The sequence below is a fragment of the Pan troglodytes genome, chromosome 10, assembly GCF_028858775.2.
Source record: "Pan troglodytes isolate AG18354 chromosome 10, NHGRI_mPanTro3-v2.0_pri, whole genome shotgun sequence".
In the NCBI taxonomy this organism is placed as follows: Eukaryota; Metazoa; Chordata; class Mammalia; order Primates; family Hominidae; genus Pan; species Pan troglodytes.
Genome location: NC_072408.2, coordinates 119236103 through 119380281, shown reverse-complemented (window position 1 = coordinate 119380281; position 144179 = coordinate 119236103). Strand labels below are relative to the sequence as shown.

Here is a 144179-nt window from a genome sequence, read left to right as displayed (position 1 = left end):
CTCTTTCCCCTACCCCCACTGACCCAGGGCAAATTTCGCATTAAGATCCACTGAGTCATGAGGCCAGGCGTGGTGGGAGCTCATGGTCATAATCCCAACACTGTGGGAGGCCCTGTCTCTACAAAAGAATTTAAAAATCAGCCAGGCATGGTGGCACGCACCTGTAGTCCCAGCTACTTGGGAGGCCAAGCCAGGAGAATCTCTTAAGCCCAGGAGGTTGAGGTTGCAGTGAGCCAAGATGGCACCATTGCACTCCACCCTGAGCAACAGAGTGAGACCATGTCTCAAAAAAAAGATCCACTGTGTTGCATAAAAATGTTGCACATTCAGCTCCAGTCTCCACCCTCAAACGCATCAAACCAGACAAGACAAAAACATTTTTTTCACTAGAAATCATCAAAGCCTCCACACTTGATCCTCTGTCTTCTGTAAATATTTCTATCTCATCCCCTAAAAGTGATCTCACTGAATGAATGAATAATAATCTGAAGAGAGAACTGAGGGCTGATTTACATCATTTCAAAGACAGCTTCTATTATGCAAAATTATTATTCAAATTATGCAAACATCATCCTCTCAACTGGATGAACTTGCTCCAGCTGGGAGCCGACCATTCTCTGCAGGGCAGCAGGAGGGAGGAAGAGATATTGGGAGGGAGGAAGAGAGATTATGAGACACTAGAGTGGGTGGAGGATACTGGAGGCTGGGAATGGCCCACGGAAGAGGTCGGTCTTTGTGCAGTAAGTTTGCTCCTGCATCAATTTCTCACTTGAAATATGCAAAAATTTCAGTCAGGCTTGGTGGCTCATGCCTATAATCCAGCACTTTGGGAGGCTGAGGTGGGCAGATCACTTGAGGTCAGGAGTTCGAGGCCAGCCTGGCCAACATGGTGAAACTCCATCTCTACTAAAAATGCAAAAATTAGCCAAGCATGGTGGTGGGTGCCTGTAGTCCCAACTACTCAGGAGGCTGAGGCAGGAGAATTGCTTGAATCCGGGAAGCAGAGGTTGCAGTGAACTGAGATTGTGCCATTGCACTCCAGCCTGGGCAACAGAGAGAGACTCTGTCTCATAAAGAGAGAGAGAGAGAGAGAAAGAAGGAAGGAAGGAAGGAAGGAAGGAAGGAAGAGAGGGAGGGAGGGAGGGGGAGGGAGGGGGAGGGGAAGGGAAGGGAAGGAAGGAAAGAAAGAAGGAAAGGAAGGAAGGAAGAAAAAAGAAAGAAAAAGAAAGAAAGAAAGAAAGAAAATATGCAAAAATCTTAGTCATTCCCCTTAAATTACAGTAATTAAATCCTTCAGATGTTGTGGCTGTAGATCAAGAATACTTGTAACAGCAGCTCCAAATATTCCAAAAAGATTGGGAAGAATGGGATTCCTTCTGAGCAGAAGGTCTTATAGATGGGAGACAACCTGGAAAAAAAGTTCAGTTTTCAGGGCAAATGAGAGAAATGACAGACGTTTTGCACAACAGAGACCAGCGTCTGTTATTTTCAGTGTGGGTGTTAATACTGCTAATAATAACCTCATTCATTTGCCAGAGTTTTTTCCTTTCTTTTTTTTTTTTAAGAAAATTGTATTGTGACTTTTACCTGTTTAAAGGCTTTTAGCGGCTTCCCATTCTACCTAAAGTACAATCAAAGCCCTCATGCTGAGGCCTAAGGGCCGCCACCCCTGTACCCCTCGCATGATGGGGCTTCTTTCTACTTCTCCAGCTGTTATCAGAAAGCGGTCCCAATCCAGGCCCCAAGAGAGGGTTCTTGGATCTCACGCAAGAAAGAATTCGGGGTGAGTCCATAGAGTAAAGTGAAAGTAAGTTTATTAAGAAAGTGAAGGAATTGGCCGGGCGCGGTGGCTCACGCCTGTAATCCCAGCACTTTGGGAGGCCAAGGTGGGAGGATCACGAGGTCAGGAGATCAAGACCACAGTGAAACCCCGTCTCTACTAAAAATACAAAAAATTTGCTGGGCACGGTGGCGGGCGTTAGTCCCAGCTACTCAGGAGGCTGAGGCAGGAGAATGGCGTGAACCCAGGAGGCGGAGCTTGCAGTGAGCTGAGATGGCGCCACTGCCCCCCAGCCTGGGCGACAGAGAGAGACTCTGTCTCAAAAAAAAAAAGAAAGTGAAGGAATAAAGAATGGCTATTCCATGGGCAGAGCAGCAGCATGGACTGCTCAGCTGGGTATACTTATAGTTATTTCGTGATTACATGCTAAACAAGAGGTGGATTATTCATGAGTTTTCTGGGAACAGGGTGGGCAATTCCTGGATCGGTGGGTTCCTTCCCCTTTTAGACCATATAGGGTAACTTCCTGACGTTGCCATGGCATTTGTGAACTGTCATGACGCTCGTGGGAGTGTCTCTTTGCATGCTAATGTATTCTAATTAGCGTGTAATGAGCAGCGAGGACAATCCGAGGTCACTTTCATCGCCTTCTTGGTTTTGGTGGGTTTTAGCTGACTTCTTTATGGAAAACTGTTTTATCAACAAGGTCTTTGTGACCTGCATCTTGTGCCAACCACCTATCTCATCCTGTCACTAAGAATGCCTAACCTCCAGGGAATGCAGCCCAGCAGGTCTCAGCCTCATTTTACCCAGCCCCTATCCAAGATGGAGTCGCTCTGGTTCCAACGCCTCTGACACAGCCTTTTCCCAGGCGGCTAGCCTCCTCCCTCACCTCCTGCAGTCATACCTTTAACTCCTACAATAGGCATGACTCCTTCCTATCCAGGACTGTTGCCTGTGCTGTTTTCTCTGCCAGGAAAGCTCTTCTCCCCATTCCTTAGTTGGCTGCTTCCTTCTCATGCTTCAGGTTTCTTTTTAAGTGTCCCCTCTTCAGAGAGACCCTGCCTGACCTCCTAAAACGGATGCCTCCAACCACCTTTCCCACCATCCACCCATGCTGCCATTTTTCCTTCACAAGATGCAATTATATACTTATTTGTGTCTTTATTTATTTTTTCATCTGTTTCCCCACCAGGTTATAAACTTCAACAAGGTAGAGATCGTGTCCATCTTGTTCAGAGCCGAAGTTTCAGCACCTAGCACAGTGCCTGGCACATGGTGAGCAGGCAATTCACAAGGAATTAACGGGGTTGGGCATGGCAGTTCACGCCTGTAATCCCAGCATTTTGGGAGGCCCAGGCTGGTGGATCACTTCAGGCCAGGAGTTCGAGACTAGCCTGGCCAACATGGTGAAACCCCATCTCTACTAAAATAAATATATTTATTTATTTATTTATTTATTTATATGTATATGTATATAATTATATGTATATATACATATAATTTATATATACACATATACATATAATTATATACATATATATATATACACACACACACACACACAAAACTTAGCCAGGCATGGTGGCACGTGCCTATAATCCTAAGTACTCGGGAGGCTGTGGCATGAGAATTGCTTGAACCCAGGAGGCAGAGGTTGCGGTGAGCCGAGATCACACCACTGCACTCCAGCGTGGGCAACAGAGTGAGACTGTCTCAAAAAAAAAAAAAAAAAAAAAAAAAAAAAAAAAAACTATGTATGGAACAGACACAGTGGCGCATGCCTGTAATCACAGCACTTCAGAAGGCCAAGGCGGGAAGATCTCTTGAGCCCAGGAGTTCAAGACCAGCCTGGCAAATGTGGCAAAACTCTTTCTGTACAAAAAAATGCAAAAATTAGCTGGGTTTAGTGGTGCATGCCTATAGTCCCAGCTACTTGGGAGGCTGAGGTGGGAGCATTGCTTGAGCCCAAGAGGCGGAAGTTGCAGTAAGCCAAGACCTCACCACTGCACTCCAGCCTGGGTGACAGAGTGAGACCCAGACTCGAAAAAAAAATTTACTATGTATGGTTTAGCCCTCTAGCTATCATACAAGCTCCTGGGGCTCAGAGAGTATGCCGAATAATAATAATGAGTAATTATCATAAATGGTGATAGTGATAACTGTCATTCATTGAGCATATACTGTATGGCAGGCACCACACTAAGCACTTTATTTACAAGGATTCACTCATCAAATCCCCACAACAATTCTCAAAGTCGGGCTCTGTTTCATGCCATTTTACAGTTGTGGAACTTGGAGCTCAGAGAGAATCCTGATGTGCCAGAGACCACACGGCCAAGCAGTCCAGGGTTGGGACTGGTGCCAGCCAGGTGGGCTCCTCTGAAAAGCCCAGTCTCTTTAGGAGCTTATTGCCCCCAAGCTGAGATTCAGCTGGACCATGAATGAACCGTGTGACCTTTGGCAAGTCTTGGCTTCTCAACTGTGAACCGGAACTGATAATGCCCACTTGTGTCTCATGTGCCCTGAACAATGCCTGGCACTTAGTGAATAAATATGCTAATAATTAATGACACTATCTGAACACTTACTATGTGCCAGCTACCATGACTGCCTCATTGATCCCCAAAACAAGGCAGTGGTGTAGGTGTGGTTACCACCCACTATCCCAAGTGACATTCCCCAGCAAGCTGTCTTTGAGATCAAGTTTAGCATCCAGGTGACATATTAAGGAGGTCCCTTGGAATCAATCCCTGGGGAAGATTGAGGAAGGAAGCAGGAGTGGGCATAGGGGGAAGTTGAACTGTGATGCAGGGCCGACCACATCCTAGCCTACCCTACCGAGAGTCCTGGAGCTAAATTGGTGATGTCTCTAGTTGGGTCCAGATGGACAAGGCTTTATGCCCCATCTTGATCTATCTTGGGCTGTGAACTGTCCCAGGAAGTGGAATAACCTTGAACGAGGTGGCTCTGCAGCTGAAGGGATTGCTAAAGGGGTTAACAGCTGAAAGCCATCTGCTGTCAGCACCCCCAGCAGTTGGGGCAGCAAGTCCTCCATTGAAAGGGGTCTTGGAACTGAGGTTTTGATGACATTACCAAACTTGCCCAGAGCTCATACACAAAAACTAGCAGAGTCAGGAGCAGAACCCAGGACTGTCTGATGCCCATGTCTCCCGACTCCCTTTTTCCTTTTCTTTTTTTTTTTTTTAACCACTAGATGGCAAAAATCAGTGCATTCACCAAAGGAGTTCATAACTACTTGGATAGCGGGAATAAAAAAGAAAAAATTCAAAAATGTGTCAATCCAAGGTTGGACAGCCTGGAAGCCTGGATATATGATGTCACCCCTGATAAATAGGAAGGCTGGGCTGTGGGGCCAGAGCAAGGAGAGATGGCTGGGTCAGGTCTGGCCAAGCTGCCTTTAGCAGAGGTTGCTAGAATGAAAATTTGCATTCGGGGAAAGATAAAGAAATCATCATTTTTAAAAACATCTCTCTGAGATGGCAAAATGCCAGGGAGATAACCCAGGTGTTTTTGTTTTTGTTTTTGTTTTTTCCATTAACACTTGGGAAAGATGAAATGCAGCCGGAGAGATTAAAGAATCCCACTGCACTTTCTTCCAGAGACTGTGAGGACTCAGGTGTGTCCCCAGAGAGAGGTGGCAATTGCAGACAGTTTCACAGATGATGACAAAGTAAAACAAGCACACGATGAGGAAGCAAGCAGTCTGAGCTCCAGCCCCAGCTCTGCATTGACAAAGATGCTGTGTGTCCTTGAGCAAGCCACTTGCCCTCTCTGAGCCTCAGTGAGAATGAGTTACAGTGAATAGAGTGAGTGAGGTCTGCTTTACAGAAGCCAGGTATAATAGGGAGTGAAATCAAAAAGGTTTGTCTCCAGTAATGTCTGAGATTGTATTTTTTTTTTTTTTTTTTTTTGGTCACAGACACACTTTGCACATTAAGCCTGTAACAAGAGCATTATTTCTACAAAGAAAAATGCTCATGTCTTGTCCCAGCACTTTGGGAGGCCAAGGTGGGCGGATCACGAGGTCAGGAGTTCGAGACCAGCCTGGCCAACATGGTGAAACCCCATCTATACTAAAAAAAAATACAAAAATTAGCTGGGCCTGGTGACGGGTGCCTGTAATCCCAGCTACTCGGGAGGCTGAGGCAGGAGAATCACTTGAAACCAGAAGGCAGAGGTTGCAGTGAGCCGAGATTGTGCCACTGCACTTCAGCCTGGGTGACAGAGCAAGACTCCATCTCAAAAAAAAAAAAAAGAAAAAAGAAAAATGCTCATTTCTCATCGACTTTGAACACACAGCCCTCTCAATCCACCTTTTGTTCTTCCCCTTTCAAAGTGGCACTGGTTAAAAGAAATACTTCACTTTTCTCCTAACTCTACTGTAACAACAGGAATGTGCTGATACATGACAACAAGTGGCACTCAACCACCATGTCACAGACACAGGAAGTGGTAAGGACTCTGGCGAAAGGAATCCTTGGGCCCCCTGGAAAGGGGGTGGCTGCCATTTGTTGCCAGGGAAGAATGCAGACCTGGTATTGCCAGGCAGTCCTGTTTTTCAAGAGAAAGCTGAAATCTGGGCTGGGTGTGGTGACATCTGCCTGCAGTCCCAGGTACTTGGGAGGCTGAGACAGGAGAATTGCTTGAGCCCTAGAGGTCGAGGCTGAAGTGAGCTATGATCACGCCATTGCACTTCAGCCTATACAACAAAGTGAGACCCTGTCTCGGAAGGAGGGAAGGAGAGAAGGAAGGAAGGAAGGAAGGAAGGAAGGAAGGAAGGAAGGAAGGAGAGAGGAAGGGAAGGAAGGAAGGAAGGAGGGAAGGAGAAGAAGAAAGCTGAAATCTAATTGAAATGAAAAATCTCCTTTTCCTCTTCATGTTAACTAATTTGCATATTTTTAAAATCCCGTCTGGGAGGAGAAAATGGGAAGTCACTGTATGATAAACACAGGATTTTCTTTTGGGGTGATGAAAACGTTTTGGAACTAAATAGGGGTTATGGTTGCGCCACAATGTGAATGTACGAAATGCCTTGAATGGTACTCGCTAAAACTCTTCATTTTATGTTATGTGAATTTCACCTCAATTTAAAAGAAACAAAAACAAAAAAAATCCTGTCTGGGATCAAATAAGATGCATCTAGGCAGATGTGGTGGCTCACACCTGTAATTCCAGCACCTTGGGAGGCCGAGGTAGGAGGATTGCTGGAGCCCAGAAGTTTGAGACCAGCCTGGGCAACATAAGGAGACCGCATCTCTACAAAAAAATTTAAAAAATTAGCCAGGCATGATGGTGCGTATGTGTGGTCCCAGCAACTCCAGGGGCTGAGGTGGGAGAATTGCTTGAGCCTGGGGAATGGAGGCTGCAGTGAGCTATTATCATGCCACTACAGTCCAGCCTGGGTGACAGTGTAAGACTCTGTCTCAAAAAAAAAAAAAAAAAAAAGATGCAGCTATGGATCTATGGGCCAGAGGCCACCTGAGGGTTGTTGAACGGGATCCCTGGACCAAGCCTCCCAGCTCTGGTTCCATGAATGGAAGACAGCCTGGGCACTCCAGTACAGCATCCCATGGGAGACAGGTACACAAACTGCCATTTATGGTCCCTAAAAGTGGGGATATGAAGTGTGTTTCATTCCCCTGAAAGCCATGCCAGAGATAGCCAGGGCCACCCTCCCCGAGTTGTCCTGCCAATTCCAACCAGCGCTGGTGGCTTGGCCTCACCCAGCCTCTGCCTCCAGCACTTGGCATTTCTTGCGCCTGGATGCACCCGCACTGCAGAGCAGGGTGAAAAAGATCATCTCTGAACATAAGCTTTTTCCTGCAAACCGCTCTCCACAAGTCCTGTATCCTTGCCCATTCCTCCCTCCCACCCCATGTCTTCTGGTCTCTTAGGTTCTATTAAATCCTTTAAGATCCTCAAATCCTGGAAGATGCTCAACTCTTGCCGCACCATGCCCCAACCCACCACTGCACCCTCATGGCCTTTGTCTGGACTGTCACTTCTACCAGGACAGGCGTTTTGTCTGCTTTGTTTGCTGCTGAGCACCCCCGGGCCTACAATAATACCTAGCACAGAGAGATATTTACCCAGCTTGGTGAATATCTGCTGCTGAATGAATGCTGTTCCCTCTCTAAGACTCAGATCCAGGTCTTTGCCGGCCTGGTTCATGACAAGCCCTCTTGTCTTTCAGGCCTCAGGTCAATGTCACCTCCTCAGAGAGGCCTTCCTTGACCACCCTATCTAACCACTGCCTACCGCAGCCCCTCCACCTCTACCACCAAGTCATTCTGTAGCCTGGAGATCAGCAAGCCAAATCCAGCCCACTGCCTGCTTTTTTGTTTTGTTTTTGTTTTTGTTTTTGTTTTTTGAGATAGGGTCTTGCTCTGTTGCCCAGGCTGCAGTTCAGTGGCACCATCATAGCTCACTGCAGCCTCGGACTCTTGGGCTCAAGCAATCCTCCCACCTCAGCCTCCCAAGTAGCCAGGATTATAGGCACACACCACCATGTCAGCTAATTTTTTTTTTTCTTGGAGAGATGGGGTCTTGCTATGTGGCCCAAGTTGGTCTCAAACTCAAGATCACTGGGCTCAAGTGATTCCTCCTGCCTTAGCTTCCCAAAGTGCTGAGATTACACTGTACCAGTCTGTAAATAAAGTTTTATTTGAACACAGCCATGCCCATCCATTTGCAGATCATTTGTGGCTGCTTTTGTGCTACAGTGACAGAGTTGAACAGTTGTGACAAAGATCCTAGGGCTCATAAAACCAAAATATCTAACATCCAACCCTTTACAGAAAAAAAATGTGCTGACTCTGCTCGGTCTGTTATCCTTCTTTATTTTCACAGCATTTCTCACTGTTTGAAATTGTCATTTGTTAACTTGCTACTTGGGCTCTCTTCTCCCACTACAAGGCAAATTTCATGAGGGTGGGTTTTTTGTTTTGTTTTCTTTTGTTTTTTGAGACCGAGTCTCGCTCTGTCACCCAGGCTGGAACGCAATGGCATAATCTCAGCTCACTGCAACCTCTGCCTGCCGGGTTCAAGTGATTTTCCAGCCTCAGCCTCCCGAGTAGCTGGGTTACAGGCACCTGCCTCCACACCTGGCTGATATTTGTATTTTTAGTAGACACGGGGTTTCACCATGTTGGCCAGGCTGGTCACGAACTCCTGACCTCAGGTGATTCACCCGCCTCGGCCACCCAAAGTGCTGGGATTATAGGTGTGAGACTCCATGCCCAGCTAGAGGGTGGGAATTTTTGTGTGCCTTGTTCACTTGCTGTTACTCTGGGCCCAGAACAGTGCCTGACACACAGTATACATGCTGGTTACCCTCATTCCTGTCCGCTCCCCACTCGGAGCCATCCTCCACCCTGCCTATGTCCTGGGCCAGGAGCTGACCCCCACGGACTTCTGCACTCTGGTTCCAGGCAGGTCCAGCCTATAGGGGGCAGGTCCAGCAACTAGTACTCACAGAGGTCAGGAAGGCAAGAGGAGGAGGTCCAGGTACTCCCTTCTCGCCCCCTTCCCGATCTGGGCTGTTTTATGGCAAAAACTGCGACAATACACCTTCCTGACAACAGTGCCTGCCAGCGGCCCCTCCTCTAGAGCACTGCCTGTCACTGGGTTCCCCCAACACTCCCTTCACCCCACAGGTGGTAACTGCTCCTCACCACACTAGCCTCCAGCTCAGTGCCTCAGTATACTCTTCAGTTCCCTTGACCTCACCCACCTCGTGATAAACCGTCCTTTTATCAAATTCGCCTCAATTACGTAGTTAAATTGTGCCTTCTCTTTCCTGGTGGAACCCTCACTGACAGAGCAGATGCTCAATAAATATGGGTGAAAAATAAATGAATAAGTAAACAAATAAATGTGTGGCTACAGAGGAGAAATGGAGGATTAGGGAAGGATTAGGGTTAAGTGTTAGGGACAGATAAGGGTTACAGTTAAGAAAAAGGTTAGGGATAAGGGTTAAGTTTATGGCAAAGCTTAGGACGAGGGGACAGGTAAGATTAGGATTAGGATATAGATAAGGGTTAGGATAAAGGTTAAAGTTAGGGTAGGTGTTGAGATGGGGTTAGGGTTAGGGTAGGATTAAGGTAAAAACTAGAATTTGGATCTGTTTACAAAGCAGAGGGAGACAGGATGACACAGACTTCCAGGTGAAGGAGGGACACAGTGGCTCACACCTGTAATCTCAACACTTTGGGAAGCGAAGGTAGGAGGATTGCTTGAGGCCAGGAGTTCGAGACCAGCTGGGCAACATAGTGAGATACCCCCGCCCCCCATCTCTACAAACAAGTTTTTAAAAATGAGCCGATGGCCGGGCGCAGTGGCTCACGCCTGTAATCCCAGCACTTTGGGAGGCCGAGGCAGGCGGATCACGAGGTCAGGAGATCGAGACCATCCTGGTGAACATGGTGAGACCCCATCTCTACTAAAAATACAAAAAATTAGCCAGGCGTGGTGGCGGGCACCTGTAGTCCCAGCTACTCGGGAGGCTGAGGCAGGAGAATGGCGTGAACCCGGGAAGCGGAGCTTGCAGTGAGCCGAGATCGCACCACTGCACTCCAGCCTGGGCGACAGAGTGAGACTCCATCTCAAAAAATAAATAAATAAATAAATAAATAAATAATGAGCCAGATGTGGTGGTGCACGCCTGTAGTCCCAGCTACACAGGAGGCTGAGGCAGGAGGATGACTTGAACCCAGGAGTCCCAGGGCACAGTGAGCCAAGATTACACCCCTGCACTCCAGCCTGGGTGACAGAGCAAGAGCCTGTCTCTTGAAAAACAGGAGAAAAAAAAAATCCAGGTGAGCTGCCCACAGCTGTCCCTGATGCAGCATTAAGACTCCTCCATCCGTCTCTGCTGCCTGTAGAATGGGAGGTGCCTGTCCGATGCAAAAAGCCCATTAATTACCCTGGCTGGAGGTCAGCTCCCACACCCACACTCACTCCACAGACAGTACATTTTAACCACCCACCCAATGATGAGGTGCGGGCATCACGACTAAAGGACATCAGACCCCAGCACTGAGCAAGGTCAGATGCAAGAAGTCCAGCTCTCCCCATCCCCTTAAAGGAAGGCACCGGGCTCTGTGGCTATGAAAGGAAGACATTTCTCCCTTTAGATAAGCGATTTTATCTCATTTTATTCTATCTTAGAGACAAGGTCTTGCTTTGTCACCCAGGCTGGAGTGCAGTGGCACGATCATAGCTCACTGCAGCCTCAAACTTCTGGTCTCAAGTGATCCTCCCACCACAGGTGTGAACCACCACACCCAGCCAAATAAGCAGTTTTTTTTAAACTACCCAGTACTGTTGTTTAGCATATACTCAGGTGCTTCCATCTGGCTTCCTCCTGTGTCCAGTGCAGGCATGTTTGTAATGTATAGAATTCTAGATACCTTGGGCAGGCACAGTGGCTCACGTCTGTAATCCCAGCACTTTGGGAGGCTGAGGCAGGTGGACCACTTGAAGTCAGGAGTTCAAGACCAGCCTGGCCAACATGGCAAAACCCCGTCTCTACTAAAAATACAAAAATTAGCCGGGTGTGGTGGCGCATGCCTGTAATCCCAGCTACACAGGAGGCTGAGGCAGGAGAATCACTTGAACCCCAGAGGCTGAGGTTGCAGTGAGCCAAGATCATGCCACTGCACTCCAGTCTGGGTGACAGAGAGAGACTCCATCTCAAAAAAATAAAAAATAGGCCAGGCACGGTGGCTCACGCCTGTAATCCTAGCACTTTACGAGGCTGAGGCGGGCAGATCACCTGAGGTCAGGAGTTCAAGACTAGCCTGGCCAACATGGTGAAATCCTGTCTCTACTTAAAATACAAAAAAATTAGCCAGGTGTGGTGGCTAATTTTTTAGCCACCACATACAAAAAAAAAAAATACATAAAATACAAAAAAATTAGCCAGGTGTGGTGGCCTGTAATCCCAGCTACTCAGGAGACTGAGGCAGGAGAATCGCTTGAATCTGGGAGGCAGAAGTTGCAGTGAGCCGAGATTGCACCCTTGCACTCCAGCCTGGAAAACAGAGTGAGACTCTGTGTCAAATTAATCAATTAATTAATTTAAAAAATAGAATTCTAGATACCAAGAGTGTCCAGTGTTTCCCATGTTTCAGTTATTCAGAACTACAGTCACCATTTTCCCATTTCCCTATTACAGATACTTTATTTTCTATTAATTTTTTAATGGCCTCTCCCCCATCCTTTGTGTGTGTGTGTGCAAATACATTTTAAAAGGAAACATTATGTCATGCATTAGCAAAGTAGAATGGTTTACAGCACAGGCTCTGGAAGCAGATTTCCTGAGTCCAGACCCCAGCTCTGGTACTTACTAGCTGTGTGACCTTAGGCAAGTGCTTTCACCTCTCTGATTTGGTTTTCTCATCTATAAAACGGTAATAATGACAGTATCTTACCCCTTAAGAGGATTAAATGAGCTATACATGTAAAAACCTTTAGAAAAGTACCTGGAATTAGTAGCATAAGTGATGGTAGTGGTTGTTGTTGTTTTAATTGAAAAACCACTTAGCACTGGCTACATAGAAGTTAAGGGGAGGCTGGGTGCAGTGGCTCACGCCTGTAATCCCAACACTTTGGGAGGCCGAGAACGGTGGATGACCTGAGGTCAGGAGTTCAAGACCAGCCTGGCCAATATGATGAAACCCCATCTCTACTAAAAAATACAAAAATTAGCCGGGCGTGGTGCCGTGCACCTGTAGTCCCAGCTACTCAAGAGCCTGAGGTAGGAGAGTCGCTTGAACTCAGGAGGCAGAGGTTGCAGTGAGCCGAGATCGTGCCACTGCACTGCAGCCTGGGCAACAGAGTGAGATTCCATCTCCAAAAACAAAACAAAAAAAAATTAGAAGTTAAGGGAAAAACATAAATACAAAATTAAAAGTGGTGTTATTACATTTTCTTTGTTATAAAGAGAGATCAGCAAACATCTGGTGTGAAAGCCATTGTCGTAGTCAACTTCAACTGCTCTAGCAAACTACCATAGACTGAGTGGCTTAAACAACAGGTGTTTTCTTCTCACAGTTTTGGAGGCTGGGAAGTCCAAGATCATGATTGAGTTCTGGTGAGGACTCCCTTCCTGGCTTGTAGACAGCAGCCTTCTTGCTGTCTCCTCAGTGGCAAGAAATGAAGCTCTGGTGGTCTTATAAGGGCACTAATTCCATCATAAGGCCCCCTACCCTCATAACCCCATTAAACCTAATCACCTCCCAAAGGCCTCACCTCCTAATACTATGCCACTGGAGGGTTAAAGCTGAAACCTATGAATTTTGGGGGGTGTGGGGTGCACAAACATTCAGTCTGTGGTAACGAACCCTATTAGCACAAAGCTGAAGTTTTCAGAAAGACCAAAAGAGAACTGAGAAAAGGGAGAACTTTCTAACCAGCTGATTCAAGGGTATTTAAAGTTCTATCCTTGCATGATCTACAGTCATCCTTAGTACCATACACTGCATTTCTCTGTGGTTTCCCCCTCCAATTACAGAGGCAAACCAAGGTCCAGAAGATAGAGAAAGCTTGACCAAAGGCACTATTTACACAGATGTCATTCTCAGTCTGCCTGGAGATTCTCTGCACATCAGGACTCCCAGAGCCTATCCTAGGAGGAAAGACTGGACACTTCAGTCTAGAACTCTGTTAAATGGGTTCATCTCCTTAGGCATCCAACATGAAAAGCCTCCCAAAAATGAAGGCTTTTATAAAATTTTATAAAAACTTGAGAAGCAGTGAGTGGCCATTAAACAAAATGATGTGCCAAAGACTAAAATATCTTCATCTTCTCCAAACTGCCTTTATGAAGAAAACAACAACAAAAAAAACGGCCATAAAAGTGAAAGCTTTAGCAACCCTCCCAGGGGTGGTGAATGCTGGTAGATTGCAATCCATGTTGTAGTTAGCCTCAAGGAACTTGATTTTTTTTTTCTTTTTGCCATTAAAAATTCCTGCAATGGACTGTTGTGGGGTGGGGGGAGGGCGGAGGGATAGCATCGGGAGATATACCTAATGCAAGATGACGAGTTAGTGGGTGCAGCGCACCAGCATGGCACATGTATACATATGTAACTAACCTGCACATGGTGCACATGTACCCTAAAACTTAAAGTATAATAATAATAATAATAATAATAAAACAATACATGGCTTATAGAAAATATTCAAATATTCAAAAATATTCAAAGTGTAAACATATGGGTGGAAAAATTAAACATTTATGTAACTACATAATGACATTTCTTAATTGCATTTGTGAATCTCTGAAATTCTCAGATATAGATGCTTGGGGAAAGGTCCTCATTAGCGACTGCTAGTTACTCCAGCTGACGTGATCAACTGGTTGATGACGCCCTTCCCAGGCATGAGAGTGCTGTGAGAAACTAATCAGTGGCAAGAGCTGTGTCTCTTAAATTTAAGCCTACTCCAGCCATGGCAAGAGTCCCAAAAATAACAGCTTCTAATTGCATTTCATAATCAACTGGCTTCTTTATATGGACAATACACACACAGAGAGACAGAGACAGAGAGAGAGAGAACAGCAACATAACCAAAAGGATAGGTTTACCATCAGTCCTATATTGGGATTCCTCATTCTTCTATTCATTAATTAAGTGTCCTTGGGAAAGTTAAACTCATTAAGCCTCAACTTTTCCTTGTAAAATGGGAATAACATCTACTTTGAGGACTGGTAATTAGAAAAATAAATGAAATAATGTATGTAAATAAAAAAATTAAAAATAAATAAATAAATAAAAATTCCTGCAATGTTCTCCTTTGGTTTTTGAAATTAATTCAAGTTTGCATTCCTGAAGAAAAAGGAAATAAAAACACAGGATAATTTTTTTTAATTGTTTGTAGAGATAAGGTCTTGCTGTGTTTCCCAGGCTGGACTTGAACTCCTGGCTTTAAGCAATCCTCCCACCTTGGCCTCCCAAAGTGCTAGGATTACAGGCATGGACACTTCACCTGACCTAAAATAAATACTTTTTTCAAGAGAGAGAGTCTCACTGTGTTGCCCAGGCTGGAGTGCAGCCTCTGCCTCTTGGGTTCAAGCAATTCTCCTGCCTCAGCCTCCGGAGTAGCTGGGATTACAGGCACGTGCCACCATGCCCAGCTAATTTTTGTATTTTTAGTAGAGATTGGGTTTCACCATGTTGGCCAGGCTGGTCTTGAACTCCTGACCTCAGGTGATCCGCCCACCTTGACCTCGCGAAGTGCTGGGATCACAGGCACAAACCATCACACCCGGCCTAATATAAAAAATTTTTAAATAAAAACACATGGCTGGGCATGGTGGCTGACGCCTGTAATTCCAGCACTTTGAGAGGCCAAGGCAGATGGATTGCATGAGTCTAGGAGTTCAAGACCAGCCCGGGCAACATGATAAAACCCTGTCTCTACAAAAAATAAAACAATAAAAAATTAGCTGGCCAGGTGCAGTGGCTCACGCCTGTAATCCTAACACTTTGGGAGGCCGAGGTGGGTGGATCACCTGAGGTCAGGAGTTCGAGACCAGCCTGGCCAACATGGAGAAACCCCCATCTCTACTAAAAATACAAAACTTAGCCAGGCATGGTGGCAGGCGCCTGTCATCCCAGCTACTCGGGTGGCTCAGGCACGAGAATCATTTGAACCTGGGAGGCAGAGGTTGCAGTGAGCCGAGATTGAGTCACTGCACTCCAGCCTCAGTGACAGAATGAGACTCTGTCTCAAAAACAAAAACAAAAACAAAAAAATAAGCTGAGCATGGTGGTGCACACCTGTAGTTACAATGTTAGTATCTTTGGTTGGCAGCGCATGGTGGTGCATGCCTACAGTCCCCACTACTCAAGAGGCAGAGGCAGGAAGATCAATTGAGCCCAGGAGTTTGAGGCTGCAGTGAGCCATGATCATTCCACTGCCCTCAGCCAGGATGACAGAGTGAGACCCTGTCTCTTAGAAAATTAAAATAAAATACCAATTACTTAAAGTGGCCAAGGTGTGGAGATTTGTTGTAAGGGGGTGTCAGTTTTGTCCTTGACCTGTTGAGAAAACAGTAAGGGTAAATAAAAGCCAGGCACAATTTAAAAGACAGCCTGGACTGGGCTCAGTGGCTCACACCTATAATCCCAACACTTTGGGAGGATGAGATGGGCAGATCACCTGAGGCCAGTAGTTTCAGACAAGCCTGGCCAACATGGTGAAACCCAGTCTCTAATAAAAATACAAAAATTACCCGGGCATGGTGGCCTGTAATCCCAGCTGCTCGGGAGGCTGAGGCAGAAGAATCGCTTGAACCCAGGAGGCGGAGGCTACAGTGAGCTGAGATTGCACCACTGCACTCCAGCCTGGGTGACAGAGCGAGACTCTGTCTCAATAAATAAATAAATAAATAGGGCCGGGCACGGTGGCTCACGCCTGTAATCCCAGCACTTTGGGAGGCCAAGGCGGGTGGATCACGAGGTCAGGAGATCGAGACCATGCTGGCTAACAAGGTGAAACCCCGTCTTTACTAAAAATACCAAAAAATTAGCTGGGCATGGTGGTGGGCGCCTGTAGTCCCAGCTACTCGGGAGGCTGAGGCAGGAGAATGGCGCGAACCCGGGAGGCGGAGCTTGCAGTGAGCCGCGATAGTGCCACTGCACTCCAGCCTGGGCGACAGAGCGAGACTCCGTTAAAAAAAAAAAAAAAGTTAGTATCTTCCAGATAAAGGTGCTTCAAGCTTTGCCTCCTTGAATCCATACTACATCCCATAATGGGCATGTTTTATTTTGCTGCCCCCCAGTATGCACTCCCCCTCATCTGGTAACAGCACCCCTGTTTTCTTTAGGGGAATTCGCCTCCCCCCATTTTTAGTCCATGAGGTGTAGGAAAGGCCAATCCACGCCCTCTTCCTAGGGGTGGTCACAGGACCCAGGCCTGACCAATGAGTGCATTCCATCCTCCTGCCCATAGGAATTGGCTCAGGAGTAGACATGGGACCTGTGGTGATCCAATTCAAGCCAATCCCATAATCTGTTTAAGAACTATCTGGAAAAAGGGGCTCTCTTTTCATAGGAGCTACAGAGAAGGTAGGATGTAAGCCTGGAGATATTGGCAGCCGTCTTGCCACCATGAGAAGAGAAATGGCCTCCACAAAGCCAACACTGAGTCAAGAGATAAATTCCCTCCAACTTTATTGGAGCCTTGGGATCCAGTCATACCTGAAACTGGACCCCTCCCTAGTGAGCACACAACACAAACTGTTATCTTAGTGGGAGAATGAAAGAGGAGTGTCTCTGGCAGAAGAACTGTAAGCATATGCAAAGGCCCTGAGGTAGAAGCATTTTTGTAAAACAGAAAGAAAGGCATTGTGGCTGAGTTCAGAAAGCAGCAACAGGCAAGAGAGGAAGAAAATGAGATCTGAGAGAAAGGCAAGGGCCAGGCCATCCAGGGTAGGTCACAGTAAGGATTTAGATCTTTATTCTAAGGGCAATGGGAGAAGTTTCAAGGAGAGGGTTAATCATCTGATTTGAGGGTGGGGGGTGTTTGTTTTTTGGGTTTTTTTTTTTTAAGACACAGTCTTGCTCTGTCACCCAAACTGGAGTGCAGTGGCATAATCTTGGCTCACTGCAACCTCCACCTCCCGGGTTCAAGCCATTCTCCTTCCTCAGCCTCCCAAATAGGCGGGACTACAGGCGCTCACCACCACACCCAGCTAATTTTTGTATTTTTAGTAGAGACGGGGTTTCACCTCGTTGGCCAGGCTGGTCTCGAACTCCTGACCTCAGGTGATCCACCCGCCTCAGCCTCCCAAAGTGTTGGGATTACAGGTGTGAGCCACCATGCCCAGCCTGATTTAAGTTTTTGCAAAGTTCACTGAGGCTGCTTCAAGGAGAATGCACCAGGGTGAGGAGGCGAGCAGAGTGGATGTTGTGGGGGACTATTATCATCATCAGGTGAGAGATATAGTGGTCTGGAACAGCATGTGTCTGAGCTGCTGCCCTTGGAAAGACGGTAGAGAGGAGGGGAAGCTGGCCACGTCCTCTACTTTGGCAGCTACATGATATGAAAACTAATGCAACTTCTCAAGAAAGATTTGCTGCACCCCGGCAGTCAGCCCGAATTACTGAATCATGGAGAGTTAACACAATCAATAAATCTACAGTTGCTGGGCAAGAGCACTGTTTTGCATACATACAGCCACGGAGCAAAAAGCCATCAGCTATTTCACTGGTTGCATGCAGTCACCCTTAAGCTTGTAAGAACCTGGAAGCTGGGCCAACCGTGTCTGCCAGACAGAGCCTCTTACACCTGTTTTGTCTTTTCCTGCTTACACTCTTCAATGATTGCTTCACCTGAATGATATTTCTCCTGAGTTACAAAATGGCAGTTGTTAATTATGAATGGAAAAGTTTCCTTTACAGGGGAGAAATCTGACAATATCACCTTAACCAGGTAATCAAGGTTAACGCCATTGATAATGGGACAAATGACATTATGTGCCTGGTGATGGAATGCACTAAGAACACAACATCACCAATATCATATTTTTACCAGAAATATTTAACTCCAATGCAATCATCAGGAAGCAATCAAACAAATCCACATTGAGAGACTCTGTACGAAACACCTGATCTATGCTCTTCAAGTACCCATGCCATGAAAGACAAAAAGAAGGAAGGGACTGTTCTGGATTCCAAGAGACTGAATAAAAATGACTAATAAATGCCATGCATGATCCTTAATTGGGTCCTGTAAAATACATTACTGGGAAAATTCAAATACTGACTGTATCTCATATGATAGTATTGTATCAATGTTAAATTTTCTAAATATGAACAATATATTGTGGTTATGAAAAAGGATGTCTGTGTTCTTAAGAGATGCACATTGCAGTATGGAAGGGGTGAAATGCCGTGATGTCTGCACTTCGTACCCAGGAAAAAATAATAAGATAGAGATAGATAGGATAGATAGATAGATAGATAGATACAGAGATATAGATACAAAATAGATGATAGATACAGATAGATGAATACAGGTAGATCAGATAGATAGATAGATAGATAGGTAGATAGATAGATAGATAGAACAGATAGTTGGATTGATAGCTAACGATGAGAGATAGGTGGTTGATAGCGCACATGTGGCACAATGTTAAAGATGGCCACATTAGGGTGACGGGCATGGGTGTTCATCGAATCAGTATATTATTTTTGCAGCTCTTCTGCAGGCTTGTGGGAGGCTGGGAGTGATGGCACACACCTATAGTTCCAGCTATTCAGGAAGCTGAAGCAAGAGCATTGCTTGAGACTACGAATTAGAGACTGCAGTATGCTATGATCACACTCATAAATAGCCACTGCGCTCCAACCTAGGCAACATTGCAAGACCTTGACTTAAAAAAACAAAACAAAACAAAAAAAGAAAAGTTCATAATTTTGTTCAGCACTCTCAGGCATGTGTGCAAACACACACACACACACACACACACACAGGGGTTGGTGTCCTACTGTCATTATGGCAAAGAATCATCTTCCTGGTGAAGAACATTGGCATAGCCATGCATCCTGGTTTGCCTGAGACAGCCCCAGTGTACACCTGTAATCTGACATGATTATTAATATTGCACCCTAAAAAATGCTAGGTATGTCAGAGTTGTTGCCCAAAGTAGAAACATCACCTTCACCTTCTGAGATATCAACGTACATTTACTCATTCATTCAACAAACTTGTTCTGACCACCTGGTGGTGAGTCGGAAACTGGGCATACCACACTGAGCAGGGTCAGCAAGGTTCCAGCCCTCAGGGAACTGATGGCCTAAAGCCAGGCTTGGCAAACCACAGCCCGGCCCACAGGCCAGTTCCAGCCCTACTGCTTGTTTTCATATGACTTGTGAATTAGGAACAATTTTACATTTTTAAATAGTTGGAAAAAATTAAAAGAAAAATTAGCTGGGCATGGTGGTGCATGCCTGTAGTCCCAGCTACTTAGGAAGTTAGGGTGGGAGGATCCCTTTGAGTGGGCTGTGATCCTCCCACTGCACTCTAGCCTGGGTGACAGAGTGAAACTCTGTCTCAAAAAAAAAAAAGGAAGGAAAAATGATATTTTGTGATCGTTTTCATGTGAAAATTAAATAAAATTTAAACATCAATGTTCCTCAATAAAGTTTTATTGGAACACAGTCATGCTCATCCATTTATGAATCATCTCTGGCTGCTTTTGCACCACAGCAGCAGAGTTGAACAGTCTCGACAGAGATCATCGTACGGCTCACAAAAGCATCAAATATTTACTATCTGGACCTTTATAGGAAAAGTTTGCCAACCCTGGTCTAAAGTTGTGCTTTCAGTATAGTTCCTAAGGTTTCTGGAAGTGAAGTAAGATCATGCATCTTACTTCAGTAAGATGGTACATAGCACTTAATAAATGCTCAATGAACAGATGGCAGCTAACAGCCTTGTGTTAGTCCATTCTCACACTGCTATAAAGACATAGCTTAGAGTGGGTGATAGAAGTTTAATTGACTCACATGGGTGGGGAGGCCTCAGGAAACTTACAGTCATGGCACAAGGTGAAGGAGAAGCAAGGCACGTCTTAAATCGCGGCAGGCGAGACAGTGAAGGGGGACTGCCACACTTAAACTGTAAGATCTCATAAGAACTCACTATCACAAGAACAGCAAGGGGGAAATCCACCCCCATGATCCAATCACCTCCTGCCAGGCCCCTCCTCTGACACATGGGGATTACAGTTTTAGATTATGAGATTTGGGTGGGACACAGAGCCAAATGATATCAGGCCTCAGTTTACACATCTGTAAAATGAAGATAACCATAGCACCTACCCAGTATGGTTGTTTTGTGGATTTAATAAGAGAATCCATGTCAGGCACCTTAGCACAGTGCCTGTATATACAAGGGGACTTCAAAAAGTTCATAGATATTGAAGCAAAAGATAAAAATATAAAATATAAATTTTATTTCTCAACATAAGCTCCATCAAGATCATGACTTTTTTTTTTTTTTTTTTTTTTGACACAGGGTGTTGCTCTGTCACCCAGGCTGGAGTGCAGTGCCATGATCATGGCTCACTGCAGCCTCAATCTCCTAGGTTCAAGCAATCCTCTCACTTACAGGCATGAACCACTGTGCCCAGCAAAGATCATGACACTTTTGTAAGTCATGATACCAGCCATTTAGTCCATCCCTGAAGAACTGAGGGTCCTGGGAATTGAACCCTGTCAATGCAGTCTTTTTTACATTATTAACAGTAGAAAAATGGGCCCTTTGAAGATTTTTTTAAGATTAAGAAACAAAAAGAAGTCAGAAGGTGCAGAATCAGAACTGTAAAGTGGATGCCTAATAATTTCCCATAAAAACTCTCACAAAATCGTCCTTGTTTGATGAGAGGAATGAGCAGTAGTGTTGTCATAGTGGAGGAGGACTTTCTGGTGAAGGTTTCCCAGGTGTTTTTCTGGTTAAAGCTTCAGCTAGCTCTCTCAAAACACTCTCATAATCAGCAGATGTTATCATTCTTTGGCCCTCCAGAAAGCCAACAAGCAAAATGCCTGGAGCATCCCCGAAAACTGTTGCCATGACCTTGCTCTTGACCGGTCTGCTTTTGCTTTGACTGGACCACTTCTACCTCTTGGTATCCATGGCTTCGCTTGGGCTTAGTTTTCAGGATCATAATGGTAAATGTTTCATCTCCTGTTACAATTCTTCAAATAAATGTTCAGGATCTTGATCTCATTTGTTTAAATTTCCATTGAAAACTCTGCTTTTGTCTGCAGCTGATCTGGGGTGTAATAATTTTACACTCATGAGTGGCATTGCTCAACTTTAATTTTTCACTCAGAATGGTGTAAGCAGAACCAATGGAGATGTCTATGGTGCTGGCTATTGTTTCTGCTGTTAATCATCAGTCCTCTTCAGTTAGGGCACAAATAAGATAATTTTCTCCTCGAAAATTGATGCGGATGATCTGCCACTGTGCACCTCATTTTCGACATTGTCTTTTTTTTTTTTTTTTCTTTTTTGAGATGGAGTCTCACTCTGTCGCCCAGGCTGGAGTGCAGTGGTGCAATCTTGACTCAGTGCAGCCTCCACCTCCTGGGCTCAAGCAATTCTCCCACCTCAGCCTCCGCAGTAGCTGGAATGTCGGGCGTGTGCCACCATGCCTGGCAAGTCAATATTGTCTTGTCCCTTCTTAAAATGAGATATCAGTTTGTAAACTGCTGATTTATCTACCGCATTTTCCCCACAAACTTTTCATAAGGCATTAGTGATTTCACCATCCTTCCACCCGAGCTTCACCATAAACTTGATGTTTGTTCTTACTTCAGTTTTAGTAGAATTCATGTTGCTCTGACAGGGGTTCTTTTCAAACAGATGTCTTATCCTTCTTAGTGCCTCAAACTAGATCCTGTTCAGACGTGTTGTAACAAGTTAGTATGAGTTTATTTTGGTGCAAAAAAACTTTGAGATCCATACACAGTTGTTTGTTTGATTGTTTGAGATGGAGTCTTGCTCTGTTGCTGAGGCTGGAGTACAATGGCACCATCTGGGCTCACTGCAACCTCCACCTCCTGGGTTCAAGTGATTCTCGTGCCTCAGCCTCCCGAGTAGCTGGGACTACAGGCGCCCGCCACCACGCCTGGCTAATTTTTGTATTTTTAGTAGAGATGTGGTTTCACCATGTTGGCCAGGCTGATCTCGATCTCCTGATTTCAAGTGATCCACCTGCCTCAGCCACCCAAAGTGCTGGGATTACAGGCGTGAGCCACCATGCCCAGTTGTAATTTTTCTTCTGCAAACATTGTATTATTTGCTTTTGCATGTTGCTGAACATGCAAAATAAATGGTCTCGTTCTGTTCATATGACTCTATGACTGGCTTGTCTCCCTCAACCCTTTGTACGATTTATCTGTGTTGATGTGATCCACTCCTTTCCACTGATGCATCAGACTTCAGTGTATGGAAAATAGCACAACTGACACCATAACCATTTTTCTTTAAAGGAACATTTGCAGGGGGTGGTACTTCTGTTGTGGGCTACTACAAATAAACAATCATTCTCGCCAGTGCGGTGGCTGATGCCTGTAATCCCAGCACTCTGGGAGGCCGAGGCAGGTGGATCACTTGAGCTCAGGAGTTCAAAACAAGCCTGGGCAACATAGCAGGACCCTCATCTCTACAAAAAATTCAAAAATTAGCTGGGCGTGGTGGTGCGTGCCTGTAGTTCCAGCTACTCAGGAGGCTGAGACAGGAGGATGGCTTGAGCCCAAGAGGCGGAGATTGCAGTAAGCCAAGATCCCACCACTGTACTCCAGCCTAAGCAACAGAGCAAGACCCTGCCTCAAAAACAGGCCATGCGTGGTGGCTCATGCCTATAATCTCAATACTTTGGGAGGCCAAGACAGGCAGATCACCTGAGGTCAGGAGTTTGAGACCAGCCTGGACAACATGGTGAAACCCTGTCTCTACTAAAAATACAAAAATTAGCCGAACATGGTGGCAGGTGCCTGTAATCCCAGCTACTTGGGAGGCTGAGGCACGAGAATCACTTGAACCTGGGAGGCAGAGGTTGCAGTGAGCTGAGATCATGCCACTGCAGTCCAGCCTAGGCGACAGAGCTAATCTCAGTCTCAAAAAAAAAAAAAACCAACAATTGTTCCCATGATGTCTATTAGCTCATTTAATCCTCACAGTGGCACGGGCAGTATGGTACAATTGTCAGCCACATTCTTCAGTGAGGAAACTGAGGCTCTAGAAGCTTAAGTTACCAAAATCACACAGGCACGACTCCAAACCAGCTCTTGACTCTCAGCCTTCCCCCACTCTCAACTCTTTAAAATCACCCTCTCCAAAATGGAAGCACTTCCCCCAATTATCCAAGGCAGAGGTGATAATCAACCTATCTCTCTTCCCAAGATTAAAAGCCATTAGCAAATAATAACATGTTTGCCTCTCCTCTGTGTGTTTGAATTAAGTTTTCATTCCATACCAGGGAGAAAATCTAACTGAGGACTTCCAATACTAATAATAGACTGCAATAAAAGTAAAAGGTTTTTGCTTAACAATTACCTCTTGGAAGAGCTATCTAAACCCTAATGCAATCTGTGAATATTGTGCACTGATTCTCCCTGCTATGCGTTACCAACTGGTAAATTCATACTGAGAGGTGACAGCGTGCTGGCAGCCCTTACAGCCCTCACTCGCTCTAGGCGCCTCCTCTGCCTGGGCTCCCACTTTGGTGGCACTTGAGGAGCCCTTCAGCCCGCCGCTGCACTGTGGGAGCCCCTTTCTGGGCTGACCAAGGCCGGAGCCGGCTCCCTCAGCTTTCGGGGAGGTGTGGAGGGAGAGGCACGGGCGGGAACCGGGGCTGCGCGCGGTGCTTGCGGGCCAGCGCGAGCTCCGGGTGGGCGTGGGCTCGGCAGACCCCGCACTTGGAGCGGCAGGCCGGCCCCACTGGCCCCGGGCAGTGAGGGGCTTAGCACCTGCGCTAGCAGCTGCTGTGCTCAATTTCTCGCAGGGCCTTAGCTGCCTTCCCGTGGAGCAGGGCTCGGGACCTGCAGCCCGCCATGCCTGAGCCTCCCCCCACCTCCATAGGCTCCTGTGCGGCCAGAGCCTCGCCTACGAGCACCGCCCTCTGCTCCAGGGTGCCCAGTCCCATCGACCACCCAAGGGCTGAGGAGTGCAGTCGCACTGCATGGGACTGGCAGGCAGCTCCACCTGCAGCCCTGGTGCAGGATCTACTGGGTGAAGCCAGCTGGGCTCCTGAGTCTGGTGGGGACGTGTAGAACCTTTGTGTCTAACTCAGGGATTATAAATACACCAATCGGCACTCTGTATCTAGCTCAAGGTTTGTAAACACACCAATCAGCACCCTGTGTCTAGCTCTGGGTTTGTGAATGCACCAATCGACACTCTGTATCTAGCTACTCTGGTGGGGACTTGGAGAACCTTTGTGTCCACTCTCTGTATCTAGCTAATCTGGGGGGGACTTGGAGAACCTTTGTGTCTAGCTCAGGGATTGTAAACGCACCAATCAGTGCCCTGTCAAAACAGACCGCTCCGCTCTACCAATCAGCAGGATGTGGGTGGGGCCAGATAAGAGAATAAAAGCAGGCTGCCCGAGCCCGCAGTGGCAACCCGCTCGGGTCGTCTTGCACACTGTGGAAGCTTTGTTCTTTTGCTCTTTGCAATAAATCTTGCTACTGCTCACTCTTTGGGTCCACACTGCCTTTATGAGCTGTAACACTCACCGCAAAGGTCTGCAGCTTCACTTCTGAAGCCAGCGAGACCACGAGCCCACCAGCCCACCAGGAGGAAGGAACAACTCCAGACGCGCCGCCTTAAGAGCTGTAACACTCACCGCGAAGGTCTGCAGCTTCACTCCTGAGCCAGCGAGACCACGAACCCACCAGAAGGAAGAAACTGAACACATCCGAACGTCAGAAGGAACAAACGCCGGACACGCCGCCTTTAAGAACTGTAACACTCACCGCGAGGGTCCGCGGCATCATTCTTGAAGTCAGTGAGAACAAGAACCCACCAATTCCGGACACAATACGACCCCAGAAACAGGCTATGTCAAAGGCCTGAAAGACATTCCCTAGCCCCATAGGAAGAACACAGCTGTTTACTGAGCACCCACTATGCACCAGGCCATCCATTAATATTAAACTTCTCAACAACCCTTCCCAACAAAGTAGGAAAAGTAGCTCCATTTTTCTAAAAAGGATGGGCAGACCGAAGCCCTTTACTGACAAGCCCAAGGTCGCACAGCTAGTAAATGGCAAAACCAGGAAAGTAACCCAAGCCTGTAAAGTTCCAAAACTCCGATTTTCCTCCTAAATCAACATGCCTAGAACAGAATGCTCCATCTGCACCTGCAGCCTAAAACGCAGACGTATTTATCGTCCTCAACCAAAACGCCTGTTTTAACTTACCCTAAGCAGAAACCTGATGGTTGATTGTTAACTCTAAAGACAGGAATTAGATGGTCCTAAATAAGGGCTTTAATGCATTTTCGAATGTGGAAAAGTTATTCAACACAGTAAATCAATGCACAATAGGACCTCACTAGAGAGTTTTTGTGTAGCTGAGGCACTGGAGTTTTTTCCATCTATCACTCAAACCATTGTTAGACATTTTCTAAAGCCTTCATACAAAGCAACACGGGAGAATCAACACTTTAGAAAGAAAGAAATTAATTTTCCTATGAGAAAAAAAAATAATGGTCCTGAGAAAGCAACAATCAAACATGGATGAATGAAGATGAAAAAAACAACTACTTTTTACAAGTCTAGAAATCCGTCAAGACCCAGACATCCGTCACCTCCTGAACAGATTTTAATTTTAGAGTTTGCTTCCTTTACATTTTTTTTTCTCTTCCTATGGTTAGATGGATGTAACATATGCTTAGGATTTCACAAATTCAGTTTTGGTAGGTGTAATGTCTAAGAATATCTGAAGCTATTTTCAAGACATTTTGTGATAATGCTTGTCTTGTTCTTTGAAATCTAGTCTTTGGATTTCTTCTTACTCCATAGCCTAGACTTTGTGGCTTCTCTTGTGATATCAAATGATTCTCAAGAGATGAACTGACCCAAGCATGGGCATAATTTCCAACAGCCTTTATCTCCACATGGAAATCCTCCAGTGCAGCGGCGCATGGTGGCTCATATCTGTAATCCCAGCACTTTGGGAGACCAAAGTGGGAGGATCGCTTGAGTCCATGAGTTCAAGACCAACGTGGGCAACATAGTGAAATCATGTCTCTATTAAAAAAAAATTTTTTTTTTAATTAGCTGGATGTGGTGATGTGCACCTGTGGTCCCGGCTACTCGGGAGGCTGAGGCAGGGGGATAGCCTGAGCCAGGAGTTCGAGGCTGTAGTGAGCTATGATTACACTGCTGCACTCCAGCCTGGGAGACAGAGCAAGGTCCCGTCTCTAAGAATAAATCAATAGTCCTCCAGTGCAGCTTGTCTCAAACTGCAAATGCACCTATGAATCCCCTAGAGATCTCGTGGATAAAATGCAGATTCTGATCCAGTGGGGCTTGGGTGGGATCCGAGAGTCTGCATTTCCAACAGTTACAGGCCAGGCTGAGGCTGCTGATGCACAGGCCACACCTTAAGTGTTACTCTCCATTTGCCCCCCATCTCCACCCCAGATCCATTATTTGCCCTGCTCTGGGCCGGGGAGGCTAAGCCCTGCAGGCTGCAGCACCTGCACAGCTTGGCCACCTGGCCTGCAGATAGGCTGGAACAATGAGAGGCAGCCCTGGAGATCAAAGGGAGGCAGGAGAGAGAGGTCAGTGCATTTGGCCCTTCCTCACTCAGCCCTTCTGGGGCTGCAGCTCCAGCAGGGGAGTCCTTCTCCGTGGCTCCAGGTCTTTCCAGATTCCAGGAATACCGTTCTTCCATCCCTGTATCCTTTTTTTTTTTTTTTTTTTTTGTGTGTGTGTGTGTGTGTGTGTGTGTGTGAAATGTAGTCTCGCTCTATCGTCCAGGCTGGAGTGCAGTAGCGCTATCTCAGCTCACTACAACTTCCACCTCCTGGGTTCAAGCTATTCTCCTGCCTCAGCCTCCCAAGTAGCTAGGATTACAGGCACGTGCTACCACGCCCAGCTAATTTCTGTATTTTTAGTAGAGGTGGGGTTATACCATGTTGGTCAAGGTGATCTGCCCGCCTCGGCCTCCCAAAGTGCTGGGATTACAGGCATGAGCCACCATGCCCGGCCTACCATCCTTATATCCTTAAGACCCAAGGGTACTGTGGTAAGCAGAATGGGCCCCCAAAGATGTCCTCATCCTCATCCCTGGAACCTGTGAATATGTTACTTTACATGGCAAAAGGGACTTTGCAGATAGTATTAGGTCAAGGATCTTGAGGTGGGAAGATTATTCTGGATTATCTGGTGGATCGGATATCATCATCAGGGTGTTAATAAGTGGGAGAAGAGGTAGGAATGTCCAAAATGAGAAATGTAATGTGAGAAAGGCTTGACTGGCCATCACCGGCTTTGAAGATGGACGGAGGCATCACAAGCTAAGGAATGTGGGCAGCCTCGAGAAGCTGGAAAAGGCAAGAGAGCAGATTCTCCCCTAGAGCCCCCAGAAGGAAAGCATCCCTGCTAATGTAGGTGTAAGGAGCTCCCTCCTGATGTAGGTCCCTGGTGTTTCACCCTCCCACGTTGCAACCCTGAACCCTGCTTACTTACACAAACAGTCCCTTCTTAAAATTCTCTTCAGTTCAACCCTTGTGAGTGAACTTCGTTTTCTTCCCAGATCCTGGCAGATATATGGCACCTCAGATACAACTGTAAAATGTTCAAGACTGAACCCAGCACCGTTTCCCCAAATTTGCTCTTCCTTTTAGCTGTCTAGTCCTCAAACGTGCCCAAGCTGATTCCTGCAGCAGGACATTTGCACGTACACATCCTCTTTCCTGAAATGCTCTCCCTCCAGATCCTCACGTGGCTGACTTCTCTAGAATGATGTCATTCACTCGTTTGTTCAATCACCCATTCATACCTACCCTGGGCCAGGCACTGTTGTAGGCACTGGGGATACTGCAATAAACAAGGCCAACTCCCTGTCCTCTTGGAGCTGGCATTCTCATGGAGAAGACAGACAACCCATCAACAAATAAAAAGAGCAGAATAGGCCATGCGTGGTGGCTCATGCCTGTAATCCCGGCACATGGGGAGGCTGAGGCGGGTGGATCTCTTGAGGTCAGGAGTTCGAGACCAGCCCTGCCCATCTCTACTAAAAATACAAAAATTAGCCGGGCGTGGTGGCGTGTGCCTCTGGTCTCAGCTACTCAGGAGGCTGAGGCATGAGAATCACTTGAACCCAGGAGGCAGAGGCTGCAGTGAGCTGAGATCCTGCCACTGCACTCCAGCCTGGGCTACAGAGTGAGACTCTATCTCACAAAAAAAAAAAAGGGTTTGATATATATTGTTGGGTGAATGATGGCATGGTGAGGTAGGAGGCATGGAAGAGGCCACAGAATCACGCAATGCTTCTCAATCAGGGGAAACACTAAGGGCCTCCGGGGGAATTTGGTAATGTGTGGGACGTGTGTGGTTGTCACAGTAACTATGAACACTATTGACATTTACTGGGTGGAGGCCCAGGAAGCAAAAAATCCTAAAATATACCAGAGAGTCTGATGCAGTAAAGTTCTGCCCACTCCAAAAGGCCAGTAAAGAATTTGGCTTTTATTCTGAATGTGATGGGAGGCCACTGGGGAACAGGAGGGCAGCAGAATCCCATGTGCATGTTTAACAGATGGCTCTGTGGGGAGAATGGCAGAAGTGGGGTCTGAGTGGAGATGGGGAGGCCACATAAGATCTTAGCAGATCAGAGCTGGGTGCAGTGGCTCACACCTGTAATCCCAGCGATGCAGGAGGCCAAGGCAGGAAGGTGACTTGAGGCCAGGAGTTTGAGACCAGCCTGGCCAACATTGTAAAACCCCGTCTCTGCTAAAAATATTAAAAAATTAGCCAGTCATGGTGGCGCATAGCTGTAATCTCAGCTACTCAAGAGGCTGAGGCATGAAAATTGCTTAAACCTCGGGGGGACGGAGGCTGCAGTGAGTGGAGATCATGCCACTGCACTGCAGCCTGGGTGACAGAGTGAGACTCTGTCTCAAAAAATCATAATAATAAATTAAAAAATTAAAAAACTTAGCCGGTATGGTGGTCTGCGCCTGTAGTCCCAGCTATTAAAGAGGCTGAGGTTGGGGGGATCCCTTGAATCCAGGGGTAGGAGGCTGCAGTGAGCTATGATGGGGCCACTGCACTCCAGCCTGGGTGACAGAGCAAGACCATGTCTCCAGTGGGGGAGAAAAAAATCTCACCAGGTTCCAGGAAGACTGGTGCCCTACCTTCTTGTCTTTCAGAGATAACAGAGGCTCCCCATTGTGGTGGTAGCAGAGCTAGGGAGAAGCGACAAACCGTGGATATATATTTTGGAAGGACCATGAGCAGAAGTGGCTGGGGGCTGAACAAGCAGGGTCTGGAATGGGAGCGGGAAGGAAGGAGTCAAGGCCAACCTCTGTGTTTTTTGTTTTTGTTTTTGTTTTTGTTTTGAGACAGAGTCTCGCTCTGTCACCCAGGTTGGCGTGCAGTGGCGCAATCTTGGCTCACTGCAACCTCCATCTCCCGGGTTCAAGCAATCCTCCTGCCTCAGCCTCCCAAGTAGCTGGGATTACAGGTGCCTGCCACCACGCCCAGCTAATTTTCATATTTTTAGTAGAGACGGGGTTTCGCCATATAGGTCAGGCTGGTCTCAAACTCCTGACCTCAGGTGATCCAACCACCTTGGCCTCCCAAAGTGCTGGGATTGCAGGCATGAGCCACTGCCCCTGGCCAGTGCCACACTTTTAAACCATCTGATCTCAGGAGAACTTACTCACTGTCATGAAAACAGCATGAAGGAAACTGCCCCCTTGGTCCAATCACCTCCCACCAGGTCATTCTCTCAACGTGTGGGGATTACAAGTCAAGATGAGATTTGGGTGGGGACACAGAGCCAAACCATATCATTATATAAACCCGCTGACAGTGCTTGGCACCTAATTGTCAGTAAATTAAAGGAATTATCATTTCCTTCAATCCTTCATCTTAAGGTCTTGATCCAGGCTCCCTCCATAGCTATTTTGTTTTCCATCTTGTATTCAGCCTGTGTGTGTCTCCTCTCCCTAAATGGGCCATAGCCATAAAGTCCGTTCAGACAGGGATTAAGACAAGTATTTATTTGTATTCCCCAAAGCACCTAGCCCAATGCCTGGTTCATTGTACTCATTAAAAAGTGCTTGAATGGGTGCATGCATGCATACTGCTTGGTAGTTTTGAATATGAAAGAAAATCTGAAATAATTCTCAACTCACTCACCAGGATAATTAAGACTGGTCTCATATGGCAGCTGAGACAAGGTTTCAGCATCTTGGGAGTGCTGAGAATGCATTTCCCAGGCTGTTCTTCCCATCCGCACTGAGAATTATAATCACAGCAAGGCCAAAACTGCAACTCACACATAGGGGTAGCTATCCCACATGCACCTATAAAAAGGCATTTGATTGAAATTGATCCTACTGATTCAATAACTCCAGTCATGGCAGTCAGTTGTAAAGAATTAAATATCTTGGTTGGGCACAGTGACTCACACCTGTAATCCCAGCACCTTGATGGACCAAGACAGGAGGTTTGCTTGAGCCCAGGAGTGCAAAACCAGCCTGGAGAATATAGTGGGACACCATCTACACAAAAAATTTTTTAAAATTAGCTGGGTTTGGTCGCGCATGCCTATAGTCCCAGCTACTCGGGAGGCTGAAGTGGGAGGATCACTTGAGCCTGGCAAATAGAGGTTGCAGTGAGCCAAGATCACACCACTGCATTCCAGCCTAAGCAACGGAGTGAGACCCTGTCTGAAATAATAATAATAATAATAATAAAATACCTTTATTCCTAAACTCAAAGCAAGACAGAACCAGAATTCAATAGGCAAAAGTGCCAAGAGACATGAAGAATTCCCAGAAAATCACATGAAAACCACATGGAAAGACGCTCAGCCTCACTTTAAAGAGAAATGCTGCTGGGTGCAGTGGCTCACGCCTATAATCCCAACACTTTGGGAGGCCAAGGTGGGCAGATCACTTGAGCTCGGAAGTTCGAGACCAGCCTGTCCAGCATGGCAAAACCCTCCCCTCTACAAAATATACAAAAAATAGCCAGACGTGGTGGTTTGCGCCTGCAATCTCAGCTACTCGGGAGGCTGAGGCATGAAAATTGCTTGAACCTGGGAGGCAGAGGTTGCAGAGCCAAGATTGCGCTACTACACTCCAGCCTGGGCAACACAGTGAGACCTTGTGTCAAAAAAAAAAAAAAAAGAGAGAGAGAGAGGGAGCTGGGTGCAGTGGCTCACTGGTTCACGCCTGTAATCCCAGCACTTTGGGTGGCTGAGGTGGGTGGATTACCTGAGGTCAGGAGTTCGAGACCAGCCTGGCCAACATGGTGAAACCCAATCTCTACTAAAAATACAAAAATTAGCCTGGTGTGGTGGTACATGCCTGTAATTCCAGCTACTCAGGAGGCTGAGGCAGGAGAATCACTTGAACCTGGGAGGCAGAGGTTGCCGTGAGCTGAGATCCCGCCACTGCATTCCAGCCTGGGGGACAGAGTAAGCTCAGGTGACCCCTTCTCTGAATTCTAACCTCACTATAATTCACTCCTCTATGCAACCATCAATTTAAGTTAATAATCTTATCATTGTCTATTCTAATCAAATGACAAATATTTGAATATACATGTCTCCCTGACTATGACTCCATGCATAGCTCCTCAGATGCATGAACTATTTTATTCATCTGCTTCCCAATGCCTAACCGTTATTGAGGATTTAATCTTTGCCAAATGGAAAATTTGGATCCCAAACAAACTCTGTTTAGTTCAGTGTAACAGGTAGAAATGACATCATGTCTGCGCATCACATACAATTCCTTTGTCCGGAAACTGCTCACAGATCTTGCAGTATGGTATTGCTTTCTTGTAACCCTTATTTCAGTAGCTATATTTTCTATCATGATGGTATTTGAGGATTTAAATGATCTGACCTCCAGTGACTTGAATATTATCAGCTCACTGGTAACTGTCACCACTGACAAAATAGCAAATCTCTATTTCTGGCTCATCCCATTTGCAAATTCAGTGTTTGGAAACTTAGCTAGTTCCTAGGGGAAAAATAACAGCACCTGCAAAATCAAACCATTCACTTGAGATCACAGTCCCCTTTTTGCTACCCCCTCGTAGAGGCGAAGAGAAGAGGTGGATGAAAGCATACATGTCATATGAGCCAACAGTAGACCCTCACACCAGAAGCTTTTTCATTCACAAGGTGACCACGTTGAATAATTCCTTATCTCTGTCCGCATGATTTATTGCAGGGATTCCGGCTCTGCCTTTAATGTACTCATTTTCTTGGGAACTCTTCTTGTGAGTAGGAACTACACAAACAGAAGGTCATTTCATGGCATGGCCAAGGACAAGATATTGTCACTGCCCTCTAACATGCAATCCAGGACCTCAAGAAGGATTATGTGGAATGAGGTGTCTCCAAGCAATATTGTGTACAGCACCTCTTCTGAAACCCAAGGGTAATCACCAAACAGTACCATGGTTTGAAAACCCCGTAGTAATCCTCCGGTGCGATACACACTGTTAGCCCCTCTTCATGGCTCTTATCTTGTTTGGAACTAGTCGTCTCACTTCTGTCTTTTGTCATGGCTCTGGGCAGCTTCAGGAACTGCCTTCTGACGGTGCAAGGCCTAGCTCCCTGGTAGACAGGCACCCTATCAGGTTGTTTCGGGCAGCGTTCCTCCCCAGGGCACAGGTGTAGTGCCTAGTATTTTGAAGGTGCTCTGTTATTTTTATTTATTTATTCTTTTGAGAGAGAGTCTCACTCTGTCGCCTAGGCTAGAGGGCTAGAGTGCAGTGGCGCAATTTTGGCTCACTGCAACCTCCACCTCCTGGGCTCAAGCAATTCTCATGCCTCAGCCTCCCCAGTAGCTGGGATTACAAGCATGCGCCACCATGGCCAACTAATTTTAGTATCTTTAATAGAGGCGGAGTTTCGCCATGTCGGCCAGGCTGGTATCGAACCCCTGGCCTCAAGTGATCCGCCCGTCTTGGCTTCCCAAAGTGCTGGGATTACAGGCATGACTCACTGTGCCTGGCCCATGCTCTGTATTTCTGAATGGACAGGTGACAGGACTAACAAACTAAACCAGCTAGATTTGATTAGATGCATTAAACAATTCAAATGAGACTGAGAGGGGGGTCATAGTATTTTACAGTGTAAATAAGTAATCCAAATCATTCCTTATATTTCTAATAAAGAATAACCACCTGTTTTGCTATCTATAAAATGGTTTCTTTCTGCCCATGTCAGTGCACACTGTTGTCAGAACAAAGTGGCCCTGTTGGTATGTGACCTAAACCTACTCTAAAGGAAGAGCTGATGTCCCATAGCAGATAATTTACTCCTCCTCCAAGCCTCCTTACCATCCCTTTACTTCTTATTCCCACCTAATACTATTTACATTCAGTTCTGTGTGTTTTCTAACAATTTCCTCTGTGTGTGTGTGTGTATGTGTGTGTGTGTGTGTGCACGTGCGCGCACATATATATTTTTGAGGGGGATGCAGTGAGAGTAGGTGAGAAAGGGTCTCACTATGTTACCCAGACTGGTCTCAAACTCCTGGGCTCCTGGGTTCAAGGAATCCTCCCGTCTCAGCCTCCAAGTAGCTGAGATTACAGGGGCGCACCACCATGCCCAGCATTTCTTCTATACTTTACACAGACTATACTTTTTACTCTTGAGTTACTCATATGTTCTCCCAGATAGAACTCCCTATCTCCTAAAGCTATTTCTACAGGAAACACTCAATGAATTCTTGAGGAACTCATGCCTTTATTCTATGTTCCAAGTCACTTCTAGATAAGAGCTGCCAAATGTCAGTATTTTGCCAGTGTGAGAGGTGGAGCGACCAATAATCCCATTTTTTTCCTGGACATTTCTGATGAAGCAAACAACAAATGCCATCATATAAGAAAATGGTTTTATTCCTAATTTTTAGTTCCCATACAGTTTACAAATACACTTTTACTCTGATAATACAGCTTTGCAACTAGCAAAGCAGTTGCGCTAACACCCATAAATATAGGTGGGGAGACAATTAACATCCACTAATGTTTCTCTACATAAACTATTCTTTTAATGTCTTTTTTTTAAAAACAGTTGCAAATAGACTACATAATATACGTGGGCAAAAAGGCAATTAAGTGAATCTCTTGAAACACTAAATGTATAATAAACAGCATATTATCAACATTTACATGATTCACATCAAAATGATGACATCCTAAAACGTATTCCTTTTAAAGGATAGATTTATCAATAAAATATTACATATCTTTTAATACTCTGGTACAATACTTCATATACTGCAGGAAAATTAATTGTAGGTCTAGTCATCAGCTTAATCAGGGATCCTTTTCCCATTAGCTTTTATTAATAAAAGAATCACAATTAGGTCATAAATAAACAGGCAAATTATTAATTACATGATTTGAGGCTTAGGATGAAAACTTGTCAAAATTAGTTTGATATACAGCAAAGTTATACAACACACTAAAACCAACTGTTCAATAGTTTTTGCCTTGTGTGAACTGCCCATAGTGAAAAAGGAACAAATTTTTAGTGAAGAAAGATACAATAAACTATATTTTGGAACTTTTCAAGAGGAAGAAGGAAAAAAGATTTCAACAAAATTAAGGGCAAATACAGATCCTAACAAAGGCATCCTGACATCAGGGAGGCCATGTGCTTGCTATGTGTGAAAGTTGATCCCCCAACAACATACAGAAAACAAAAGCTGCACTGGCTTTGTAGTTATGTCTATAGTCTAAGTTTCCCTTATGGATACTAAGCTACAACAAAACACTTGACAATTGCAAACCTTTCCACATCCCCCTGAATTAAAAATAACTCAAGATGTTATTAGTTCTTAAAATCCCCAATAAAATAACCTCTAAAAATAATCTTGACCATTTTCCTGGCTGTTTCCCCGAAGCAACTTGGCTCTTTAAAGAATGCACACACACCAAGAAAGTCCCACCAGTGTCTTCTCATCCCCATTTAGCCACATTTGAAAAGACCTTGGTTTCAGTGGGAGAGATGACCATAAGTTTCAGAAGGGCCACACACTGGACATGAAGCGCCTTTTCGTTTTTTTTAAAAAAAGTTATTAAGACTGTGAAATTTGGCTTTTTTTTTAAACTCCAATACCATGTGCCAGATAACTCTTTCACCCCAAAATATAAAATCCTATGCTTATAATTTTAAAATCCTCAGTGAGCTATGGAATATTGTGCATATTTAATACCCACCAGCAACCTAGAAGTAGATGGCATCCATGTGTCTGTCACACCGACTTTCCAAACAACCTCATTCACCCATTACTGACTGCTCTGGCCCTGGGCGCTCTGACTTCCTCAGAAACCACCTCTTTGGAACTTTCCTTTCCACAGCTTTTTTTTAAAACTTCACCTCGAGCTTTCTCCATCATCCCAGCCTCTCTGCCTGATTCCATCTCATGTAAAGTAAACTCGTCTGAGAACCTGCGATCACCTTTTACCAAGCACATGATAAGCCGTAGCAACCTAGGGACTATGATAACTCTGGCCTTGGCCTAAGTTTACATAAGAACATGATAGTTTGCTGACCTCGTGGAGGGAAATCTAAATGAAATCAATATCTTATAACAAAACTAGCCAAGATCAGGTATTTCCATTCTGAGTATAAAAGCAACTGATCTTAAGCAACAGGCAGAGATGTTAATGCAGAAGATATATTTGTACAATCAAACTCTTGTGTGCTGGTGAAAGACTTTACCCCCAAAGTCAAGTCAAGTCAAGACAAAACCAAAGCAAAATGGAGAATGAGTCGATGTAACAATGCGATAAAAAGAACAGGATTCAAGCTTCTTGCTGCAAATACTGAACTGGAATCTTTTTCTTTACAAGTTTGACTAGAAGACAGCAGTGACACTTCCCTAATAAGGGAATACCTTCAGGCCACACCTGTGTTCTGAAGCAATTCAAAGTTCAAGGAATATTGGGGGGTGGAGGTGGGGGCTGATATACATTTTGTCAGTGAGAATGGCAGCCAAACTACCCCAAAGTCTCAAGGGACTGAGAGACCTCAGAAAGGAACTACCACCAGGGCTGGATCTAGGCCTTCCTTTCAGAAGCCAAAGTCAGAAGAATCCAAGGAGGCCACAACTTCATGGCAAAGATGCCATAGCATTATTACCATCACAAAAGTCAACCAATGATATTTTCACTGAAATATCCGCACTGGATGATTCAACATATGAGGCAAAGAGGGATGTCTTTGGAGAAGGCACTTAAGGTAGAACATTAGCAAATCTTACTGGTTGGCTACAACAAAAATGAGCTCATTCAACCTGGCTGGAGGCCTGTTAGGGCTGTTCCTTCTCACTGTGGCCTGACTAAAACCCAGTGGCATTAAGAAAGAGTCACGTTTCCCAAGTCTGGGGATGCCCCAGTGGGGTGGTGCTGCTCTCAAAAGCCCTGTGTCCCTAAACACATCCATGTTCACAAGATCAGTTTCCCCAAGTGCTGGTTCCAAAAATAGGCTCAGGGCTAGCAGAAATCATTCAGGAAGCTTCTTGAAGGCCCTCTCTTTATTTCTTAGTCTGACTTTCAGCTTGTCCCAGCTACTGTAAGCAGCTTCGGCTTCCCAAGGTCACTAGCAACTTCTACTTTTGCTAATATCCTTGGTTTTTCATGGCACTGGTTGTGACCGTCTGTTAGACTAGTGGCCCCCCACTTAACTGCACCTCTACTTCACACCCTTTTCTTGAATCTGAGCTGGGCTTGTGACTTGTTTAGTAAGTAGAGGGCATACCCCAGCTTTCTTCTGATTAGAAAAAATCATCATCATCATCATCATCATCATCATCATCAATAGAGGGAAGTAGAAGGGACACTGTGACAATTCTGGACTTAAGTTTTCAGAAGGCCTGGCCATTTCTGCTTTTGAGCTCTTGGGAGCTCTGAGCTGCATGTGAGAGGTCTAGCTACCCTGCCAGCCAGGCCACTGAAAGAGACTACACGAAGAAGGAGAGACTCAGGACTGCAGGCAGAGAGAGAAGCCCAGCCATCCCAGTCTCTCCGCCGACCTGCTGACCACATGAGTGGCCACCTGCAGGCTGGCAGAAGAACAGCCCAGCTGAGCCCAGCTCAGATTGACGAACAGTTGGGGGCAGGTTTTTTTAAGCCACTAAAGTTTTGGGATAAGTTTGTCAGCAACATTTGACGACCAAAAACACTGGTCATTCATAGATGCCTTTTTTCTAAGTACAAGACAATTACTCAAATGCAAAGAAAATATGGCAAACGTTTTCCCACCACAAACTTCTCAGTCAACAGCCGAACTATAATTGGTCAACGGCTGGAAAAAAGAAAAAAAAAAAAGCCACACCTCTTACCTTAATTCATAAATATCCATGATTCTTTTTCTATGACTCTTTAATGCCAGTGCAAAGGTCAACTTCTGACAGTCTCAGGCACTGGCTTAATTCTCATTTGGCCAAAAATAGAAGCCATCAAAATGAATTATCCACTACTGGATACATGATGGTAAATGAGATTGTTCTCACTTTTCTAGGTCGTTGTTACTTAATTTTCCCAAATCATTTCTTCTCATCATCCCCAACAATGAGGAAAAAAAAAATTAAACTGGTTAAGGGTATAAAAATAAAAATAAAAAAGCCTATTACTAGAATTTGAATCCCCATAATCTGCAAAATACAGCACACAATTTAACTGCTTCCTCAATTTCAAACAAATTCTATAAAATATAATGTCTACATTGTAGAGATGATTTCTTCTTATCTGAGGAAATGAGTAATTGGGAAGCAGGTATTGTTGAGTTAAAATACAGTGGTCTTTAAATGGTTTCAAATTTTGCTTATCAAAAGGTAGTCAACCACAATGCAAGCCTTCCAAATCCAAATTCTGTCTTCACATAAACTTTCTTGCGTCTGTTCTTGATCTTTTTAGGGAGAGGGTGAAAGTCCACATCTGGGGAAGAAATAAGTTAGAGTTTTTAAGGAACATATATCTAAAAGCTTAACAAAGCATTAGGTGATTTTAAGGTAGACTTAGAGCTTTTAACTACACTACCCATTGAAGTGGAATTTCGACATGAAATACTGACACTGAGTTTTTTGTTTTTTTTGTTTTTTTTGAGATGGAGTTTCACTCTTGTGGCCCAGGTGGAGTGCAATGGCGCGATCTTGGCACACTGCAACCTCTGCCTCTCCTGCCTCAGCCTCCTGAGTAGCTGGGATTATAGGCATGCACCACCATGCCCAGCTAATTTTCTATTTTTAGTAGAGACGGGTTGGTCTCTACTATTTTAGTTGGTCAGGCTGGTCTCGAACTCCTGACCTCAGGTGATCCGCCCACCTCAGCCTCCCAAAGTGCTGGGATTACAGGTATGAGCCACCACGCCCAGATAAGTTTCTAATTTATCATGAAAACATACATCATATACTTGGGTCACACTTAAAAAACGTAATTGATGAGGAGGCAACATATGGGAGAGATGAATTTCCAGCAGCAGAGCTGGAAGGGATGTCGGTGACCCAGTCGGCAGCCAAGTGGTCTAGCACCCCATGCCACACAGTTGGTCAGAGGCTGACTGAAATGAGAACTCAGGCTTCCTGACTCCCAACCACCCAGTGCTGAGTCCCGATGCTTCCCAGATCCCTACAGATCATCCCCCAGCACAGCCTGGGCTAACCAACTCTAATAAAAATTGCAGGAACAGTGATACCTGCACTCTACCACCAGTATCAGCCATTTCTCTGGAATAAGTGCTAGCCTTGCCTCATGCAGAATTAATTCTGTGTTTTATTTTAATGTTTAATGAACTCTAAACTAAAACCATCTTGGAAAAAGAAGTACAGGGAGAGGAAAAAGGAGCCTGGTTTGTAAAACTCAATTATGGTACACTTTGCTAAAACATTCCCAAATTGCTTGCCTGCTTAAAAATACTGCCAATTATATAAACAACCAATAGAGCACTTGCATTTAAATACCTATTTCTGTGCTGAAGTTTTGGCAGGTTTTCTCATCTGAAACTTTTCTGCTGTTGCATCAGGCCCACGTTTTCATAGACTCTAGCACTGTCTTCTCTCATTCTGGAGAGAAAAGAAAAAGAAAGACATTTACAAAAATGTAGACCACGCTGTTTAAGCTTACATGATATCTATAAAACACATACTACATTCTTTGGGCACCAGATATGGTACAGACACAGTTCCTATGCCTAGGACCTGACATTCCCAGGGAGAGAAGAGATAGCCATACAGCAATATAATTACAGAGGCAGAAGTGAAATAACGCTGGGCATGGTGGCTCACGCCTGTAATCCCAGAACTTTGGGAGGCCGAGGTGGGTGGATCACGAGGTCAGGAGTTTGAGACCAGCCTGGCCAATATGGTGAACCCCGTCTCTACTAAAAATACAAAAATTATCCGGGTGTCAAGGCACATGCCTGTAGTCCCAGCTGCTTGAGAGGCTGAGGCAGAAGAATCTCTTGAACTCGGGAGGTGGAGGTTGCAGTGAGCAGAGATCGCGCCACTGCACTCCAGCCTTGGCGACAGAGCGAGACTCCATCTCAAAAAAACAACAGAAGTGCAATAAAAGCCTCAAGTCCTGGTGCTCCCTGGGGTCTGGCAGAAAGCAGGTTGTTTTAAGGAGGCCTGTAGGATGAGGCATTTGGATCGCACTGTGAAGAAAGGTTGGAAATGCACACATAGAATGAAATCCTATTGATTTCCAGTAGAGGGATCTGAACAGGCAAAAGCTCCAAGAAGGGAAAATACAGGAGCACGCAGGCAGTGATGAGAGATCTATTTAGCCCCAGCTCAGGTTATGTGAAGGGCAATGGGTGGTTTAGGGCCTAGGACAGAGGGCCAAAGCATCAAGATCCCAGACTTCTTTCTGCTGAGCACGGAGGTGACATCAGAGCAGTCCAGGAGAGTGAGGAACCCAGCAGCTGTGGGTGCCAGGCTGAGAGGGGCTCCAGGACCAGTGTATCCTGGATCTGAAACCTACAAGGGAGATGACGGGAATGAAAGGCAGACAGGCTGTCTGTCACAGGCATGCCACTGGTACTGAGGGAATCATGACAGCTGACTCAGTCATGCCAACAGGAGGGAAGAGCTGTCTGGCAAGGACTCAGAACCCTGGCATTCCAGTTCCATTGCAAATTATTGCAGAGAGCAATTTAAAATATCAATTTTCCCAGGCAGTCCACTGGGAAAGAAAAGCAAAAAGATAGAAAGAAGTGGCAACTTGGAGGAGAAAATACCTCTGCTGTATAATTTCATTTCAATGTTAAATAGAAAGCAAATGTTAATACAAACCTCATATATGCCACCTAAAACATTTATATAGAATATTAAAATCTGCAGGGGTTTAAAAATCCATATCGGAAGCAAACAGAGAGAAGATTCTTAGGGAAAAATAAAAGGTAAATGTTATACTAGCAAGTGACTTTCGAATATATAGAAAAATAATAACTTACAATTGCTATTCATATACTCAATTTGACAAATGCTTTCCTACCGTGTTTTCAACAAGGAGTCGGGAAGGATTTCTGGGAAGGACTTGAGAGTCAGTATTTTAGGCTCTATATGCCATACATGGTCTCTGTCACATATTATTCTTCCGGCTTTGTTTTGTTATTGGGTCTTTGTTTTGTGTTCTTTTGTTTTACAACCCTTTAAAACCATTAACAGGCCATACAGTAACAGGCCATGGCCCACATCTGGCCTTGTGAGCTGTAGTTTGCTGACTCCTGGTTTAAACACCCAAAGTAGATTTCTGTTGACTGGTGGCAAATGAGCAGATCATGGCTGGGCTGACACATTAGTGGTCAATTTATTTACTTTTATTTTGCAAAGAGCCTTAACACATCATTAAGACATATGACCTTCCTTTGTTACAATCCCCAGCCCATCAAAAGAAAAATTAGATTCTTCTTGGAGAACCACCACTTGATATACTTAAAATCCCATATAATCCTAGCTAGCATACCAGTCAGCCTTCAGTTTAGGAATTTATTTTATTTTATTTTATTTTTAGACAGAGGCTCACTCTATCGCCCAGGCTGGAGTGCAGTGGCATGATCTCGGCTCACTGCAACATCCGTTTCCTGGGTTCAAGCGATTCTCCTGCCTCAGCCTCCTGAGTAGCTGGGATTACACACATGGGCCACCATGCCCGGCTAATTTTTGTATTTTTAGTAGAGACAGGGTTTCACCATGTTGGCCAGGCTGGTCTCGAACTCCTGACTTCAAAGTAATCCATGAACCTCGGCCTCCCAAAGCACTGGGATTACAGGCGTTAGCCACCATGCCTGGCCAGCTTAGAAAAATTAAAACGTAGTTGAGATAGCATTAACACAATCAATAGATATCACCAGTCACAGATACACTAACAGTAGGGCAACAGGAACGTGCACCAGTGAAAGGCATGTGCTACAAACTTGTGTTTTGTTTTTGTTTTTGTTTTTTAAACCTTTTTAAACCACCATGACCAGGTAAAAAGAATTTCCTTCAGCACTACTTACTCTGCACAGGGTGGCGTTGGAGTACAAGGCGGGAGGGGGCTCTGATCTCCACTCGTCTGGTCCGCTAGAGAATACTTAATATTTGTATATTCGTGCCCTTTCCTCTTGCTTTTCTGAAATTTGGAAGAGTGCACATGTGAGGGACAATGGTTATTTTAAGGGGATAAAAAGCAAAAAAGGTATTTTGCCCAAAAAAAGAAAAAAGAGAGAGAAAGAAAAAAAAAATTGATAGACGGGTTGAGAATACTGATACATTGACCAAATTGTTAGGGGATTCACCTTCTCAAGGTAAATACACAGTAGGAGTGAAAAGTACTTTTGAACCACAGAATTTGAAAGCACAGAGTCACGCATTAACAACCTACTGTACCGAACCAAATGTCCCTGTTTCTACAAGAGAATTCACACTTTCTTTGCCACATTAGCATCTAATCATTTCATAGTTCATGTGGAACACATTTCATGGTTTTTCAGGTAAACAGCTGGGAAAGGAACTCCGAAAATAAATTCACCCCAACTAGAAATGGCACACAAGAATGAAAGATGGTAGCACTCTTATCAGAAACAATAACACACTTCATTGTATCTCCCCTCACCCCTGGAAAAGACTCTGGCACCATTTTTGTTTGTTTGGAGACAGAGCCTTGCTCTGTTGTTCAGGCTAGTGTGCAGTGGCATGATCTCGGCTCACTGCAACCCCCGCCTCCGGAGTTCAAGCGATTTTCATGCCTCAGCCTCCTGAGTAGCTGGGATTACAGGTGCCCACCACCATGCCCAGCTAACTTTTTGTATTTTAGTAGAGATGGGGCTTAACCATGTTATTAGCCAGGCTGGTCTTGAACTCCTGAGCTCAGATGATCCACCTGCCTCAGCCTCCCAAAGTGCTAGGATTACAGGCATGAGCCAACACACACCTGACCCACCTTTAAAACTTTATTTTTGGTTCTGATGATACCCTGGGGGGAAAAAGGCAAAGAAAACCAGCAGTCATGCAGTCTCATCTCAGATGTGGAGTGAACTATATTTGGTAGGACATCTAGTTAGGAGGTTTGTCACCCTTTTCTACTCCTATAGGCACCTGGAAACAGCCAACTCTGAAAATCTAATCCATCAGATGAGCATCATTATCTAATGTTGACTTCACTATAGGATTGCCCTTAGGGTAGCCATATCAAATACTAATGTACAAGCCAGGCCTGGTGGCACAGGCCTGTAGTCCCAGCTACTCGGGAGGCTGAGGCAGGAGAATTGCTTGAGCCCAGGAATTCAAGGCTGCAGTAAGCTATGATCGCACCACTGCACTCTGGCCTGGGCAACAAGGCCCATCTCTAAAAAGCGAGACCCATCTCTAAAAAATAAAAAATAGGTCTGGGCATGGTGGCTCATGCCTGTAATCCCAGCACTTTGGGAGGCCAAAGCAGATGGATCACTTGAGGTCAGGAGTTCAAGACTAGCCTGGTCAACATGGCAAAACCCTGTCTCTACTAAAAATACAAAAATTAGCTGAGTGTGGTGGTGCATGCCTATAATTCCAGCTACTCAGGAGGCTGAGGCATGAGAATCGCTTGAACCTGGGAGGTGGAGGTTGCAGTGAGCCAAGATCAGGCCACTGCACTGCAGCCTGGGTGATGGAGTTAGACTGTCTCAAAAAATAAAAATAAAAAATAATTTTTTGCCTAATACTATTTGCCTCTGTTAAAGTAGCCAAACCAATTTATTAAGTGATAAAGCAGTCAGTAAGAACTTATAGTGTAGGGAAGAAGCTGCAAAACAGACATCCAAAGCAAAAATATTTTGTTTGGTTTATATACTATTTTAATTTTTTGAACAGCCATTTTCTTAAAACAAAAAGACTTGTAAATAACCATTTCTGAATAGCAGTCGTAAATGTTTAGCACTGAAAAATCTTTGCTTATATAAGAAACAATCCTTAGAAAGATACAATATAATTCAAAATTAAATATTAAATGGAAGAATTGGCAAGAACATTTGGTTTTTTTGTTGTTGTTGTTTTTGAGATGGAGTCTCGCTCTGTCACCCAGGCTGGAGTGCAGTGGTGTGATCTCGGCTCACTGTAGCCTCTGCCTCCCAGGTTCAAGCAATTCTCTCCCTCAGCCTCCCAAGTAGCTGGGATTACAGGTGTGCACCACAACACCCAGCTTATTTTTGTATTTTTAGTAGAGATGGGGTTTCATCATGTTGGCCAGCCTGGTCTCAAATTCCTGGCCTCAAGTGATCCACCCGCCTCGGCCTCCCAAAGTGCTGGGGTTACAGGCCTGAGCCACCATGCCTGGCCCTTTTTTTTTTTTTTTTTTTTTAAGAGACAGGGTCTCACACTGTCACCCAGACTAGAGCGCAGTGGTGCAATCATAGCTCACTGCAGCCTCAAACTCCTGGGCTCAAGCAATCCTCCCATCTCAGCCTCCCGATAGCTACAGGAACATGCCACACTCAGCCAAATTTTTTTTATTTTTTGTAGAGAGGGGGTCTCATTATGTTGCCCAGACTGGTCTCAAACTCTTGGCCTCGAGTGATGCTTCTGCCTCAGCCTCCCAAAGTGCTGGGTTTACAGGCATGAGCCACCATGCCCAGCCAGCAGAGAACATTATTTTAAAACTTATCCCGCCGGGCACTGTGGCTCATACCTGTAATCCCAGCACTTTGAGAGGCCAAGGCAGGTGGTCACTTGAGGTCAGGAGTTCAAGACAAGCCTGGCCAACATGGTGACACCCCATCTCTACTAAAAATACAAAAATTAGCCAGGCGTGGTGCAGACCTGTAATCCCAGCTACCCAGGAGGCTGAAGCAGCAGAATCACTTGAACCTGGGAGATAGAGGTTGCAGTGAGCCAAGACACCACTGCACTCCAGCCTGAGTGACTTGAGATGGAGTGAGACTCCATCTCAAAAAATAATAAAAAATAAATTTTTTAAAAAATAAAACTTATCCTGAGGTTTAAAAATCTCGACTCACTTTTTAAAATAAAAATTTTAAATATAAATAGAAACTGAGGAGTAAAACTGCTTTTTTACTTGATACTTTTTTTAAAAGCAATTTTTAAAAACACATGACATGAGATCTACCCTCTTAACAAACTGTTAGATGTGCAGTATTGTTAACTATATACCCACTGCTGTATAGAAGATCTCTGAAGTTTTTTGTCTTGTATTACTGAAACTCTATACCCACTGAACAGCAAATCCCTATTTCCCCCTCCCTACTCAATACTTCCTTGAAAATAAAAATCAGTATTTCTATTAATACATAAAGTGATTACAACAGAATTTTCTAGTGTGGAATAATTAGTACAAATGAAACAGGAATTACTTCAGTGACTCAAAGGAATCCAAGGAAAAGCATTAAAATGTTGAAACTTTTTAGCTTATGCAGAAGACCAAGAAATAAAACTGACTCACAAATCAGATGGGCTTGTCTCAGTACTGTGACAGCCCAGACTGTGTTATAGATCAAGAGAAATGCTCAGAGAATAGGGATTGTTTTGTTTTGATTTGTGTTTGTGGAGTAGAGGGTAGTGTGTTTCTGAGGCCTAGAAAATCATCTGAAATTGATCTATCTCCACCCAAATTCAACGTCACAGCACAGTAACCAAGCCTTCTGCAATGTTTATAACAAATTTTATGGCCTTGCCAACTGACACACACCCAAGATTGAGAGAAGGGATTGATCACAAGACTCCAAAATCATCTGGTATTAAGTATCTTTCCATGTTAAGTAACTGATTACATTCATAAACCTTAAATTACAAAAAATCCAAAGGCCAAGAGCAGGAAGAGAGGGTAAAATGAAAACACTTGCCTTGGTTACAGAGCAGCCTAGACTACTTGTCCAGTGCACTGTGGGTTCACATTTGAAGACTACAAACACCGTGATTCCTTCCACTATCCAATCATGAAATTTTGCTGGTTTTACTTCACTCTGTGCTCACTGTCAGTCCTGCCCACCCTGACCAAACCATGACGGGTTCTCACGTGCAGCACTGCAGCAGCTCCTCACTGACCCTGCAGCTGCTCTAGCCTAGTGCCCACCCATTCTTCACCCTCAAGCCAGGGTTCCCTTTCAAAATGAGGGTTTTTGTTGTTGTTGTTGTTGTTGTTGTTGTTTGATACGAAGTCTCACTCTGTCACCCAGGCTGGAATGCAGTGGCACAATCTCGGCTCACTGCAATCTCTGCCTCCCGGGTTCAAGCGATTCTCATGCCTCAGCCTCCCAAGTAGCTGGGACTACAGGCGTGAGCCACCATGCCCAGCTAATTTTTGTATTTTTGATAGAGACAGGGTTTCACCATGTTGCCCAGGCTAGTCTCAAACTCTTGGCCTCAAGCGATCCACCCACTTCAACCTCCCAAAGTGCTGGGATTACAGGCGTGAGCCACCACACCCGGCCTAAAATGAGGATCTTTTTATGTCATTCCCCTGCTTCAGACTCCTCAATGACTTCCATGTCCCTCCAAATAAAGTCTAAAATCTGTAATATGGCCTACAAGGCCCACCTCTCCCTCCAAACTAAAAAATCTGGTCTCAGCTTACTTTTCCAAACCCCCCATCACACTCCACATTGCCCCCCAGCTCCTTCTACTCCAACCATGCTGGATTCATTTCCAATTCAGGAACACAACTACTTAAATATTCCCAGTGCCTGGCACAGTACAACCTACTTTAATTAATGCAGGAATGAATGAACAAGTATGAAAAAACCTTTTCATTGGACCAAGGAGATGAAGGGAGCTGTGTGAAGAAACAATAGGGCACATGGGGGCACGGCCTCATGTTAACTCAAATTTTACATCTAGTAAAACTTCAGTTCCATGAGGCAACAGCGATGGCTATCTTCTTCACTGTTACAACCTCAGCATCTAATCAATGTCTGCAACAGAAAAGGCACTCAAATATTTCTCAAAGGAATGACACCAAACAAAAAAGAATAAGTGTCTAATAAAATATGAGCAGCCAAATAGCAAGTGCCACACAAGGCCAGTTTAAATCTTGCTCGTTTAATGTTGCAACAACTCAGATTCAGCCTGTGCAATCCCGTTTCTATTCCAGCTCTGCTATCATTATGGGATTTTTTTTTTTTTTTTTTTTTTTTGAGACGGAGTCTCGCTCTGTCACCCAGACTGGAGTGCAGTGGCTCAATCTCGGCTCACTGCAAACTCTGCCTCCCGGGTTCAAGTGATTCTCGTGCCTCAGCCTCCTGAGTAGCTGGGATTACAGGCACACACCACCACGCCTGGCTAATTTTTGTATTTTTTGTAGAGATGGGGTTTTACCATTTCGGCCAGGCTGGTCTCGAACTCCTGACCTCAGGTGATCTGCCCACCTCAGCCTCCCAAAGTGCTAGGATTATAGGCCTGACCCATTACAGAATTTTTAAAAGTAATTTCTGTCCTGCAATATGATTCACTCAGAGAGAACACTGTTCAGATCTCTGTATACTGAAGTGTAGAGACGCTACCTGTGTTGAATGTATTTTCTTCAAACAAGAAGTGCCTAGTTGGCAAATACAATTCTCACACGGGTATAGGTTAGTAATTCTGAAACTACTTTACACCTATACCAGGGTTGAACAAATGAGTAGATAGGTTGGTGATAATGAGACTGGGGTTTCTCCCTGTTAGAGAAAGAAGTCACAAATAAGCAAGAGGAAGGCAAGAATGAGCCCTGCAGCAATGGATTCGAGTCTGAGACATCAGTATGAACTCATGTTTAGCTTAATATATATATAGATGGCCAGATACAGAAAACAATTATAGATATATGTGAATCCATGGATTCATAGCCATGTTTTCTAGCTCTATCTGCTGAGAGGGCCTAGAAGCAGTGATTCCAGTAGCAATGAGCACACCCAACACCCAGATTGGTTTCTAAATCCCCACCTAAAGTAAAAGGAACCAGGGCACCATAGAAAAATGGATGATTCTAGGGCTGCGGCAGGGAAAAATATAAGAGGAGCCTGGAACATCTTTTGTAATGCCAAAGTAGAGAAGTACTCAGAAACGAGAGGGTGGGGACATGTCAAAGGACACAGGAGCCAATCTGAAGAACCTCCCAGTGACCAAAGCTGTAACAATTTGAGCAAGAAAAATAGATTATAACCCAAAGTATAAAATAAATGTACATGTGTCTCTATCAATATAAATAATGGAATAAATAAATGGAGAGAAGGAACAAATCTTTCTTACAAAAGCACTCTAAATAATGTATATAGAAACTAGTCATTCCAGTTTCAATTAAGCTCCAAGAGATGAAGCTTTATTTCCCTTTTCTTGAGTATGGTCTGAACTAAATGACTTTCTTCCAAAGAATTGAACAGGGAAACAGGAAAAAAGTACAGGCAGTCCCCAACTTCATGATGGTTTGCCTTATGGTTTTTTTGATTTTATGATGGTGCAAAAGCAATACAACCCTTCTGGTTTTCATTCTGAGTACAGTACTCAACACATTACATAAGATATGCAACACATTATAAAACAGGCTTTCCGTGAGATGATTTTGCCCAACTGTAGGCTAATGTAAGTGTCCTGAATACGTTTAAGGCAGGCTAGGCTAAGCTGTGATGTTTAGTAGTTTAGATGCATTAAATGCATTTTTGACTTAGGATATTTTCAATTTATGATGGGCTTATCAGGCTGTAACCCCATCATAAGTTAAGGAGGATTTGTAATTATGCAGTGAGAAAAATCTGGCAGATACTAACTAAACAAACTGACAAGTTTAACATCACCAGGCCATGTTGATAACATTTACCTCCAAGTGATGAGAACACTTAACAATATACCTCTGTGGTATTCTTCCCAAAAATCCATTACTCAAGTCTAATCATGAGAAAACATAAGATTAAACACAAGTTGTGGGATATCCTACAAGATATCTGACCAGTACTCTTAAAAATCGTCAAGGTCATGAAAAACAAGGAAAGCCTAAGAAGCTGTCGCAGATTGGAGAAGACTACAGTGACAAGTGAACAAACTCAGTGTGTGACCATGAATTGGATCAAGGAACAGAAAAAGGATATTCATTGGAAAACTGGCAAAATCCAATTAAACTCTAGTTTAGTTAATAGCAATGTATTGATGTTAATGTTTTAGTTTTGATAAATGTATCATGGTTAGGTAAAATGTTAACTTCAGGGGAAAGTGGATGAAAGGTATAAGGAATTCACTCTTTTATACAGAGATATGTATAATGCTCCTCGACTTTATGGGGATATATCCCAATAAACTCATCGTAAGTTGAAAATATCACTAGTCGAAAATGCATTTAACATATCTAACCTACCAAACACCACAGCTTAGCCTAGCCTACTTTAAACGTGCTCAGAACACTTACATTAGCCTACAGGTGGGCAGTATCATCTCACAATCCCTATTTTAAAATAAAGTGTTGAATGAAAAGTGAAAAACAGAATGGATGTATTGCTCTCAAACCATCATAAAATCAAAAATCATAAGTCGAACCATCATAAGTCAGGGACCGTCTGTACACATATGTGAGGTTTTAGAAAGAGGGAACTCAAATAGAGCAGTAATTGATCAGCTAATTAGCAATTCAAAGAACACTGTACCAGTACAAACAAGTAGACCCAGTGCCCAGATCTTGGTTTCAAAATACTGCTCTTCACTAAAAGGAATCAGGTTCCTTTGAAAAATGGCTGGGAAAGAAGATGAGCCTAGACCATCTTAAGTCTAAAGAAGTGCTTGAAAATGGAAAGAGATCAAAAGGACAGAGTACCCGATCTGAAAAGGTTCCCACTAGCCAAATTCAAGTCAATTCAAGCAATAACAACAAAAATAGTAGTAAGGTGCCCATTCTGATAGACATGAATAAATAAATAAGGAAGAAAGAAAAGCCCTTCCTTATAGTAGGCTTGCAACTAAAAACAGAAAAGGGAATGATGAACCTTAAAAGTTCTAGAAGAAAGCATATGGGGAAAGTAACATGACAATGGTCATGGCAATGGTTTTTAGGATTTGATACCAAAAGCACAGGGAACAAAATAAAAATAAACAAGTGGAACAACATCAACATCCAGGCTAAAGTGCAGTGGCACCATCTTGGCTCACTGCAACCTCCACCTCCCGGGTTCAAGCGATCCTCCTGCCTCAGTGTCCCAAGTAGCTGGGATCACAGGTGTGCGCCACCACACCCAGCTAATTTTTTGTATTTTTGGTAGAGATGGGGTTTCACCATGTTGGCCAGGCTGGTCTCGAACTCCTGACCTCAAGTGATCCGCCCTCCTCAGCCTTCCAAAGTGCCGGGATTACAGGCATGAGCCACCGTGTCCAGCATGGATATTAGTTTTAAAAAGAAGAAAATCCTGTCATTTGCAAGAACATGGATGACATTATGCTAAGTGAAATAAACCATCACTGCCTGATCTCATTTGTATGTGGAATCTAAACCAGTCAAACTCATAAAAACTGAGATTAAAGCAGTGATTACCAGGGGTTGGGGGTAGGGAAAACAAGGAGACTTTGGTCAAAGGGTACAAACTTGAAGTTACATAAGATGAATATATTTTGGAGATCTAATGTACAGCATGGTGATTATAGTTAATAATAACGTAATGTGGCTGGGTGTGGTGGCTCATGCCCGTAATCTCAGTACTTTGGGAGGCCGAGGTGGGTAGATCACCTGAGGTCAGGAGTTCGAGGCCAGCCTGGCTAACATGGTGAACCCCCATCTCTACTAAAAATGCAATAATTAGCCAGGCATGGTGGCGGGTACCTGTAGTCTCAGCTACTTGGGAGGCTGAGGTGGGAGAAGCACCTGAATGAACCCAGGAGGCAGAGGTTCCAGTGTGGCAAGATCATGCCACTGCACTCCAGCCAGGGTGACAAAGTGAGACTCCATCTCAAAAAAAAAAAAAAAAAAAAAAAATGTACACTTAAAATTTACTAAGAGTGGCCGGGCACAGTGGCTCACGCCTGTAATCCCAGCACTTTGGAAAGCTGAGACGGGAGGATCATTTGAGGTCAGGAGTTCGAGACCAGCCTGGCCAATGTAGTGAAACCCCACCTCTACTAAAAATACAAAAATTAGCCGGGTGTGATGGCGGGCACCTGTAATCCCAGCTACTGGGGAAGCCAAGGCAGGAGAATCACTTGAACCTGGGAGGTGGAGGTTGTAATGAGCCGAGATTGTGGCACTGCACTCCAGCCTTAGTGACAAACCAAGACTCTGTCTCAAAAAAAAAAAAAAAAGTAACTGAGATGTTGGATGCATTATTTAACTCAATTTTGATAATCATTTCACAAAGTGTACATATATCAAAATATCATGGTGTACACTTTATATACAGTTTTTCTTTGTCACTTATACTTTTAAAAGCTGGGGGAAAGGCAATGATGGAAACAGAAAATTGCCATTTGGCAAATACCACAGTAATAATTTTTTCAGGCAAGAATTTAATCAATGAATATAAAATTAGTAGGCAAAAAGTATTATGAGAGCCGGGCGCAGTGACTCACGTCTGTAATCCCAGCACTTTGGGAGGCCGAGGCGGGCAGATCACAAGGTCAGGAGATCAAGACCATCCTGGCTAACACGGTGAGACCCCGTCTCTACTAAAAATACAAAAAATTAGCCAGGTGTGATGGCAGGCGCCTGTAGTCCCAACTACTTGGGAGGCTGAGGCAGGAGAATGGCGTCAACCCAGGAGGTGGAGCTTGCAGTGACCCGAGATTGCACCACTGCACTCCAGCCTGGGAGACAGTGCGAGACTCCATCTCAAAAAAAAAAAAAAAAAAAAAAAAAGTATTATGAGAAATTGGTAATTTACGCAGTCTCCAGTATCTACCCACAAGATATTAACTTAAAAGGGAAAAATAATAACTTTATGGACAAGAGATTAACTTAAAAGGGAAAAATACTTTGTTCCTAAAAAAAAAAGTAGCAAAAATACTACTTTTTGCTACATTTTTTGCTACACCTGTAGTCCCAGCTACGTTTTGCTCAAGTAACTTTATGGTGGACAAATTTGACAGACACCACCTTATTCAAGTGATCAAAGTTAACACCACTAGTAATGAATCAGGTCAACAGTGTGTACCTGATGTGATGTACTAAGAAGACTACAACAACATTTCTGTGACAGTCCTGCCAAAAATGCATGACTAGAATATAGTCAAGAGAAAACACTGGACAAATCCAAATTGAAAGGCATTCTGCTAAATAGCTGGCCTAAACTCTTCAAAAACATCCAGGTCATGAAAAATAAAGAATGACTGAGAAACTGTTCCAGATTAAAGCGACTAAACATACTAATAACTGGCCAGGTGTGGTGACTCACGCCTGTAATCCCAGCACTTTGGGAGGCCAAGGTGGGAGGGTCACTTGAGCCCAGGAGTTCAAGGCCAGCTGGGGCAACATGGCAAAGCTCCATCTCTACAAAAAATACAAAACTTAGCCAGGCATGGTGGTGCACACCTGTGGTCTCCAGCTACTCGAGAGGCTGAGGTGGGAGGATCACCTGAGCCCAAGGAGGTCAAGGCTGCCGTGAGCCATAATTGCACCACGGCACTCCAACCTGGGCAACAAAGTGACACCCTGTCTCAAAAAAAGAGAAAAAAGATACACTATAACCAAATGCACTGTGTGACCCTGGACCCATAAAAGATACTAGCAGGACAAAATTTGAAGATGGTCTGTAGGTTAGATAATAGTGTTATATCAATGTTAGTTTCCTGATTTCGATCACTGTATCAAATAATTGTGACATTGGTTATGTAAGAGAATGCCCTTATTTTTACAAAATATACACATTTTAGAATGTGTAGGCTTAGATTATTCATTTTTTAAAATGAAATGATATTTAGAGACAAAGGGGTATAAATGTTTGTAACCAACAAACATTTTACTTTTTAAAATTTACATTTTTAATTTTAAACAGAGAGAATAAACAAATGATAAAGTTAAGTGTGCTAAAAAGTTAACAGTCAGGAAAGCTGGGTAAAGAAAATTCCACAGACTGCTTTTGCAAATTTGAGGGTTGTTTTTTTTTTTCACTACTGTAGTTGGAAGTTAACAAAAAAGTCTACCTCCAAGGAACTGGCAGAGTGTGAGAACTGTTTATAAAAACTTGAGAATTTTCTCAATCTTGCTTCGTTTGCACTTTCCCCTGGATTCCCACATCTGATTTTATATTCTTCCTTCCTTGTGCTGTTTCTTCTCTTCCTTCTCCACAGCTCTTCACCCATCATTCCTTTTTTTCACTGATCCTTCTTTAGCAAATTCTTTCACTCCCAAAGGTCCTGAACACTTCATAATTTTAGAAATGACTGTATTTTAGAATAACCAATTATCCTGAATGAGTTTTGTTCTTTTGCTCCATTTATAAATCAGCTGGGTTTAATGTTATGTCTGCCATTTAAACTTTCTACTAAATTAAGTACTTCTTACTTTACCACAATCAGCCAGCAAGCCAGTTCCCAGATTGATTCAAACCACACAACGCAGAAAACTATATATTGCAGGATTTCATTTTTAAAAATAAATAATCGAAGCCTACACATTTTTAAAACCCAGAGGTCACTGGGCTCAGTGGCTCACACTTGTAATCCCAGCACTTTGGAAACCCAAAGTGGGAGGGTTGTTTGAGCCCAGGAGTTCGAGACTAGCCTGGGCAACATAGTGAGACCTTGTCTCTACAAAATAAAGATAAAAAAATTAGCCGGGCATGGAGCCACAAATTTGTAGTCCTAACTACTCAGAGAGGCTGAGGCAGGAGCACTGCTTGAGCCTAGGAATTCGAGACTAGCCTGGGCAACATGGCGAAACCGTGACACTACAAAAAATGCGAAAATTAGCTAGGTGTGGTGGCGCATGCCTGTAGTCCCAGCTACTTGGGAGGCTGAGGTGGGAGGATCGCTTAAGCCTGGGAGATTGAGGCTGCAGTGAGCCATGACTGCACCACTGCACTACAGCCTGGGGGATTGAGGCTGCAGTGAGCCATGACTGCACCACTGCACTCCAGCCTGGGCAACAGAGAGAGACCTCTCTCTCAAAAAAAAAAAAAAAAAAAGACATCCCTGAACATGCTCCAACTTGTAGCAACTATGTTACATTCTCTTTGTATTTACTAGGAGATCCTTCTCTTTGGGCAACTTTTTGCCTAACTATTCTTGAGCCAAATTAAGTATAATGGAAGACAGATATAAAATAAAGTAACCGTCTAAATATTTCATATCAGTTAATACAAATTCAGATTTAAAGCACTGAGGTTCAAATTTTGACCTTACATTTCTATACATACACTGTTTCTGAAGATGTCTATGTACAATAAAACAATCCTGTATGTCTGTGCGGACTGAAAACCTACTAAACTAATTAGCAAGTACCTTCCTTTGGCCAACCAAACTTTGATAACGTGGCTGCTATTCTGCTAGGCTAGAAATCTTTCAAATATTGGTGGCAGGTCCCATTCTGAAAAGAGCTCAGCATTTGGAGAAGCTGAGTTCTCTGGAAGGCAACGAGCAGAGTAATGCAGGCACTCGCCACTGATGTTTAGACACCACCCCATCTGCAGCATGGCAATGGGGTTGAGGGGTTGGGGAGAGAAGCACAGCCCCCAGAAGAGCAGCTCTCTTCATTTCCTTCATGTCAGCATATTCCTAATTAACTCAGCTTTGTGCCTGTTATGAATAGCTTCAGATGGAAAGGCTCCAATTCCACATTCCTCTTCATTATGCACAGCTTATTAAAATTGAAATTTCACTGTTTCCAACTTGACCAAATTAGTGGTTCAAACTGCCGTGCGCTATTAAGAGTGAGGCATTCGTTTTAAAGGATGGAATCAGGATAAACATGGCCTGGATCAAGGCTGGAACAGGCTAGAAACTTCAAGGCTTTGAGTTTTACGCTTGCCACATGAGCCTGAGAACATCAGAACCTTTCTGCATGGCAGTTCTTCAATCTGGCAGGCCAGGCTGATAGGATGGTGCCCTTCCCTAAGCTCCTCTGCAGTGAAAAATCAGAGCTGAGAAGTAGAGAATAATTGACAGTTTCCAGAGGCCCTTTTAGTTGGGAGTTTGTTTCCCATTCCCAAATCAAACAGTTGTCTATCAGAGCCTGTCCTCCTGCTCAAAAGGAGAGCGTATCCAAGAGGCCTAGCAAGAGAATGAGAATCCGCATGCCAGCCCTCAGGCTGGTACCTGCTCTTCTTCAATCCTGCGCTGTAGTGTTTCAATATAATGCTGGACCGCCATATAGATAAATCGGTACTGTGCTTCTGTCTGGACCATCCCTGACCTCTGAGACCGCACCATCTGGATGGTTTTGGGAACGTCAATATCGCAGTCAACACCTATGAAGGAAACATCATGAAGAATAAAGAGAAACTGCAGAGCCAGGATGAAGTTGTTTAATGCACAATTTTTAGTGGACTCAGAGACAATGCTAATTTAGTCTTTGCTGTTTTAACTGAGCATGTTGCAATGGCTACAGTGTTGAACTTCTGACCAATACCAATGATCCCAGAAGACTACATAAATAACGAAGTGGCAGAAGTCAGGATTCCCTCACTTGCCAACAAATCACCCCATACTGTAAACAAGGTCAGGTGGCTGGATAGAGACCACCACTGTGTATGCAACAAAAGGCCATGGCAGTGGGTTCTGCAGCTCCTAGACTTCATTTTATGCCAAAAGCTCAAATAGTGTCACTTCTGTTCTCAGGCAGACACACTGAAGTCTTCAGCCCAGATTTTTGTGAAAGAATTTTCCCATTCAACCTCTCTTCCCCAGGCTGTTTTCATGAGCACTTTCCTTCCATAAACTAAAAACAGAAACTGTCGCTTCTTGCCCACCAGATGACCCACCTTTCTCTCTGATGATGTCAATAAGAATATCAATCACAATGAACGTCCCTGTCCGGCCAATTCCAGCACTGCGGGCAGAAGGACAAAAAGCAGGGACAACAGAATCATTCATGGGGGTTTCAGACTCAAAACTAAGCCATTAATATTAACAGAAACAATGTCTACTCTTGGGAGCTATTTATAAAATTGTCTATTTATGTTTGAAAATATGTTGGCAAAAAGCATAGGGCTTTGGAGTCAGCCCAAACCTGCTCTTGCAGTTCAGCTTCTCCAGTACAACGTGCCTGAGGTAAGTCCCTTAACCTCTCTGACCCTTAATTTCTGCATCTGTGAAATGGGGACAACAGCACATACCATACAGAGTGCTGGTTGGACAGAATGAAACAGGAATCGTATACAAAAAAATACATCAAAATTACTGAAAGAGGGCCGGGCGCAGTGGCTCTCGCCTATAATACCAGCACTTTGGGAGGCCGAGGCAGGAGGATCACTTGGGGCCAGGAGTTCCAGACCAGCCTGGCCAACATAGCAAAACCTCGTCTCTACTAAAAACACAAAAATTAGCCAGGCATGTTGTCACGTACCAGTAATCCCAGCTACTCGGGAGGCTGAGACATGAGAATTGCTTGAACCCAGAAAGCAGAGGTTGCAGTGAGCTAAGATCGCGCAATTGCACTCTAGCCTGGGTGACAGAGTGAGACTCTGTCTCAAAAAATAATGATAATAAAGTTATTGAAATAGAAGAAGTAAATAATTTTAAAAATTAAAAACAAAACAAAACAAAAAACATTGTGCTCAGAGGCTGGCTCAATAAATGGTAGCTTCTTTAACAACTGGACAAATAAACACTTTCACATATATCTACTTGCCCAAGAAATGAATGAGATTTAGGAAACCCAATATTCCCCAGTATAATCATGAAGCCCAAACTGGAGAATCAGCAGCCCACAGACTCATTACAGAGGTCACAGCACAGCTTCCATCAAAGGCCTTGGTGGAAAGCAGCTGGAATCTTGTGAAGCAAACATATATAGTGTTAGGGGAGAAATATATTTATGGTAGAAGAGAACAGAATGGGCCGGGCATGGTAGCTCACACCTGTAATCCCAGCACTTTGGAAGGACAAGGCAGGTGGATCACCTGAGGTCAAGGGTTCGAGACCAGCCTGGCCAACATGACAAAACCTTGTCTCTATTAAAATACAAAAATTAGCCGGGCTTAGTATCAGATGCCTGTAATCCCAGCTACTTGGGAGGCTGAGGCAGGAGAATGGCCTGAACCCGGGAGGCGGAGGTTGCAGTGAGCCAAGATGGCGCCACTGCACTCTAGCTAGCCTGGGCAACAAAACAAGACTCTGTCTCAAAAACGAAAAAAAAAAAAAGAGAGAGAGAGAGAGAACAGAATCACAATCAAAGAGATGAAGAAAAGAAGGAAAAAGAGAACCAAGCAAAAATGACTTAAGGGATCCTCAAAAGTCAGGTCTATTTCCACCACACCCCCACCACCTCAATACCTACAAAGCAGTCAACAGCTACAAAGCAAACATCATGAAGAATAAGGAGAAACTGCAGAGCCAGGATGAAGTTGTTTAATGCACAACTTCTGGTGGACTCAGAGATAATGCTGACTTAGTCTTTGCTGTTTTAACTGAGCATGTTGCAATGGCCATGGCCAATGGCAGTGCTGTAGGGTCTAGGAGAAATATGCCTTGGGATCAAAATGTCCCTCAGTGCAGTTGCTCTATGCCTCAAACAGATATTAAATTCTTCCTACAGTTAAAGAGCTAGGAGTGGGTAGGTAAAAGCAAGCCCTGGGCGCTAGGAGACAGGGACAGGCTGTGGCCTAGAGAGGCAGCAGGAGCTGTCACCTGCAGTGCACCACGACCGGCCCTGCATCCATGATGCTCTCCTGCTTATGGTGCACCTCCTCCAGGAAGTCCAGCACGCCCCCGGGGTCGCTGGGTACGCCGTGGTCCGGCCAGGTCCGAAAGTGGTATTGCCAGACCGTTCTCTCCGTATTCCCCTGGAGTAGAGCCAAGAAAAACCAGAAAAGAATTAAATAAATCAAGAGGTTAAGGAATCACCCGGTTCTAAGCTTTCCTAAATCCAATGTAAGCCAATGAAGAGGAAGAGAATCTCCCCAGGTTCCACTGAAAGGTCCTCTTCGTGAGGTTCCCAGAACTCATCTCCTTTTGGGCAATCCTGGAGGCAACTCTTTGCCTCTGTCATAAGAACCAAGAGGTCTGGCATGGCAATTTGTTCTTTCAGGTAACTATACCCTGAATCATCTCTCTGAATTACCAGCGACAGGTAACATCCCTATTCCCCTGCATTCCTGTGGCACTCAGCTCTGGAGGCAACTGAGACCTCTAGGGATCCAGGTCTCTCCTCCCAGCAGAAGAGGAAGCAGATGGGGAAACAGGCATTCACTTAAGACATTCATTCCTCTTTGTTATTTTTTTGATACTCAACCTTCCCCACCATATAAACACAGACTTTTATTATAGTATCATTCTTTTTTTTTTTTTTTCCCCAAGACAGAGTCTTACTCTGTTGCCCAGGCTGGAGTGCAGTGGCATGATCTTGGCTCACTGCAACCTCTGCCTCCCGGGTTCAAGCCATTCTCCTGCCTCAGCCTCCCAAGTAGCTGGGATTACAGGCACGCATCACCATGCCTGGCTAATTTTTGTATTTGTAGTAGCGATGGGGTTTCTTTCGCCATATTGGCCAGGCTGGTTTCAAACTCCTGACCTCAGGTGATCTGCCTGCCTCGACCTCCCAAAGTGCTGGGATTACAGGCGTGAGCCACCCAGCCTGGCCAGTATTGTTCTATTTTAAACTTGTATTTAATGCAAAGCAGATAAGAAAACAGGCTTTGCTATCAGATGACTAGATTTAGGCTCCAATTCCAGGCACTCACACTCACGTGGTCCTTGGATATCTCTAAACCTCAATTTCTTCCTTTTGCAAAGTGCAAATAATAATCTCTCTCTCTCTGTCATAATGCAATTGTAAGGACTCAATGAGCTCGCTGAAATACTCAGCCTCTGCCCAGCAAATAGGAAGAGACTCAGCACATTATGGCTATTTTGAGGATAATGATAATTAATAAAGATCAACAATGGCACCAAGGCTACAGAAAACCAAAAAGTATCATGTTTCTGGGTCTATCCAGATTACGTAATTGTAGCAGCACCATTCATTCCTACATCTTCTTCCTATATATGTAGAGATAATCTAAGCTAAGTGACTTTTTTTTTTTGAGACAGAGTCTCACTCTGTCTTCCAGGCTGGTGCACAGTGACCCGATCACAGCTCACTGCAACCTACGCCTCCCCAATTCAAGCAATTCTTGGGCCTCAGACTCGACTCCCGAGTAGCTGGGACTACAGGCGTGTACCACATCCAGCTGATTTTAGTAGAGACGGTGTTTCGCCATGTTGGCCAGGCTGGTCTTGTACTCCTGACCTCAAGTAATCCACCCACTTCGGCCTCCCAAAGTGCAGGGATTACAGGCATGAGCCACTTTGCCCAGCCTTAAGTGACATTTTTAAAAGGGATGTAAAAGGACACTTTTCTCTTTTTTCTTCTTCTTTTTTTTTTTAATTTTTTTATTTTATTTTATTTTTATTTTTAACTGGGCACTCTGTTGCCAAGGCTGGAGTGCAGTGGCACAATCACAGCTCAGTGCAGCCCAGAACTCCTGAGCTAACACGATCCTCTTGCCTCAGCCTCCCAATATGCTGGGATTACAGGCGTGAGCCACCACGCCCAGCCCTCTCTCCCATTTCTACTTGACAGCTACATTGTTCCAGTTCCTCTCACTATCTCTACCATAGATTCAGCCTCCACCCCTCCTCCCCATCATCAGAAGGACTGGACCCTCTCTGACATCAGAAATCCAAACATCCCACCCTGGGCCACAACCACACTGGCTTCCAGCTCCTTCTGGTCCCCCCGTCACTTTCTGTAGCCTCCAGACCACTGAGCCCTCCCTCTACTTTCCACCTGCCTCCTCCTGCCCCTGTCCCCCTCATCCGGACAGGAGTCCCCGTGCTCTGGGGACAGTCTCTCTCTACCATGTGCCTCCATTCCTTGACCTCCTCTCCATCCACTGCAACTATGCAAAGCCCTCGGCCTGGACAAACCATGTACTTTCTGTTTTCTGCCCTAGGAGCCAAGTGTCCTTGGAGAAAAACCAGGCAATGGGTATCAGTATATTTTCATGTTCGCCACCTCAACTGGGAACTTGGCACAGCACAGAAATTTCTGGACTTCTTGCCCTGCTACACAATTACGGTTTCATCTTTTCTCCCTTTCTTCATATATTCTATCTCTTCTTATTCCCTCTGATTGTCTGTTGATGGCCTTGCCTCAAGCTTCCAAGAGGATAGGGAATACAATCACTCTCAGCTCACCTACCGGCATCTGTGGCCACCTTCTCCTTTTGCCCTCCTGTTGCCACAGAAAAACATGTCCCTCTATCGAGCAAAACTGATCCATCCACGACGCTCTGCATCCCACCTCCCCTCCGCATCCCACCTCCACCCTTGCCTCCCTGACCGCTCCACTTCAATGTGTCCAAGGCATCTCAAACTTTGTGTGTCCACAAAAAGGTCCTTGATCCTCCCAGCTTCCTCAACTCCACTGCCATCCCCCCGGACCTTTCTCAAGCTAGAAAATTGCCAGTCACCCTGCACACCACCCTCGCCCTTGGTACACTCCTTCACTGAATCCCTGCATGTCTGCCTCCAGTCAGCTCTACTGGGTCCTCTTCTTTCAGGCACCCTGGGCACTGGCCTAGTTCAATCCCTATTATTTTTTACTCTGACGACTGCAGTACCTCCAAATTGGTCCTAATCCCTACAACAACTCCTGCCCCCTCCAGTCTCTACAGGGTGGAGGGGAATCTCTTAAAAACTTAAATCCAACTCTGGCTGCTTACCACACTTAGGACAAACCCCCACAACCTCCTTTGCTGACTCAAACACATTGTTCCCTATGCCTTAAGAACCTCCCCTCCCTTGGCCGGGTGCGCTGGCTCACGCCTGTAATTCCAGCACCTTGGGAGGCTGCATGTGGCAGCAGGATCGCTTAAGCCCAGGAGTTCAAGACCAGCCTGGGCAACATAATGAGACAACCGTCTCTATAAAAAATTTAACAATTGGGTGGGCATGGTGGCACACACCTGTAGCCCCCAGCTACGTGGGAGGCTGAGGCGAGAGGATCACTTGAGCTTAGGAGGTTGAGCTGCAGTGAGCCGTGAATGCACCAGTGCACTCCAGTCTGGGTGACAGAACAAGATTCTGTTTCAAAAAAAAAAAAAAAAAGTCCCTTCCCCCTCCAAATGAACCCTAAACTCCTGCATTTTTTCTTTCTAGTGCTGATTACAGTTTATAATGATATATTTATATGTGCAATTACTGGGCTGGTAGATTACTGGCCAGTATAGTGTACACTTGGGAGTGCAGGGATTCCATCTGTTTTGTTCCCCAGCTCTATCTCCAGCAAGCAGCATGGTGCCAGGAACCAAGAGGTCATTGAACAAATATCTCTGAATGAATAGATGAATGTCCACATGACTGTTCAGATGCCCAGCTGAACACATCCAGAAGAAAACAAATCACTGCCCACATCAGTTCTCCTTCCAGCTTTTGTGGTGTCTGCCACAGCACCACTGTCCGCTCAGACTCAAACCTCTACAATGTCTCTTGAATCCCTCCTTCCTCCTCCAAAAGCCAAACAATCCCCACATCCTGCAGACTTCACCCCCCGGCACCTCTCACATCTACTGCTTCTCTTCCAGTTTATTCTGCCATTTTATATAATATTCCATTCCAAAGGAAGGAACAAAAAAGAACAACTGCTGAAGTCTGTGGATACTTGGAGAGGAGGCCATCAACATAGGCCCCTGCAGAGGCCTCCTAACAGGCCTTGTAGCCACTCAGGTCACCCTATCCCGGTCTCCCACCCAGGGCTGGTCTCGAACTCCCTGGCTCAAGCGATCCACCCACCTCGGCCTCCCAAAGTGCTGGGATTACAGGCGTGAGCCACGGCGCCTGGCCAGTTATTTGTTTTTAAATTGTCTATCTCCCTAGGCTCGATGAGGGCAGGAACACTACCTGCCTTGTTCACAATGTACCAGTACTGCTTAAACTGTACCTGGCACATAGAAGGAACCTAATAAATGGCTACTGAATCAATGAGTGAGCGAATGCATGCATGTATGCAAACATGAGTAACGGCAAGACCCTGAATTCCTACACACCATCAACAGTTCCCAAAGTCCCTAGAATACGACAATATACTTACTTGTCCAACCTTTGAAAGTTTAAGTTCTCTTAGCGTATAGTCATGAGCGGCGCTTTCTTTGACGTTCCTAACACGCATGACGCCATATTCTTTTAGAGCATACTCATCAGGCCAGTATTTGACACATTTACTCTGGAAGGGATCAGAAAAAAAGAAAGTTAATTCTGTGAACTCTGAAATAAAAGCCTAAACCAGCAACAAACAAATGTTCAAGTCTTGCTTAATAACCACCAACATGGAAAATGGCCTGTTTCACATCTGTTAGGTTTTCAAAGAAAAGGACAGAAGAGTTCAAATAAGAAAAGCAGGCATTCGGAGGACCAGGCAGAAGTGGGAGGAGAAAGGCGGCTGGTGCAGTTACCTGATCCAAGCACGTGTCAAAGCAGAGTCAATGTTTGTTTATCTGTAAAGAATCAGGTGGGGCGCAGTGGCTCATGCCTGTAATCCCAGCAGTTCGGGTGGCCGAGGCGGGCAGATCACTTGAGACCAGGGGTTTGAGACCAACCTGGCCAAATGGTGAAACCGTGTCTCTACTAAAAATACAAAAATTAGCCAGGCGTGATAGCAGGCACCTGTAATCCCAGCTACTTGGGAGGCTGAGGCAGGAGAATTATTTGAACCTGGGAGGCAGAGGTTGCAGTGAGCTGAGATCATGCCACTGCACTCCAGCCTGGGTGACAGAGAGAGGTTCTGTCTCAAAAAAAAAGGAAGAGTTCAAACAAGAAAAGCAGGTGCTTGGAAGACCAGGCAGAAGTGGGAGGAGAAAGGCAGCTCGTGCAGGTGTCTGTTCCAAGCACATGTCAAAGGAGAGTCGGTGCTTGGTTTATCTATCTCTAAAGAATCAAAGATGCAGAGAGAAGGACCAACCAATGTGAGAGTGCTGGCTAGCAACCACTGAGGTCTGAATTCTAAGATCTACCAGTCACTCCATAGGGAAGGCAAGCACAGATTCTGGAGGAGGCTAGGCTGCCCAACGAGCCAGACTGTCTGTTTCATTTCCGCACCAGTGTAGGAGGACTCTGTGCCTTATCTAACCCAAGTGTGAATAACTCTATCACAGAAAGGCAGCCCATGGGGTTTTGAACCAGCTGCTTTTTCTATATCCAGACCCATCTGATACCTCCTCTACACGTCACTTTCCCTTAACTGGGTGCCTGGGAATGCCAAGTCTGCAATAGCTGCTGGCTTCAAGAGCAGGCGGATTGAAAAATATGGCACCAAGAAAATCATTCTTGCTGCCAAAAAGGAAGCTATTTCACTCAGTAAGAGATGAGTTTGTATCTATTTGGTGATGTGTTCTGGGCAGAGAATGCTTTTGCGTTCTGTTGTTTTCTGGGCAGTCATCCACACCACTCACTTTCCAAAACCACCAATATCAGCAAGAGAAATTTACCTTGTATCTTAGGAAGACAAAGAAATTTACAGCTATAAAACTGGAAATAAGAGAGCAGCTACAGACATCAACAGTGAGAGTCAATGATTAATTGAAAGAAAAAAGAAAACATGGTAGGAGGAACGTTCAATAAAAGGATGTGGTCTTGCTTGGGCGCAGTGGCTCACACCTGTAATCCCAGCACTTTGGGAAGCCGGGTGGATCACTTGAGGCCAGGAGTTTGAGACCAGCCTGGCCAACATGGTGAAACCCTGTCTCTACTAAAATTACAAAAATTAGCCAGGTGTAGTGGCACACGCCTGTAATCCCAGCTACTCAGGCGCTGAGGCAGGAAAATCGCTTGAATCTGGGAGGCGGAGACTGCAGTGATCCAAGATAGTGCCACTGCACTGCAGCCTGAGTGACAGAGCAAGATACAGTCCCAAAAAAAAAAAAAAAAAAAAAAATGTGGTCTTTTATTTATTATGATTCTCAATTCAGCTTTCCCTCCGGTATTTTGTAGATCCAAACACCTCTGACAGATTTGATGCAAATTTTAGTTTCCCCAAATAAGCACTCCTAATATTAATTGTACTCTATGCTGTCACTGGCCAATCAAGGCTGAGGACTGCTCCCAGTCACTATAGGGAATTCACCAGAGAATATAAAATTAAATCATGACCCTGAAAAGAACGTTTTAGCTAACTTTAAACATCAGCCCTCCCCCTAGTTTCTAAACTCCCGTGGAAACCTTGGCAAACAAATTCTAAAATGTGAGAACTAATACACTGTCTTTTAAAATAGAGCCCAGGAATCAAACACAGTCCACAGTCTGGCTTGTCTTCTGTGCACTGGGGGGATACTGAGAGTAGGATGTCAGAAAGGTCTGTGGAGAGAATCAATACCCATCATGTCATCCTCTCGGCACCACCAAAGTAAAGAGGAAGAATGAGACAGGGAGCAGAGAGTAGGACATGGTGGTGAGGGGTGGGGTAGAGTGATTTGGCCCTAATGCCTGTCTATCCAGGAGAGCTTCTGAAAGGGACTGATACTGATTCCTCTGAAGCAACACAAGACCCCTCTCTTCACAATCCTCATGTCTTCTGAGAACAGGTGAACCTCCTATAGCTATAATCAGGCAAAAACGAGGATGAAGGGCTTCATTCTTCCTATCCACATTTAGGGCAAAAAACCCTTGCCTGAAGCAGAAACTACAAAGATGTTTTCATTGGTCCATTAATTCAAGAACACCTAATGTTACCACAGGCATTTGCTGAAGGAAACCTTTGTTTCACGATGACCAGAACTGGCCTCAAAGGTATTCAGAAGTATACCAACTAGGAGTACAACAATGAAAGTCTTATGAAAATCACACTGCCCTTCACATCCAATATGAAAATTACAGTAGGAAGGCTCAACTCCAAAGTTCTCCATCTGCCTTAGGTTTAATTTATAGGTATGACTGCTACATTCCACATAAAATCTTACATAAACCAATTAAAGGATATCTAAAAAAGAACTTTCACTAGAACACAAACAAAAACACAGAACTTTTCCATATTTAAAAAAAAAACCACCATGGTGGGCTCACTTTGAGATAACACAGAGGGCTGTCACTCAATAAGATCTCTCCGCTCTTCTGTAGGTGTGGGGTGTTACAATTTATTTTTTTAATCTGAAGTGTCTTGAAGAGTATGGAGTAATGAGTCCTAGGCAGGTGCTGCTGGTGGGAGTGAGCACTGCAGCAACCATTTGGGAGGACAGTTAGGCAGAGTTAATTAAAACAGACAACATGGCCAGGCATGGTGGCTCACGCCTGTAATCTCAACACTTTGGGAGGTCAAGGCAGGTGGATCACCTATGCTCAGGGGTTCCAAAACCAGCCTGGCCAACATGGCAAAACCCCATCTCTACTAAAAATACAAAAATTAGCCAGGTGTGGTGGCACGCACCTGTAGTCCCAGCTACTTGGGAGGCTGAGGCATGAGAATCATTTGAACTGGGAGGCAGAGGCTGCAGTGAGCTGAGATCATGCCACTGCACTCCGGCCTGGGCAACAGACCGAGACCCTGTCTCTACAAAACAAAAAACAACAACAGAAATACTCCATACGTTCAAAAGGTAAGGAAAATGCTACACATGTTAAAAGGAAAGCTATAGATGACATTAACACTTCCAGAGATGAAAAATACAATGTCTGCGATGAAAAATACTCTGGATAGGATTAAGAGCGGATGACATATTGCAGAAGATTAACTTGGAGACATAGCAAAAGAAGCTATTCGAAATGAAACACGGGGAGAAAAAACTGAATAAAATAAACCAAGTATCAGTGGGCTATGAGACAACTTCAAGTAGTCTAATACACGTATGACTGCTGTCCTAGGACAAGGTTGTGCAGGGTACATTTTTTTTTTTAAGAGATGGGGTCTTACTACATTGCCCAGGCTGGTCTCAAACTCCTGACCTCAAGTGATCCGCCCACCTCAACACCCCACAGTGCTGGGACTACAGGCATGAGCCACCATGCCCAGCCCAGGATATGTATCTGAAGAAACTAAGACTGAACATTATCCAAATTTAAGGAAAACTACAAATCCATGGAGCCAAGAAGCTCAACAAATCCCAAGCAGAAGAAACATAAAGAAAACTACACCAAGGAATAACATAATCAAATTTCTCCTAGTCCCTTTTTTCCAGAGAATCAGTTACAGTAAGCTTAATTCATTTATTCAATTCCTAAACATGGCCAATCTGACATGTCTGATACTTTAAAAACAGTTTAGCAGAAAAGAAGTTTCTGTGATTTACCTTTCCTCTCTCCACTTCTTTCGTTGTCATGACAATCACTCGGGAGTTTTCTTGGAACACCATCCGCCAAAAGTCATTCACCGTGTTTTGCAGGCAGCCTTGTGTGGCAATGTAACTCTTTTTGGGCTTTGAATTGTTGCACTTGGTTTCAAATTCAGGCTAGAAATTTAGGAAGAAAATCCTTCAAACAACTTAAAGTTACTTTCAGGACATGAGGAAGGATTTAAAATACAAAAATAGGCTAGAAATGTATGGTCAGAAAACACTGTGAAAAGCAAAGCTTACCATGATGATATTTGCATTGATGTAATCTGAAACAGGCTCATTGGGATCACCATCGTGTAGGACAACCCTGGTATGATCAACTAGAAGAAAAAGAGACCACGGTCACATAAGTCCTGGACTGCTTCAGGAAAAACCAGTTCAAATCAGTTACTCCCCAGCCTAGTCCAAGTTTTGTTCATTTAATGATTGAAAAAAAAAAAAAAACACATAAAAATTAAAGCCCAGGTAAGCAAAACAGTAACGTGAACACTGCCTGATGTCTCAAAATGCCATCTTCACAATTTCCTAGTTTTGATCATATACTATGGGTATATAGGATGTTATCATTGGGTATATAGGAAGCTCAGAGAAGGTACAAGAAAATTCTACTATTTGTGTAACTTCTTATGAGTTCCAAAATTATTTCAAACCAAGAAATTTTGGGCTGGGCGCAGTGGCCTATAATTTCAGCACTTTGGGAGGCCAAGGCAGGTGGATCATATGAGGTCAGGAGTTCAAGACCAGCCTGGCCAACATGACGAAACCCTCTCTATGAAAAATACAAAAATTAGCCAGGCATGTTGGTCCACATCTGTAATCCTAGCTACTAGGGAGGCTGAGGTACAAAAATCGCTTGAACCCGAGAGGCAGACATTGCAGTGAGCCAAGATCACACCACTGCACTCCAGCCTGGACGACAGAGTGAGACTCGGTCTCAAGAAAAAAGAAAAGGGGAGGGGGAGTTTTAGAAAAAAAGAAGATTGAAGTATACATATATGACATGATGTCTGAGATGGGCTTCAAAATAATTCAAGGAGAGAGGAGATGTGGATCAGAGTATAGATGAAACCAAGACTGGGCATGAGTTGATAATTGTTGAAGCTGGGTGATGTGTACATGTGGGTTCTTTATGCTCTTGAATATATTTGAAAATTTCCATAATAAAGAGGGGTTTTTGTTGTTGTTGTTGTTGTTTTAAATTTATTTTTTGAGACAGGGTTTTCCTCTGTCACCCAGGTTGGAGTGCAATAGCACTATCTCGGCTCTCTGCCACCTCTGCCTCCTGGGCTCAAGCAATTCTCATACCTCAGCCTCCTGAGTAACTGGGATTACAGGAGCGTGCCACCACATCTGGCTAATTTTTGTATTTTTAGTAGAGATGGGGTTTTGCCATGTTAGCCAGGCTGATCTTGAACTCCTGACCTCAGGTGATCTGCCCACCTCAGCCTCCCAAAGTGCTGGGATTACAGTTGTGAGCCACCGCACCCAGCCAGGTATTTTTTAGTGAAGCATAATGCAGTGGAATATCACAAGGCTCTGATAGTACCAACTGTCCAAATTCTGTACAAAAGTCCATTATTCGTATAAAAATCTGAGTGCTCTACCTAAACAACATATTTTGCAATGGGAATTAGTAAGACAGCCATGTGTCTTAAAAGAATAATGTCTTTTTTGCTTCAGACTCCTCATCTTTAAGGAAATGAGATGTTCATCAGAGGAAACATCTAAATGAGACCTTTAAGGGAGGAAAAAGCGATATTCTATTTAGATACTGCATACCATTGATCCCTTCACTTTCCCATACATTTTATACCATTTAATACCACCTGACCCCTGAGCAGATGTCACAACTTAGACATAGAAAGGACAAGGTGGCCAGGCATGGTGGTCCACACCTGTAATCCTGGCACTTTGGGAAGCCAAGGCAGGAGGATAGTTTGGGCCCAGGAGGTCAAGACCAGCTTGGGCAACACAGTGAAACTCTTGTCTATTTCTAAAAATTGAAAAAATAAATTCCAAAAAAAAAGGATAAGGCTTCCTCAAGGTCACTAGTACCATGCTACAGCTCAAACTCCTTCTCTGCAAATTCCTCACTGCCTTTTCTCAGTATTACAAATGTCTCCACTTTCCCCCATCCTCACATATATACATTACCATATCCATGTAGATATGATATACATATATACCATGTATATGTACATATGCATGCAGAAAGAGAAAGACTATGTTTCATGCATAGACACACACAAAGGATGGTTTACAAGATTTGACAAAATGACTCTGACCTGATGAGACATGAGGGCAATGCTCTCCAAATTTGATCACAACCCCCAATCACACAGTTTTTCTATGCTGAAATGTATACACATATGCACTATAGGCAAGCAAGCCTTATTTGTAAGTTGGATAAATATAGTATGCATAGCCAGGTGCAGTCGCTCATGCCTGTAATCCCAGCACTTTGGGAAGCCAAAGCAGGAGGATTGCTTGAGCCTAGGAGTTCGAGATCAGCCTGGGCAATATAGTGAGACCCCCATCTCTATATACAATCAATCAATCAATCAATAAAACATTATGCACTCCCTGCAATCAATCTAGGCCTCAGACAAATTTTTCTTTTTCTTTTTTTTTTAGGGACAGGATATAAATAAAGAGAAGTTGTAAATGTTCCTTCCTTTCTCCTCGGTGCACTGCCTTGCATAGCACATCAATGGAGAACCCCATGCATTAGAGTGGTGCTAAGAACAGTGACTTTGGGGGCTCCAGCGCCAGTTCTCCCACCCACTCCCCTTCACTTATAACCTTGCTAAAATGGTCTAGGAAACCAGGATACTAAGAATGCTTCCTTCCTGTGCATGTGATATGGATTAAGTGAGATAAAAATGCAAAGAGTTCAGCATAGAGTTAGACCTCAGGAGAGAGGAACTGTGACTGGTTTAGTGCAGTTTCTGAGATCCTCATGCAAGGCCTACATCCTGCCAGGCCTTTTTCCCTCCTGGTTCAACTTGGGCTTTGCCTGGTAGCATTTGGGTGTTACAGAAGATATAGCCAGACACAGTGGCTCACACCTATAATCCCAACACTTTGGGAGGCCGATGCAGGCAGATCGTTTGAGCCCAGGAATTTGAGACCAGCCTGGGCAACATGACGAAACCCTGTCTCTACAAAAAAAAAATTACAAAAAATACAAAAATTAGCTAGGCATGGTAGCACGTGCCTGTAGTCCCAGCTACATTGCAGGCTGGGGTGGGAAGGACCACCTGAGCCCGGGAGGTTGAGGCTGCAGTGACCCATGATCATGCCACTGCACTCCAGCCTGGGCAACAGAGTAAGACCCTATCTCAAAAATAAATAAATAAATAAGTAGAAAAAAGGAAGGTCTACATCCTTCCAGGCCTTTTTTCCTCATGATTCAATTTGGGCTTTGCCAGGTGGCATTTGGGTGTTACAGAAGGTACAGCCAGGCACAATGGCTTGCACTGGTAATCCCAACAGTTTGGGAGGCTGAGGCAGGAGGACTACTTGAGCCCAGGAGTTCAAGACCAGCCTGGGCAACACAGGGAGACCCCGCTCTAGAAAAAATTTTATTATTTTTTTAAATCGTTTTTTGTTTTGAGACAGAGTCTCGCTCTGTCGCCCAGCCTGGAGTGCAGTGGTGCACACTGCACCTCCGGCTCATTGCAACCTCCGCCTCCCAGGTTCAAGTGATTCTCCTGCCTCAGCCTCAGCCTCCCAAGTAGCTGGGATTGCAGGCATCCACCACCACGCCCAGCTAATTTTTGTAATTTTTAATAGAGATGGGGTTTCACCATGTTGGCCAGGCTACTCTCGAACTCCTAACCTCAGGTGATCCGCCCACCTCGGCCTCCCAGAGTGCTGGGATTACAGGCGTAAGCCACTGCGCCGGCCTACAGAAAAACTGTAAAATCAACCAGGTGTACTGGTGCCTGCCTATTGTCCCAGCTAATCAGGAGGCTGAAGTGGGAGAATCGCTTGAGCCCAGGAGGTTGAGGCTGCAGTGAGCTGTGACTGCACCCTGAGCAACAGAGTGAGACTGTGTCTCAAAAAAAAATTGAAAGGTACAGCTTTACAGCTTTGCGAATATTCACAAAGTCTTCCTTTTTTTTTTTTTGAGACGGAGTTTTGCTCTTGTCACCCAGGCTGGAGTGCAATGGCACATCTCGGCTCACTGCAACCTCCATCTCCTGGGTTCAACCAATTTCCCGCCTCAGCCTCCCGAGTAGCTGGGATTACAGGCGCACACCACCACACATGGCTAATTTTTGTATTTTTAGTAGAGACGGGGTTTCACCATGTTGGCCAGGCTGGTCTTGAACTTCTGATCAGAGGTGATCCGCTCGCCTCGGCCTCCGAAAGTGCTGGGATTACAGGTGTGAGCCACTGCGCCCGGCCCACAAAGTCTTCTTCTGAGCAGTTTAGGTATATACCCTTTCTCCAGTAACTTGAGCTCAGGGGATCAGCAAGCAGAACAGTTCTAGGAGCCCTCAGGAGGTGTTTGTCTGTTTCCCACTTAAGGGAACTGAGTCCCAGAAAGGAGGCAGGCCTTACCCAGGACTCACAGGCCCAGTGAGGAGGAGTCAAGACACAAATCTGGCACCCTAAGGTCCCTGACACTGAGAGATCCCAAGCCTTGAGATGATCTATCTTGGGCAGACAGAAAATTAATTAACAGAAGGAACCAACCACAGACAAAGCCACCTAGTGGCAACTTTACTCAGTAATCAGCATCACGGGAGCTCAGTGAATGAAGTCATCAACACCCACCATGGTTGATTATTTTGGAAACTGCTTGCAATTAAAGAAGCTAAGGCCTCTGATGTGCTAACAAGAGCACACGACCCTGAGGAAAGGTACAGAGGTGCTAGGAATCAAAATCTCCAAGAGTGACTATTACTGAGCGGAATATTGATACTTACAGGGCAGGATGTTTTTATATCTATTTTTGTTTTTGTTTTCTTGCCTTTGACCCTCTTTTCGGCTGTAGAGAAGTTTGCACTCCTGTTGTTGTAGTGTCTGGAAAGAAAGAAAAGTCAATATTATTACGTGTCAAAGAGTCACAGAAAAAGAAAAAAGCCTGGATCAGCATTACTTCTTTAAGGAATTCATCCTAGGAAATGTTCAGAATTGTGTGCGATAGCTACAAGAATGTTCATCTGGGTCAGGCGTGATGGCTTACACCTGTAATCCCCACACTTTGGGAGGCTGAGGTGGGCAGATCACTTCAGGGCAGGAGTTCGAAACCAGCCTGGCCAACATGGTAAAACCACAGCTCTACCAAAAACACAAAAATTAGCCAGACATGAGCACCTATAATCCCAGCTACATGGGAGGGTGATGCAGGAATCACTTGAGCAGAGATTGTGCCACTGCACTCCAGCCTGGGCGAAAGAGCGAGACTCCGTCTCAAAAAAAAAAAAAAAGAAGGTTCATCTGAATGCTGCAACAACAGTGAAGAAATGCTGAAAATAATATAAATGTCTAACAGGAAAGGACTGCCTAAATAAAACTATTGTTTGTTCATACAAAAGAATGTTCTATGTCCATTTAAAAAGATGTACTAGGAAAATAACACCTTGGAAAGATGATGAAAGTGAAAAGAAAGTCAAACCTCCAAAATAGCATATGATGTAATCATACACTTGCATTCACCTACGTACAAAAGAAATGGCATAAGGACACCATGATGTGCATCTGTAGTCCCAGCTACTCTGGAGGCTGAGGCTGGAGGAGGATCACTTGAGCCCAGGAGTTCAAGACCAGCCTGGGCAACAAAATGAGACGCTATCTTAAAAAGAAAAAAAGTTTTAATTTTTTTTCTTTAAAAAAAAAGGCAGAAGGCCAGGTGCAATGGCTCACGCCTATAATCCTAGCACTTCAGGATTACCTGAAGTCAGGAGTTAAAGACCAGCCTGGCCAACATGACAAAACATGTCAGCCTGACATGACAAACAGACTGGCCAATATGACAAAAAACCAGACATGGCCAACAAACCAGCCTGGCCAACATGACAAAACAGACCAGCCTGGCCAACATGACAAAACCCCGTCTCTACTAAAAATACAAAAATTAGCCAGGCGTGATGGCGCACCCCTGTAATCCCAGGTACTCGGGAGGCTGAGGCACGAGAATCACTTGAACCCAGGAGGCAGAGGTTGCAGAGAGCCAAGATCACGTCCCTGCCCTCCCGCCTGGGTAACAAAGGGAGACTCCATCTCGAAAAAAAAAAAAAAAAAAAAAGTGGGAGAAGAACCAAATAGGTAATGGTGATTTTTTTTTTTTTTCTCCCAGGGTAGCAGGATTATGAAGTCCTTTTCTTGTTTTTTTTCCCACTGTGTTCTCCCTTAAATTTTCTACAATGAAACAATAGAATATTCATAAGAAAAATCTTTAAAAATAACAATTATAAAGAATGAAACCCAACAAGGATTGGCGTAGCATATACAAATAACAGCTGTGATCTATATTCTTTTTTTCTTCTTCTTTTTTTGTTTTAAATAAGACAGGGTCTCTCTCTCTTTCTGTTTATCATATGATGGAGCCACGGCACTCCAGCCTGTGTGGCAAAACAAGATCCTGTCTCAAAAAAAAAAAAAAAAGTCAATTTCAAGGGATAATTGGTTTACAAAAAACCTAGTGTTTAATGGGAAATCACAAATAGGCAAATCAAGAAAGTAAAAGGTAGGCTAAGAAAAGAAAATTTATATATAAAATGCCAAAATGGCTACCCTCAAAGAGTCCTACAAGGAAAAACACAGTCATATTTCACAACACAGCAGCCCTGTTTTATTTCCATTTCATTTATCTGATTTTCACAAGTGTAAAGGTCTGGACTTTAAATTGGTATTTGATGCTCAGTTTCAAAATGCAACCTTCAGCCTGGACATAAGCTCATCACAAAAGCATTTAACTAGCTGAAACCTGGACAAAAATAAAAACAATGTAGATAGAACTGTGACAAGGAATCAGTCATTTGAATTTTTTTTAATGAGCTCAGGTTAAGGAGTTAAGGCAGTTTGCCCTCTCTGGGCAAGCATTTCCTTGGACTGTGAGCCAGTCTTACCAAGCAATACTGCTGTGTTAGCAAGAAGGTTTAACCTTGATGTTTAGACAGGTTATTAAGGTGAGGTTCAAAAAGAAGTTCAAACACTGAACTGAATCAATCACTTCAACTAAATGAAGTGAAACGACATCAACAAAAAAATACATACCGGGGGAGGGGGACTGGGACTAATTAGCAGCTTGATTTAAAACAAACTTGTCAGGGAAGCATTCAGGCCTTCATTTACGAACCCAACTTCGCATGACACTTCACTGAGGTGGGGGGGTGGCAGGACACACGTGGCCAAAGCAATCACTATGCAAGGTGAATTTCCTACAGTTCCTGTTTAATTACCCTTCAATTTCTCCCTCCACCTTCAAGATCAAGTCCAAGCTGTTCAGGATGACGCACAAGGCCTTCTAGTCTCTGAGCTAATCAGGGCCTGCCTCTAAGTTCCTTTCTGTTTCGCCAAGCTACTTTGCCTGTCTGTGCCTCAGTTTCCTTGAGTGTGAAATGAGCACAATCCTTTCTACCCCCAAAGGGGCGGGGTGAGGGTCAAATGAGATGCGTGTACATCACTATACAGTGCGTGACATACAACAAAGCAAGTATACAGATACTGGCTATTTCTATGACATCACTATTGCTACATGAACTCTACACTGGCTACTCCACGTGTGGTCTGTAGACCAGCAGCATTAGCACCACCTGGGAGCTGGTTAGAATCCCAGCCCCAGGTCCTACCCCAGACTTAATCAAAATCAGTATTTTTGCTCGAGGACAGGAGGTCAAGACCAGCCTGGGCAATATGGTGAGAGCTGGCTTCTACAAAAAATTTAAAGATTAGCCAGACATAGTGGCATGCATCTGTAGTCCCAGCTACTCGAGAGGCTGAGGTGGGAGGATTACTTGAGCCCAGAAGGTCAAGGCTGCAGGGAACCATGATTGCACCACTGCAGACCAGCCTGGGCAATGAAGCAAGACTCTGTTTCCAAAAAAAAAAGCACCTTCAAGATGCTTTGGCATCTCTGCATACCACCTCTTATGTCATTTGTTTCTTTAAACTGAACTCCTCTTTTTCTCCTTCACAAAATATATTTCAAAAAGAAACTGCCTCAGCCAGGCCCAGTGGCTCAAGCCTATAATCCCAGCACTTTGGGAGGCCAAGGCGGATGGATCACCTGAGGTCAGGAGTTCAAGACCAGCCCAGTCAACATAGCAAAACCTGGTCTCTACTAAAAATATGAAAATTAGCTGGGAGTGGTGGCAGGCACCTGTAATCCCAGCTACTTGGAAGCCTGAGGCAGGAGAATCGCTTAAACCCAGGAAGCAGAGGTTGCAGTGAGCCGAGATTGTGTCACTGCACTCCAGCCTGGGTGCCAGAGCAAGACCCTGTCTCAAAAAAAAGAAAAAAGAAAAAAGAAATTGCCCTTACTTGCACAAATTTTAAAAATTTTTTCATTTTGCTGTATATAGAAGGTAAACAGAAAAGGGAATATAACAAAAATGAAATATTATCAAATTCTACCTAGATACTGGGGCATTCCTGAGGCTTTGCAAAAAAAAAAAAGACACAGGCAAGTGTTAGAGGTAGATGTTAAACACTTACTACTACCATATGGAGACCTTCTTCAGGCTTCATCTACGGACTAGATAAGGATGAAAAAGAGAAAGCCTTTCTCATTTGCTAATTCATCTTACCTACCGTGATGGGGTAACACCAAGAATCATCTCACAACACAAAGGGAATACTTTGCCAGACTAAATTCAGAGTTCCAGACCAGGGAAATCCTCATCAATACTCATTTTGGCTGGGCCACCCATCATCAGGTCTGCCAGAGGCTCCCCTTAATCTTTTTTGTTGTTGTTGGGACAGAGTCATGCTCTCTCACCCAGGCTGGAATGCAGTGGTGTGATCATAGCTCACTGTAACCTCAAACTCCTGGGCTCAAGTGATCCTCGCACCTCAGCCTCTTGAGTAGCTGGGACTACAGGCACACACCACCACATCTGGCTAATTCTTTTCCTTTTTGTAAAGACAGGGTCTCACTATGTTGCCCAGGCTGGTCTCACACTCAAGGACTCCAGCCCTCCTCTGGCCTCAGCCTCCCAAAGCACTGAGATTACAGGCGTGAGCCACTGCACCTGTCCTGTGCTTTCCTTATCCTGCAGCAAGTTCTCAATCACCTCTTCCAGGCGGACTTGGGGCTTGAATAGTGCACAGTCAAGATGGCTGCTGGGTCCAGAGGCTTCCACAGAGGACAGGAGAGGCACCCCTGCATCCCAGGCTCAGGTGGGTGCTAACTGCCAGCAGCTGACAGCTGTCACAGATTGATAATAGCTAACAGCACATCTCTCCCCCGGCTCCTTCCCTAGTGCACCAATTAGCCCAGCCTCATCTGCACCTGGGACTCAAGTTGCCTAAACATATTTCATTTTCCATAGCAGAAGATGCCATCCATCTAGAGTGAGACTGAAAATACAAACAATTCAGAAGTTGTGACTTTCCATGCTCTGCCCACAGAGGCTACCAAATGCTAAGGGCGCTTCCTCCCCAGCACCAGGCTTATGGTTCTAAGCTCCAGAAAAATATCAAATAAACCCTGCCCTCGAGGAGAATACATTCCTGTCAGGGTTTATCTTCCACAACCTCCCTCCCACCAGCAGTCCCTAGGGCACAAAAGCTGCTAATGACCTGTCAAGCTGAATGTCACCGCATCTCCATCCTTCTCCACTGGACTTGGCAGGGATGCTAAAGAGGAGGCTTGGGGCAGGCAGCAAAAAGGATAATGTAAAGCAGGGACACAGGCTGCCAGATATCCCATTTTCCCAAATAATACATCCAAAGGGTTTGCACCAAACTGTGAACTCTCAAAAAGGACCAGAGGCTAGTTACAGACACCTGACTGCAGGAGTCTAAACAGATCTAGAGCCAAAAAAACTGCATAAAACTATTAAATTTAATGATATGGTTTGGATGTCTGTCCCCTCCAATCTCAAGTTGAAATATGACCTCCAGTGTTGGAGGTGGGGCCTAAAGGAAGGTGGTGGATCCTTCATGAATGTTTTGGTGCCATCCTCACAGTGAGTTCTCGCTCTAAGTTCACGTGCCATCTGGTTGTTTAAAACAGTGTGGTGGCCATGCGCAGTGGCTCATGCCTGTAATCCCAGCACTTTGGGAGGCCGAGGCGGGCGGATTACTTGAGATCAGGAGTCCGAGACCAGCCTGGCCAACATGGTGAAACCCCGTCTCTGCTAAAAATACAAAAATCAGCTGGGCATTGTGATGCGCGCCTGTAGTCCCAACTACTCAGGAGGCTGAGGCAGGAGAATTGCTTGAACCTGGGAGGCAGAGGCTGCAGTGAGCTGAGATCACGCCACTGCACTCCAGGCTGGGCAAAAGAGTGAGACACTGTCTCAAATTAAAATAAAATTAAAAAAAGAGCGTGGCTCCCACCCCACCCTTGCCACCACTCCAGCCATGTGATCGTCTGCCCTCCTTTTGCCTTCCACTATGACCGGAAGCTTCCTGAGGCCCTCACCAGAAGCAGATGCTGGAGCCATGCTTGTACAGCCTTCAGAACCATGAGCCAATTAAACCTCTTGTCTTTATAAATTACCTAGACTCAGATATTCCTTTAGAGCAGTGCAAAACGGCCTAACACATCTAATAAACTATTAAAAGGTATCCACAGAAAGTCAATGTCCTGATCCATGTTGTACATGTGAGTACCCAACGGCACTACTGACTGTGAGTACCCAACGGCACTACTCCACTACTGTGGAGGAGTTAAGTTTTCATTGTCTCCCTTATGTAAATGTAAGACCAACCTTTACATTTATGGCCACTGAACATTCCTGCTTCCCAGTCCAGACCCCTGCCAACCTAAATGCCAGGAGCAGCAGCCCAGTGACTGCAATGACCAAAATAGACCCCAGAGGCTTCCAAAGCCCTTGGATTGAAAACCACTGGACCTAGCTCTTGACTAGAATTTCATGAATGAAAGTGGAGGAAAAGGACCAAGGAGAGAGGCAGACAGAAAATAAACTGGCTGAGCCAGGCATCCCCAGGCACCATGACGACGCCCTAATGACCATTTCGCCTGCACTGCTCTGAGCAACAGAGCCAAAATACCTAGGGAAGAAAAATAATGACACTCACCATTACGGCCAGACCAACCTGTATAGTTACTTTACTTATTTTTTTTCTTTCTTAAATTTTTTATATTTTAAATTCTTGGCCTACCAAGCACAGAGATTACTTTTTAAGACAAAGATACGGCTGGGGGCCATGGCTCACACCTGTAATCCTAGCACTTTGGGAGGCTGAGGCGGGAGGATCACCTGAGGTCAGGAGTTTGAGATCAGCCTGGCCAATATGGTGAAACCCCGTCTCTACTAAAAATACAAAAATTAGCCCGAGGTCTGGCTCTGTTGCCCAGGCTGATCTCAAATTCCTCCCACTTCAGCCTCCCAAAATGCTGGGATTGTAGGCATGAGCCACTGCACCTGGCCTTTTCAACTTCTCTCTTTTACATTTCCCATCCATTCCAATTGTACTGGCCTGTGTGCAGATTGTGCAACAAGGTAAACAAACCCCCACTTCGGGGCCTTTGCACTTGCTGTTCCCTCTACCTAGAATGTTCTCCCTGAGGTTATATGCATGGTTGGCTCCATTATTTCCTTCAGAGCTTTGTTCAAATGCCACCTTATCAAAGAGACCTAAATAGTAAAGGCCTATCAAAACACCCTTTTTATCTTACACTAGTTTGTTTTCTCTGTAGCACTTATCACCATCTCACAGATTGAATATTGAACTGTTTCTTTGTTTACTGCCTGTCTCTCCCACTTGACTGTACACTCCATAAAGATAAAGACTGATTTGTTCACTGCTCCATCCCCAAAACCTAGAATAGAACCAGACATACAGTCGGTGTTCAATCAATATTTGCTGAATGAAGGAAGGAATAAGTCACTGCAACCAGAAGTGTCTATAGTTTTTGGCAGATATTTTTGGGATATCTGCCCAACTCACTACAACCCTCATCACTGAAAACTATTTCTCCCCAAAGGTGTCCACAGCAGACACTTTTGTTCCACATGTTCATGTCCTTGACATTGTTCTTTGGACTAGAGATGGATGGCATCCGAGTCAATGAGAATCTCTGAGACTTTGGTACAAGGCCTGAAAGTTGCTAGTTTCAATATCTGAAAGGGGCTAGAAGTAGGGTTTGTAAGTCAAGAAGCAGAAAAATCTACTGAAGGAAAAAGAATGAAGCAGGTGTATGGAGAGCAAGGATACTGGATACAGAGGGGAGTTAGAGGAGGAAGATGAATGGAAAGAAGAAAGCCCGAGAGACAGTCCATCCACAACCTGGGTCCCACGGTGCCTTGCAGTCGGTTGCAATGTCCAGTCTCAGCCCACAGTACCCCCTGGCAGCTCAGGCCTATAGGACTCAACAGGGAGCAGCAGGCACAGAGAGAGGGCAAAAACCTTTTTTTTTTTTTTTTGTGATACACTCAGGCTGGAGTGCAGTGGCACAATCTCAGCTCACTGCAACCTCTGCCTCCCAGGTTTAAGCAATTCTCCCTGCCTTAGCCTCCCTAGTAGCTGGTATTACAGGCACCCACCACCACACCCAGCTAATTTTTTGTATTTTTTAGTAGAGACGGGGTTTCACCATGTTGGCCAGGCTGGTCTTGAACTCCTAACCTCAGGTAATCCAGCTGCCTCAGCCTCCCAAATTGCTGGGATTACAGGTGTGAGCCACCATGCCCGGCCCAAACACCTTTTCAATACAACCGTGCAATATGCACCTCGCCACAATGCACAGGGCCGATTCAAGTGTACAATAACACACACATTGCAGGCACAAAATTACAGAATTATAACCGGCCTTTTCATTTAGTTAGTGTCATTCTCATTTGAGCAGAACTGAACTTTATTTCAACAAATCTAAAAATATTATCCATCTCTTTACATTCTTGAGCAGAGATACTGCAGGAAGTGAGAGATATTTACACAGATCACAAATGGGCAATCTGTTGGACACAGTGGCGTGTGCCTGTAATTCCAGCCTCTCAGGAGGATCACTTGAGCCCAGGAGTTCAAGGCTGCAGTGCACTACAACAGTGCCTGTAAAGAGCCACTGCACTCCAGCCTGGGCAAGATAGTGAGACCCCATCTCTTTAAAAAAATTAATAACTGGCCAGGCACAGTGGCTCACACCTGTAATCCCAACACTTTCAGAGACCAAGGCAGGAAGATCACTTAAGGTCAGGAGTTTGAGATCAGCCTGGCCAACATGGAGAAATCCCATCCCTACTAAAAATACAAAAAAATTAGCTGAGAGTGGTGGTACGTGCCTGTAATCCCAGCTACCTGGGTGGCTGAGGCACAAAAATCACTTGAACCCGGGAGGTGGAGGTTGCAGTGAGCTATCACACCTCTGCACTCCAGCCTGGGTGACAGAGTGAGACTCCATCTCAAAAATAATAATAACTAATAAAAATTAAAATAAAAAAGAAACAGGCAATCTGTAGGGAAAAAAAAATCAAAGACTTGGGTTTGCAATGTCTAGATCACACAACATATCCTACAAGAAAATCATCAACCTGAATTTATTTCAGCAGCAAAGGAGAAAATAACCAAAGAGCTTCACAAGAGACTTCACATTTTAAAGTGCATCAAAGGCAAAAGTAACGTCTTCTGGATAGTGATACCTGAAATGACGTGTAGAATTTTACAGAACACCAGGAGACAGGCATAGAGACAAATCAGAGTTAAATTACCAATAGCATTGCAATTTAGAGCTCTGGTTTGTTTTAAAGACTATCAGAGCACACTGTAAGAAGAAAGTGATCCCAAATTTATCACCTGCCAGGAAACAACTAAGGTACAATCACTAAAATGATAATGCCTTGCTATTGTGGATCAAACTTTAGCTTCAGAGGATTTAGATTATGAGTATCTGCTTCCAAGTTCCTAATTTTTTCAATAATGGCTTATTCTGTTTTCAGCCTTATTTCCCTGGTTCCAACCTCAAAGGGCAATTTTTTAAAACAGACTGAATTTGAGAAGCAGGTATATAGGAGATCTAGAAAGCAAGCCATCAGCTATTTAGATATAGCTTCAGTTTCCATGAAACGTTAATGCCCTAATTTAGTGCACAACAATTTTACCACCTCAGTCTGACCTCTATGGAGAGCCTGTAGAGTACAGATGTGATCTTGTTATTTTCCACTTCCTCTTAAAGTCAACTCAATTTTTCCCTTTTGTTGTTAATAATGTATAAAAGATGACCACAATTTGAGATGTGACAGTGTAAAATCACCAGGTCAGCATTTAGAAGCAACCGTCTTTTTCCATGACCAGAAGAGTCAGGCTAAGAGTTCCTTCTAAACTCACATCTTGACCCCACCAATGGAATTTGCAAAAAATACCCCATTGCCACACAAGCTCTTTGTGAAAGTCTGAATTTGTTCCTAAGCTTTGTTCTAAGTGAACCTAGTGTTAAAGAAGCTACCATGGTACCAGATAACCTGTAATGTTTTTGTTTTAAAGAAACTAATTTTTGCCAAGTGTGGTGGCTTACACTTTAGGAGGCCAAGGCAGGAGGATCACTTGAGCCTGGGAGTTTGAGACCAGCCTGGGCAACATAGCAAGACCCTGTCTCTTTTTTTTTTTTCTTCTCTTTTTACTTTGTGTATCTATTATTTTAAATAATTTTAAAATGTTAAAAAAATTTATTTTAAAAAATGCTGTAATTTTTAAGTTCGCAGTCATTTACACAAATGATCAACTCAGCTATCATTTGTAAAGGAAGTATAAGATTCTATTGACTCTAGATTACAAAATAGCTCACTATTTTTTACATTTAACCAAAATTTTAATTAAAACAAGTAGCTTGCAAATGTTATGCTAAAAGGTTAAAGCATGCTAACCAAAGTCATGTATAATAAAAGTTATAGATGAATAATAACCACCATTTTTTAAATACAGAACATAAAAAATGTTAATATTACCAGTAGTCAGCAAAAGTAAAGCAGGATGCATACACAAGGCTATTCACTGTAATCCTCTCTGTGATACATTTGGAAACTACCCAAATGCCCATCAATAGGTTGAATAAACTATGGTACAAGTACACAGTGGATTACTATACAGTAAAAAAAGAATGAAGACTATCTCTAGACACTATTATGGATATCCAGGATGTCCAGGATATTTAAAAAAGCAAGGTTAGAAAAAAGTATGTAAAGTTATGCTACTGTTTAAGAAAAAGTGGGATATGGGAATATCTTCTTATATTTTTGAAATATAATGATAAACCATAACTTTTTATACTATGGCTAAAACATAGGAAAGGACAAGGATAGAAGGTAGACTTCTTTGAATACACTTTGTTTTTTCAATTTGACTATCAAAGCCAATATTTGTGTAATTATAAATAAAACTTAACAGAAAGAAATTTTTTAAATGAAACAAATAAACTAACCATATACCCAGTTAGCATATAGCCACACAGAGAGAAGGACGATTACAAATGAGTCTAAGGCACAGGAAGTTTTTTCATTTTTTTTTTTTAAAAACAGGGTCCCTGCTCTGTCACCCTAGAGTACAGTGTCACAATCGTATCTCACTGCAGCTTCAAACTCCTGGGCTTAAGCCTACTCTCGCCACAGCCTCTCAATAGCTGGGACTATAGGGACATGCCACCATGTCTGGTTAATTTTTAATTTTCTTTTGTAGAGACAGGGTCTCACTATATTGCCCCAGCTGGTCTCAAACTCCTGAGGTCCAGCGATCCTCCCTTCTTGGCCTCCCAAAGTACTGGGATTATAGGCGTGAGCCACTGTGCCCAGCAGAATATAGTAACTTGACTACACATCTCTGAAGGATTTTTTTGAAAAGTGCAAAAAAAATTAAACTGTTTTCAGTAATCATATTATTGGGAAGTCATTATTCTAAGATTGTTGTTTGTAATGTGGGATAAAACAAATGAATAATCTTATTATGGCTTCAAGAAGTAGGATTTTTGGCATTAGAGAAAGGAGATACGGGTAAGATCAATGAGGTTAGTAAAAATCCTGAAACCCTGAGTTTGATTTGGAAGTATCAATTGAACCCATAACAGATTTCAAATCAGGAAAAAAAAACCTGACCAGGCTCATTGGCTCTTGCCTGTAGTACACCTATAATCCCAGCACACTGGGAGGCTGAGGCAGGAGGATCACTTGAGCTCTGCAGTTCAAGACCATCCTGAGCAACATAATACGACCACATCTCTACTAAAAATAAAAATAAAAACATTAGCTGGGCATGGTGGTATGTGCCTGTAGTCCCAGCTACTCAGGAGGCTGAGGTAGAAAGATTGCTTGAGCCCAGACATTCAAGACCAGCCTGGGAAATAAAGTGAGACTTCATCTCTACAAAAAAATCAAAAAATTAGCCAGGCATGGTGGCATGCACCTGTGGTCCCAACTACACAGGAAACTGAGGCAGGAGGATCACCTCAGCCCAAGAGTTCGCAACTGTGTGTTTGCGCCACTGCACACCAGCCTGAGCAACACAGTGAGACCTACCTCAAAAAAAAAAAAAAAGAAAAAGAAAAGAAAACTGCTTAGTAAGAAGGAAAAAATCAACCCTCGGCGATGAAAAGCTTTTTATAGAAATATGCCAACCTAACAAATGAAGAAGAATGATAAAATTACAATATCACTACCATATAGTCCCTTATGAATTAATGGATCTAAGTAATAATGATCAGGAGCTGCTAAGAAAATCAGAGAAGAAACAACAGGACATAAACACCTCCTGATACACCACCATACATGCTATCTTGCCAAAGAAAACTTGTATCCAATGAAGTCTCTAGATATATCAACTTACAAGAAATATAAGGGATGGATACATGCTTAAGTCCACCACAGAGAGGCATTCAGCAAAATTCAGACTATAAGTAACTCTCAGGACAAATGATCTGCTTTCTTCAACAGCAGAAAAGACAGGGAGAGGGGGAAGGAAGACAGAAAAAGAGAGATGGAAGGGGCATCAAAGTATTCTAAGAGACTTAAGATTGTTTTGTTTTGTTTCGTTTTGAGATGGAGCCTCACTCTGTCTCTAGGCTGGAGTGCAGTGGCGCGATCTCGGCTCACTGCAACTGCCACCTTCTGGGTTCAAGCGATTCTCCTGCCTCAGCCTCCCGAGTAGCTGGGACTACAGGCACGCACTACCACGCCCAGCTAATTTTTGTATTTTTAGTAGAGACCGGGTTTCACCATGTTGGCCAGGATGGTCTCGATCTCTTGACCTCGTGATCCGCCCACCTCAGCCTCCCAAAGTGCTGGAATGACAGCCGTGTGCCACCACGCCCAGACTTCAGATTTTTACAACAGAAATATTATGAGACTTAGCCAACCACAGTGTGTGAAGCTTATCTGAAAAACTATTGAACAAAATATTTTTAAATTATAAGACAATTGGTATAATATGAACAATGTTGGGTTATGTGATGCATTTTTAAGGATTCCACAAATATTGAAATATTTATAAATAAAAAATATGATGTCAGGGATAATTGATAAAGCTGATAATGGCATATCAGGATCCTTTATATGAATCTGTTTTATACACATTTGAAATTTTTTCATAATCAAGGTGGAAGAAAGCACTCCCAATTCAAACAAATTGCTGCTGGGCACAGTGGCTCATGCCTATAATCCCAGCACTTTGGGAGGCCAAGGTGGGTGGATCACCTGAGGTCGGAAGTTTGAGACCAACCTGGCCAACATGGTGAAACCCCACCTCTACTAAAAATACAAAAACTAGCCAGGTGAGGTGGTGGGCACCTGTAGTCCCAGCTACTCAGGAGGCTGAGGCAAGAGAATCAGTTGAGCCCAGGAGGTGGAGGTTGCAGTGAGCTGAGAATGCACCATTGCACTCCAGCCTGGGCAACAGAGTGAGATCCATCTAAAAAGAAAAAAACACAAATTGCAAGTGTGTGTGTGTGTGTGTGTGTGTGTGTGTGTGTAGCAATCAGGAAAATGTGACTGATATGTGTTAATATTAAGGAAATACTGTTAATAGTTTTAGATATGATAATGCTATTCAGGTTATAATTTTTTGAAATAAAATAGTTACAGACGAAATGATGTGTTAAGATTTGCTTCAAGGCCGGGAACAGTGGCTCACACCTACAATCCCAGCACTTTGGGAGGCCAAGTCAGGCGGATCACCTGAGGTCAGGAGTTTGAGACCAGCGTGGCCAACATAGTGAAAACCCTGTCCCTACTAAAAATACAAAAATTAGCTGGGCATGGTGGTACACACCTGTAATCCCAGTTACTCAGGAGGCTGAGGCACAAGAATCACTTGAACCCAGGAGGCGGAGGTTGTAGTGAGCCAAGATCAAGCCACAGCACTCCAGCTTGGGGGACAGAGTGAGACTCCATCTCAAAAACAAAAAACAAAACAAAACAAACTCTATCTCAAAAAAAAAAAAAAAGTATTTGCTTCAAGACAAGTCAGGGCTGGGGAAGTGAGTGGGGCAGAGTCGAAAAAGATTGGCCATATTATCAACAGTTGTTAATGCTGGGTGTCAGGTATACTGCTATAACTATCCCATTCTCTCTACTTTTGCATATAATAGAAATTTTCCACACTAAAAAGTTTTGGAACAATCGGCTTTCCATTCACTTTTGATGAGCGGTTTCTAAAACTTCTGTATCTTCCCATCTTACCTCATGAGGCTTTATGAAGGTGAAATGAAGTGAAAGTAATGAAATGAATAACTGCTGAAATGCTGCCTTTTATTATTTAGGCAGGCAGGGGACAAGGAAGGCAACAGTGAGGCTGAGATTTCAAAATTCTGTCTCTATGTTTATCATCAATTTTTTTTTTCTTTTGGGACAGGTTCTGGCTCTGTTGCTCAGGCTGGAGAGCAGTGACGTGATCTCAGCTCACTGCAGCCTCAATCTCCCAGGCTCGAGCAATCCTCCCACCTCAACCCCCAGAGTAGCTGGGACTGTGGGTGCGCACCACCACACCCAGCTACTTTTTGTATTTTTTGTAGAGACGGGGTTTTACCATGTTGCCCAGCCTGGTCTCAAACTCCTGGAATCAAGTGAGCTGCCTGCCTCACCCTCTAAAAGTGCTGAGATTACAGGAGTAGCCACTACGCCCAGCCTATCATCACTTTTTCACTGATGCTTTTCATCACTGTTTTCCTTCTCTCAACTAAAAGCTCCCTTTAAAGGCAGTAACCCTGTCTGTCTTGTTCACTAGTGTCTTCAGAGCCTAACGCGAAGCCTGGGATGAGGGAATAAACTCAAATTCAAGTCTCTGTTCAGCAATGTTGAGCAAGGACTGAGAATGTTCTATTCCACACTCCTCCCCACTGCTGGAATTCAATCAATATCTGTGGTATGGGCCGGGCACAGTGGCTCACACCTGTAATCCCAACACTTTGAGAGGCCAAGACAGGAGAATTGTTTGAGCTCAGAAGTTCAAGACCAACCTGAGTAACACAGTGAGACCCTATATCTACAAAAAATGAAAAATTAGCCGGCTATGGTGGTGCACACCTGTAGTACCAGCTACTCAGGAGGCTGAGGTGGGAGGATGGCGTGAGCCCAGAAGTTGGACGCTGCAGTGAGCTATGATTGCACCACTGTACTCCAGTATGGCAGCAAAGTGAGACTCTGTCTCAGGAGGAAAAAAAACAAAACAAAACAAAACAAAACAAAAACTGTGGTATGAAGGTTGAATAATTTACTTAACCTCCCTTAGGCCCCTCAGCTGGAAAATGGGAAATCATATCTATCTCAGCAAGTTGTTCAGACATACTCTGGCTAAAAGGACTTTATTTGCCCAGTATTCACTTATTCATTCAATCCACAAATATTTATAAATTGTAGTCCTCAAAAAGCATAGAATAATCATTCCCATAAAACAGAACAGGAAAATAAAATGATGTAAACATGAGTTAAATGTAAATCTCATTCAACAAACATTTATGGAGTTTCTTCTGTGTACTAGGCACCGTGCTACATGCTGGGGACAACTGCAAAGGTAAATATGCCAGAATCCTTGTTTTTGAAGTTTTCTGTCAAATGGATGAGGAGAAAATGAAAGAGATCACATTGTCAATGGGTAAGTGATATAGAAGAGTGCAATGGGAACACAGCACATTCCCATCAGGGACATTCTCCAACCCAAGTTAGTTTCAGGAAAGAGATCAGTTCACTTAAAGTCAGGAAACAACAGATGCTGGAGAAGATGTGGAGAAATAGGAATGCTTTTACACTGTTGGTGGGAGTGTAAATTAGTTGAACCATTGTGGAAAACAGTGTGGTGACTCCTCAAGGATCTAGAACCAGAAATACCATTTGACCCAGCAATCCCATTACTGGGTATATACCCAAAGGATTATAAATCATTCTACTATAAAGACATATGCACACGTATGTTTATTGCAGCACTATTTACAATAGCAAAGACTTGGAACCAACCCAAATGCCCATCAATGATAGACCAGATAAAGAAAATGTGGCACATACACACCATGGAATACTATGCAGCCATAAAAAAAGAATGAGTTCATGTCCTTTGCAGGGTCATGGATGAAGCTGGAAACAATCATTCTCAGCAAACTAACACAGGAACAGAAAACCAAACAATGAGAACACATGGACACAGGGAGGGGAACATCACACACACTGTCTGGGGATGGGGGCAAACTCCTGGATTCAAGTGGTCCACCTGCCTCACCCTCTCAAAGTGCTGAGATTACAGGAGTGAGCCACCACGCCCAGCCTATCATCACTTTTTCACTGATGCATTAAAGGGGAGGGAGAGCATTAGGACAAACACCTAATGCATGCAGGGCTTAAAACCTAGATGATGGGTTAATGTGTGCAGCAAACCATGATGGCACATGTATACCTATGTACAAACCTGCACGTTCTGCACATATATCCCAGAACTTAAAGTATAATCAACAAAAATAATTTAAAAAAAAAAGAAATCAGTTCACTTAACTTACCAGAGTTATCAATTTGAACTCTGAAATTAAAGCCACCACATTTGGCACGTCAAAGCTGGAGGATCACTTGAGCCCAAGAGTTCAAGACCAGCCTGGGCAACACTGCAAAACCCCATCTCTACAAAAAAATACAAAAATTAGATGGGCATGGTATCGTGTGCCTGTAGTCCCAGCTACTCGGGAAGCTTAAGTAGGAGGATCACTTGAGCCCAAGAGTTCAAGACCAGCCTGGGCAACACTGCAAAACCTCATCTCTACCAAAAATACAAAAATTAGCCGGGCATAGGGGCATGTGCCTATAGTCCCAGCTACTCAGTAGGCTGAGATGGGAAGATCACTTGAGCCCAGGGAGGACGGGGCTGCAGTAAACCGAGATCACGCCACTACACTCCAGCTTCGGCGACAGAGCAAGACCCTGTCTCAAAAAAAAAAAAAAAGCCACCACAAGGTGTTTCTCTTTTACTCATACTCATTTGCTGCACTAAGGCTATAGATTGTTTCTAAAGACCCCAGTGCGTGCTGGAAATCTTTCGAAGAAATTAGATCCTTTTGTTTCTCTGAGATTTTGCCACCAGTCCAAACCAAAAGAGCCAAATGGAGCGGCTGGCACATCCATTGACTACTCACTGCCAACTCCCTTCCCTCAGAACACAATGCTCTTCTGTTTCGAAGAAGCCCTCTCAGCAACTTGCTCCGTGTCAATCAATGGCCGAATTAAAAAAGGACGTCAGTTTCAAGTCTCTCAGGTCCAATTCCAAACACAAGAGCAACTTCTCCTCCACTAAAAATAGGATATAACAACTCACGTAAAAACAGTTTTTTAATAACTTACCTCAAATTCTTCCCAAAAGCCTTGTTTGACTTTATCTGTGGTCTCAGCTAATTTGCTTAGTTCTCGAACTCTGCTTTCTATTTCAGCAGCATTTATACGAGTCGTGTTAAGGGGCTGATCGAGTACAGCAGTTGATGTAAAATAAAGAAAATATTACAGAAAACGGTGTTAATGCAAAAAAAAAAAAACATGTCTATGTTGATATTCATAAAGGCACGGACAGAGGGTTCATAGGACCCTGTAATTCACAATAAAAGTTTTCAAATCGTTTCACCGTGTTTTCTGTTCAGCCAGAAAATGTATCTTTCTTCAGTCTTCACATACACTTTACTCTGCTGATATAAATTCAAGCCTATTTTTCTTTATGAATAGACCACATTATTTAGAGAGATTATATCACTTTCCACTATCATAAAGGTGAAATTTGAAATAGCAACAATGCCAAAGTGAATAAGTGAGGTTACCTAAAGGTAACCAGAAGTGGATCTATAATGAAAACTTGCTTTAAAACTCTGTACAGCCTTAGGCCAGACGCAGTGGCTCATGCCTATAATCCCAGCACTTTGAGAGGCTGAGGCAGGCAGATCACTTGAGGTCAGGAGTTCAAGACCAGCCTGGCTAACATGGTGAAACCCCATCTCTACTAAAAATACAAAAATTAGCTGGGTGTAGTGGCACCACCTATAATCCCAGCTACTCAGGAGGCTGAGGCAGGAGAAGCTCTTGAACCCGGGACGCAGAGGTTGCAGTGAGTCAAGAACACGCCACTGCACTCCAGCCTGGGCGACAGAGCAAAACTCCATCTCAAAAAAAAAAAAAAAAGAACCTCTGTAATGCCTTTTACAGATAAATGTGGGAATAATATAAATCTGGAATATGTTTCCAAGTACTATAGCAGGCAGTCAGTGAGTGGAATCATAATAAGAAAAGATTTAGGGCCGGGCGTGGTAGCTCACGCCTGTAATCCCAAAACTTCGGGAGGACAAGGCGGGCAGATAACCTGAGGTCGGGAATTCAAGACCAGCCAGGCCAACATGGTGAAACCCCGTCTCTATTAAAAACACAAAAACTAGCCGGGCATGGTGGTGGGCACCTGTAGTCCCAGCTACTCGGGAGGCTGAGGCAGGAGAATCGCTTGAACCCAGGAAGCAGAGGTTGTAGTGAGCCAAGATTGCAACACTGTACTCCAGACTGGGTGACAGAGTAAGACTGTCTCAAAAAAAAAAAAAAAAAAAAAAGATTTGATAGTTGAAGCTGCAATGGGTACATGGAGGCTGATGATATTATTCTGTCTACCTCTGTATGTTTGCAAAATTCTCTATTAGGATTTGTTTTAAGTTTTTAAGGAGAAAGCTTGAGCTTTCCAATCCGCTCACCTGCTTGAGTTGTAGTACTGTACCCAATGTTTCCACCATAGGATTTTTCTTATAATGTTCCACAAGATCTGTCAAAGAATCAAACCGTTCTCCTCCACCAACGTCGTATTTCAGTTCCTTTCAAGATAAACACATGACATTTATTATTTGTTACCTTTATGTTACATTAGTGTTTTCAAGCACTCTCATGTTCACTGCAGCATTATTCACAATAGCTAGTATATGGAGACAACTTAAATGTCCATCAAAAGACAGATAATAGGCTGGGTGCAGTGGCTCACGCCAGTAATTCCAGCACTTTGGGAGGCCAAGGCGGGCAGATCATTTGAGGTCAGGAGTTCGAGACCAGCCTGGCCAACATGGTAAAACCCCATATCCACTAAAAATACAAAAATTAGCCAGGCTTGGTGGTGGACACCTGTAATCCCTGCTACTCAGGAGGGTGAGGCACGAGAATCACTTGAGCCCAAGAGGCAGAGGTTGCAGTGAGCCAACTGTGCTTCAGCCTGGGAGACAGAGGGAGACTCTGTCTCAAAAAAAAGATAAATAATAAAAATGTGGTGTGTGTATACAAATATACTAAAAGTGTAAATATACTCAATATACTCAAGTATGATAAGTATAATAATATATTAAATATGCTAATATACTAATACAGTAACTATACTAATATATTAAGTATAATAAAAGCATAGACGAACTTGACTAAGTAAGCAAAGAAAATCTGACTTTGGATCAGGCACAGTAGTTCACATCTGTAATCCTAACACTTTGAGAGGTTGAAGGAGGCAGGCCTCTTGAGCGCTAGTTCAAGACCACACTGGGCAATGCGGCAAAACACCATCTCCACAAAAAATACAAACACTAGCTGGGCATGGTGGCACACACCTGTAGTCCCAGCTACTCAAGAGGCTGAGGGAAGATCAACTGAGCCCAGGGAGGTTGCACTCCAGCCTGCGTGACAGAGCAAGACCCAGTCTCAAATGAATAAACAAATGAATATTAAAAAAAAAAAAAAACAGAAAATCTGACTTTGAATGTAATGGTGTTTGTCCTCTTCCAGCAGAAAAATCACCCAAAGATTTGGGTCACCAGACCCAACGTGGTGAAACCCCATCTGTAGGTGATAGAGCAAGACCCTCTATCTCGAAAAATAAATAAATAAATAAATAAATAAATAAAAGACAATCTGACTTTCAACGTAATGGTGTCTGTCTTCTGTCAGCAGAAAAATCACCCAAAGATAACATCTTGCCAGACCCATTTTTCAACTGGAGATTTACCTGACAGCGAATCATAACATGGGTCACTTTAGACTTGCCGTCATTGCTCTCCCCTTTGTCATCACCAGTGCGCACAGAAAGAACAAAATCTCCAGGGTGGCTCTGGCTCTCTCGTACAAGAAAACTACCATGTTTTCCTTTTTCAGTTAATAATTTCTCTGCTTCTTTCCCAGAGAGGTGTCCATGAAACCACCTAAAGTTTTTAAAAAATAAAAAAGAATTTAGCTCTACTATGGGTTCATGTTGTTCTTTCACAAAACTACTGTATACAGTCAGCTCTCCTAAACACAATTAAAAAGTAGACACATTCCTCCAAGGGATTGATCAATCCCACCTGAGACAGAAAATCTGCATCCCATGCAGGCAGGAAAAACCACAAAGATGGTAAGAATGACCACTAAACTTCTTAAATGAGCCCACAGTCCTTTAGAGACAAATGCCCCAATCTTTCCTGTTTTTTTTTAAATCCCTCCTCTTTTAAAAATGCGATTTGCCATTCGTCCATTGCCCAATCTTAAAAGGACCAACTGTTTAATTATAGCCATTTAAAGAAGTTACAGGCCATGCATAGTGGCTTATGCCTGTAATCCCAACACTTTGGAAGGCCAAGGCAGGAAGATCACTTGAGGCCAGGAGTTCAAGACCAGTCTGGGCAACACAGTGAAATCCCCATCTTCACAAAACAATTAAAAATTAGCCTGGCATGGTGGCAACTGCCTGTAATCCCAGCTATACACGAGGCCGAGGCAGGAGGATCATTTGAGTCCAGGAGGTCGAGGCTGCAGTGCGCTATGATCATGCCACCACACTCCAGCTTGGGTGACAGAGCAAGACCCTGTCTCAAAAAAATAAAATAAAAGTCGGCCGGACGTGGTGGCTCATGCCTGTAATCCCAACACTTTGGGAGGCCGAGGCAGGTGGATCACCTGAGGTCAAGAATTCGAGACCAGCCTGACCAACATGGTGAAACCCTGTCTCTGCTAAAAATACAAAATTGGCCGGGTGTGGTGGCAAGTGCCTGTAATCCCAGCTACTCAGGAGGCTGAGGCAGGAGAATCACTTGAACCTGGGAGGCGGAGGTTGCAGTGAGCTGAGATTGCACCATTGCACTCCAGCCTGGGTGACAAGAGCGAAACTCCATCTCAAAAAAAATAAATAAATAATTTGTAAAAATAAAGTCAAAATAAAGAAGTTGTAATAAAAAGTTGTAATAGAGACGAGCACGGTGGCTCACGCCTATAATCCCAGCACTTTGAGAGGCCAAGGTGGGCGGATCACCTGAGTTCAGGAGTTTGAGACCAGCCTGGCAAACATGACAAAACCCTGTCTCTACTAAAAATACAAAAATTAACTGGGCATGGTGGCACATGCCTGTAGTCCCAGCTACTCGGGAGGCTGAGGCAAGAGAATTACTTGAATCTGGGAGGCGGAGGTTGTAGTGAGCCAAGATCGCGTCACTTGACTCCAGCCTGGGTGACAGAGTGAGACTCCATCTCAAATAAATAAATTTAAAAAAAGAAAGAAAAAGTTGTAACAGAGACAGAAAATCATTTTGAATGTTTGTCCTTGCCTTGGCATGTGAACACTCAATTAAAAAGGATCTTCATTATAAATTAATTCAAACATTCCAACCTTTTCCATATATACAACCTATACTTCAACAGCCTCCAGTGTCTTTGGACTATATCCTGGGTGATCATCTCAAACTGTATAATGCACATAAGACTTGGAGTAAAAATGAGGGATTTTGCTAAAAATATGAATTCCCAGGCTCCACAACCAGCAATATCAATACATGTAAGTCTGAATGAGGCCCAGGAATCTGCATTTTAACCAGCACATCAGACAGTCCTGATGTAGGCATCCAAAGCCATCCAAGGACAGACTTTAAGACAATACTGCTCCATGTTTTTTGGGAAGCATCTTAACATAGTTCTAATAATAAAGTGGCTTTTTCCCTCAGGATCTTGGTCAGAAAGCAAGTACTATCATGGCAGGTGGTGTTAAGGGCTCATCATCAAAAGAATAAACTTTGAGTTATTCTTCATCCATACTCAACTAAAAACAGTAAAATTTAGAAATAAACTGTACAGAGTTGGCTGACAGCCTTTTGCCTGAAGCTACGGTGGTAGCTAGAGAAACAAATTATCAGCACATAATAGCACTGACATAAAGGTATAAGCTGAAAAAATCATACCTGAAGACACAAAATATACAAACTAACTAAGAGATCCTGAATTTGCACCAAGTCAGAGAGTAGATTGGGAATGTACAAAACGAATACAATCAATAAATAAGTCAAGCCCATGCTTTCATCAGCCTAGTTCCAACACAGGGGGAAAGATCTCGAAAATAACATAATTTTCTCTAAGCAAGGTCATTCTCACATAATTGTGGTGATAACATTAAAAGAACTGATGAAAAAGCTGACCCTCTGAGCTCTCTGCTTTTCCACTTCTGAGCTTAAACTGACATCTGTTGGTGACATTGCTGAATAACTGGTCGAGAGCCACCATAGAAAACTGCTGCTATTTTGGTGTCTCCATTATCATTTGTTTTCCTCTAATAACTCTCAAAGATTATCTGCTGAAGTTCAATAAGTCTTAAAACTAATACACGTACCAAGTATATGCAGGAATGGTATGCAACCCCTATAGGATGAGTGTAAGTAACACTGATTAAAACTTTTGCAGGAAAAAGGTACTCTGAAAATAATTTGATGCTATTAGTCTCACTTTAGTAATTCTTTAAAGATTACAGCTCAAAAACCAGTCACAAGCCTTTGGAGTCAGGGAGTCATACACAGACCGTCATGCATTTCTGACACTCAGGGCACAAGGGAGCAGCAGACTTTGTGGTCACTAAAATGTTACTGACCTTTCAGAGGTAGGATCTGCACAGTTCAGAGGATATTTAAGCTCAATGACATCTCCATTCTTCTCTTTTAATTGCCCGTGATGTTCCATGTAATACTGGACCAACTCAGCCAAAGTGGCAAATTTCTCCCCTCCATACAGGTCATAGTAATCACCAGTGTTCTGAATCTTGATGTGGGTGACAGCTCCATTTCTTCTAAAATAGTCCATTGGAAAGGGAGGCAAGGGGACAAATAAAGAGTTACACCAGTAAAATCAGATCTCATCTTCCACGTCGGATTTTTACCTAAGTGTTGAAAGAAACCCAAGGAACGAATTTACCTATTCCCTATAAGAAATACGATGGGTGAAATAACCACATGTCAACCAACTCAACACAAAGGTCTTTATTAGTATCTTTACCTTGCATATCTTTTTTTTTTTTTTTTTGAGATGGAGTTTCGCTCTTATTGCCCAGGCTGGAGTGCAATGACATGATCTTGGTTCACCGCAACCTTCGCGGTGGATTTACATACATTATAAATCCAGGTTCAAGTGATTCTCCTACCTCAGCCTCCCAAGAAGCTGGGATTACAGGAATGTGCCACCACGCTCGGCTACTTTTGTATTTTTAGTAGAGATGAGGTTTCTCCATGTTGGTCAGGCTGGTCTGAAACTCCTAACCACAGGTGATCCACCCACCTCGGCCTCCCAAAGTGCTGGGATTACAGGCGTGAGCCACCACGCCCGGCCTACCTTGTATATCTTCTATTTTGAATGACTGGCCTATCGAATTGCATATATTAAGTGACAATAACTGTATAGCTACCAAAACACTTGTACAAAAATATTCATTGCCACTTTATTCATAATAGAAAAACATTTTGTTTTTTAATCATAAAAATGTATAAACAAATAGTGCTACATTACTATTCATACAATGGAATACTATGCATTATAAAAATTGTTGTGTTACTACTCATACAATGGAATACTATGCAGCAATTTTTTTGTTTGTTTGTTTTTGAGACAGAGTCTCACTCCATCACCCAGGCTGGAGTGCAGTGGTGCGATCTTGGCTCACCGCAAGCTCCACGTCCCGGGTTCACACCATTCTCCTGCCTCAACCTCCGAAGTAGCTGGGACTACAGGCGCCCGCCACGACGCCCAGCTAAATTTTTTTGTATTTTTAGTAGAGACGGGGTTTCACCATGTTAGCCAGGATGGTATTGGTCTCCTGACCTCATGATCCGCCGCCTGCCTTGGCCTCCCAAAGTGCTGGGATTACAGGCGTGAGCCACTGTGCCCGGCCACTATGCAGCAATTAAAAAAAAAAAAAAAAAAGTGATGGCCAGGCATGGTGGCTCACGTCTGTAATCCCAGCACTTTGGGAGGCTGAGGTGGGAGGATCACCTGAGGTCAGCAGACCGATACCAGCCTGGCCAACATGGTGAAACCCCGTCCCTACTAAAAATACAAAAATTAGCTGGGCGTGGTGGCAGGCACCTGTAATCTCACCTACTGGGGAGGCTGAGGCAGGAGAATCGCTTGAACCCGGGAGGCGGAAGTTGCAGTCGGCCGAGATCTCGCCACTGCACTCCAGCCTGGGCAACAAGAGTGAAACTCCCACTCAAAAAAAATAAAAATAAAAATAAAAAGACACATGTAATTTTAAAGACACATGTAATGACACAGTTTCCAATACGAGGTAGTGTTATCCCAAAGCACAAAACAATATATGCAAAAGGTTACTATATTCATTGAGGCATTATATATCATTTTAAAATATTAGACACAACTAAATCGCTACCTGCTGGTGACAGTATATAGAAGTTATAAAATATTCACATGATAGAATGCGATCCAGCTGATTAAAAAGATGAGAGAGATCACTAAAAGATTTAGGTAACTGAAAAAAATTACAAAGAAATATATTTAATGTTCTACTTGATGTGTAAAAATAAAAGGAAAATAGTAATAAAAATATAAATTTGCTTATTTTTATAAAAAGAAACATAGGGCCAGGCATGGTGGCTCATGCCTATAATCTCAGCACTTTGGGAGGCTGAGACAGGCAGATCCCTTGAGGCCAAGAGTTGGAGATTAGCCTGGACAACATGGTGAAACCCCATCTCTACTAAAAATACACAAATTAGCTGGGCGTGGTAGTGTACACCAGGTGCTGTAATCCCAACTACTTAGGTGGCTGAGTCATGAAAATCACTTGAACCCAGGAGGTGGAGGTTGCGGTGAGCCAAGATCACACCACTGCACTCCAGTCTGGGCAACAGAGCAAGATTGTCTCAAAAAAAAAAGAAAAAAAGAAAAAGAATGAAAGAAACACAGAAGGGTAAACAAGAAATTAATAGAAATGGCTACCTACAGAATGGAGATAGTGTGCAAGGGAGTAGGAGTAAGAATGAGATTTCTCAGGCCAGGCGCGATAGCTCATGCCTGTAACCCCAGCACTTTGGGAGGCCAAGGCAGGTGGATCACTTTAAGTCAGGAGTTCAGGACCAGCCTGGCCAACATGGTAAAACCTAGTCTCTACAAAAAATACAAAAATTAACTGGGCATGGTGGTACATGCCTGTAATCCCAGCTACTCAGGAGGCTGAGGCAGGAGAACTGCTTGAACCCAGGAGGCAGAGGTTGCAGTGAGCCAAGATTGTGGCCACTGCACTCCAGCCTGGGAAAAAGAGCAAGACTTTGTCTCAAAAAAAAAAAAAAAAAAAGGCCGGGCATGGTAGCTCATGCCTGTAATTCCAGCACTTTGGGAGGCCAAGGCAGGCAGATCACCTGAGGTCAGGAGTTTGAGACCAGCCTGGTCGACATGGTGAAACCCCATCTCTACTAAAAATACAAAAATTAGCTGGGCATGGTGGCATGCACCTGTAATCCCAGCCACTCCGGAGGCTGAGACAGGAGAACAGCTTGAACCCAGGAGGCTGAGGTTGCAGTGAGCTGAGATCACGCCATTGCACTTCAGCCTGGGCAATAAGACTGAAACTCCATCTCAAAAAAAAAAAATAGATCTTTATCAATCAGCATGGAGCTCAAAAAAAAAATTTTTAAGTTGCAAAATGATACATACATTATAAATCCATGTATGTGAACTTTTTAAACACACAAACCAACTTTATATTGTTCATACACAGTACAAGTGCAGTACAACTATAAAAACACGTTCAGGAAGAATATATGCCAACCTCTTGGTGGTTTCCTCTGGGGAAAGAGGGAGGGAAACGGGCCTGGGCAGGGAAGCAAAGGGGACCACAACTTCCTCAGTCATGTTTTACTTGTTGATAAAGGAAAGCGATCTGAAGAAACTCTTAACAAGTATTTTTCTTATTAAGAAGTCAACAAAGTCTGAGTGTGGTGGCTCATGCCTGTAATCCCAACACTTTGGGAGGCTGAGGCAGGAGGATCACTTGAGGCTAAGAGTTAAAGATCAGCCTTGGTAATACAGTGAGACCTCATCTCTACAAAAAATATTTTTTAAAAATGCTGAGCATGGTGGCACAAGCCTGGAGTCCCAGCTACCCGGGAGGCTGAGGCGGGAGGATCACTTAAGCCCAGGAGTTCAAGGCTGCTGTAAGCTGTGATCGTACCACTGCACTCCAGCCTGGGCAACAGAGCAAGAGCTTGTCTCAAAAAAAGAAGGCCAGGCATAGTGGCTCACGCCTGTAATCCTAACACTTTGGGAGGCCGAGGCAGGATTGCTTGAGGCCAGGAGTTCAAGGCCAACCTGGCCAACATTGAAAGATCCCACCTCTATTAAAAAAAAAAAAAATTGAAAAGAAATAAAATTTTTAAATAAATCAACAGGAAGGAAAAGAAAAATGCAGAAACCAGGTTCAAGATGTGTGGAACAAGTCTCAAGCACTGGAGGGCTTAAGAACTTCTATGACCTGCTCCAACTCACCTTCCATGAGGTCTCAGAGGGAGAAGAAGGGCCCTCCTTACTCCCCTTCTGCTAAATGTCCAGGAGGCCACTCCCCAAACCCTGAAGGCAGCCCAGGGCTCAGATAAGGCCTTCAAACTCGAAATGCAGGCAGCAAGCTATCCAAGCATGGTTTTACCACTTCCTACCTAGAAAACACTCTCAGGATCCTCTCTTTTCATTCCAACTTACCTAACGGAAAGTGTGAAGTCTCCAGGGTTACTTTTACTAGGCCTTGCCAAAAAACTGCCATCAACTCCTCTTGTCAACAGTAGGTTTTCTGCCTCCACACCAGTGATATTTGGGTGAAACCATCTTAAAAAGAAAGACAAAGTAAGTAATAAAAAAAAAGACACTGTCAGCACTACTTTCCACAACAACACAGCTAAGACGCATTATGAGCAAAGTAGAAAATTTTAGAAAATACAAATCAAGACCTTCCCTGTCCCTTCCCCCTCTTCTCCTTGGTCAATGCCTCCTCCCTGCCTTTCCCTTGGTAGAGACCTGGGATTCAGTAGGGGTGTCTGGGGATATGATCAGAGGGACTGGGGGCTAGGGTATTAAGACAGTGCACTGAGGGGGCCAGGCCCAAGAAAACAGACCACGTGCTCGCAAGACTGAGCACATGGAATAAAAATAAATAAACTAGAGGCAGGGCACGGTGGCTCACGCCTGTAATCCCAGCACTTTGGGAGGCCGAGGCAGGCAGATCAGCTGGGGTCGGGAGTTCCAGAGCAGCCTGACCAACATGGAGAAACCCATCTCTACTAAAAATACAAAATTAGCTGGGCATGGTGGTGCATGCCTGTAATCCCAGCTACTTGAGAAGCTGAGGCAGGAGAATCGTTTGAACCCAGGAGGCAGAGGTTGCGGTGAGCCAAGATCACACCACTGCACTCCAGCTTGGGCAACAAGAGCGAAACTCCATCTCAGAAAAAAAAAAAAAAAGAATAAATAAGCTTCTTAATAAATAAGTTACCATGTTGAGGATAGCAAGCCAGGTTTCTCACTGTTGGGGAGACACAAATATGAGAAGGGAGAAAGCCAGAATAAATCCCATGATGTTAGATTGTAATTGGAGGTATTAGTGCAAACTCTAATTTTTAATATATACATGTAAAGACAGATATGTAGATATAGAAATAGATATGTATGCTTCTGGATGGGAGCAGTGGCTCACGCCTATAATCCCAGCACTTTGGGAGGCCGAGGCGGGCAGATCACTTGAAGTCAGGAGTTCAAGACCATCCTGGCCAATGTGGTGAAACCCCATCTCTACTAAAAATACAAAAATTAGGTGGGCATGGTGGTGGACACCTGTAATCCCAGCTACTCAGGAGGCTGAGACAGGAGAATTGCTTGAATCCAGGAGGCAGAGGTTGCAGTGAGCCATGATCGTGCCACTGCACTCCAGCCTGGGCGACAGAGCAAGACTCCATCTCAAAAAAATAATAATAATACAGAAATACATGCTTTGGTGTATGTGTATGTGCTTTTATGAATACACACACACACATATACACACACACACACACACACACACACACACACAATTTCCTAGGTCTCTTCTGAAAGGGTTTGGAAGCAATGACACTCCAGTAGCAATCACACCTAACACCTCTATCTTGGTTTCTACATATTGGGTTTTCCATTCTCCAATGAAAGGAACTGGCCTCCTTGAAGAAATGGCTGATCCCAGGATTGGGGCAGTAAAAGTAAGAAGATGAACTTGGAACATCCTATTGTGGGCCAGTAAGAGTTCCAACGAGGAGCTATGAAAAGGACACAGGAGACAAACTGCAGGATCCTCTGCTGGCCAAAGTAGGGACAATTTGTACCTCAAAATAAACAATGATAGTAACAGATTATAACCCACTGAATAAAACAGGAAATAGTTCATTCTCTTAGTTTCCTATTTTTTTAACTAATTGTTTGTTTAAAAATTGAAACATAGAGGCCAGGTGCGGTGGCTCACACCTGTAATCCCAGAATTTTGGGAGGCTGAGGCAGGCAGATCACCTGAGGTCGGGAGTTCGGGAGCAGCCTGACCAACATGGAGAAACCCATCTCTACTAAAAATACAAAATTAGCTGGGCGTGGTGGCGCGTGCCTGTAATCCCAGCTACTTGAGAGGCTGAGGCAGGAGAATCGCTTGAACCCGGGAGGCGGAGGTTGCAGTGAGCCAAGATCGTGCCACTACACTCCAGCCTGGGTGACAGAGTGAGACCTTGTCTCAAAAAAGAAAAAAAAAAAAAACTTGGAAGTACCATATGATCCAGAAATTCCACTTCCAGGTATATACTCAAAGTAATTGAAAACACGGATTCAAATTGGTATTTTTCTATAACTCATATTCACAGCAGCATTATTTGCAAAAGCCAAAAGGTGAAAGAAAACAGTGTCTATAGATGGATGAATAGACAAACATTCTAAGTGAACTAAGCCAGTCACTAAAGGACAATGCTATAGTTTGAATGCCGCTCCCCTGAGGTTGAAACTTAATCCTCAGCCAGGCACAGTGGTTCACGCCTATAATCCCAGCACTTTAGGGGGCTGTGATGGGAAGATCACTTGAGCCCAGGAGTTCAAGACCAGCCTGGGCAATATAGTGAAACCCCATCTCTACAAAAAATGCAAAAATTAGGGCCAGGCGCAGTGGCTTACACCTGTAATCCTAGCATTTTGGGAGGCCAAGGCAGGTGGATCACTTGAGCCCAGGAGTTCAAGACCAGCTTGGGCAACATGGCGAAACCCAGTCTCTACAAAAAATATAAAAATTAGCCATGCATGGTGGTGTGTGCCTATAGTCCCAGCTACTAAGGAGGCTGAGGTGGGAGGATCGCCTGAGCCCAGGAGGTCCAGGTTGCAGTGAGCCAAGATCATACCACTGCACTCCAGGCCAGGCAACAGAATAAGACCCTGTCTCAAAAAAAAAAAAAAAAAAAAAGACCGGGCACAGTGGCTCACACCTGTAATCCCAAAAGTTTGGGAGGCCGAGGAGGGCGGATCATGAGGTCAGGAGTTCGAGACTAGTCTGACCAACATGGCAAAACCCCGTCTCTTATAAAATTCCAAAATTAGCTGGGCAAGGTGGCGCAGGCCTGCAATCCCAGTTACTCGGGAGGCTGAGGCAGGAGAATCGCTTGAACCCAGGAGACGGAGGTTGCAGTGAGCCGAGATCGCATCATTACACTCCAGCCTGGGCAACATAAGCAAAATTCCATCTCCAAAAAAAAAAAAAAAGATACAACCATGAAGAGGAGTTTGGCGGGATGCAAAGAAATATCCAAATTAAAGGCCAGTAACAAGACTTAGCAAGTAACACAATGCATTAATGCATAACCTGGACATATAATGGACCAAAACAAACAAAATAAAAGGGAAGAGTTTTTGTTGTTGTTTTGTCTTTTGCTATAAGGATATTAGTAAAACAATTTGAAAGAGATATAAGGATTTGATGGTAGTCTTGTTATAATATACATTTGGTGATATACTGTGGTTATGTAACCAAGTGTCCTTGTATTTAAGAAATACACACTGAAGTATTTTGGAGCAATGAGACGCCATGTCTGCAACTTACCCTCAAGTGGTTCCAACAAAACTTAAATATAGAGACACATATATGTACACATGTATATATACATGTGTATTTTATATGTAGATATGTATTTTATATATAAAATACATACATATACATACAATACATACATATATGTGTAGTGTATATATAATTTATATATATATATATAAAAAAAAAAGAGAGAGAGAGGAGAGAGAGTAAACATGGTACAGGTTGAGTATCCCAAATCTAAAATGCTGCAAAATCCATGGCCAGGCGCGGTGGTTCACTCCTGTAATCCCAGCACTTTGGGAGGCGGAGGCAGGTGGACCACCTGAGGTCAGGAGTTCGAGACCAGCCTGGCCAACACGGTGAAACCCTGTCTCTACTAAAAATACAAAAATTAGCCGGCCATGGTGGCAAGCGCCTATAGTCCCAACTACTCAGGGGGCTGAGGCAGGAGAATCACTTGAACCCAGAACGTGAAGTTTGCAATGAGCCAAGATCGCTCACTGCACTCCAGCCTGGGTGATGGAGCAATACTCCATCTCAAAAAATAAATTAATTAAATAAATTTAAAAAGTGCCCACATGACACTCAAAGGAAATGCTCATCATAGCATTTCAGATATTTCAGATTTGAGATTTGGGGATTAGAGATGCGTAAGTATATAATAAAAATATTCCAAAATTCGAAAAAATCTGAAATCCAAAACACTTCTGGTCCCAAGCATTTTGGATAAGGGATACTCAACCTGTATAAGGTTGACTTGTAAATCTGGATGAAAAGTTAACACGAATTATTTGTACTATTTTGCAACTCTTATTTAAATTTGAAATTATTTCAAAATAAAATGTTTCAAATGTTTGAAATTATTTCAAAATAAAATGTTTTATAACTTAAGGAAGAAGCCATTAATGCAGCATTTTAAACACAGGGTAAGAATGAGATAGATGGAGAGAAGGACTGTGTGGTAGATAGAGCTCCCTCTCCCCTCTCCCCTCTCCCCTCTCCCCTCTCCCCTCTCCCCTCCCCCCTCCCCCCTCTCCCCTCTCCCCTCTCCCCTCTTTCCACGGTCTCCCTCTGATGCCGAGCCGAAGCTGGACGGTACTGCTGCCATCTCAGCTCACTGCAACCTCCCTGCCCGATTCTCCTGCCTCAGCCTGCCGAGTGCCTGCGATTGCAGGCGTGCGCCGCCACGCCTGACTGGTTTTCGTATTTTTTTGGTGGAGACGGGGTTTCGATGTGTCGGCTGGGCTGGTCTCCAGCTCCTAACCGCGAGTGATCCGCCAGCCTCGGCCTCCCGAGGTGCCGGGATTGCAGACGGAGTCTCGTTAACTCAGTGCTCAATGGCGCCCAGGCTGGAGTGCAGTGGCGTGATCTCGGCTCGCTACAACCACCTCCCAGCCGCCTGCCTTGGCCTCCCTAAGTGCCGAGATTGCAGCCTCTGCCTGGCAGCCACCCCGTCTGGGAAGTGAGGAGCGTCTCCGCCTGACTGCCCATCGTCTGGGATGTGAGGAGCCCCTCTGCCTGGCTGCCCAGTCTGGAAAGTGAGGAGCGTCTCTGCCCGGCCGCCATCCCATCTAGGAAGTGAGGAGCGCCTCTTCCCGGCCGCCATCGCATCTGGGAAGTGAGGAGCGTCTCTGCCCGGCCGCCCATCGTCTGAGATGTGGGGAGCACCTCTGCCCTGCCGCCCCGTCCGGGATGTGAGGAGTATCTCTGCCCGGCCGCCCTGTCTGAGAAGTGAGGAGACCCTCTGCCTGGCAACTGCCCCGTCTGAGAAGTGAGGAGCCCCTCCGCCCGGCAGCCACCCTGTCTGAGAAGTGAGGAGCGTCCTCCCTCCTCGTCTGGGAGGGAGGTGGGGGGGTCAGCCCCCCACCCGGCCAGCCGCCCCGTCCGGGAGGTGAGGGGCACCTCTGCCCGGCCGCCCCTACCGGGAAGTGAGGAGCCCCTCTGCCCGGCCAGCCGCCTCGTCCGGGAGGGAGGTGGGGGGGTCAGCCCCCCGCCTGGCCAGCCGCCCCATCCGGGAGGCGAGGGGTGCCTCTGCCCGGCCGCCCCTACTGGGAAGTGAGGAGCCCCTCTGCCCGGCCAGCCGCCCCGTCCGGGAGGGAGGTGGGGGGGTCGGCCCCCCTCCCGGCCAGCCGCCCCATCCGGGAGGGAGGTGGGGGGGTCAGCCCCCCGCCCGGCCAGCCGCCCCGTCCAGGAGGGAGGTGGGGGGATCAGCCCCCTGCCCGGCCAGCCGCCCTGTCCAGGAGGTGGTGGGGGCGCCTCTGCCCGGCCGCCCCTACTGGGAAGTGAGGAGCCCCTCTGCCCGGCCAGCCGCTCTGTCTGGGAGGGAGGTGGGGGGGTCAGCCCCCGGCCTGGCCAGCCGCCCCGTCCGGGAGGGAGGTGGGGGGGTTAGCCCCCCGCCTGGCCAGCCGCCCCATCCGGGAGGTGAGGGGCGCCTCTGCCCGGCCGCCCCTTCTGGGAAGTGAGGAGCCCCTCTGCCCGGCCAGCCGCTCTGTCTGGGAGGGAGGTGGGGGGGGTCAGCCCCCGGCCCGGCCAGCCGCCCCGTCCGGGAGGGAGGTGGGGGGGTTAGCCCCCCACCTGGCCAGCCGCCCCATCCGGGAGGTGAGGGGCACCTCTGCCCGGCCGCCCCTTCTGGGAAGTGAGGAGCCCCTCTGCCCGGCCAGCCGCCCCGTCCGGGAGGGAGGTGGGGGGGTCAGCCCCCCGCCCGGCCAGCCGCCCCGTCCGGGAGGGAGGTGGGGGGGTCAGCCCCCCGCCCGGCCAGCCGCCCCGTCCGGGAGGGAGGTGGGGGGTCAGCCCCCCGCCCGGCCAGCCGCCCCGTCCGGGAGGGAGGTGGGGGGGGGTCAGCCCCCCGCCCGGCCAGCTGCCCCGTCCGGGAGGGAGGTGGGGGGTCAGCCCCCCGCCCGGCCAGCCGCCCCGTCCGGGAGGGAGGTGGGGGGGTCAGCCCCCCGCCCAGCCAGCCGCCCCGTCCGGGAGGGAGGTGGGGGGATCAGCCCCCCGCCCGGCCAGCCGCCCTGTCCGGGAGGTGAGGGGCGCCTCTGCCCGGCCACCCCTACCGGGAAGTGAGGAGCCCCTCTGCCCGGCCAGCCGCCCCCTCCGGGAGGGAGGTGGGGGGGTCAGCCCCCCGCCGGGCCAGCCGCCCCGTCGGGGAAGTGAGGGGCGCCTCTGCCCAGCCGCCCCTACTGGGAAGTGAGGAGCCCCTCTGCCCGGCCAGCCGCCCTGTCCGGGAGGGAGGTGGGGGGTCAGCCCCCCGCCCGGCCAGCCGCCCCGTCCGGGAGGGAGGTGGGGGGGGGTCAGCCCCCCGCCCGGCCAGCCGCCCCGTCCGGGAGGTGAGGGGCGCTTCTGCCCGGCCGCCCCTACTGGGAAGTGAGGAGCTCCTCTGCCCGGCCACCACCCCATCTGGGAGGTGTACTCAACAGCTCATTGAGAACGGGCCATGAAGACAATGGCGGTTTTGTGGAATAGAAAGGGGGGAAAGGTGGGGAAAAGATTGAGAAATCGGATGGTTGCTGTGTCTGTGTAGAAAGAGGTAGACATGGGAGACTTTTCATTTTGTTCTGTACTAAGAAAAATTCTTCTGCCTTGGGATCCTGTTGATCTGTGACCTTACCCCCAACCCTGTGCTCTCTGAAACATGTGCTGTATCCACTCAGGGTTGAATGGATTAAGGGCGGTGCAAGATGTGCTTTGTTAAACAGATGCTTGAAGGCAGCATGTTCGTTAAGAGTCATCACCACTCCTTAATCTCAAGTACCCAGGGACACAAACACTGCGGAAGGCCGCAGGGTCCTCTGCCTAGGAAAACCAGAGAACTTTGTTCACTTGTTTATCTGCTGACCTTCCCTCCACTATTGTCCTGTGACCCTGCCAAATCCCCCTCTGCGAGAAACACCCAAGAATGATCAATAAAAAAGAAAAAAGAAAAAAAAAAAAAAAAACCCACAAATGATGAAATCCATCATGAATGGCATCTGCTTCAGAGGAGTCCTCTCTAGTTACCAGCAAAAAGATATTCTTGGCCAGGCGCGGTGGCTCACGCCTGTAATCCCAGCACTTTGGGAGGCCGAGGCGGGCGGATCACAAGGTCAGGAGATTGAGACCATCCTGGCTAACACGGTGAAACCCCGTCTCTACTAAAAATGCAAAAAAATTAGCCAGGCATGGTGGCATGTGCCTGTAATTCCAGTTTACTCGGGAGGCTGAGGCAGGAGAATGGCGTGAACCCGGTAGGCGGAGCTTGCAGTGAGCCCAGATCGCGCCACTGCACTCCAGCCTGGGCGACAGAGTGAGACTCCCTCTCAAAAAAAAAAAAAAAAAAGATATTCTTCATGGATTTCAAAAGTCATTGAGATTCATGGTAACAGTAACTTCTAAAGTCAAATTATCCTGGACCTTTCTAAGCTAATAGAATGCTCTGAAATGCTCCCAGGAATATAAGTCAATATTAAATGTAGAGTTCTAGTACTGACAATCAAGTGAACTTTTAAGAGACTTCTCCACAAATATTGACCCAATTCAAGTATCTTACAACAGTGAAGGAGACCAGGCACAGTGGCTCACACCTGTAATCCCAGCACTTTGGGAGGCCAAGGTGGGAGGATCACCTGAGGTCAGGAGTTCAAGACCAGCCTGGGCAAAATGGCAAAACCCTGTCTCTACAAAAAAATACGAACATTAGCCAGGTGTGGTGGCATATGCCTGTAGTCCCAGCTACTCAGGAGGCTAAGGTGGGAGGATTGCTTGAGTCTGGGAGGCAGAGAATGCAGTGAGCAGAGATCACACCACTGCACTCCAGCCTAGGCAATCGAGCAAGACCTTTTCTCAGATTTAAAAAAAAAAGGCTGGGCAAGGTGGCTCATGCTTGTAATCCCAGCACTTTGGGAGACCGAGGCAGGTGGATCACCTGAGGTCGGGAGCTTAAGACCAGCCTGACCAACATGGAGAAACCCTGTCCCTACTAAAAATACAAAATCAGCCAGGCGTGGTGGCGCATGCCTGTAATCCCAGTTACTCGGGAGGCTGAGGCAGAAGAATCGCTTGAACCCGGGAAGCGGAGGTTGTGGTGAGCCAAGATCGCCACCACGACACTCTAGCCTGGGCAACAACGCAAAACTCCATCTCAAAAAAAAGAAAAGAAAAGAAAAGAAAAATCGTAAAGCTCAGATCAAAATAATGAAATATTCATTTGCTTTTTACTCTCTGAGAGCTTGTCAGAAGATTGAGTCTGGGCCCGGTGACTCATGCCTATAATCCCAGCACTTTGGGAAGAGCTGAGGCAGGCGGATTACCTGAGGTCAGGAGTTTGAGGCCAGCCTGGGCAACATGGCAAAACCTCATCTGTACTAAAAATACAAAAATTAGCCAGGCATGGTGGCACGCATCTGTAATCCCAGATACTCGGGAGGCTGAGGCAGGAGAATCACTTGAACCCGGGAGGCGGAGGTTGCAATGAGCTGAGATCATGCCACTGCGCTCCAGCCTAGGCAACAAAGCGAGACTCTGTCTTAAAAAAAAAAAAAAAAAAAGGCCAGGCACAGTGGCTCACGCCTGTAATCCCAGCACTTTGGGAGGCCGAGGCAGGCGGATCACGAGGTCAGGAGATTGAGACCATCCTGGGAAACCCCGTCTCTACTAAAAATACAAAAAAATTAGCTGGGTGTTGTGGCAGGCGCCTGTAATCCCAGCTACTCGGGAGGCTGAGGCAGGAAAATGGCATGAACCCAGGAGGTGGAGCTTGCAGTGAGCCGAGATCATGCCACTGCACTCCAGCCCGGGCGACAGAGCAAGACTCCGTCTCAAAAAAAAAGGAAAATTGAGACAGAATAGAATTTCACCCGGGAAAACGTCAACCTCAATTTATGTGATACCTATTATTCTAGCATCCAATACTTTTGCATTCAGAATGGTTAAACTATTCCGTTAAGAAAAAAAATCCTTGCTTGCAGCTTCTTTCATCTGTGGTTCCAGATGAAAGATGCCCAGAATTCTAAGGAATCAAAAAGTAATGACAACTGGCTTCTAGCTATTTATAGTTTTTCAAAAAGGTATAATGAAACTCTTACATTAGGCCTCAATTTGTCTACCTACATAAGCTAATTAAAATGTCAACTCTCTTTTGCTTTTGGCTGCAAAACAATTATGTTAATTGGGTGTGGCAACTGGAAACTGAGTGGCATATGTGCCTTCTACCAAGAGGAAAAAAATGGAAAAACTAATTATTATATAACACAGGTGTGGAGACCAAATCTTTCAGAATATTGGGTTTATGGTTTGGGTTTTTTTTTGTTTTTTGTTTTTTTTAAAAAAAGGACAATCCAGCCATGCATGGTGGCTCACACCTGTACTCCCAGCACTTTGGAAGGCCAAGGCAGGTAGATCACCTGAGGTCAGGAGTTCGAGACCAGCCTGGCCAACATAGTGAAACCCCATCTCTACTAAAAATACAAAAAATTAGCCAAGTATGGTGGTGCGCGCCTATAGTCCCAGCTACTCCGGAGGCTGAGGCAGGAGAATCACCTGAACCCAGGAGACGAAGGTTACAGAGAGCCGAGATCACAGCACTGCACTCCAGCCTGAACAAAAGAGCGAGACTCCGTCTCAAATAATAATAATAATAATAATAATACAAAAATTAGCTGGGCATGGTGGCTGGCACCTGTAATCCCAGCTACTTGGGAGGCTGAGGCATGAGAATCACTTGAACCCCAGAGGCAGAGGTTACAGTGAGCTGAAATCACACCACTCCACTCCAGCCTCGGCAAAAGAGGGAGACTCTGTCTCAAAAATATAATAAAATAAGAATAAATTTTTAAAAAAGTTTTAAAAAAAGGGCAATCCCCTCCCCAAATGACAGGCTGAGAATCACTAACACATGGTGGCAAAGTCTTAGGGGTAGCCACATAGACTCTGGTGCCAGATTGTCTTGGTCTGAAGCCCAGCTCTCTGTGACCCTGGGCTACATATTTAACCTCTCTGTTAAGTCCTATAAAATGGAAGGTGTAACAGTACCCATGTCATAGTGTTGTTGAGAGGATAAAATGAGTTAATATTTATCAAGTATCTAGAAGAGTGCCTGGACTTTCAGGTAGCCAAGGACAACGATGATTGCCTAAATCCATCTCTCCCCATACATCCTTCAAAAACAACATAGAATTAAAAACAAAACAAGCCAGGCACAATGGTTCATGCCTGTAAATCCCAGTGTTTTGGCAGGCTGGGGTGGGAGGATTGCTTAAGGCCAGGTGTTCAAGACCAGCCTGGGCAACATAGCAAGATCCCATCTCTACAAAAAAATTAAAAATTAGCCAGGGACCAGGCACAGTGGCTCAAGCCTGTAATCCCAGCACTTTGGGAGGCCAAGGTGGGTGGATCACTTGAGGTCAAGAGTTCGAGACCAGCCTAGCCAACATGGTGAAACCCTGTTTCTACTAAAAAATACAAAAATTAGCCGGGTATGGTGGCATGCACCTGCAGTCTCAGCTACTCGGGAGGCTGAGGTGAGAGAATTGCTTGAACCTGGGAGGCAGAGGTTGCAGTGAGCCAAGATTGCACCACTACACTCCAATCTGGGGGACAGAGCAAGACTTCGTCTCAAAAAAAAAAAAAAATTAGGTATGGTGGTGTGCTCCTGTAGTCTCAGCTACTCAGGAGGCTGAGGTGGGAGGTTCATCTAAGCCCAGCAGCTTGAGGATGCAGTAAGCTATGATCAAGACGCCACTGCACTCCAGCCAGGGCAAGAGTGGGACCCTGTCTCTAAGAAACACACACAAGAAAACAATAAACAAATAAAATGACATGAAAACCACACCCTCAACTTAAAGAGAATGCCCAAACTTCCAGATTACCTGTAAGCAAAAAAAAGAAAATATTCCAAACGTCAGTGAGTGACTGCTCAACCTCCTACTCCAAGCCTTTGTGCAAAAGAAGAGCATTCTGAGAAAAACAGCATGGTGTAGAGAACAGGGTAGCTAGTGGCAGGCCTAAAATTGCTCTAAAACCACCCCCAGAAACAGAAAGTCCACCCGAAGTGTGAAAATACTTCAGGTACATCAGAGTCCTGTTTATGGAAAGGGGCATGATTCCAGGGGGAAAGACTAAAAAGCTGTGGAAATAAGTCAGAAAACCTAGAACAAACGTGTAATTTTTCAGGGAAATGCAGTCTACAAAAATTAACCCATTAGAGTAAGAAAACTTAGGCAGACCAACTTGTATTAAAAAAAATAGAGGGAGCCTCTCTGAACCTATTCTGGTTCAGAGGCTACCTGATTAAAAATAAGAAAAAATAGGGAAAACAATTAAGGAACTACCGCACAGAAAATCACCAGGCCCAGATGGATTCCCAATGGACTTCTACCAAACCTTCAAAGACCAAATAGTCTCAATTCTTAAAATCATTCCTGAGTACTAAAAAGAAAGGAAAACTTCCAACTTCCTTTTACAAACTAAATATAACACTGATACCTATACCAATAAAGATGGCACAAGAAAAACAACAGAGACCAATGGTACTCATGAATATTGATGCAGAACTTCTAAACAAAATATAAAAGAATCCAATACCACATTTAGAAAATAATGCACCGTAACAAAGTGGTTAGAACCATACATCATATCACATATCAGAATAAATTTTAGGCCAGGCACGGTGGCTCACGCCTGTAATCCCAGCACTTTGGGAGGCCAAGGCGGGTGGATCACTTAAGGTCAGGAGTTCGAGACCAGCCTGGCCAACAGCAAAACCCCATCTGTACTAAAAAAAAAATACAAAAATTAGCCAGGCGTGGTGGCAGGTGCCTGTAATCCCAGCTACTCGGGAGGCCGAGGCAGCAGAATCGCTTGAACCCGGGAGGCGGGAGGCAGAGGCTGCAGTGAGCCAAGATCATTCCACTGCACTCCAGCCTGAGTGACACAGTGAGACCCTGTCTCAAAAAAATAAAATAAAATAAATAATAAACGTAAAAGATGAAACAATGCAATACTAGAGGAAAACATGGGTGAATGTCTTGTTAACCTTAGAATAAGGAAAGGCTTTCTATGACTCAAAATCCAGGGGCAATAAAAAAAAGATTGATAAATCTGGGATAATTTTAACATCACCTTTCATCAACAATTCAATTGCTTTTTAAGAAAAATTCATTAAATGGTAAAATTTATTACCATTTTTACCATTTATTACCATTTATTACCATAAATTTAATTATTCATTAAATGGTAAAAAACCTCAAGGACTGAAGTCAGTTCTAACTTGCAATTTGAGGGTCTTTAAATCAATCATTCTTTGGAAACCAAGAAACTTAAATTCAACTCCATTCAGAGGCGGACAACTTACAACCCACAGTCCCTCCCACTGAGTTCAGTGCTATTCTCAGCCAAAAAAAAAAAAAGCCTTCATTTCTATTATAAAAGCAATGAAATGCCAAGGCTCAGAAAAACAGACATACTATTAAATCTGGATGCATATTTTGTTCTTCTAGCACTTACTCATGTTTTTCAACCCAAAAGACTAACACCCATGTAAGGGGAGAAGTATCAGGAAAATGCTTCTGAAAAACATATTTTAAAAATCTGATTTGAAGCATCTCTTGGTTATTGAAGCAACCTACAGAGCCAAACCACTGTCTCAAATCCCAGAATGCCACATCTCCTGGGCAAGCTAATTAATCTCTCTGCTTCGGTTTTTACATCTGTAAAATGTGGATAATAATAGTGTTTACCTCATAGGAAATGAGAATTAATGAATTAATGCACATAAAAGAACTATAAAGCATATAAAGCATTTAAAACTATTAAAGCTTGTTTGCTTGTTGTTACCTTCATGAATACATAAAACAATTATTGACTATAATATCTCTACCATAGATTATGTTTCATTAATATGCAATTACTCTAGTATTAACTAACTTATTATTTAATAATCTTTATCTTGAATGCTACTTAGCCCAATATTATTGGTACCACCTGAATCTCTTTTGCCCATGTTTGTTTTATTTATTCTTTGACATTCTGTGCCAATTTGTCTTTTTAAAGCAGAACACAACTGAATTTTTTTTTCTTTTTTCAAAATATTTTTATAAAATAGAGATGGGGTCCTACTATGTTGTTCAGGCTGGTCTCAAACTCCTGGACTCAAGTGATCCTCCCACCTCAGCCTCCCAAAGTGCTGGGATTACAGGTGTGAGCCACCATGCCCGGCCTGGATTTTTTCTTTTAATTCCATCTGGCTCAGCCATTAATTGAAGGACTTAATCCATTATCACTGACAGCTCATGTTTGGTATCATATCTGCTGATTGTTTCCTACTTTCAATTTTTTTTCTGTCTTTTGCCACTTAGTGACTTCAGTGACTGTCTACTTCAGGCAGACACCTATTTCTTACTCAAATAGAATTCTAATCATTTTTAAATTATACTGGTAGCCATATTGTAGTATTTAAAAAAAAAAAAAAAAAAAAAAACCTTAATCCTACAGTCCCAGGTTATTGAAGGGAAAATAACTTTTGCCTCTCTTAGATGGAAAGTGAAGAATTTCTGGCTGTTGTTTTACTAGTCTCCATTAAATGAAATACAGCAGGCTCAGCGGTTGCTTCATTTTAAACACCAGTTAGACCCCCACAATCTACCTGCTTATCTGTTCCCTGACTGTCACCACTGTCATCTCTTCTTTTTTTAAAATAGATTCTAAAAGAATTTCTCACACTTGTCCTTGACCTCACCCCTGTGATGGCAGCCTCAAACATAGTATTATTAACTGCTTTTATGAAGATCTTTGTACAGGGCGGGGCAAGGTGGCTCACACCTGTAATTGCAGCACTTTGGGAGGCTGAGGTGGGAGGATTGCTTGAGGCCAGGAGTTCAAGATCAGCCTGGGCAACGTAGGGAAACCCCATCTCTACAAAAAATTTAAAAATTGGTGGGGCATTGATGGCACACACCTGTAGTCCCAGTTACTTGGGAAGCTAAGACGGAAAGATTGCCCGAGCCTGGGACGTCAGGGTTGCAGTGAGCTGCGATTGTGCCACTGAGCTCCAGCCTGGGCAACAGCACTTTCGGAGGCCAAGGCGGGCAGAGCACTTGAGGCCAGGAGTTCCAGACCAGCCTGGGCAACATGATGAAACCCCATCTCTACTAAAAATACAAAAATTAACTGGGCATGGTGGTGCGTGCCTGTAGTCTCAGCTACTTGGGAGGCTGAAGCACAAGAATCGCTTGAACCTGGGAGGTGAAGGTTGCAGTGGGTCAAGATCGCACCACTGCACCCCAGCCTGGGCAACAGAGTAAGACTCTGTCTCAAAAAAAACAAACAAACCCACAACCTTGTATATATACATATATACACTGACACGTATGTTCATGTGCATATACACACTACTCCCTCTGAGCCTGTGTGAAACACACTCGACACACACACAAATGGGATTCTCTTGTTTTACACCCTGATTTTTTCACATACTACAACTTGAAGATCTTTCTCTCTTTTTTTTTTTTTTTTGAGATGGAGTCTTGCTCTGTCGCCAGGCTGGAATGCAGTGGCGTGATCTCGGCTCACTGCAACCTCCGCCTCCTGGGTTCAAGTGATTCTCCTGCCTCAGCCTCCCGAGTAGCTGAGACTACAGGTGCACGCCACCATGCCCAGCTAATTTTTGTATTTTTAGTAGAGACCGGGTTTCACCATGTTGGCCAGGATGGTCTTGATCTCTTGATCTTGTGATCTGCCCGCCTCAGCCTCCTGAAGTGTTGGGATTACAGGTGTGAGCCACTGCGCCCAGCCAAAGATCTTTATCAGTACTTTGCTGGGTTTTTTGGTTGTTGTTTTTAGAGACAGGGTCTCACTCTGTTGCGCAGGTTGGAGTGCAGAGGTGTGATCATGGCTCACTGCAGCCTCAACCTCCCAGGCTCAAGCAATCCTCTCACATCAGCCTCCTGAGTAGCTGGGACTACAGGAATGCACCACTATGCCCAATTAATTTTTTTTATTTTTTGTAGAAATGGAGTCTTGCTATCTTGCTCTGCCTGGTCTCAAACTCCTGGCCTCAGCCTCCCAAAGTGCAGGGATTACAAGTGTGAGCCACCACACCTGGCCCACATCTAGGACTTCTTGACATTTTACAAGAGGTTTTGTTTTTGTTTTTGTTTTTTTGAGATAGGGTCTCACTCTATCTCCCAGCCTGGAGTGCAGTGGCACAATCATGGCTCACTACAGCCTCAACCTGCCAGGCACAAGCGATCCCTCCAATCTCAGCCTCCTCAGTAGCTGGGACCATGAAGGTGTCCAATACCAAACCTGGCTAATTGTTTTATTTTTCCTTTGTAGAGATAGGGTCTTGCTATGTTGCCCAGGCTGGCCCCAAGCTCCTGGCTTCAAGCAATCCTCCTTCTTTGGCCACCCAAAGTGTTGAGATTATAGGCATGAGCCACTGCGCCCAGCCAGTACCCTTTTATTCAATGGCTACATAATACCCCATTGTATGAATGTGCCATCCATAATCTAACCCTTCTTATAGGACATTTATGTTATCCTCTGGTTTTTTGTTATTACAAGTAATGCAGCAGAACATATCCTTTACAATCATTTTTACATACTTTTACAAATAAATCTGTAAAATTAAAGTTTTAGAAATAAAATGGCTTTGTCAAGATACGGTCATGCATTGCTTAACAACAGGAATATGTTCTGAGAAATGCATCATTAGGCGATTTCGTCACTGGTAACATCATGGAGCGTACTTACACAAACCTAGATGGCAGAGCCTACTACGCACCTGGGCTATATGGTATAACCTATTGCTCCTAGGCTACACACCTGTACAGCATGCTACTGTACTGAATACTGTAAGTAACTGTAACACAATGGTATTTGTGTATCTAAACACATCCATACATAGAAAAGGTACAGTTTAAATACAATATAAAAGATTAAAAATGGTGGCCAGGTGCCTGTAAATGGTGGCTCATGCCTGTAATCCCAGCACTTTGGGAGGCTGAGGCAGGCGGATCACTTGAGGTCAGGAGTTCAAGACCAGCCTGGCCAACATGGTGAAACCCCATCTCTACTAAATATATAAAAATTAGCCAGATATGGTGTCCTGCGCCTGCAGTCCCAGCTACTCAGGAAGCTGAGGCAGGAGAATCGCTTGAACCCAGGAGGTGGAGGTTTCAGTAAGCCCAGATCATGCCACTACACGTCAGCCTGGGTGACACAGCAAGACTCCATCTCAAAAAAAAAAAAAAAGTTAAAAATGGTATGTCTATACAGGACAGCTCCACCATAATCTTTTTTTTTTGAGATGGGGTCTTGCTATGTTGTCCCCACTGGTCTCAAACTCCTGAGTTCAAATGATTCTCCTGCCTTGGCCTACCAAAGTACTGGGATTACAGGTGTGAGCCACTGCGGCTGGGCCCATAATATTCTTTTTTTTTTTTTGAGATGGAGTTTTGCCTTGTCATCTAGATGGGAGTGCAGTGGCCCAATCTCACCTCACTGCAACCTCCACCTCCTGGGTTCAAGCGATTCTCCTGCCTCTGCCTCCTGAGTAGCTGGGATTACAGGCACCCGCCACCATGCCTGGCTAATTGTTTGTATGTTTTTAGCAGAGACGGGGTTTCACCATGTTGGCCAGGCTGGTCTCAAACTCCTGACCTCAGGCAATCCACCCACCTCGGCCTCCCAAAGTGCTGGGATTGCAGGTGAGAGCCACTGCGCCCAGCCCATTATATTCTTATGGGACCACCATTATGTATGCCGTCCATCATCAACTGAACCATCATTATGTGGCAAATGACTGTATATAATTTTTTTATTTTGACAAATATTGTCAAACCACCCTCAAAATAAGGTACTGGTTTGGACGGGCATAGAGTGTGAAATCCCCTGTTTTCCCTCACTTGTGCCAATACTACATACATTACCAAACTATTTCATCTTTGTCTATCTGATTAATGGAAAATGGTACCATGTTAGTTTGCATTTCTTTGTGAGACTGAGCACTTTTTCATGTTTTCAGACCACTTGTGTTTCCTTTTCTATGAGTTGTCAGTTTGTCGTTGCTCATTTCCTATTAGATTTTTTTTCTTACTGATTTGTAGGAGCTCTTGATATAACCAGAAAATTACCCTTTACTGTATGTGTTGCAAATATTTGTCTCTGGTTTTTTTTCCCCCCTTTTTAGTCTGTGGTATTTTTTTTCCTACAGAGGTTCATGTTGGCATTGTTAAATTTATCAGATTTTTCCATTATGATTTCTGGGTTTCTTGCCATGCTTAGAAACTGTCTTAATTCACAGCAATGTTGTGTGGTGGAAATTAATTAATACATGCAAAATGCTTAGCACAGAACGCCCTTGGAGTTTCACATTTGGAACTAGAAATTTAGATGTTATCCAGAAGAAAACGTTTAGAAAAAAGTCACAGATCTTAACAGGACCCTGTACGGCATGGCCCCTGGTTGACTCTGGTTCTCTGATCACGTCTCCGATTTCCTCCAGTTGCTACACGCAGCTTTTACATGTGCTTTTCCCTCTGGTGGTCCCACAGTCAGATCCCCCATCCTACCTTCTCAAAAAAAAACCCTGCTTCTCAGGGGTGACACTCAACATGGCAATATAGCATCTAATCACACATTTCTACAGTCACCAGGTTGAAGGCTAGACTGGCAGTTCCATGAGGGCGAAGGACACATCTATTTCTTTTATTGTTTTTTAGAGATAGGGTCTCGCTCTGTCCCCCAGGCTGGAGTGCAGTGGTGTGATCATGGCTCACTGCAGCTCCACCTCCTGGGCTCAAGCGATCCTCCCACCTCAGCATCCCGAATAGGAACATGTCTATTTCTTCACCACCGTATCCGCAGCCCCTAGCAAATGGTTAATACAGAGCAGTTCCTTACTAAACATTTGTGGCCAGAGGGAAGGAAGAGCAACCTTGGGGTAAGCCCCATCACTGCTCTCTCCTACATCCACACAGTTTCACATCTGTGACCCGGGTGGTGTCAACAGGAGGCTGTCAAGGATGACTCCAACTCCACGTACTCAAGAGGAAGAGGCAGAAGGCAGCTGACAAAGCCCTCTTCAAACTGGCCCCACCAGCAATTTATGTGGCAAAAAGATGGTCATTGTTTTTAATATACAGTCTCTTCTCACCCAATCGGTGGTACTGACAAGGATACTTTTCCCTATCTGTATGCTACTGTAGTCATTTTAATAAGAATTTGCAAAGTGAATGTCTAGGACACCTATGCATATGAGCCAAAAACTTGCTCCAAAGCCTCCCCGTGCATTTGGAAACACCAAATGTTGATATCTGAAACTAACTTGCAATCTGGGTAACAAAGTAAGACCGCATCTCCACCAAAAAAAAATTTTTAATTAGCTGGGTGATGGCACATGCCTATAGTCATAGCTACTCTAAAGGCTGAAGCGAGGTCAAAGGTTTGAGACCAGCCTGGGCAACATAGTGAGACCTCATCTCTAGAAAAAAAAAAAAAAGTTTTGTAATTACCCAGGCATGGTGGCCCACACCTGTGGTCCCATCTACTCTAGAGGCTGAGATGGGAGGACTGCTTGAACCCAGGCATCTGAGGCTGCAGTGAGCCATAGTTGTGCCATTATACTCCAGCCTGGGTGACAGACCAAGACTCTGTCTCAAGATAAAAACAAAACAACAACAACAACAACAAACCTATATGAATCACAAAATTAAAAAGATGATTTATCCATACTTACATTGTTACAAACACTATTTTTCCACAATTATGAACTGGCTCTGATAATAAGAAAAAAGCAATATATGGCCAGGCGCTGTGGCTCACACCTGTAATCTCAGCACTTTGGGAGGCTGAGGCAGGCAGATCGCCTGAGGCTGGGAGTTCAAGACCAGCCCCATCTCTACTAAAAATGCAAAAAATAGCCGAGTGTGGTGGCACACACCTGTAATCCCAGCTACTTGAGAGGCTGAGGCACAAGAATCACTTGAACTCAGGAGGCAGAGGTTGCAGTGAGCCGAGATGGTGCCACTGCACTCCAGCCTGGGCAACAGAGCAAGACTCTGTCTCAAAAAAGAAAAAAGAAAAATGTGATATGTTGGCTATTATACATTACAGCTGGTTAAAATTACAGCTATACTTACTGAATGTTTGCCACATGCCTGTGTGCAAAGCAGACTTGAGAAATCAAACTTTTCACCATTACATTCTGCTATTTAGTTCTAAAAATTTCTTTTTAATACCCTCATTCTTGCTGTCATCTCATATTTCTAAAAATTTCTTTTTTTGTTGTTGTTGTTTTTTTGAGACGGAGTCCTGCTCTGTCACCCAGGCTGGAGTGCAGTGGCACAATCTCAGCTCACTGCAACCTCCACTCCCGGGTTCAAGCGATTCTCCTGCTTCAGCCTCCCACGTAGCTGGAATTACAGGTGTGTACCACCACACCCAGTTAATTTTTCTGTATTTTTAGTAGAGACAGGGTTTCACCATGTTGGCCAGGCTGGTCTCGAACTTCTGACCTCAAGTGATCAGCCCGCTTCAGCCTCCCAAAGTGCTGGGATTACAGGCGTGAGCCACTGCGCCTGGCCCACCCTGTCTCTTAAAAAAAAAAAAGTAGTTTCAACTGCCAAAGGTGAAACTAGGTAAACACCACCTACATCCATCTAGATCAGCAACAGAAGATAAGGTAGGTGGTCTTCTCTTTTACCCTTTTATTACATAAACTGTATTATTTCATTTACAACTTACAATTATGCTATCCTGTTATTAAGAACAAACAGATGAGAATAGTATTTTCAGGGAAACTTAGTAACCAGTATTTAGCACAGAGGCTGGAGACAGTAAGGACTTAATAAACATTAGTTTTCACTATTATTAACATTATTATTATTGGTGGAGGTTATGCAGGATAGATACTTCTGATGCATAATTATGTTAGTTTCACATAGGCAATTGTGACATGTATGTCATTTAAGCTAACACTGCTTCTTCATACACTTCTTCATGGCTCTGGAGCTGTCTCTACATTATTTCAAACAATAGTTAAGAGGCCGGACGCGGTGGCTCACGCCTGTAATCCCAGCACTTTGGGAGGCCGAGGCGGGCGGATCAACTGAGGTTGGGAGTTCAAGACCAGCCTGACCAATGTGGAGAAACCCCGTCTCTACTAAAAATACAAAATTAGCCTGGCGTGGTGGCACATGTCTATAATCCCAGCTACTCGGGAGGCTGAGGCAGGAGAATAGCTTGAACCCGGGAGGTGGAGGTTGCAGTGAGCTGAGATCACGCCATTACACTCCAGCCTGGGCAACAAGAGCTAAACTCCGTCTCAAAAATAAATAAATAAATAAGTAATATATAGTTAGAAATTGAAATAGCTATTCCATGACCATCTACTTGAGCTTTCGTAGATTTTAAACTTTCCTTCCATAGCTTTTTTTTTTCCAAAAGTATTCATAATTACCAAAAATGCTTCCCAGTTACAGGTTTAATATGTGTATTCAATCACTGACAATTTTGTAATTTGCAACTTGCTTATCACTAGCAAGGAGCAGTTAGAGTTCATTCGACCCTGAGAACTTAGTAAGAGAAGATAAAGAACAGTGGAATTAATAAAAATCTTAATGTATAGGGCCAGCCTCAAAGGTTATAAGCGCTTGTATATTAGTAAGTGAGGCAACAAAAAAAAAAGACAACACACAGCTTGAACTCCCCATCTCACACCTAGCATAATTTGACACAATAGGGCTTAGTTTAAAAACTGAACCAACAAATGAAACCTGCAATGTAAGTACATCCATATAACCTGGAAGGAGGGGAAGTGGCAAAACAGTATGGCCTCATTTGAGTTTATCAACAAGTTTATTACAATTAATACAGAATGATTACAGTTAATTACAATTAACACAGAGGGTCCAGATAAGATGAGAAGAGACAAATAAATTTCCAGTCCTCACCATGTATGTAGTAGGCACTTGATCAATGGCTGCTGAGTGAATGAATTTTGATAGGAGTAAAGGATAAAAAGACACTGATGGGCTAGGCACAGTGGCTTATGCCCATAATGCCAGCACTTTGGGAAACTGAGGCAGGAGACTCACTTGAAGCCAGAAGTGCAAGTCCAGCCTGGACAACATAGCAAGACCCCGTCTGTATAAAAAATGAAAAACTTAACTGGGCATAGTTGTACGCACCTGTGGTCCCAGTTACTTGGGAGGCTGAGGCAAGAGGATCACTTGAGCCCAGGAGTTTGAGCTTCAATGAGCTATGATTGCATCACTGCAATCCAGTGTGGGTGACAGAGCAAGACCTTGTCTCAAAAATAAATAAATAAATAAAAATAAAAATAAAAAAACACTGAGGGGAGGGGGTAGAGAAAGAGTTACAAGGAGAGGGAAGTAAGCATCCTTCTCCTCATCTTGCTCATTCTAACACCTGCAAAACCTGCCAGCCCCTGACAATCCCTTCTAACCAGCCATCATCTGGCATTATCTATATCTATATCTATATAGATATAGATATATAGATATATAGTTTTTTTTTTTTTTTTTTGAGACAGAGTCTCGCTCTGTCGCCCAGGCTGGAGGGCAGTGGCACAGTCTCGGCTCACTGCAACCTCCACCTCCCGGGTTCACGCCATTCTCCTGCCTCAGCCTCCCGAGTAGCTGGGACTACAGGCACCCACCACCAGGCCTGGCTAATTGTTTGTATTTTTAGTAGACACAGGGTTTCACCATGTTAGCTAGGATGGTCTCGATCTCCTGACCTCCTGATCCACCCGCCTCGGCCTCCCAAAGTGCTGGGATTACAGGTGTGAGCCACCACGCCCGGCCTATATCTATATTTTTTTTTGAGACAAGGTCTCACTCTGTCACCCAGGCTGGAGTTCAAAGACACGATCTCGGCTCACTGCAACCTCCACCTTCCAGGTTCAAGCAATTCTCCTGTCTCAACCTCCCAAGTCACACCTGGCTAATTTTTCTATTTTCTGTAGAGACAGGGTTTCACCCATGTTACCCAGGCTGGTCTCAAACTCCTCAGCTCAGGTGACCTGCCAGCCTCGGCCCCTCAAAGTACTGGTATTATAGGTGTGAGCCACCACGCCCAGCCATTATCTATATTTATTAAGGATCGCTGGCCAGGTGCAGTGGCTCACACCTGTAATCTCAGCACTCTAGGAGGCCAAGGAGGGAGGATAGGTTGAGCCCCAGAGTTCAAGACCAGCCTGAGCAACATAGTGAGACCTCGTATCTACAAAAATAAAATAAATAAAATAAAAAAGATCACACAGCCCAGGTAGGTACCACTCATCTCATAGAAAGACTTACACACACATACACACAAACCAGCACTTGGGGAAAAGAGCCTCAAATCAATGTCTAAAATAAGCTCCAGGGCCTATTACACATGACCGCTGTGTTGAGTGGGTTTTAAAAAATGGGAGACATAATTTGTGTCTGTAAGAGTTTACATTTCTCAGCAACAAAAAGAGGAAAAAAAACAAAGTTTTGGCCGGCTGCGGTGGCTCACACCTGTAATCCCATCACTTTGGGAGGCTGAGGCAGGTAGATCACCTGAAGTCAGGAGTTCAAAACCAGCCTGGCCAACATGGTGAAACCCCATCTCTACTAAAAATACAAAAATTACCCAGGTGTGGTGGCGCATGCCTGTAATCCCAGCTACTCAGGAGGCTGAGGCAGGAGAATCGCGTGAATCAAGGGCGCAGAAGTTGCAGTGAGGCAAGATGGTGCCACTGCACTCCAGCCTGCGCTACAAGAGTGAAACTCTGTCTCAAAGAAAAAAAAAAAGAGTTTACAAACCTGAACTATCTGTCAGGAAATCACACCCGAAATCTGAATGCAGATTCTGCAAAGGCTTTACTCTTTGAGGCTAGGGACTTATGTCAAGTGAGTTTTAAAAAAAGATGCTGATGAAACAAAAAGAAAATACAATGATGCTGAATATTTTGTTTTATCTATGCATCCCCCTCCTCCAGTGATGTGGGGAAACAGTCAAGCTGGCCAGTAATTTCAGGAACTTCATCTCAAGGCTGCTATACTGAGAAAGGAGGTTTAGGCTGGGGGCAGTGGCCCATGTGTGTAACCCCAGCACTTGGGGAGAATCGCTTGAGCCCAGGAGTTCCGACCTCATCTCTATAAAAAAATCAAAAAATTAGCTGAATGTGGTGGTGCACGCCTGCAGTTCCAGCTACTCAGGAGGCTGAGGAGGGTGTATCCCTTGAGCCCAGGAGGTTGAGGCTACAGTAAGCTATCATTGCAACATTGCCCTCCAGCCTGGGTGACAGAGTGAGATCTTGTCTCAAAAAAAGAGAGGGGTGGAATTTAAACTAGGGATCCAAAGTCTAATTTCAGGGTGGGAGGGGTTTGAGGGATGAGAAATTACTTAATGGGTACAATGTATGTTATTCAGGTGCTGGTTACACTAAAAGCCCAGACTTCAATGCTGGATAATACATTCATGTAATAAAACTGCACTTGTAACCTTTAAATGTATAAAGTCTAATTTCAGTTTCTTGTATACATATAAATTTATATCTTTCTTACCTGCTACTCCAGAAAAATTATTATATTTGTTCTTGGGGAATAAGTTTATAGTTTGTTACTTTCTACAGATTACAAGAATATTCCTCATTTCTAATCTAATTAAATTTTAATATCCTATAGTAAAAGAGTAAGTCATGCTGAAAAAAAAGGCATCAATAGGGACAAGCATTATAAGTAAAAGGCTACAAAAAAAGTTAAATTCTTGAAAAGTGTTCTAATGCATGCTACACTGTATTTCATTTAACTAGCCCCCCACCGACTGATGAACATTTCAGCTGTCTCCAATATTTTGCCATCTCAACAATAATGCAATAAATATCCTACTAAATGTCAAAATTTTTTTAAAGTTGTTAGGTGGGCACAGTGGCTCACGTCTGTAATCTCCAGCACTTTGGAGGCCGAGGCGGGTGGATCACCTGAGCTCAGGAGTTTGAGACCAGCCTGGGCAACATGGCAAAACCCCATCTCTACACACACACACACACACACACAATTAGCCTGACATGGTGGTGTGTGCCTGCAGTCCCAACACACACACACACACACACACACACACAATTAGCCTGACATGGTGGCGTGTGCCTGCAGTCCCAGCGCGCACACACACACACACACACACACACAATTAGCCTGACATGGTGGCGTGTGCCTGCAGTCCCAGCCACTTGGGAGGCTGAGGTGGGAGAATGCTTGAGCCTGGGAGGCAGAGGTTGCAGTGAGCTGAGGTCTTGAGCCTGGGTGACAGAGTAAGACCCCATCTCAAAAAAAAAAGTTGTTAAAGCAGCTTTTTATCCTTTTTTTCCAAGCAGCTTTTTAACGGTAGTGCATAGATATGTCTTTATAAATCACTATTTTCTCATGGAGTTTCATTGGTCAGCATCTCTGCTTTGATGACAAGGCAATAAACAAAAACTACCTCCAAAAAAGACTTTCCACAAACTACTTTTACCCAAGTTCAAAGCCTCTCTCATCACTTGTCTCATCTCCCTGAATCTACTCCTGCCTCCTACAATCCTTCCTTCACAGCAGCCAGAGAAATATTTTTAAATAGATCAGCTCATGCCACTCCCCCGATCACATCCTTCTATGATTTTGCATTGCTCTAAAAATACAATCTACACTCCTCTCCATGGTCCACATGACACTAAAGACATTAAGAATCCCTATGTGGTCTGCTCCCACCTACCTCCGACCTTCCCAGCCTCACAGCTCCCACACGTGCTCTCTCCTAGCCTTCAATCACTCCGAGATCTTCTCCCACTTCAGCACTTTTGCATGTGCTGTTTCCTAAAACCTGGAATACTCAATGCCTAGCACGGTACCTGGCACAGAGTTATCCCACCATAAATAATTCTTCAATGAATGGATAGATGTTTCATTAGAGTCGGCCAGTGGGATGATAAAAACTTGAACCATTATCTTTAAAATAGACATTGTAAAGGCCAGGTACAGTGGTTCACATCTGTAATCCTAGCACTTTGGAAGGCCGAGGCAGGCAGACAGCTTGAGCCCAGGAATTTGAGACCAGCCTAGGCAACAGAGCAAGACCCTAACTCTACAAAAAAATAGAAAAATTGGACAAGTTCGATGCCACGTGCCTGTAGTCAGTCCCAGCTACTCAGGAGGCTGAGATGGGAGGATCACTTGAGCCCAGGAGGTCGAGGCTGCAGTGAGCCAAGATTATGCCACTGCAGTCTCCAGCCTGGGCAACAGGGTAAGACCCTGTCTCAAAAAAAGAAAAAAAAAAAAAAAGACATTGTATGTGTGTATATACATGTATGTGTAGACAGATATACACATTACAGAAACACATACAATGTGTATTTGTGTTTATATGAGTATACAAATATACATATGTACACATACATTCTAAACAGTATATTCTATACCAATAAATTTCAAATTTCAGGCTTGTGTGGTAGCTCATGCCTATAATCCCAGCACTTTGGAAGGCCAAGGTGGGCAGATCACTTGAGGCCAGGAGTTCAAGACCGGCCTGGCCAACATGGTGAAACCCCGTCCCTACTAAAAATATAAAAATTAGCCAGACATGGTGGCACGCACCTGTAATCCCAGCTACTCAGGAGACTGAGGCACAAGAATTGTTTGAACCCAAGAGGTGGAGGTTGCAGTGGGCCAATATTGTATCACTGCACTCCAGCCTGGGTGACTGAGTAAGACTCTATTTCAAAAAAAAAAAAATTCAAATTTCATTTTGGTACTAGCTTTATCAAATTCATTTGATGCTGGCATAAAAGTCTGTCTCCCTCTCTAAATTCAGTGCTCCTCGCGAACACGGATAGTATTTTTCCTATTTCAGTGTTGTCAAAGAGCGTCACATATACACATTTGCTCAAGGCACAAAGTCCTCCAAAATTCATAGTAATGAACTGGGCTGCATTTTAGGGCATCTGAATCCATTTCAGGGTCTCCAATCCTTGGTTGGGGTCCACAACTCCCAGAGACCTTGCCAACATCACTTTTTGCCTCTTTCTTCCTTAAAAACATTGGCGTTGGATGGCAAGTACTGTCTGTGTTTCCCAGAGGGAACGGGAATAAGCTGAGTTTCTCTATTGTTCTGTGGCTGCCTAACAAAGTACACCACGGCCTGCTAGGACAATTACAAACATGAGTTGGCTCTGCTTTTCCAGCATCATGTGCCACTCATAACAGTCTCCACATTGACCATGGACACGAGGGGTAAGTCATCTTAGCAGTGGCCTCTGCACTTGAGCAACTCTAACCAAAAACTTGACCTTACATCGGGACCTAACGTTAATAAAGACATCCCAGTTTCAACTGCAAAGACACAGAACTGTTATTTTTCAGCAAGGCAAGTTTATTTACTCCCGCAGGAGATAAACAAACGTGGCCACCAGGGAGAGCCCAGGACAAAATGTACTTGACCTGCAAGAGATAAACCAAAAGCCTCCAGTCTCAGAACAAGCTCAATTTTCTGCCCCTCTCAGCTCATCGTCGCGTATGGATTTCAGAGGAACAAAAACAGATGTAAAGGAGGTACCACATGCTGAAGGAAGAGTTGGAAAATACAGGCAGCTTTGTTGGTTTCACAAAGGCAGAAAAGGGCAGAGAAGCAACCTCAAAATCTAAATCCAGTACTATCACTGCTACATGATCAAGGGAGGAGTCACTTAATTGCTGAATGCCTTAGTTTTCCTACCTATGATGCTGAGAGATATCAGTACATTGAATATACTTACATTTTAATTACTGGATGCATATAAAAGCCGAATCCAAGAGGAGTTATTTTGATAATTAAGCAAAACAAAATTCAGACTACTAATCGTCATTCAGGTGTCAGCTCACACGATCGCCTTCTCTAAACCGCCTATCAAAACTAACTGCATTCTCCCATCCTCACATTTCTGTGGGATTTTTTCCCTCCTAGAATTTATTACTACCTGAAATTGCCCTATTTAGTCATGTGTTTGTCTGCTCTCTCTCAGCCATGAAAATAGCAATATTTTCCTATCTTACTGCTTTATCCTGCCTGGCTCATTAACTTCCTGTTGAATGAATTAATACTAGGTTAAAGTAATTTGAAGTCCGGACGCAATAGCTCATGCCTGTAATCCCAGCACTTTGGGAGGCTGAGGCAGGAAGATCGCTTGAGCCCGGGAGTTTGAGACCAGCCTGGCCAACATGGCAAAACCCTGTCTCTATAAAAAAATACAAAAATTAGCCGGGTGCGGTGGTGCACACCTGTAGCCCCAGTAACCGGAAAGCTGAGGAGGGAGGATGGATTGAGCCTAGGAAAACAAGGCTGCAGTGATTGCACCACTGCACTCCAGCCTGGGCAACAAAGTGAGACCCTATCTCAAAAAAACACAATAATAACAATAACAATAAAATTCTAGGGCTGGGCAGGGTGTCTCACGCCTATAATCCCAACACTTCAGGAGGCCGAGGTGAGAGGATCACTTGAACCCAGGAGTTTGAGACTGCCCTGGGCAACACAGTGAGACCCCATCTCTATTCAAACAATTTTAAAATTTTTAAAAATAAAATTCTAGGAAATGCAAACTAATACATAGTGACAGAAAGCAGAATAGTGGCTGCCTAAGAACAAAGGAAGGATTATAAAGAACATAAGGCAAAATTACCAGGGGTGATAGATGTGTTCATTATCTTGACTACGGTGGTGGTTTCCCAAGTGTATATGTATGTCAAAACTGATCAAATTGTACATTTAAATATATGCAATTAATTGCATGTCATTTATACCTCATTAAGGCTGGTTAACAAATAAAACAGGCTTATAATCCAAAAAATAATGAATCATTCAAAATTATGTGTATTATGTTCATAACCCAGCTTTTTGGGTGGTACATAATACCAGGGCTGGAGGGGAGAAGGAATTACTCCATTTCAAACTGTCATCTTTACCACTTGCTATTTTGACTATGCCCACACTTCTATGCTTCTAAATGAACAAACTGGACAATGTAGGGTCTATTACTACCCAGACCTTTTCCCAACCCCCAGCCCCATCTGATGTCTCCTAAAGCAGCAGATCCTTACTTGTCTGGAAGAGCAGACACCAGGAACAAAAGGCTCAATGACTATTTGACAGATTAAAGAATAGACAACTGTTTATTTAAAAGCTCCCTAAAGAATTAGAACATTTGAGGCTATACACTGTTCTGTTGAAATGCAGTTATATATTACCCAGATCTGTAAGCACTTGCCAACCGACCTGTCCAAGTCACTCACTTCCTACGAGTTCTCAGTTTTCTTTTTTCTCCCCTTTTTAAATTCCAGATCCATGTATGAATAACATGCCAGGTGTGTTTGGAGGAGACATTCCTAATATTTTGAAAAATCTCATTCAGGCTGGGTGCGGTGGCTCACGCCTGTAATTCCAGCACTTTGGGAGGCCAAGGTGGGCGGATCACGAGGTCAGGAGTTTGAGACCAGCCTGGCCAACATAGTGAAACCCTGTCTCTACTAAAAATACAAAAATTAGCCGGGCATAGTGGTGCGCCTGTAGTCCTAGTTACTTGGGAGGCTGAGGCAGGAGAATCGCTTGAACCTAGGAGGCGGAGATTGTGGTGAGCCGAGATTGCGCCACTGCACTCCAGCCTGGGCAACAGAGTGAGCCTCCGTCTCCAAAAAGAAAAAGAAAAAAAGAAAAGAAAATCTCATTCAAATAGCCTCAATAGCTTGAATCGTTTTTTAAATGTCTGAGACAGTGACCATAATTGAACAATCATGGAAAAGAATAGACAATGGGTCTTAAGTGTGAGTGGTATATAGAGTGACTATACAAAATAGGATCACTATCTGAAAACAACAGGTCACACTACTGTTTGACAACAAAATTAAGGCTTACAAATGGTTAGCAATAGTTACAAAATAATAGAAGCAACATAGTGATTAAAAGTAGGGATTCTGTCTCCACCACCTACTAGCTGTGAGGTTAGGCAATTTACTTAACCTCTGAAACTCGGTTTACTCATCTTTACAATGGGGATAATAGTAGCCATCTGATAGGGCTGTGGTCAGAACTAAGCAAATGTTAGCTATTAGTAGTAGTATTACCCTGACCTTTCAAAGGATCTCATTAACTCACTAATCCTCCTAAGTTTCAAATCTTGTCATTTACTAGCATGTTGCTTCTGGGCCTCGGTTTCCTCATCCATAAAACGGGTACCAGTAAAGTGACCTGACTGTTAAGGTTGCAGTGAAGGATTAAATAACGAGATGCGGCTCCCTTCCTTTCCATCTCCCAAAGCGAAGATCGCAGAGGAAGGAAATACTTCTAGTGGCTGCAGATACAGTCAGTTTTTCCATTTCTGGCACGTGAGGGGTAGGAGGAAAAGAAGACACAAAGAGGCATATAAAAGGGTCAGGGGTCCTGCGTGAAGTCCCCAAATGCACGCAAGTGGCACAGTGAGCCAGAACGACTAGACCACTGGGGGCCCGGCCCCGCGCAACTCCCCTCTCGTGTCCCAAGGAGCCTCCCCAAGTGAGCAGGGTTATTTCGGAATCACCATGAGGCAATTCTCATGAGGCAATGGGTCAGGAATGCGGCGCTGAGCCGGGCCGCTGGCACCCGTGGTTCCCTCGGCGGCTCTACCTGCCCCGGGCCTGACGGGCATCCCCGGGGCTGCCGCAGCCGGAACTCGGGGAGGCAGGAAATGAATGGGGACCCGAGGGGTGGGGGCGCGGTGGGGCCGGCCCCCGGCCCCGGGAGGGCGAGGGGACGAGGAGGGAGCCGGCCCCCAACCCCGACCCGGGGCGGGAGCCCGAAGCCCGGCCGGGGCGCCCCCTTCCGGACGGGGCTAACCGAACGCGGCGGTGGCCGGGCCGAGGCCCGGGCCGGGCCCCTCGGGGCTCCTCACCTCCGCGATGTCATGTTCCTCCCGCCCTCCGGCTCCGCGACGGACCCGCTCCTTGCTCAGGCTCCGCTGGGCTCGGTCACATCGGGCTGGCCCGAGGGAGGCCCGGTCGGGACCGGACGCGGGGCAGAGCCAGCCGGCCGCGCACAGACCCCCCTCCAGGCCTGGGGATCCCGGAGACTGTGCAGCTGCCCCCCGGCCCGGCTCGCTCCTCCTCCGCCCCCGCCCTTCGCCGCCGTCGCCCCCGTGATGTCACCGCTCGCGACGCCCGCCGCCACTTCCTGCTTCCCGTCAGCGGAGGACCGAGCGACGGCCGGGAATGGCAGCGCGGGGGCTCCGCGGAGGCGCCACGCACAGTGTCCAAAGCATCCTTGCTTCCTCCTGGAAACCGCGGCCGCCAGGTGTGAGCTGCGCGCTCCGCGTCTACGCCACCGACCCGTCCGGGCCCGCTGCCACATCGATTTCATTCATTTCGTTCCACAAATCGCCGCTCCACTCATTAGCTGTGGAACCTTGGGGAAATTACCTACTGTCTCCGAGCCTCGGTTTCCTATTCTTTTCTTTCTGTAAGATAAAGATAGTAGGCTGGGCGCGGTGGTTCACGCCCGTAATCCCAACACTTTGGGAGGCTGCGGCAAGAGGTTCGCTTAAACCAAGGAGTTCGAGGCCAGCCTGGGCAAAAAAGCAAGACCTCATCTCTACAAAAAATGCAAAAAACTAACCGGGCGTGGAGGCTGCGGCGGGAAGATAACTTAAGCCCGAGAAGTCGGGGCTGCAGTGAGTCGTGATCACGCCACTGCACTACACCCTGAGCGACAGGGCAAGACACTGCCTAAAAAAATAATAATAGGCTGGGCGCGGTGGCTCACGCCTGTAATCCCAGCACTTTGGGAGGCCGAGGTGGGCGGATCACGAGGTCAAGAGATCGAGACCATCCTGGCCAACATGGTGAAACCCCGTCTCCACTAAAAATTCAAGAATTAGCCTGGCGTGGTGGGGGGCGCCTGTAGTCCCAGCTACTTGGGAGTCTGAAGCAGGAGAATCGCTTGAACCCGGGAGGCAGAGGTTGCATTGAGCCGAGATCGCGCCACTGCACTCCAGCCTGGCAATAGAGCGAGACTCCGTCTCAAAATAATAATAATAATTACAATAAATACTACTTTGGGGTGGGAGCGGTGGCACACGCCTGAAATGCCAGCACTTCCCTTTGGGAGGCTGAGGCGGGCGAATCGCTTGAGTCCAGGAGTTGGGAACCAGCCCGGGCAAAATAGTGAAATCCCATCTCTACAAAAAATACAAAAATTAGCCGGGCGTGGTGGCGCGCGCCTGTAGTCCCAGCGCCTGTAGTCCCAGCTACTCGGGAGGCTGAGGTGAGAGGATTGCTTGAGCCTGGAAGGTCGAGGCTGCTGAAAGCCGAGATCGCGCCACTGCACTCAGGCCAGGTATGGTGGCTCACGCCTTCATCCCAGAACTTTGGGAGGCTGAGGCAGGAGGATTGCTTGAGCCTAGGAGTTCAAGACCAGCCTGGGCAACATGGCGCGACCATGTCTCTTAAAAAAAAAAAAAAAAAAAAAGCCGGGTGGTGGGGAAGTATTACTTTGGACACTCTGTGAAGCTCGAGCAAGAGAGCAAGGCCAGAAACAGAGAAGCCAGTCAAAATACGGAATACTATTGTATTCTGGTCTGGGAATAATGGTAGCTCAGACCAGATTGAGAAGAGTAGAGCTTTTACTTGATTGATGCGCATATGACTCATTGAAGGCTACAGATCTAGCTGAGCGTGGTGGCTCACGCCTGTAATCCCAGCACTTTGGGAGGCCAAGGAGAGCAGATCACTTGAGGTCAGGAGTTCAAGACCAGCCTGGCCAACATGGTGAGACCCCGTCTCAACTAAAAATACAAAGATTAGTCGGGCTTGGTGGCGCACACCTGTAGTCCCAGCTACTCCGGAGGCTGAGGTGGGAGAATTGCTTGAACCGGACAGGCAGAGGTTGCAGTGAGCCCAGACTGCACCACTGCGCTCCAGCCTGGGTGACAGGGCGAGACTCTTCTCAAAAATAAATAAATAAAGGCTACAGATCTAGTGAATGGCAGAGCCATAAGTTTAACCCATATCTGTATAGCTCCAAAATCCTCATTTTTTTAATGCTTGCCCATTTCATTCATATACAAATGACTCTCATACTGTGTGCTAACTGCTTCAGCATCATGTGCTCCTTACAAAGATCACCTTTAATATATGCCAATTTAATTCACATGAGAGCCATTTAACAAGCAGTTGTCCCTCTCCCTAAATCCTGGCCACCTAGATGACAAGCTACATTTTAACTGATCTCAGGCCCGCAGGCCTAAACTTCCTAATCCAATCTCCACATAGTAGCCAGAGTAATCTAAACTACAAAACTAGGCGGGGCACGCGGGGCGCGGTAGCTCATGCCTGTAATCCCAGCACTTTGGGAGGCCAAGGCAGGTGGATCACCTGAGGTCAGGAGTTTGAGGCCAGTCTGGCCAACATGATGAACCCTCGTCTCTACTAAAAATACAATTAATTGTGGCCAAGTGCGGTGGCTCACACCTGTAATCCCAGCACTTTGGGAGGCCAAGGTGGGTGGATCACCTGAGGTCAGGAGTTTGAGACCAGCCTGGCCAACATGGTCAAACACAATCTCTACTAAAAATACAAAATTTAGGGCTGGGCGCGGTGGCTCACGCCTGTACTCCCAGCACTTTGGGAGGCTGAGGCGGGCGGATCACGAGGTCAGGAGATCGAGACCATCCTGGCTAACACAGTGAAACCCCATCTCTACTAAAAATACAAAAAATTAGCCGGGCGTGGTGGTGGGCACCTGTAGTCCCAGCTGCTCGGGAGGCTGAGGCAGGAGAATGGCGTGAACCCAGGAGGTGGAGCTTGCAGTGAGCCAAGATCGCACCACTGCACTCCAGCCTGGGCAACAGAGCGAGACTCTGTCTCAAAAAAAAAAAAATACAAAATTTAGCTGGGTGCAGTGGCAGGCACCTGTAGTCCCAGCTACTCAGGAGGCTGAGGCGAGAGAATCGCTTGAACCCAGGAAGTGGTGCTTGCAGTGAGCCAAGATTTCGCCACTGCACTCCCACCTGGGCGTCAGAGCGAGACTCCATCTCAAAAAAAAAAAAAAAAAAAAAAAAACTGCAAAACTAGTCACTCCCTACATTGAATTCACCAATGGCTTCTCCTTGATTTTAGAATGAAGTGCAAAAAAAAAAAAAAAAGGTTTATCCCCCTGGATGTGGTGGCTAACCTCTGTAATCCCAGTGTTTTGGGACTCCTAGGTGGGAGGATTTCTTGAGCCCAAAGAGTTCAAGAACAGCCTGGGCAACAGAGTAAGACCCCTGTCCCTACAAAAAAAAAAAAAAAGTTTTTTGTTTTGTTTGAGTTGGAGTCTCATTCTGTTACCCAGGCTGGAGTGCAGTGGCGCAATCCCGGCTCACTGCAAACTCCACCTCCCGGATTCAAGCAATTCTCCTGCCTCAGCCTCCCAAGTAGCTGGGATTACAGGCACGCACAACCATGCCCAGCTAATTTTTTTTGTATCTTTAGTAGAGACAGGGTTTCGCCATGTTGGCCAGGCTGGTCTCCAACTCCTGACCTCAAGTGATCCACCCACCTCAGCCTCCCAAAGTGCTGGGATTACAGGCGTGAGCCACCATGCCCGGCCCAAAAAAAAGTTTTAAAAATTTTTTTTAGACACAAGGTCTTGCTATGTTGCCCAGGCTGGCCTTGAACTCCTGGCCTCAAGCAGTCCTCCCACTTTGACCTCCCAAGGCCTTGGATTTACAGGCGTGAGCCAATGCACCAGAGTTTTTTTTAACTCTGGTCCCCAATCACTTCACCACCCCCTGTCTCCCCACTACTCACTTCATTCTCTATGACCCAGCCATGCTGAATGACTTTCAGCTCCCCTCAATATGCCATATTCTTTCCCAGCGTAGAGCCTTTTAACAATCTGCTTTCTTTCCCCAGAGGGTTCTTCCTGACTGTCCTCCACATCAACTCTATGCCTCTGATCTCAGGCTAGGAGCCACTTCCTCTGGAATACAAGCCTCACCCGATTCTCTAGTGCAGGTCAGATGGTCACCAAGACACCTATCCTTAGAACCTAACATGCTACACTATAAATCTAAGAGCCGTATCATATAGGAAGCATCCAATTAAGTTTTGTGGTTTTTTTTTTTTTTTTTTTAGACAGTCTCACTCTGTCTCCCAGGCTGGAGTGCAGTGGCGTGATCTCGGCTCACTGCAAGCACCGCCTCCCAGGTTCACGCCATTCTCTTGCCTCAGCCTCCCAAGTAGCTGGGACTACAGGTACCTGCCACCACGCCTGGCTAATTTTTTGTATTTTTTTAGTAGAGACGGGGTTTCACCGCATTAGCCAGGATGGTCTTGATCTCCTGACCTCGTGATCCACCCGACTCGGCCTCCCAAAGTGCTGGAATTACAGGCGTGAGCCACGGCGCCTGGCTGCCAATTAAGTTCTTGATCTAGCTGCCTGGGTGTCTATAAGCAAGTCATTTGACTCCTCTGTGTCTGTTTCCTTCTCTGCAAAGTAGGAATCAAAATCCTACCATCGGATAGGTTTGTGAAATACTTAGAACAGTGTCTGGCAAAGTCAGCACTTGATAAAAGCTGGCTATCATTTGTCTCTTTTCCAAAGTAAACTATTAGCTCTTTGAGTGCAGGAACTACTACCTTCCTAGTGTTTCCTATATTCTGCACACTCTGCAGCTAGAATGAATAATCTTTTAAAAATACAAATCTAATCACGTCACTCCCCTGTTGTATGAAGGAGGTTCAAACCCTCTAGCATTAAGTTGAACTCCTTCCCTTAGCACATCAGTCCCTTCTAGATATGGCCTGTGCCAACACCCTCACATAATCTAGCAGTTTCTAAAGGCTTCTAGCTGTTTCTTGCATTCCTGTCTTCCAAAATGTAGTTCCTACTGCCTGGAATACTCTTCAAACCCTTCTCCACCTGGAAAACAGTCATGCAAGGTTAAACTCCAACTTAAGCAGCTCCTCCAGAAAACATTCTTTCACTTTTTGAGAATAAAAGAGAGACTCCTTTCCTATGCTCCTGGGGCTGCCTCTTCATGCCTCTATCAGCACCTAACACATTTCAACATCATTGTGGGTTCTGTCATTGTTGTTCTGTGTCTTTCTTTAGATTATGATCTCCTTTTAAGACAAAGTCATTGTCTTCCTTTTTTTTTTTTTTTTTTAATACAGACAGGGTTTTGCCATGTTACCCAGATTGGTCTAAAACCCCTGGGCTCAAACAATCATCCTGCCTCCGCCTCCCAAAGTGCTAGGATTACAGGCATGAGCTACCATGCCCGGCCGGTCTTCCCATCTTTATATGCCTGGAGTAGTGCCTGGCATATTCATTTATATGGCCGGGCATGGTAGCTAACAGGAGGATCTCTTGAGACAGGAGTTTGAGACCAGACTGGCAGCCTGGGCAACATAGCAAAAACAAAACAAAACGAAAAAAAAACCTCAATCTGAATTCTTTTATTATTATTATTTACTTTTTAAGATGGAGTCTTCACTCTGTCGCCCAGGCTGGAGTGCAGTGGCACAATCTCGGCTCACTGCAAACTCTGCCTTCCGGGTTCACACCATTCTCCTGCCTCAGCCTCCCGAGTAGCTGGGACTACAGGCACCCGCCACCATGCCCGGCTAATTTTTTTGTATTTTTTAGTAGAGACGGGGTTTCGCCGTGTTAGCCAGGATGGTCTCGATCTCCTGACTTCGTGATCCACCTGCCTTGGCCTCCCAAAGTGCTGGGATTACAGGCGTGAGCCACCGCACCCGGCCAACTCCATCTTAATTTTAAAAAGATATATTCATTTAGAGATTAATTCAGATAATAGCCATTACTTTATTTGAATTTCTTTCTCAGTTACAAAAGCAATACAAGTTCCTTGCAACAAACTAAATAACAAACAGTAATTTTCTGTGTTCCTTGATGCATACGTACTCCATATCCCAATCCCCAGCAGTGTTAATGGTTTGGTGTATGTCTTTCCACACTTTATACATATACAAACACACAAACTCATCCCATACACAGGCTCACACACATACATAACACATATAAAGATATTTTTCTATTTTATTTATTTATTTATTTATTTATTTATTTTTTGAGACAGAGTCTCACTGTGTGGCCCAGGCTGGAGTGCAGTGGCACGATCTCGGCTCACTGCAACCTCTGCCTCCCGGGTTCAAGTGATTCTCGTGCCTCAGCCTCCCAAGTAGCTGGAATTAAAGGCATGCACCACCATGCCTGGCTAATTTTTGTATTTTTAGCAGAGATGGGGTTTCACCATGTTGGCCAGGCTTTAAAAGATTTACTGCCTAATAAACAAACAAAAAATACAGCTGAGGCAACATTGTGAGACCCCGTCTCTACAAAAAATGTAAAACAATTAGCCAGGTATGGTGCTGTGCACTGTACTCCCAGCTACTCAGGGGGCTGAGGTGGGAGGATTGCTTGAACCCAGGAGGTCAAGGCTGCAGTGAGCCATGATCTCACCTTGCATTCCAGCCTGGGCGACAGAGCGAGACTCTGTCTCCAAAAAAAAAAAAAAATGAGGCTGGGCGAGGTGGCTCACGCCTGTAATCCCAGCACTTTGGGAGGCCGAGGTGGGCAGATCACCTGAGGTCAGGAGTTCAAAACCAGCCTGGCCAACATGGTGAAATCCTGTCTCCAATAAAAACACAAAAAATTGGCCAGGCAAGGTGGCTCAGGCCTGTAATCCCAGCACTTTGGGAGGTCGAGGCGGGCAGATCACGAGGTCAGGAGATCGAGACCATCCTGGCTAACACAGTGAAACCCCACCTCTACTAAAAATACAAAAAATTAGTCAGGCATGGTGGCGGGTGCCTGTAGTCCCAGCTACTCGGGAGGCTGAGGCAGGAGAATGGCGTGAACCCGGGAGGTGAAGGTTGCAGTGAGCCGAGATCATGCCACTGCGCTCCGGCCTGGGCAAAAGAGCAAGACTCTCTTTCAAAAAAAAAAATTAGCCAGGTGTGGTAGCGGGCGCCTGTAATCCCAGCTACTCAAGAGGCTGAGGCAGGAGAATGGCTTGAACCCAAGAGGCAGAGGTTGCAGTGAGCCAAGATCACGGCACTGCACTCCAGCCTGGGCGACAGAGCAAGACTCCATCTCAGAAAAAAAAAAAAAAGATTAAGTGTCTGCAAAAATGTGTGCTTTGTGATTAAAGTGCTGCACAAATTTCAGAGAATTTTATATATGGCAAAACTAAACTTAATAAAAACATTTACTTTATAACTAACATGATATGTTGCCCAACTAATGAATTGTAAATTTTGCAATACCGCAACAAAACACAAGAGGGGGTTCATCTATGTTTTTATTTTAATGACAGGTCATTCAACACATATTTTGGGGCGTTTACTAGGTGAAATTATCTGAGATTGCCAGCAATTTTGAGGGGCCCACGTAAGCAACTGTGCATCTCATTCATTCATTGTGGTACATTTTCTGCAGTTGAAGTTTCTAAGAGGTGCTTTGCTGAGGAAGCTAAACAAATAAAGCTGCTGACATTCCCATTCTCAAAAAAAAGGGCAGTGTTCATCTGATCATTGTATTTGTATCCTCAATGAATCAGAACCAGAAAAAGGCTAAATGATTCCCAGAGACACAGCCATGAAGCAGGTGGTTTCAATCTGAAAAAATCAAGGTGAAAAGCTCTAGCAACCAGAAAGAAGCGAATGGAGGAAAATGGAAAACGCAAGCTAGAAGGTATTACAAATGTGTACATGTTGGCTTAAGGGCTTTGAAGCAGTAAAGAACTATCACATATACTGTGTTGTGTATTTTGTAAAAGATAATAAATATTCTTATTTTTAATTCTAACATGAGCAAAACTCTCATGCATCTTCATTAATCATCTCTTTAATCTTGCAGCCTAATGGTTAAGAGTGCAATCTTTGGAATCAGATCTATGCTGTGAGCAAGTTACTTAATATCCTTGAGACTCAGTTTCCTCATAATAGTATCATTCACAGGTTGTTGGGAGAATTAAATGAAATAAAGCAAGGCACATTGTATGCAATATTGCCTATTATCTCCCATGCATAAACTTTAGCAGAATACTTGACAACAACTAGGATGTTGATGATCAGATGATTGTAGTGGTGATGGTGACAATAACAAGAGCTAACAGTTCGCCAGGTGCGGTGGCTCACGCCTGTAATCCTAGCACTTTGGGAGGCTGAGGCGGGTGGATTACTTGAGGTCAGGAGTTCAAAACCAGCTTGGCCATCATGGTGAAACCCTGTCTCTACTAAAAATACAAAAAATTAGCTGGGCATGGTGGTGTGCGCCTGTAATCCCTGCTACTTGGGAGGCTGAGGCAGGAGAATCACTTGAACCCGGGAGGCAGAGGTTGCCGTGAGCCAAGATCGTGCCCACCACACTCCAGCCTGGGTGACAGAGCGAGACTCCATCTCAAAAAAAAAAAAAAAAAAAAAAAGAGCTAACACTTATGTAGCATTTACCATCCATCAAATATGCTTCTCAGTACTGTTGTATATATTATTTAATGTTCCCAACATCCTTATGAAGTAAGTTACTATTGTTATCCTCACTTTAATTTTTTTTTACTTTTTTTAAGACAGAGTCTCATTCTGTAGGCCAGGCCGGAGGACGGGAATGAGAAAGGCCATGTACAAGAGGAAGTAGTCAGCCGCTAAATCCAAGGTAAGGGAAGAGGGGACCACTGACCTAATCTCAAGTGACAAGATTAGAGTTCACTGCACTGCAGCCCAGACCTCCAAGACTCAAGTGATCCTCCCGCCTTAGCCTCCCGAATAGCTGGGACTACAGGCACTAACAACCACACTCGGCTAATTTTTTTTCTTTTTTTCTTTTTTTTGTTGTTGTTATTGTTTTGAGACTGAGTCTGGCTCTATTTCCCAGGCTGGAGTGCAGTGGCACGCAGTGGCACGATCTTTGGAGTGCTGGGATTACAGGCGTGAGCCACCGTGTCCGGCCTTTTTTTTTTTTTTTCTTTTTTGAGAATCTTGCTCTGTTGCCTAGAGCGCAGTGTCGCGATCTTGGCTCACTGCAATCTCCACCTCCAGATTCAAGTGATTCTCCTGCCTCCGCGCCTCGACTGGCTGTCATTACAGACACGCACCACCCACGCCTGGCTACCTTTTGTATTTTTAGTAGAGACGGGATTTCACCATGTTGGCCAGGCTGGTCTCGAACTGCCAACCTCAGAGGATCCTCCTGCCTCGGCCTCCCAAAGGGCTGGGATTACAGGCGTGAGCCACCGCACCCGGCCTAGGATTTACTACTTTTTTCTTAACGGGGAAATACTACATTCCCCATGATGCCCCAGATCCGGAAGGAAGTGAGACTCGCACTTCCCATGATTGCTTATACACCGGAAGCCGGGACCTTAGTTCTCTTTCCCATCTTGCAAGGTAAGAATCGCGGGCCTGTCTGCAAGACTTGAGTTCAGGACTCCCAATCCTTCGCCATCCGAACCTGGAGGGCATCCAGTCGACACCTACAGGGGTCGGACATGTCCAAGGCTAACTGAGAGGCCTTCCAGACGCTTCATTTTTGTTGTTTGGGTTTGCGGCAGGGCACAAAGAGGGTGAGGTAGAATGCCGTAGTGGCTCCCTCCGGTTCTTCGCCACGCTCTTGGGCTGGGGGAACGAGGCCCTTTCGGGGACCCGTAGCGGACTGGTGGGTGTTAGAGGAAGCGGGGAGACGGCGCGTGCACTGTGTTCCTAGTCCTGGGTTCCAGAGGATGACACTGAGCCTGTCGCAGCCACGTTGGGGTTCCGCACTGAAGCCAAAAGGTTTCGCGTCTCCCAGCGTCCGCGACCGGAAGTCGCCTCTTGGTCTTTGCGATATTTTTCTTTGGCTCAATTTGGGCTGATTCTGTTTGTGTCCGCAATTCCTAAATCGAGTTTCTTGAAAAGAGACACTGGTCTTAAGGGTTAAGACGAAAGGTACTGAAAGTAAGGGATTTCAAGTTCTGGTCTTGGTGCTTCTAACCTGTGGACACATTCTGCATCTAAGTTTTCTAATTCGCAAAACAGTAATAAAAAAATAATGGTTGTACGGACTTCTGACCGCTCAGTATTTGGCAAAAAACCTAATAGGTGTGAGGTAGTTTCAAATCCTCAAAAAAAAAGTTTATAGTGTATTGGGGAGACAACCCCCAAATGAGTCATAGTGAAGGTTGGAGTAGAATGGGTAGAGTTTGAGAGGAAGGCGTGTATCTTACCAGGGGAGGGATTGTAGTCTGGGGAGCCCAGCCCATTCATGTACAGGTTCATTATTGTCTTGTTAGAGAGATGACTGGTGAAATGCCTTTTTTTATCTACAAAAAAATATTTTTAGATGGCGGGTGAAAAAGTTGAGAAGCCAGATACTAAAGAGAAGAAACCCGAAGCCAAGAAGGTTGATGCTGGTGGCAAGGTGAAAAAGGGTAACCTCAAAGCTAAAAAGCCCAAGAAGGGGAAGCCCCATTGCAGCCGCAACCCTGTCCTTGTCAGAGGAATTGGCAGGTATTCCCGATCTGCCATGTATTCCAGAAAGGCCATGTACAAGAGGAAGTACTCAGCCGCTAAATCCAAGGTAAGGGAAGAGGGGACCACGGACCATTAGGTCTTAACCTTAATTGGCATTCTCTTACTGTTGATGCATTTGTGTCCTTGTAGGTTGAAAAGAAAAAGAAGGAGAAGGTTCTTGCAACTGTTACAAAACCAGTTGGTGGTGACAAGAACGGCGGTACCCGGGTGGTTAAACTTCGCAAAATGGTAAGATGTGGGGACTGTAAATTGGATTTTCTGTTTATGCTTGAATACTGTGAAGATGTTTTTGAATACTTAGATACTGTAAGTTTCTGCATACCGGAGAATTCCTGATAGAAAATAAAGGGCTCTGGGTTTGTAACTTGGCTTCAACATTTACTGTTAATCTAAAGTAATTTAAATTACTCGTCTGTGCTTTGTTCCTTTGCATATAATATGGGAATGAGGCTGAGTGTGGTGGCTAATGCCTGTAATCCCAGCACTTTGGGAGGCTGAGGCGAGCAGATCACCTGAGGTCAGGAGTTCAAGACCAGCCTGGCCAACATGGTGAAACCACATCTCTAGTAAAAATATACAAATTAGCTGGTTGTGTGCCCGTAGTCCCAGCTGCTCTGGAGGCTGAGGCAGAAGAATCGCTTGAACCCGGGAGGCAGAGGTTGCACTACTGCACTCCAGCCTGGGCGACAGAGGGAGGCTCCATCTCAAAAAAAGATAAGATGGGAATGAGGGTTTACCTCAAAGAGTTATTATGGAGATTAAATGAAATAATACATAGCCTGTTCTATAGAACATTTCCCACTAGAGCAGTGTTTCTTGGCCCCCTTTACCACACACAAGACCCAATGAAATCTCACGATTTGCTCTGTAATTTTCATTATGGGAACATTCCCAAATAAGTTACACCATACAGTTTCACAGTTGAAGATTACTGCATGAGAGGGAAGATGACAGTTGTTTTGTGAACTCGTTTTCCCATTAGGTGATCATGTTTGTGGTGAAAGTGAGACTGCACTAATGATATGGTATAGTTGGAAATAGGTTATTGTGAGTTATTTGTAGTCATGTCTTTAATGGCCCTTGCATGGTGTCTAACTTCTGCAATAAATGATCTGCCAGTCCTAGTGTCTGGCTTTATGCAATTTGTTTTCCTTTGTGGATGAAGTGGGAGTAAGTCTTGTTGCTGTGAGGATCAGATGAAGTGGCTAGGATATGAACACAGTTTACTTGAATTGGAAAACAAGCCATGTATCCCTAATCTGCAAAATGTGGCATGTCACACGTGTAATCTCTGAGGTTTAGTTTTTGCTCAAGATTGCAAAGGTGACTTGCTTGATGCTTTCTTTGCTTGAGCACACATCTCATTCATTAAATGGTGTCTCCTTTTTTGCACACAGGATGCAGAAGCATAATTGACCTTTTTCAAGTCTACTTAGCAGAAATGAAAATGGAATCGTATAAATACAGTATTATACTTTAAAATAAAAAGGCTATAGCAAAAGTTTGGCTGACATAGCTCGCTTCTAGTAATCTGAATGGCTTATTTAAATAAGTTGGATCTATGGACTCTCCACAGCCTAGATATTATCCTACTGAAGATGTGCCTCGAAAGCTGTTGAGCCATGGCAAAAAACCCTTCAGTCAGCACGTGAGAAAACTGCGAGCCAGCATTACCCCCGGGACCATTCTGATCATCCTCACTGGACGCCACAGGGGCAAGGTGAGAGTACCTGTGCTTGGGGCGCTTCACTGCAGCTGCCTGGGGTGCCTGGTGGCAATGCGTTTGCACGCTAGGTGTACTTTGCCTTTATTTACCTATGTTTGGGGCAAGGGGAAATGATCTGCAAGATACAACTTAGTTGTTGCAAATAACAAGTGTAATCCATGGTGATTTATTAGCCATTTCCTGGTGTTGATTATGTTACACATGTTCATTTACTCAAAAACGTATTTATGCCTGGAGTACTACCTTAGCAGCTTGCTGTGGTTGCTTCCAGAACTGCCGAGCTGTATACATATACATGTAGAAATTTCTTTTACCCAAATTTAGATGCCTGTGATTTTATGAATTCAGAAGTCAGTTTTTAATTGCAGAAAACTAATTATTTTCTTTTTAACTTACAGAGGGTGGTTTTCCTGAAGCAGCTGGCTAGTGGCTTATTACTTGTGACTGGTAAGAAAATCCTTGGATTGTGATGTTCTGTGAAACTTCCATTTTTAAATGCTTGCAGTATACACGTTTGTTTGCTACTGCCTACATGGTAGACACTTAATGCCACAAGTGTCTGAGGCCCATTTCATTGTCTTGTGTGCAAGTGGGTTAGACAAGTGGTCTTTTTTGTGTAGCAACATAACAAGTAATGGTCACCTAAATTGCAGGATGATGATTCTTCCCCCTTTTCCTTGCTAAATTAATTTTTTCCCCTTAGGACCTCTGGTCCTCAATCGAGTTCCTCTACGAAGAACACACCAGAAATTTGTCATTGCCACCTCAACCAAAATCGATATCAGCAATGTAAAAATCCCAAAACATCTTACTGATGCTTACTTCAAGAAGAAGAAGCTGCGGAAGCCCAGACACCAGGAAGGTGAGATCTTCGACACAGAAAAAGAGGTAAGTTTCTACTTGTCATCTCCTGTGTTAGCACTGGCCCTTCTACCTGGGAGTGAAAAGAAACAGGTTGCACAAAAAGAAGAAAAATGAAAGGTTAAATAATGAGGAATACTGGGAGATACTTAGTATTCCAGATTCTTCTAAATTGAGTAGTTCTTTTGGCAGTCTGGGAGCTCAACTTAGAATCCTAAAGTTTGGTGGAATTGTGTGGGAATTAACTGCTACCATTGTATTGGGAATGTGCCCTTACTTATCCTTGATGTGTCCTAAAGTATACAAAAGCTTAAGAGCTATTTTTATTACATTAAAAAATGGGTTGTGTTTCACAGCATTCCAAGGAAAGGATTGTCAAAATTGTCTTTAATGTTTTCTAAATATTCTTGGGGATTAGTACTTGTGAGACAGGACTCCTTAGTTGACCTACAAGTAATTTGGTATGTGCCTGTTTTAAAATGTTTGATTTTCTCTTTATTTAGAAATATGAGATTACGGAGCAGCGCAAGATTGATCAGAAAGCTGTGGACTCACAGATTTTACCAAAAATCAAAGCTATTCCTCAGCTCCAGGGCTACCTGCGATCTGTGTTTGCTCTGACGAATGGAATTTATCCTCACAAATTGGTGTTCTAAATGTCTTAAGAACCTAATTAAATAGCTGACTACATTTTGTTTGTGTCTCTTTTTTTAATTTTTGGTTTTTTAAAAAAATTCTTACCTACCTGAAGGTGTAGTTTGACCATGCCAGCTCACCTGGGGGTTTTCCTTAGTAGAGAATGGGATTGGAAGGGAGTGGTGTCTACAAGAGAGCTAGTTTGTTGGCTTTGTATTGCTGTTCTTGGCTTCAGATTGGTTCTTGGTGCCTGGCTAATAACTTTTTCACCCACCCTCTACCAGTGTGAAGTGGTGGCATTTTCTCACTCGTCCCTGAAGAAGTCAGTGCTAAACTGTACATGGATGAGAGAAGAGAATAACTGCTGACTACTCAGACAACAAACTCCCATTTCTCCCCCCATGCTGAATTCTCAACTCCTCCCCAATAATTATGAGGCCGTGCTTTTGTTTCCCAGGCTAGTGCAGTGGCTGTTCATGGGCATGTTTATCACATATTATGGCCCCAGTTCCTATTGCCTGGGCTAGTTCAACTCCTGGGCTCTAGCTATACTCCTGCCTAGACCTCAAGGTATTGGGATTATAGGCATAAGCCACCACACCCTGCCAGATTTGTGCATTTTAATTTTGGCAGATTCTTCCAAACACTCTCCCAAGTGTTAGACCACTTTATTTGTTCTGGAAATGTACAGAGTACCCATCTTCTCATAGGTAGGTTATCAAACTTGGATTTTTGCCAATGGAAAATGAAAAATGGGCTGTGTGTGCTGGCTTCCACCTCTAACCCCCACATTTTGGGAGGTGGGGCCAGGAGGCTCACTTGAGCCCAGGAGGTCCAGGCTGTGGTGACCTGTGATTTCACCACTGCACACCATCCTGGATGACAGACCCTGTGTCCAAAAAAGGTGAAAAAAGGCTGGGTGCCATGGCTCAACCTGTAATCCCAGCCCTTTGGGAGACCAAAGTGGGCTGATCAGCTGAGGTCAGGATTTTGAAACCAGCCTGGTGAACATGATGAAACCCCATCTCCACTAAAAATACAAAAAAAAATTAGCTGGACATGGTGGCAGGTATCTATAATCCCAGCTACTCGGGAGGCTGAGGCAGGAGAATTTCGACGGGAGGCAGAGGTTGCAGTAAGTGACATCACACCACTGCACTCCAGCCTGGGCGACAGAGCAAGACTGTCTCAAAAAAAAAAGTTGCTAGAATATTTTAAAATGACATGTCATGTTTATATAAATAACATTTTTATTTAAAAAAAACTTGGGCCAGGCACAGTGGCTCACACCTGTAATGTGTGCACTCCAGCCTCGGCAACAAGAGCAAAACTCTGTCTCAAAAAATAAATAAGCCCAGCCTGGTGGCGTGTACCTGTGGTTCCAGCTACTTGAGAGGCTGAGGTGGGAGGATGGCTTGAGCCTGGGAGTTCGAGTCTTCAGTGAGCTGTGATTGCACCACTGCACTCCAGCCTGGGCAACAGAGCAAGACCCTGTCTCTAAAAAAATAATTTTTCCAAAACAAAAAATTATGAGGACAATGGTTTTACATTTCTGCAAATGTATTTCATGTCTGGCTTCATAGGAGACAGATTCTTATATCTGCTTCTTTATTCAATCTATTGCAGTATCACATTATGTATTACACCTCAGGAGAACTCCATTCTACACTCGAGTTAAAAGGACAATGTCTTAACAGTAGTATGACAAATTGTTTTAACTTCACAGGTCCCTTTTTAAGGATCTCAGGAACATCTAAAGATCCCTAGATCCTACTTTGAGAATCATTGCACTAGCCTCTGCATTGTTTCAAAGATTTGGAATCAAACAGATTCCGCCCCTTTTGACCAATAGAATGTGGCATAAGTGATGTGGATCATCCAAGCCTAGGCCTTGTGCAGCTGCCTTTCTTTCCCTCCTGGGACATTGCTGTAGCCATGCATAGAAGCCAGGGCTAGCCTCCCTGAGGGTAGATGAGGCCATATGGAGAAAAAGACAGCCAAGAGCCGGCTCCAACCACCAGCTATGCGAGTGAGGCCAGCCAGCCACAGTCAAACCTCCAGATGCCTGCAG

The 144179-nt window shown here is 44.7% G+C and overlaps 2 protein-coding genes across 14 annotated transcripts; one reads left to right on the top strand and one right to left on the bottom strand.

Moving 5' to 3' along the window:
- Positions 1–34407: 34407 nt before the first annotated feature.
- Positions 34408–128518, bottom strand: PTPN11 (protein tyrosine phosphatase non-receptor type 11). 4 transcript variants are annotated; one of them, XM_016924286.4, is made up of 16 exons: positions 128268–128518; positions 97996–98118; positions 93884–94078; positions 91007–91199; positions 89724–89840; positions 88348–88461; positions 71347–71443; positions 66650–66729; positions 66365–66523; positions 62182–62313; positions 57738–57892; positions 55871–55938; positions 55206–55357; positions 42038–42150; positions 39498–39599; positions 34408–38475 (listed from the first exon to the last, which is right to left on the bottom strand). In XM_016924286.4, the coding sequence occupies exons 1-15, from the start codon at positions 128279–128281 to the stop codon at positions 39530–39532; spliced, it is 1782 nt and encodes a 593-aa protein (XP_016779775.2). In that variant the 5' UTR covers positions 128282–128518; the 3' UTR covers positions 34408–38475; positions 39498–39529. The 4 variants fall into 4 exon arrangements, with proteins under 4 accessions (XP_016779775.2, XP_063641087.1, XP_054519587.1 ...); XM_063785017.1 differs by having other exon boundaries at positions 57738–57904; positions 128268–128498; XM_054663612.2 differs by having other exon boundaries at positions 93884–94075; positions 128268–128498.
- Positions 128519–128547: 29 nt separating this feature from the next.
- On the top strand, positions 128548–142162 carry RPL6 (ribosomal protein L6). Of its 10 annotated transcripts, XM_054662937.2 has the most exons (9): positions 128548–129706; positions 135939–136072; positions 136947–137032; positions 138695–138931; positions 139015–139113; positions 140462–140605; positions 141010–141058; positions 141315–141499; positions 141976–142162. In XM_054662937.2, exons 4-9 carry the CDS (start codon positions 138695–138697, stop codon positions 142126–142128), a joined length of 867 nt encoding a protein of 288 aa, XP_054518912.1. In that variant the 5' UTR covers positions 128548–129706; positions 135939–136072; positions 136947–137032; the 3' UTR covers positions 142129–142162.
- The last annotated feature ends 2017 nt before the right edge of the window (positions 142163–144179 follow it).

Bases quoted from the DNA above. Each gene is read 5' to 3' on its own strand.
- PTPN11 (XM_063785017.1), bottom strand. The intron at 71,444-88,347 runs GTAAGTTATTAA...CTTTCTTTCCAG, and splicing joins GCTTTTGGGAAGAATTTGAG to ACACTACAACAACAGGAGTG. The intron at 55,358-55,870 runs GTGGGTCATCTG...TTTCCTTCATAG, and splicing joins TGACATCATCAGAGAGAAAG to GTGTTGACTGCGATATTGAC.
- RPL6 (XM_054662937.2), top strand. From the start codon at position 138,695: ATGGCGGGTGAAAAAGTTGAGAAGCCAGATACTAAAGAGAAGAAACCC. The intron at 140,606-141,009 runs GTGAGAGTACCT...TTTAACTTACAG, and splicing joins CTGGACGCCACAGGGGCAAG to AGGGTGGTTTTCCTGAAGCA. The intron at 141,059-141,314 runs GTAAGAAAATCC...TTTTCCCCTTAG, and splicing joins TGGCTTATTACTTGTGACTG to GACCTCTGGTCCTCAATCGA.